General features: G+C 36.1%; 6 protein-coding genes and 3 long non-coding RNA genes across 12 annotated transcripts; 3 read left to right on the top strand and 6 right to left on the bottom strand.

Moving 5' to 3' along the window:
- Positions 1-2836: 2836 nt before the first annotated feature.
- Positions 2837-5512, bottom strand: LOC127860320 (uncharacterized). The gene has a single exon (XM_052398327.1). The coding sequence runs from the start codon at positions 5278-5280 to the stop codon at positions 2890-2892; it is 2391 nt and encodes a 796-aa protein (XP_052254287.1). The 5' UTR covers positions 5281-5512; the 3' UTR covers positions 2837-2889.
- Positions 5513-8625: 3113 nt separating this feature from the next.
- Positions 8626-13636, bottom strand: LOC127860326 (chymotrypsinogen A-like). The gene is made up of 6 exons (XM_052398334.1): positions 13547-13636; positions 12403-12592; positions 11869-11962; positions 10788-10959; positions 9670-9824; positions 8626-8886 (listed from the first exon to the last, which is right to left on the bottom strand). The coding sequence occupies exons 1-6, from the start codon at positions 13575-13577 to the stop codon at positions 8722-8724; spliced, it is 807 nt and encodes a 268-aa protein (XP_052254294.1). The 5' UTR covers positions 13578-13636; the 3' UTR covers positions 8626-8721.
- A 17109-nt stretch (positions 13637-30745) lies between these two features.
- LOC127859953 (kelch-like protein 21) lies at positions 30746-33556 on the top strand. Its single transcript, XM_052397608.1, has 2 exons — positions 30746-30869; positions 31052-33556. Exon 2 carries the CDS (start codon positions 31054-31056, stop codon positions 32785-32787), a length of 1734 nt encoding a protein of 577 aa, XP_052253568.1. The 5' UTR covers positions 30746-30869; positions 31052-31053; the 3' UTR covers positions 32788-33556.
- A 4149-nt stretch (positions 33557-37705) lies between these two features.
- On the bottom strand, positions 37706-79726 carry LOC127859954 (ankyrin repeat and MYND domain-containing protein 2-like). 2 transcript variants are annotated; one of them, XM_052397610.1, is made up of 12 exons: positions 79660-79726; positions 70086-70150; positions 63536-63674; positions 61527-61625; positions 60787-60861; positions 59274-59359; positions 58227-58420; positions 54404-54539; positions 47954-48085; positions 46584-46656; positions 41456-41521; positions 37706-40257 (listed from the first exon to the last, which is right to left on the bottom strand). In XM_052397610.1, the coding sequence occupies exons 3-12, from the start codon at positions 63666-63668 to the stop codon at positions 40091-40093; spliced, it is 1161 nt and encodes a 386-aa protein (XP_052253570.1). In that variant the 5' UTR covers positions 63669-63674; positions 70086-70150; positions 79660-79726; the 3' UTR covers positions 37706-40090. The 2 variants fall into 2 exon arrangements, with proteins under 2 accessions (XP_052253570.1, XP_052253569.1); XM_052397609.1 differs by lacking the exon at positions 79660-79726 and adding an exon at positions 79382-79599.
- Positions 74129-76602, bottom strand: LOC127859955 (uncharacterized). The gene is made up of 5 exons (XM_052397611.1): positions 76380-76602; positions 75978-76122; positions 75640-75807; positions 75052-75180; positions 74129-74819 (listed from the first exon to the last, which is right to left on the bottom strand). The coding sequence occupies exons 1-5, from the start codon at positions 76456-76458 to the stop codon at positions 74381-74383; spliced, it is 960 nt and encodes a 319-aa protein (XP_052253571.1). The 5' UTR covers positions 76459-76602; the 3' UTR covers positions 74129-74380.
- A 1603-nt stretch (positions 79727-81329) lies between the features above and the next one.
- On the bottom strand, positions 81330-91467 carry LOC127860532 (uncharacterized). Its single transcript, XR_008039832.1, has 4 exons — positions 91393-91467; positions 83023-83122; positions 82007-82109; positions 81330-81725 (listed from the first exon to the last, which is right to left on the bottom strand). It is a non-coding gene; the product is annotated as an uncharacterized LOC127860532 (long non-coding RNA).
- On the top strand, positions 85900-88608 carry LOC127860531 (uncharacterized). Its single transcript, XR_008039831.1, has 3 exons — positions 85900-85998; positions 87518-87682; positions 87947-88608. It is a non-coding gene; the product is annotated as an uncharacterized LOC127860531 (long non-coding RNA).
- Positions 89439-91043, bottom strand: LOC127860530 (uncharacterized). The gene is made up of 3 exons (XR_008039830.1): positions 90946-91043; positions 89869-89979; positions 89439-89697 (listed from the first exon to the last, which is right to left on the bottom strand). It is a non-coding gene; the product is annotated as an uncharacterized LOC127860530 (long non-coding RNA).
- A 1458-nt stretch (positions 91468-92925) lies between the features above and the next one.
- On the top strand, positions 92926-126883 carry LOC127860515 (origin recognition complex subunit 4-like). Of its 3 annotated transcripts, XM_052398628.1 has the most exons (14): positions 92926-93070; positions 96382-96552; positions 96687-96884; positions 100818-100908; positions 102274-102349; positions 107452-107537; positions 112896-112944; positions 115392-115540; positions 117665-117838; positions 119523-119609; positions 120337-120445; positions 123952-124047; positions 125064-125128; positions 126534-126883. In XM_052398628.1, exons 3-14 carry the CDS (start codon positions 96718-96720, stop codon positions 126720-126722), a joined length of 1338 nt encoding a protein of 445 aa, XP_052254588.1. In that variant the 5' UTR covers positions 92926-93070; positions 96382-96552; positions 96687-96717; the 3' UTR covers positions 126723-126883. The 3 variants fall into 3 exon arrangements, with proteins under 3 accessions (XP_052254588.1, XP_052254587.1, XP_052254589.1); XM_052398627.1 differs by lacking the exon at positions 96382-96552; XM_052398629.1 differs by lacking the exons at positions 92926-93070; positions 96382-96552 and adding an exon at positions 96244-96340.
- The last annotated feature ends 7994 nt before the right edge of the window (positions 126884-134877 follow it).

Here is a 134877-nt window from a genome sequence, read left to right as displayed (position 1 = left end):
GCCGTCGTGTCGTTTGAGGTTTATGTATTTTAAAGATTAAGCTTGTAATATGGATAGGTCGACACATTATCCGCAAATAGATACGTATACAAATTTAATAATGACTAAACGGGAAAACCCTGCTAAATCTCGGGAATAATTGCATGGCATTTTGAAACTATAAATTGAACGTAAAATCCCCGGGACATTTAGTATTTCAATATATAGTGTCTTGGAGTAACTTTTAACCATTATTGCGTGACAAAGTCGATTAACACGTTTAACATGTCATTCATGCAAATACAACCATGTCAAAGGCTGATGAAATGTAAGTCATTGATTGACTGTATTATTGCAAATACAGTCGTTTCAACAAAGGGTCAATAACTAATTATAGACAAGACATTTTGGGAATTTATCTGATAATTTAGCTAAACCTTCATGGCAACCCCCCCCCCCCCCCCCCCCATGACTATATGCTTTAAAGATTATTGAGTTATTTAACGTCTACAAATGATACCGTTAAACAAGTTTTCAAAGAGGTCACTATGTCCCTTTTCAGCTCCCCACCCCCACCCGCCGCATCCGTCATTTTTTTAAACCCAAGATATATAAAATACGCATATAAAGTTAACCCATTTATGCCTAGTGGACTCTCCCTTCCTTCTAAATTGGATCAATTTATTACCAAAATTATGTATGTCTAGTATAGTCTCGTTGAGAATATTTCTTACAGAAATTCCGTACAGAAAACAGCGCAGACCCTGATGAGACGCCGCATCATGCGGCGTCTCATCTGGGTCTACGCTGTTTGCCAAGGCCTTTTTCAGACGCTAGGCATAAATGGGTTAATTACCGCATTCTCGAGGCTAAAGAGTATTTTTGCGTGAGTGCAGTGATTTGATTAGAGTGTAAATGGTATCGTGAAATGAGGACCTTATAGACATACGACACATATCACATTTGTATTTAATTAATATATTCGATATCTTTTGAAATATGACAGAAGTATGTGGACAATAGTTCCTTTTTCTGACGATTTAACACAATGTTTTGCAATATAATAGTTTGTACGAGGAGTTAACGAAATGTAAAAGTTATTGACGAGTTTACAAAATCTACATGCACTCGAGCATGAGGTCGGTTTTTGTAAACTCCTAAAGAAAAAAGGTCAATTAGATAAGCCTTAAAGGCAGCGAAATATTATCTTGTCACGTCATTCCGTTAGATTAATTAATGTCACAAGAATTAACTTAGCCTATTCAATAAACAAACCAATATGATAATCTCGTCATTTTAAAACTGAAGCAAATAGTGAGATATGTGTTGGTGGCATTTCAGCTTAAATCTTACACGAGTGATACGTCCAAAGTATGTCGTTGGGTTCATTTTTAAGGAAACTGTTTAGCTTTAGTTACTTTATCTACCGGCAGGCATTTTAATTAAATTGTATTCCTATCATATATTAACCTAATTTAGCCTAATTTATGCCTAGCGTCTAGAAAAAAGGCCTTGGCAAACAGCGTAGACCCAGATGAGACGCCGCATGATGCGGCGTCTCATCAGGGTCTGCGCTGTTTGCTTAAAGGAATTTCTGTAAGAAATATTGTTAATATAGAAATAAATATACTAGACATCCCTAATTTTGGAAATACATTGATCCAATTGAGAAGGATGGGAGAGTCCATTAGGCATAAATTGGTTAATAATTGGGAGCTTCAGCAGTCAAGCTATGCTTTCAAATCAGAGAGCTCGTAGAGGCCCTCAAAACTGACGTAGCGGCACATAATCAATAAAAAGCACACGAAAATTAGAATTAAAATAAAATATTATAATAAATTATAGTTAATTATAATAATTATATACTGCATTCAATGTATGTTCTATTAAGCTCACGAAAGGCAGTATTAATTATAATCATGATGTACTGCATTCAATTTATGTTCTATTAAGCACACGAAAGGTAGTATTAATTATAATCATGAAGTACTGCATTCAATGTATGTTCTAGCATATTTTTTTCTTATTATTAATCTTATTTACAAGAATTATGAAAGTAGCATCCTTCAGAACAGACCCCAGACTATCGTAATCTATCTCAGAAGCCGTATTGCAGATATATATGGACCGTGCTCTGTGAAAAAGGGCTTTAATGCATATAAGCCTGTGCAGCCCGCACATGCTAATCAGGAACGACACTTTCCGCATAAACTTTATTTTTGCTAAAAAGAGAATTTCTTTTATCAAAAAATATCAAAAAAACGTCAAGTGTCGTCCCAGATAAGCATTTGCGGACTGCACAGGCTAATCGGAGACGACACTTTACGCACATGCATTTAACCCCCGTTTCACAGAGTACGTCTCATATCTAAAAAAATCAGCGATTGCTTAGTTGTGATGCATATGCCAATCCTAAAGTAAAACGGCAAATTTTATATGTATAATGATGTTGTATGCCATCAGTAAACATATTGAAAATTGATAATTTTAAAGTCGACCAATTGTGATAACATCTTTTCTATTGTCCAAAGTATTGATCCGTTGAAAGAAAAATACAACTTTTGGAAAATTTTCGGGAAATAAATTCAAGTCTTTAGTTTATGGTTAGTAAGCAATTGCATACACATTACATGAAATTCAAACAGATAGGCAAGATAATAATACGCATATGAAGTCATCGTCTAAAAACTGCACTGCTTATTATTGTGCGATTTTAGCTGATTTATAAGCTTTCCAAACACCTTGGGGTTTGACTTGTTATTAAGGATACTGTTATTACAATTACATCGTGTTCGACCATTTTTCAATATAAAACATTACAACTGGCCGATTGCAAAACGTATGCAAACAAGCAGAATATCACTTTTTGACAAAAATGTAATTTAATGATCGATTGCCATCTCACGAGAATTAAAAAGAATTGTTGTGAAGATAACATTTGCGGTATTGACAATTACATGAAGAATGTGTTGTGTCCGAAAGACGTTCGAACACCGATCTGTGTTTCTTTAAAACATGCCGTTTTGTCGAATCAATCATGGTATTTTCTGAATCCGCATGCTTGTTGGCGGGATAATCAAACGCTTCGCTGTGCGAGTGGTCATCATCGTTGGTTTCCGAATCCGAGGATGGCGTTTGCTCGCTGTATGCGACGTCGAGTATATCGTTTGGTGACACTGGTCGGCAAGCACTTGGGTTTCCAAGACGACGTTTCAAGCGCTCGATCATCCGAGTATCCTTGTCGAGAAACGTCAGTTCCTTGTGGATCCGTTTAACAGCTCGGATACGTCTGCCGTTTTTGTCAGCCGGTACGTCGTACCCTATATTTATCAAGATAATTTGTCTTGTTGCATCTGTTTTAAACCTTTTCCATATTGCGTCAAATTCGCATGTTGTATTGTAGTCGCGACCGTAGGTTTTCGATAGCACAATAACGTAATTTCGACATTTGCTCACGGCCTCCACTACCAGTTTGTCACGGTCTTCTATATCAACCATGATGTCATTCCAAGATGTTACGACTGAATACTGCTCATCTAGCAATATCGGGCGTATGAAATTTTGCACAAACAGAAATATTTCGTCATCTTCTTCTACACAAGATATGAAAACGTCGAACATTTCGGCCGAAACACCATTCTTTCTTTTAACGTATTTGCGATATAAAAGCAAGAACTCGTAACGAAATATGCAATATAAAATCATAAGCAGTAACAAACTTCCAATAATACTAACGGACGGGAAAACAAAGCTCAAAGAAATCGCACTGAAATGGCACGACAATAGCTGATCGGTCACTTCTTCAGCTCGAATTTTTCCGTGTGCTCCCGTTTGACACCACAGTCGACCAAATGCATTATTGGTTCTAATCCAGTCGCCTATCCACAAGTTTTCACAAGTACATTCGACAGGATGGTCTCCAAATGTTATTTTATTTGGATCTTGTGTTGAATAATACGACTGAAGAAAATGTAATGTTTGATTTGCAATGTTAATCACGGCATTTAATTCCAGGATAGCATTTGAGTCTATATGTGCGATGTAATTACCCTGAGCTTGGACGCTGATTAACCGCGATAAGTAATTTCTGTTTGGTATTTCAATAATACTGTTGTTAGCTATCAAAAGCTCGATTTTGCTATTACCCCAATAGCCGAATGGCATTTCGTCCGGAATTTCCGTCAGGCCTTTATTGGAACAATTTACTAAAACTCGTCCTTCCGACGGAGTATCGATGCATGTGCAAAACGAAGGACATTCCTCCAGCGGACATGTCAGCTGCTCTAGACGTTTTGTTTCGAGCAGTGTGTGAAGATTGACCCCTCTCATCGAGTCTGGGTAGTTACATACGAATCCATAAAGTCCATTCATCTCCAACCAATATGTAGGAAAGCTTTCGACGTCTTTAAAGAAAGGGAACAGTTTGCAGTCGCAATAGAATGAACTGTTGTCAATAGACAGTTTCCCGTAAACATAGCGTGCAATATCTTTATAATCTACACCAAAATGTGAGAAGTTAACAAAACTTTGTACACCACAATTCTGCAGCAAAAGATTCCCAGGTCCATATTTAAAGCCTTCCTGAAAGGCAAAGTTGTGCTCATTTGTAAATTTTTCAACATGCCCGTTTGAAAAGTTAATTTCGCAAAATGTTCCAGGTCGAAAAACATTTGTAATGTCGATTTCGTCAAAATTGTTTAATGTTAAATCTACCTTAAATATATTATGAGCTCCGATGTTCAGAACATTAGGTGGTAGTCTGGCGATTCCCGTATTGTTGGACAAAGTCAACACTCGGAGATTCTTCATGAGTTGAAAAGTGTCGTTTTTAATTTCTGTAATCCAATTGTTATCTAAATGTAAGGTGTCGAGCTTTCGCATGCACTTAATCTTGTTAATATCGCGTAATTTATTATTCCGAAAGTCAATCTTTACAACAGTGTCGTTATACTCGCAGAGGTTCTCAGGAAGACCGACAAGTCCTTCATTTGGGTATATTATCTCGTAAAGTGTTGTATTCTGAACGTTTATAAGTTGTCTCGTTCCTTTTAAATCCCTTCTTTCTACCGCAAGTTGGCTGATAGTATCTGCGCATGTTATCGAATCATTCTTTCGTTTAAGCTCCCAGCATGGCTCCGCATTGCACGCGCAACACCGTTCAGGATCTTTGTCTGTCTTACAAACTTCGGAACACAACAAATTGCTTCGTTCACCTATCCATGGTGTGAACGCCAGGCAACGAACGACGAAAATAAATAACAGCACATTGCAATATAGTTCAAAGCACTTAACGGACATCATGTTTTCTTTGTTAATTTGGATATATTTTGTTTTAATGCGCACACAAATTGTGTAAGATCCTGGCTTGGAAATAGAAGATATTCAGTAATATTTCCCAGAGTAAAAGCATAACATAATGTACTTTAAAAATTGTACAGAGTTGAACACATTCAGTTAATCCTTCGTCCGTGTTTACCGCCATCTAAGTAATCTAACGGATTGAGTAAATATGAACTATATACCTATTGTGCGCGCATTAAGCGTACAAACCCTGAAATGAATATATCGATCAATAATGGTAAACACTAAATGGGTTTAGAATGTAAATGTTATGTGAACAAGACATCGCTGAGTGTATTTCTTCAATACTAGCGTTCATCCGTATATTTACATGCACTTGAATTGGCAATTTGGCGATTAATATGTACCTGTCAACGGTTATGACTGAGTTCATGTGCAAACATAAGAATATATTTAATTCGGAACTCGCGCGCTGTGGGTTTTTCAGATTTCTGAGCGCGCGCGGGAGGTACAAACATTGTCATTAATACAGTAATGACCAGTAACGTCGATATCCGATTTGCTTCCCATTCAATAGTGGATAATAAGTATTTAAACGACAGAGAGTTTCTTTTAGAAAATGTCAAAATTCTAGTGTTTTGTTGCTATTATATTACAATTTTTATTAATAATTACACATAACAAATATAACACTGATATACATGTATGTCAGAAGTTAAATACGGGATTAAAGTCTAAATACACCGTTCAGATGTACAGCCGCCGATACGAATGGGTTCAGTAGCTAACATCCTTAAAAGGCATGAAAAACTGACTTTGTCAGCTGTATGGTAATGAAGGAACCTATACAAACGGCTTTACATATGCAATATTTCTTCTGAAAAACATTATTCGTGTTCTTGTTTTGTCGGCATGCTTTATAGATATAGCAAATAAAAGTAATGAATGGTAAAGCTCGTTATTGGTGTGCCTTCTTATCTGTAAGTCATAGTCTTTAGCGAATAATTTTCTTTACTTTTCAGATTTGATTAAGAAAACCCTCACAATAGAGTTATATCAATGGACATATAAATCCAACTGATATGGAACGAGATATATATACTATTCAAAATTTGCTAAGGATCACTTTTTATAGTATGTGTAAATTGAAGTTCATCCATAGCTTAATTCCGCCTGCGTCACGCATCGATGATAAATCAATACATACAAATAAAATCAACAACACACATTCTAATATCAAAACCTGCAAAATAACAATTTAAAATGAACACAATCCAAAAAATTGAAGATAATGTGAATATAAAAAGTGATCCTTAGCAAATTGTGAGTAGTATATTAGCTCTTGTACTACGAATTGACTTAGGATAGTAAGTTTTTGTTGTTTGGTACTTTTCTGTATGATTTTAAATATATTTGAATAGCATAATATATATACGATGGAGTCAATGTCTTGGTAGTTTCGTTGACAAACTTCCATTAAAACTGTATGCCCAGTATATGCAATGACATACTTACGTGACCGAAGCTGTACATGTACATGCAGCATTATATCGTGTTACATAGTATTCTTACAAATTAAACACGATCGAGATTAGTTAATTTAAAGAAAAATGATTTAATCATGGTATTTTGTATCAACTATAACGAACGTTTGAGCAGAAAAAGTGGTGTTTACTATTCAGCGATAAGAGAATTATTGATTCGCTCTCTTTTAAAATATGCTAGTCAGCATTTTGTTTGTACCTACCGCGCGTGCTCAAATATCGGAGAACCCCAAGACTGGAGGGTTCCGAATAACAACTATTAATTTTATAAAGGAATAGAAATATATATATTCTATCTTTTATCAATACATCTCTTTTTATTTGATGAAAAACTTATATCGCACAGGTAAAGCTGCTCGACGTACCTAGCTCGCAAGTTTCGATCGGAACTAAAGTCTAAAGTAAATGAAAAGCGTTTGGTTCACGAAATCAACTAAGTCATACGTTGTACATTCACTTTGACTCATCTCTACACAAAATGAATATTTCCCATACGCATGTATTGTGTACATTAATCGGTTTTCGCCTGGGCTACGAAACGTTATATACATTTTATTGAATGCTTATTTTGATCATTTTCTGACATAGGGCAGTTACTATAAAAATCAAGAGTGTTGTTTTAGATGCAATTGCAAATCCGCTACATTCCATAAAATTACCTAAGAAGTTTGACATAAATATATACATGTATATGATTATTATCAATAAATGCTCCGGTGAAAAAAAAACGAAAAATTAGAAAATACAATGACTATGACAATATGAGAGCAAGACTCAGTGTTGTTGGGTATCGCACAATAAGAGCCTTGTTCTAAGAAAACTGGGCTTAATGTATGTGCGTAAAGGGTCGTCCCAGATTAGCCTGTGCAGTCCACAGAGGCTAATCAGGGATGACACTTTCCGCTTTAATGGTATTTTCAGTTTCAATGAAGTCCCTCCTTACCGAAAATCAAGTTTAGGCGGAAAGTGTCGTCCCTGATTAGCCTGTGCGGACTGAACAGGCTAATCTGGGATGACACTTTACGCACATGCATTATGCTCAGTTTTCTTAGAACACGGCTCATACGAGCTACCTAACAGTGAAGTTACAAGTCGATACCTCTTTCAGTTTTTGAGATATGCTCCGGACAAATACAAACCGACGATGACAGTGGTACAACATAAACCACACATCCCCTAGTACCTTACAACTTGGTTATGTGCAAGTTAAGTAAATAAAAAGGTTGTGAACACTCTAGACGTCACGTGTTCGCTCTTTCATGCAGCATGTTAGGAAAATGTGTACTGTAAATCTACACCAGGGATCGGGCCAGTTTGAATATCACAATCCTTATTTAGTTCCCTTTAGGGAAATCTATCGGGTACTTTTGCCAATTTAAATTAAAATTGCTAAGAAAAATGTGTTTGATACCTCACAGTTTTCCTTGTATTGCTGAAGTTAAAGTGTGGACAGTCTAACTATCAAATGTTTTTACTAGTCATCGTATAAATTGCTTAGAAGATTGTTCAAAACTACCCGTTTTCAAAAAACGTTGAATGACATAGTTGCAAGAAAGGGGTGGAGCGTTTTACAAACTGTTTACTCGATCATGATGATACTTTTTCATAAATGTTCTGATGATAAACTTTTTGATGAAAACGTATTATACAAATCAATATATTAATGTAGTGTATGTAAACTCAACAGACCTTTTATTAGTGTGTATTTTAACATGTTGTATATTCATCGGAATACCTGATTACATTATATTTAGTGATTTCAACAATCCATACAATCGCTGAAACAACATAAAACAACATTTAATAAGACGCTATTTTTTTTATAATGCTTTATTGTCGTATACGTCTACAGAAGTTGCGAGGTCGTCGATAATGGTCGGCAACACGTGACTCTCGTCTACACGCAACCACCGCACGTGGTCGCGATCCAACTGGCGTACGTGCTGACACGTGCGTACACGCTCGGGTGCGTCACTGTGCCACCCACGTGACATCCGCTTCTTCCCCATGACGTCACGCCCGCAAGCACGTTCTTGCACACGAGTGGTCCACCGCTGTCGCCCTGTATGCATAACAATATCTGGTAAGTGAACGCATTTAAGATAAGTTTCAGAGGCACCTCAAGTGCCGGTGGTTCACTAAGATGTGTATTTTATGAACGCCTTCCCCTTGTTTTCGCACTCTTATTCAGGTTGAACGAGCAAAATACTTGGTTATTAATTAATACTCATAATTCATACACAGAGATAGGTTAATAGAACTCTTAGTCACAATCAAGGTATGAATCAATTATTTACATTATACTGAAATAATTGCAATGTATAAAATTAACAATGAGTGCGTATGGCAAACAATCCCTTCGCCCATATGCACATGCGTGTATTCCATATAAACACTAATACTAATCATCTCTTTTTACAAATGATTGCCGGAAAAATGCTTGCCCGATAAACATGCGGTAATAATTTACATTTCTCGGGTAAGAACTGAATATGGTGCTCAAGATGTGCATGCTGTATGTACAAAAAGAAGTCATGTTCAAAACCCCATCTTCACTAAATAATCAAACGAACGCCTTAGAAGCTACTTGGCATATGTTGTGTTCACTCGATATGGATAAAAATAAAATAAAATAAAACTTTTAATAATGAGATATTAGTATTGGTTGCAAAACGGACAACTCAAAGGTCAACGACACTTGATTTTATTACATGTTTTTATAAGACTTAAATCTACACGACCCATACAGTTAGAACAATAGTGTAAGAAAGCATGACTTTAACTACGACAATTACGTTTGTCAGTGCATTCGGTAGGAACACTCAATATCAGTTGTTTAACTTACGTTGCACGAGCCGGACCCTGCGGCGGTCGACTCGCCCTTGACACAGAGGTGAGCGCTCTCCACAATGTTGTTAGTGCCCCACGCGGTGCGGCACTCCGTGTGCGGGTATGCGCGCACATCGGCCTTCAGGAGTACGTTTGACCCCGAGCCGCTTTCTGAATGGGAGCGACACAAGCTAATTGTATTATTGTCTGTACAAGTTAATGTTTCTTACTCGCGACAAAGAAAAGTTTCCGCTTTTTGTGCGATAGCTGTATGAAGACTGAAATATGTTGAGACTATTAAATGTGCGTTTATTAAATAGGACTTAAACGCGGTTTAAAGTACACGGTTGGTCGGTATGCATACTTTTTTTAACAAATCATTTGTTTTACATACATCTTTCAGAGACCTTGCAGCGGAAAGTAAAAAACAACAAGAACAACACAGCAACAAATGGTTTAACATCAGGATATAAAAAAGCAAACGTGAAATGAACAGCATTTAAAAACGCTTGCATTAAAAAACATGAATTTGCATCTGTTGACATCCCAAAAGTGCGTACCGGTGACTCCCCAGCTGTATTGTTCGATAGTTGTATGAAGAAAAAAAAATAAGAGAAAGAAGTTTGTTAAATGTGATTTGTGGGGAAAAAACGCAGTTGTACAAATAAGCATAATATTAAGATCTGCTAAACCATATAATTCAAGTACACGATTGGTCGTCATGAACTTTTTCCATAGACATCATTTCCTTCAGATATAAACGCAGAAAGGTAAGCATTATACCACTTTGGCTGGACATCAGGATATAACAAACGAAAAATTTCAAACGTGAAATGAGCAGCATTTGAATACCTATGCATTACAAAAAAACATGAATTTGCGTAGGTTGACATCCCAAAGCCATTTAACCCTTTCAGCGCTGGAACCGAATTTTAAAGGCCTTTGCAAACAGTTTGGATCCAGATAAGACGCCACAGAACGTGGCGTCTCATCTGGATCCAAACTGTTTGCTATTCTGATAGTATTCTTTGAAAAAAACATCGAAGAAAATGCTAATTTTAGAAATTCATCAGACGACAATTTAGCAGACGACACCTTTTCCAGCATGCAAAGGGTTAAACCAGGAGTGCGTACCGGTGACTCCCCAGCCGCTGATAACGCATTGCGCGTTGGCGAATTTGTCATTCAGGTCCTTAGCGATTGGAATCGCCATGGCCGAGATGTCGACGGGTGTGGACACCTTGTTGAGGCGAATGAGGGCGATGTCGTTCGGATAAGCGCCGCTCCCCACCCCGTACTGAGGGTGCTGAAAACATCAATCGTACATTCACGGCATTTTCCGTCAAACATCGGATTATTGATAATCTGCGAGGGGTACCAAATGTGAAAACATAACATTCAACTTTCTGCATTTTCATGAAATAGTGTTTTTAATTCACATTGTAACATTTTGTTCGAAACGTGTGGATGGCGTGGTTTAATCTAAAATTTAACCACCTGCATCCAAAATGATGTTCCCACGAATCGCCTTATGAGGCAGATAGCCATGCAATGTTCTCTACCTCTCTTGACTATATCCTATCTCTTGACTATAACGTATGTTAACGAAAAAGTGTCAACAAAAGATCATAATTGTAATTTATATAATTATGTTAATGCGTTTACATTGTACGTGACAAAAGCTTTAACACAGGACGCCATAACAGTATAGTGTGCAAGATTTAATTCAACTTCATGTTTAGTTACACAGCCTTAAGTAGCAAGAACATTCCCCACAATTCAAGTTGTAAGTTTATAATATAATGCGTCCGCTGAGAGTCTGGTCCCGGTATAAATTTAAGGTCTTTGGTCATTTCAAGTTGCCATCGTATCGATATCAATAAAGACATTTGTATATCACTGTATAGAATATCACTGACAGCAGTTACCAGCTTGAACAGACTTTAACCCATTAATGCCTAGTGGACTCTCCCATTCTTCTAAATTGGATCAATTTATATCCAAAATTAGGGATGTCTAGTATATTTAATTCTATATTTAGAATATTTCTTACAGAAATTCCTTTAAGCAAACAGCGCAGACTATGATGAGACGCTGCATCATGCAGCGTCTCATCTGGGTCTACACTGTTTGCCAAGGCCTTTTTTCTAGACGCTAGGCATTAATGGGTTAAGACCAGCTAGGAGCCACAGAGGCACGGACAGTCGGTACTTACCATGATAATCTGGGAGATGTAGAAGTAGTGATAGCTGGATCCAGGGTTAGAGAACGAGTGCAGGTTGGCAACAATGGCCAGATTGGACGCAGTCCTGGGAACCAAACATAAGTTTAGCATTAGAATACAACAGGGTTCGTACTCGCAAAGCTTCTGCTCGAAGCATGAAGCAAGTTTATTTATGTTTATTCATTTTATTTTATTATAATTTATTAAGCAAGTTTCTTTATTTTTGATAAATCTTAATTCAAGCAAGTTTCTTTATTTTTCTTTATTTTATTTTATTTTTATTTATAAAGCAAGTTTCTTTAATTTTGTTAAATTTTTATTAAGCAAGTTTCTTTCTTTCTTTTTCTTTCTATTTATTTTATTTTATTTTTTTTTTATAAGCAAGTTTCTTTATTTTTGGTAATTTCCTGGCCGTTTCATGCGTATACGCTTTCACATTGAACTGCTTCATGCTACGTATGTACGGTTATATTTGCTATTAAATATGCTTCACATATAATTTATCAGAAGACAAAACAGACTTACTGTCCCTCAACGCAATGGGCTGCAGTAAGGATCCATTCGTTGGAAATCACGGAGCCCCCGCACATATGGTAGCCATTTCTGAGCAGCGTCACCTGGTGGGGAAATTCGCCAGGGGTTGCCTCTGCACCGTTGATGATGCGGCTTGAGATCTTGTTTGGGTCCTCCAGGTAGTTCAGGGCCGAAGCCACGGCTGGAGCGGCATGCAATTCAAACAATTCACATACAGAGAAATATCAAGTAACTGCCCTATAGTTTTGTATATATCGCAAGAGGCTCTGAATAGAATGGCGAGGGTTGCCAATAGAAACACAACAAGTTCATTTGTCGATCGTAATTAAACATATTCACGAGATCGTAAAATGTTCGTGACGAACAAATTATGCATTATCTATGTGAAATATTGTACGCGATTAAATTTTTGCAGAGTATTTATTCTGTCTTGAATGAGCATTATATAGAGAATTACAGCTTATTGCTTATTGATTTTTGATATTTCAGACATGGATCAGAATAAAATAAGATTATTGCCAAGCAATATATGTCCCCTACCTGCTCCACCATTGTCAGATTTTTATATATATATTTGTTGTTGTAGCAACCAGAATTTTTGACGCAGGAACAAAATGAAAAGACGTGCATAATCTCCATATTGCCATTCGACCATGTTTCAAGTTTCATGACAAAATATGAAGAACTTTTAAAGTTAACGCAGGATCCAGAAAAGTGTGACAGACAGACTCACAGACAGACTCACAGACAGACGCACAGAGCGCAAACCATAAGTCCCCTCCGGTGAAACCGGTAGGGGACAATAAGCGTGACGTAATTTAATTCATGTCGAGTCCGATATTTGAATACCATTGTTTTTAAAATAAAAATAACGCAAACAACCATTCAATGAACCGACTTATGTGAATATTACAGAAATATAAACATTGTTAAAACAAGTCTAACCAATAGCTTGCTGAACTGGAATAAATCTATTTCAATAACACTGTTTTCACTATATCAAGTTTGGTACATAACATGCCATGTTCCTTAACATACTAGCAGACTAATGTCATTATAATTATACTCACATTTTCTTGTTTTGAATAATTAATTTTAAAAGGGAATGGTTATAAAATGCATTCACAGTACATACCGAACACATAGCACAGCAGAGCGAGCATCATTTTTACAGCTGAAGGTCCGGGTAGGCAGATCCAGATGTGGTGATGGTAGCGAAAAAAGGGGGCTTTAAATAGGGAAAACGACTGGCATGCCATGCCCTTCAACAACCTAAAGCCATATTTACGTGTCACTTAGTCGAGACCACTTAGGACGGCACTTGACTGATTTAGAGAACGTTCAATTATTACTTTAATATAAAACTGAAACACAACAGGTGTTATAGTGGGTAGTAAGCTCGCCTTTACCTTTGCCGCACATTTAAAGTAACATAAGATTTTGATCTTAGGTGCTATTAAGCTACTGTCTATAATTTCGCCGTTAGCGAGACGACCTCGCGGGAAATATATAACACTATATGTGTTCAACGTCTAAAAACTAAAAATGTTGCGCGTCTCAAAAAAATACTTCTGTATTGGGTGTCTAAAAATAATACTGTTATCGCGATTTATGTGGAATAAACGCATTCATTATTTTTTTAATAAGATTGATATATTTCGACAACTTGCGAGTTAAACCAATATAGTCGTCGGGATTGTAACAAATGTTACGCGTTATGTATGTATTTATTTGTTGTAATATTTGTCTTATTTTATTTTGCGAAAAATGTCCATTATTCATGGTTTAATTTGATATGACGTATACGTTTGATGACGGCATTTCATCATTTTCATTAATATCTATAACTTTAGTTTTTAATTCCGTGCCACAGTGTACACATAGTTACACAAAATGACCGGTATTGTGTATGACATTCTGGATTGTTGTACCTTTAACACAGTTTCCTTTAGTCATATTACAAAAAAAGTTATCAGGATATGTTCAGAGTGAATTGTTTTTAACTAGTTCAACGACACCTCAGATCTAGCAGTCGCAATTGAACATTTCAGCACCCATAAATACATAGCACTCAATGTCATAAGTACCTGACATTTACGGCTTGTCCGCTGTTAATGGGTTGTTATATTTGTACGTAAAAAATTATTTTCAGGTGACGATAAATTGCTGTGCTGTTTTAAAATAATTCTTATTTATAGAAATTCTTGTAAAAAGAAAATACATGTATTTTACTACTTTTAGAGTTTTCAAAAACACTTTGAGACTCATTGTCGAACACTCATTCATTGCAAGTTTGCAATGATATAGTTTTCCATTGGATCGTATGCTGTTTCTATATGTATTACAAATACGTAAAATGCGTTACTAATTATACCATTGTGGAATAAATCAGTTTTCACAGCTTACATTAATAACAAGGTTTATCAGGCACAGAAATCGATAAGACATCGCATTGCGTATGACGATGCGATATATGAGACTGCAGGGTGAACTCAGTCCAGAAATAATTCATTATAAGATCAGTTTGATAAGCAGCTTTGCATGTGATTTAATGACTTGTTATGACATATGGCTCTTTTAAGTCATACGGCCTTGACCGGAATGTTGCCTCGTGGCAACCACTGTAACTTGTGTTATTTATCATAATATGGTTTAACCCTTTCCCACTCAGAAGCAAAGCGGACATGGCTATATACAACCAGCATATAATCAGAAGTTATTCGCAGTCTGTTCAGGTATCTGCTCATCAGTATCTTAAGGTTTAAAAACAAGCCTTTAAAACTTAAATTTGGTAAGAATGGCCATAAATTAACTTTGATAAACTCATCAAAGTGCGTCTCTGTGTGGTAAAGGGTTAAACCGTATATGTTGCAGATGTTATCATTTTAGACAGCATATATGCGACTCCGAAAAAGACGATGTTAAGCTTGAATGTGTAAAATATTTGAATGAAATATGAACGATGTATTCAAATCGCTTGCACTTAAATAAATACGTTGTCGATCATTGAGGGGTATTGAGCCAGAATTGAAACGAAATAACCTTTGTGATTTAAATAACCAAAACATTTAAGTTTTTTTTTCAACTTTTGAAACTGACTCGTTTCGCGCGAAATGCTAGGTCACTAAGTCATATTAAAGTAAAAGCTTATAAACATTATAGAATTCACAGTTTTAACGCAATTTATCAAACTAACTCTAAACATGTATTGTTATGATTTCTATAACGAGTGAAATACGGTTCCTTTTAATTGAAAACCATTGCCGCAATTAGGCGAGACAGTTTTCTTTATGTGTCTAAAGTGAACTCAATTGATGTAAAATAAATTCACCCACTCATCGTGAACCTTTCTCAGAATATTAAACACTGCTTATCCGAGCTAAAATCGAAAATGATGCCCGACCACTTGAAGAAGTATTTGAGAACTTTAAGTATTTTTATTAACAAGGAAGATTATAGACGGTTTTTAAATCAATAAATAGAAGTATCCAAGAAATTGATGTCAGAATCAAATGCGAAACCCCAAAAATACTGCACTTGTGACTATGTATTTGAATCACTATTGTTTTCCCAATCCAATGAAAACCCCTGTTCAGTTGAAGTGTTATTATAGAAGATTCAATGTGTACACTTACACTTGCTGTAGCAAGATTGAATATTTAATAAACGTACAAGGAGTTTAGTTCACTAACACTGCATGGTCGATCTCAGGAGTACATGCGCGTATGTACAAGGCGGTCTAAATCTTGAAGGACTCGGCAAGCATCAGACGAAATACTATTCTTAGTACACGAAACTCGTTTAACAATACGCCAAGTATACGTGTTTTACCGATCTTACTAGAAAGATGTCTACATTCCGTATTCGTTAGCCCTTCTTACTTTGTGAAATGCAGAAAATTTAGACGGTCTGTTTTTTTCTAAGTGTGAAACACAATTTTGTTATACAGTAACACCAGAGTTGTCGTTCTTTGCTCTAATATACAATCTCTGCCATCGCAAGAAAATCCTACCAGACTTGATAGGATTTATTTTTCGGCGTAAGCTGTATTAAGCCAGCTTTTCACCCTGACTTGACCTTTGTAAGTGTCCAATAATACTCAAATAAAATTTCCCGCGGCTAGGTACGAATGAATACACTTCATTTATTTCATTGGCTGATTTGAGTATAACACCAGAACATTGGAAACATATCCGCGTCTTTGTAACACTGTTTTACTGCATGAAACAATTTTATTTCTAATGAAAAGGCTCAATAGATAGAACAGTTTTACAATCAATTTTCGACATAAATACAGTTTTTTGTGCGTTCACCTTTTATTTTCAGAGAATTACCAGCGCAAAAGCGTTTATACTAAAGGCTATGTTGTCATATTTAGTACTTACTTGCATTGCATTTCAACCCGCGAGGATTCGGGTCAATTCGCGGCCATTTGTGAAAGTCAGAGTTATACAGTTCATCACCGGAGTTCGCAGAAGGGGTTGCGATCATTGTGTTACACCGGTCTTACTGACAATAACGTAGTGACTGTAATGCACTGCATTCCAATCCGCAAGGTATCAAGGTCAGTTTGCGGTCAGTTGCAGAAATCTTTATATAAACGCCGTCTCGTAAACTTTGTGCACTTGAAGTCTGTTTTGATCAGAAAGATACTAAATAAAGATATTCGGCGATATTATTGTGGTATGTCAATAATCGATTTTTAATATGGTTTCAACATTTGCATGATAAGGACCAATTTTGATAAAATTAATTAGAAATATTTATCCATTTAGACCAGTCTATTAAGCATGAGCACAATAATTCACTATACTATAATTATGCAATTAAATAAGATTCGAGTATTGCCGGCTGACCTATATGCACTCGTTTATTTTCATGTTTCTTGTGTTTTTCTATTCTGTAAATATAGATATCTGAGTAATGATATCACATAAAGCAAAATAAGCCACGAAATCTGGCGCAACACCCCGTAATTGATTTGCTTATGATGTAGCTAAGAACTGCGCAGAAAAAAGGCATCCGCTACTTTTTATCTCATAGAGATAACTTTTGATCGTTCATAAACATCGACCACAATCAACGCCGTATATCTTTTTTAAAGATATTTCTTGTTTAAGTATGATATTAGGAAAAGAAGTATCATTTTCTCTTATATTTTGAAAATCATGTATAAGTATAGGTATCTTATGAAAAATGAAATACCTAAATGTAAGAGAAGTAAAAATAACAACGGTTAAGTTATTGTACCTCGTGGCTCGGCTATCATCACGTGGTTGGTTATGAAGTCGGGGATTTGATCCAGCTATGCTGGTTCCAGTCAAAACTCTGCGTGGAGATTGAGGTTACACATGGTCAAACTAATAGTCCGGGGAGAACGGTCACATGCTGTCAGATTGATAATGAGCACTTAATGTTTGATATATGATGCATTTTATTTAGAAAATGCAGTGTCTATGATCTGTTTGGTAAAAAAATAAATGTATATATGCAAGCAATAAGAAAAATTGCCTTTTCTGTGAACTTCCGTGATGAAGTTGTTTCTAGCCTCACATATGTACCCAATATATTTATGATCAACAACAACAAAAAAAGCAAGAAACTTTGTTTCTAATGGAACTACTTAGAGTTTAATTGAATAGAATTTATTGAAATGGTTTTCTTTCCAAATTGTATGTCCTTATCTTTTTTATCATGTAAAGTGCTTTATTGAATTGTTGCTTATTCGTGGTCGAACTTACGTCATCAACAATTGCATATTTTATATAGATCAAAGAGGGGGTTTATTTGTGCATGCGTAGCCTGTATCGATGATTTTTCACCCTTTCTCCGGTAATCACCTATAATGCGGATCTTTTGATGTATAACTACTTGGTTTCGGGGACAGTCCTTAAGTTTTTTAAACTGTGCTTATGTATTTCGAAATAATATCGCTTTAATTCAACGTATGTTGTCAAATGTTAATAAGCATCTTGTCGACTAAAATTATTGTATTGAAATACATAACTAACTGAAAACAAAAACATATGTATTTTGCAATTAACTTGAACACTTTAGATTAGAAAAAGAATATGTCGGATTTTTTGGAATAACCGGAACTAAGTTTTCAATGTAGTTGCAAGTTTAATTAAATTAAATTGGTGTCATGTTTGGTTTATTTTTTGTAACATGTTTTGCTACCATTAATATGCATTCAAACTACGTGAATTTATTCGCGACATTTTGTATTTTATAGGACAGAGTAAGGTGTGTTTCTGTAACATATTAATTGTGGTTAGTGCTTTATGTTTTATTTGTATCCAATTATAATGTGGGTACCTATATTTTAAAGGGGCCTTTTCACAGATTTGGCATTTTTTTAACTTATTCGTTAAATGCTTTATATTGATAAATGTAAACATTGGATCGTAAAAGCTCCAGTAAAAAATCAAGAAAAAAAAATAAAAAGAGGAAAAGAACATTGCCCGAAGCAGGTTTCGAACAAGTGACCCCTGGAGTCCTGCCTGAGTCCTGAAGTAAAAACGCTTTAACCTACTGAGCTATTCCGCCTAATACACATGGATGACGTATGTTATACCTTATATAAGCAATCTTCGTAGTTTCACAAAATTTAACGATAAAAACAGAACTCTCCAAATTATTCAATCGTTTCGCGTTGCAACGCTTTATAATTTTTAGGTTTTAAAATCGTCAAAAGATGCATATAATGGCTATATTAGAGCATGGTTAATGTTCAGTATTACTGTTCCCTCACAAATATCATAACTAAAACGAAAACTTACGAATCTGAAACAACTTTTTTCAATTTTGTCAATTTACCAAAGCGTGAAAAGATCCCTTTAACATCCTCTAATCAAAACAAAAAGGTACGTTTAGGAAGTTTGGAAAAATATAGTATTGATAACGTTTTAAAATCTGAAATATTTGGTTGAAATAGCAAGATTTAGATCGGTTTTAGAGGATTCAGTAAACATAATTTCTTATCATTATTCGTCGTATTTATAACGTTTGATTTCAATCAATGTAAATTATTTGCTCACAAACTGTCGAACATGTGTCACTCTCAACTCTTTTTTATATAAGGTTTAGCCACCATGAAAATTATGCAGTTTTAAAGCAAAGGGGTATATCAAATTAAACTAAGACTGTTGACCCTATTTTTTTACCTCATTTTTGAAATAGAATGTGTATGTGTTATGTGCAGTTTTTTTTAATTATTATAGCTATTATTGAAAAAACATCAAAACCGCCGCAATACTTAATACCATTAAATACTGCCAAGATTAGAGCAAGATCCTACACTATTAAGTTTTTTTCACGAAATTTAATGTCGGCGTAAGCACAAATCATCCATCAATAGGATTGACTTCTAAAACGTGACACGTGTTTACAACTACAACTAAAACACATGATTAAACTGGGACTGTTCATACTTGTCAGATAAAGTACTTGCGTGTACACACAACTGGTTCGAATTCATAAGTGAAAAACTTCCAATACGCGGATTATTGGACAAGCGAATATAATCATGACATATGCGTTTTTTAATATTTGTGTCTTGTTCTGTAAAAATTGGGCAAAATGCATGTGCGTTAAGTGTCAGGGACGACACTTTCCGCTTTAATGGTAATTTTCGTTTAAAGGAAGTCCCGTTTTACCGAAAAATCTAGTTTAAGCGGAAAGTGTCGTCCCTGATTAGCCTGTGCGGACTGTATAGGCTAATCTGGGACGACACTTTACGCACATGCATTATGCCCAGTTTTCTCAGAACACGACACATTTAATAATTAATTTATTATTTAATAAGCATCAGTTAATCTTGATCTAGTTGTACTTTCTCAATCGAAAAGTGGGTTGCATTTTTTTATCCACTTACACGTATCTACATTTACGCTAACACGGTTTCCCGGTCTTTTCTTATTACATAAAAAGTTAAAAACACAAATTCATGCAAATATAATTATTTTATTTTTTCTTGATACATTATTTATAAAGTTAGTAATGTGTTTAAATTGTTAACAAAATGTATATGCTATTCTTTTAACTGAAATGACATTCTAGACGACTATATTTACTATCGTATAAACCACTAGACAAAGTGTACAATTCCAAACAAAGTCTTTTAATAATAAACATAGCTGATGTACAGAAAATCAGTTATAAACTCAATTGGATGGAAATGCACAGCACTGATTACACCCCAGCACCGCCTTTAATCCCATATTTCTCCCGGATGCATGAACCAGAGCGACTCTGGTCCCTGGCCGTCTTTACCTTATATGGTAATCATAACCATATATGTCACAACACAAACATCTATAAATAAACGTTGTGAATGAGTGTAATATGACCATATATGAAGAAAGCGTAATCAAATAACGTGCGAGGGGTACCGAATGGAGAAACAAGAAAAAAACATCGTTGGAATAATCTCCCCTTTTGACTGCACACGAGCTTTCAAACGGTTGAGATCCGGTATTGTATACGTTTGTGACATTGTTTTGGAACCGTTGCGCACCAATAGCAAGACACCTGAATGTCCTGCCATAGCAAACACCCCGGAAACCAGTCGGACAAGGTCGTCTTACACAAACTGCGGTTGCTTGGGCCTCGTGATTCAGCAGCAGCGCAATGACTACCATGCACATCAGGAAACGCATCATCATCTGAAATAAGAAGCTATCAAGTGTGTATTGTTCTGAGAAAATTGGGCTTAATGCATGTGCGTAAAGTGTCGTCCAAGATTAGCCTGTGCAGTCCGCACAGGTTAATCAGGGACGACACTTTCCGCTTTTATGTTATTTTTAGTTTCAAGGAAGTCCCTCCTTACCGAAAGTCAAGTTTAGGCGGAAAGTGTCGTCCCTGATTAGCCTGTGCGGAATGCACAGGCTAATCTGGGACGACATTTTACGCACATGCATTATGCACAGTTTTCTCAGAACGCGACTCAAGTTTATGATACGAATTGAACACTACATCTCACATTGCTTCGACTTTTCTACCATGTGCTATAAAAAGCAAATATTAGAACTAGCTGAGTGCGAAATTGTTCTATTGTTAACCACTTGATACATGTTCGTTCTGCAGTCCGCTTAGGCTAATCTGGAACGATACGTCATGCGCATGCATTAAGCCCGGTTTTCCCAATCCGCGGCTCAAATGATCCGAGTTTGAGTAGTAAAACGTGCGTTAGCAGGGCGTTTTCTGCTGTGTAAAAAAATCCATAAAACGGACCCGATCCCAAAGCAAACGGACCGGGGATAATAAATAAATATTTTTTTAGGAAGAAGTGTCTAATGATTACTAAATCTCAATTTTATTTCATCAGCATCTAACAGAGTATATCACTATCGTGTATTTTCCCCCAAAGGTCCTGATGTGTCAATATTTGTTGATAAAAATCCAAGTTGGTCCAGTTTCTCGATAAGAAATTCCCAAATTATCGATTTAAAAATTCCAAATTGACCAGACTCCGTACCCTAAAATAGCTAGAGCAAACCCTGGTAAGAAGAAGAGATGCGTGCTGCAACAGCCTGACAACTATAGCTACATCTACGTTTACTGCTTTTATTTTACAAGTATATTTTACACATTAAAAATACCATTTATTAAAATAAATTATATTGATTTAACTGAACTTACCTTTAGTATATCAATGTTTTTCTATCCAACAGGTTTTGGAAGGGAAAACCTCTTGACACAATAAAGCTACAAATAATAGCTTCGATGTTGAAGTTGACAACGAGTATAAGCTATATTTTCTTTTTCGTCCGTGTTATATACGTAACTGAAGTACCATTCTTGATGAAAAGGAAGTCACTTAGAAACAATTCTGTATTCCTTAAGAGTACCATTGTTTTAATGAATGACGTAGGTTACCATTCTATAAATAAATGACCTAAGACGCATATCATACGCGTAGCCAGGGGGGGGGGGTGCGTTGGGTGCGTTCGCACCCAATCTTTTGTGACGAGTAAAAATAATACAGTGAGTCTTCGTATTTAAGCGTTAAAATAATGTTGTATTCAATATGCAACCGACAGGACACCATATAATTATTTTCTCGATTAAGTCATTTCCAAGATAGCGCGTGATTTTTATTTACAATTTTTAACTGTAGAATTGTTGAAATCAACAGAAGTTTTGACAGCAAAATTTGAGAAGATCTAAGAAGCCGGTCCCCGCAAAATGGAATTGGAATCTTTTTAATAAATGGATATTTGTTTTCTGTATAATGCAAAATTATTAACCTGGCACTCTAATCCGTATAAAATCGATACTTATTGATAGATATTTGATACTAAATGATTGTTTTGTAACTTTTGTCCTCGTTTTTAATGTTTGTTAAAGCTATAACTTTAGTAGATATCAAAACAAAATGATGAAGTCTACTTATTGTGGGTTGAAATCCTAATCCAATAACCTTTTTCGACAACTATCTAAATGACTTGAAAAACAATTTGATTAACTTGAATAAATAATCTTATAAAAAAGAAAATACATTTTAGATTATTATTAACGGAATGTTATGTCAGCTTCCGAAAATGACTGAAATATAAGGACACCCTTCGACTATTGCCAAAGACTAATGAGTCACTGGCTAACAACTTTGCATTGTACCACGATTTATTACAATTACACATTGTGCACATCGTTTTCGACAGCCTGCGTTTTCTTTTTGTTGTTACCCCCGTACAACCATTTTCGGATCCCCTAAAGGGTTTTCCAGCAACACAAATATCAGCTATGCTCAAGACAGGATAAATTTGTTGTTGAATGATAAGAAAACAAATCATTTCTACAAAGCAATGTAGCCTTTTTGTAATTTACCAACACTTAATGGCATCTGTTCTGCTCCACATACACAACTTTCCACAATGTTTTAATAATGTCAAACTTGACACTAGGAATGTCCTACTCTTAAACAGTTGTTATAATGAATTTAAAACGTTATAACATATGATCAGGTGGACGTTAACGTTTAATGCTCATCAACTGTGACGGATCTTGAGCATATAATGGGCAAATAAGTACAATTTTTTTCTTCAAAATATACATTGTTAAGGACTTTGAGACCATTGGGCCAGCAGTTTGTGGTTATAGGGTCTTATTGAAGCGTTAAGTGTTATATGTTTCTGAAATTCGTTTCGAAAAAGATAACTAATTTGTTAAAAAAAAATTAAAAACAATAAAGTAACCAGTTATACCATTTTGATTTCTTTTTAGTATTGATGCAGATTAGAAAAGACCCAGTTTTGTTAATCAGTGTTTGTTGTACAATACACTATTAGCACGTTTAGAGCAATGATAACCCTCTGGTACTATCCATAGAAGCAGACAAACAATTGTTTTGAAAAAAAGTCACATATTTCCATTTAATTTGCTTGATTTATGAAAGGTAGAATGTTGGAATGGTAAAATACACCAATTTTATCAAGATTCCAAGATTCTAATAAAAAAAGATATTTTATACCGTTCTTATTGTTGATTTTACATTCTATAAATGTGTTGTTGCATATGTTAACAAAGTGTGTGCGCGCATACTAGTGTCGGGTTAAACACCGTATAAAATTATGTATATCCGTGACTGATCAAAAAGGCTGGTTGTTGAAAAACGTGGTGGGGAATACATGTATGTCGATCAGTCACTGAGTATGGTCAATGAAAGTGAAATTTCATATAAACAAGGCTTCATAACTTCAGTCTCTACAAACAGTTAAAAAGTGACCAGAATGCAGGAGTTTACGTTTCTTTTTAAAATTTTCTAGGGGAGGACCTCAAAAGCCCCCGATCGCAGGAGGGGGACATCCCCTCACGCACATACCCCCTTCGCCACTTCGTTGCTAAATAACAATCGTCGATGGCAAAATTTCGCACCCCCCTTTTCAAAACCCTGGCTACAGGCCTGCATATGTTGCACTAGGAAGATTAATTCGCGAAGTTCAAATCAAAAAGATTTCTTTCTGTGTAACATAAAGGAAGCGCACCAATTGTTCTTCCTATTAATATTTCATCACAAAATGATTATATGAAGGTCAAGTGTTGATGATTTATAAATAGTGCATAGTTAAGCGTTTATCTGGAATATATATAAGTCGTGTTCTGAGAAAACTTGGCATATTGCATGTGCTAAAAGTGTCCCAGATTAGCCTGTGAAATCCGCACAGGCTAATCAGGGACGACAGTTTCCGCTTTTATGACATTTTTCGTTCAAATGAAATCTCTTCTTATCAAAAATCCAATTAAGGCGGAAAGTGTCGTCCCTGATTAGCCTGTGCGAACTGCACAGGCTAATCTGGGACGACACTTTACGCGCATGCATTATGCCCAGTTTTCTTAGAACACGACTCATATGTACTGATGATAATTTTGTGATCAACAAGATGGTATTTCTCGAAAGGAAATATCTGTTATGGTTTAGCACATTATTTTCGATTACTAATATCATTAAGTTTAATATTTTTATTAAAATAAAATTATTTTATACGCGCCTGATTTTTTTTTTTTTTTTGCTTATTCACGGATAATGCAGTATATTTTATATATTATTGATCAAATATATACACGGAAAGGTTGCGTTCGCAAGACTACGCTTGCCATTAATATCGCCGCCCTGGGTGCAGAAAGGAACCACGTGCCATTGAAATTAGAAGGCGCATGACACCTTTTTGCACCTATAGGGCGATATGTTCTCGCAAACTGCATTGTTTTTACATCGGTCAGTTGCTTAAAACATTCAACGTTAATTTTTATAAACCTCGACACCATCTAGTCTATCACGTTTGTTGTGAAAGTCAGCGATAGCACCAAATCCGTAAACACGTAAATTTGCAAAGCAATGGGTTCCATGTAAGTTAAATCAAGTATTAACGATTTCATATAGCATTATACGCATTTGGATGTTTACTTTTCTGGAGTTAATTGAACATTAAATTATATCGCGTTTTATTAAGAAATTTATTTTCTGTAGCCGCCCAACTTTTATTAGATGTAAGGAAATGAAAACCAATTATTTACATATGAGTCGTGTTCTGAGAAAACTGGACATAAAACATGAGCGTAAAGAGTTGTCCCAGATTAGCCTATGCAGTCCGCACATGCTAATCAGGGACGACACTTTCCGCCTAAATTGGATTATTGCTAAGAAGAGACTTCATTTAAACAAAAAATGTCATAAAAGCGGAAAGTGTCGTCCATGATTCGCCTGTGCGGATTGCACAGGCTAATCTGGGACGAAACTTTACGCACATGCATTATGCCCAGTTTTGTCAGAACGCAACTCATATCTAACAGGGATCATGTTTTTATATTCGATGTCAGGGATGTAAAACTGAATAATTATCTGTTTACGTGGGGCAAACAAAGCCAGCAAGTACCACACTTTTATATCGAATGTGTTTGCACGAGAAACATAATCCCGTATAAGGCATCTTACCGCAGTAATTGTTTTCAGAACTCATATTAAGCATAGTTATCAAAAATAATGAAAAAATACATTTCGAAGTTTCAAGTGCGTTGTGTGGTCTGCTCATGTAGTTTTATCCACTATTTCCTTAATAAAGGGACCTTTTCACAGATTTTGGCACACACTTTGGCACGTATTGAAGTTTGTCATTAGAAGCTTTAATTTGGTAAATGTAAACAATGGAACTAAATAGCTCCAGTAAAAAAAAAATCAAAGCGCTGAGGGCGCTGAATTTGTTCGCTGTTGTATAATCTTAGACGCAACTTAGTTTTCAAAATTATGTTATAGCTTTTTATATCGCAAGTTTGAAATGACCACAACCAATTCAAATTGATAAAGAGTGTGTCCTAAAGCACAGGTCGAGATGTGTTGTTTTTTTCTTCAAATCATTGATACAGCTAATCAGTGTGCACAGGCTAATCTTATTTGACATGCATTAAGCCCCATTTTCCCTGAAAGCAGCCAATATGTACAGATTTCAGTGATAAACACAAGACTGGCAACGTTGTCTTACAAGGTGTTAAATACTTTTGAATACATACACACAATGTAGTGTACCAGTGGAAACTAAAAACAGGCAGATGCGGTGGTTAGAGCAGACGCTTTCAGCATTCGTCGTCTGCTTAAGTTTACTGCAGTAATCCACACAGACAGTCACGGATTACGGTTTCTAGCGTAGTTAAGCCCATACTGATTTGCAAAATTGCCACTACATTATTTGTGAGCTAAATAAATAAGAATACAATCAAGGAAAGAAAGCAAAAGTAATACTCAACTGGGCTCGAACCACTGACCCTTGGAGTGAAAGTCTAATTCTTAAACTACTCGACCACCCGTGCTCACAAAGGATGAAGTGCATGTTATACTTTATATAAGCAATCCCCATAATGGCACAGGATATAACGACAACAACAAAACGCTCCAAATTATTCAATCGTTTTGCGTTTATAACGCTTTATAATTTTCAGTTTTTTATACTGTCAAAAGATGCATATAATTAATATTTTAGAGGACGGTATATGTTCAGTATTATATGTTCAGAAAAATATCATAACAACAACAAAAAATTGCGAATCTGACATTTTTTAAAAATAATGTTAATTTACACTTTGCTGTCACAGTTAAAAGTGCATATGCTACAATTGTATGTTTGCTGTTTTTGCATGTATGATAGAAAAATTATAACTAAGGTGATCATTTATATTTTACAAAGTCTCTATAAGCCTTGTATTATTTAAACAAAAACGCTGTATTTATTTTATGCCGAAGCTTTCGACCTCACGGTTATCATCAGCGGCCATTTTTTATTTCAAGATGTTTCAAATATGTACGGATATGACGTCATGCATTTCCGGCGTCAACGTTGTTTTCGCGCCCTTTCATGTCTGTTTATTCTTGCACGTTGATGCCATATGGTCGGTATGTCCTTAGTTTTGCCTTCCATAATTGCTCAATGGTCTTGCGATACTCGTCCGACCCGTTTAGTTTTTCAAGTCCCATTATTTGAAAATCATCCATGGAGTGTCCGTCTGTGTAGAAATGTATATACAAATATAATGTGCATATTGGAAATATATATACTTTGAATATTGCATTTGTTGTACATTATATTTGTTTTTAACAGGACCACTATCCTCGTGACTTAGATCGTTTATCGAAGTTTTATCTTATGGCATAATTCGAAATATTCATTCACACGCAACAAGTGATCTCATTCAATATTTAAAATTGGAACCAAGTTTGAGCCAATGAACCGTCGTCGTGGGGCCAAAACTATCGTTGAGGTCAGCAGATTTATTGAAGACACATTTAACACACTGCTGAAAAATTTATAACTTAAAGGGAGACAAAAATGTTCCTATTGTTTCATTTTAGCAAATCACAGTTCTTAGTGCAAACTTTACGGTTGTTCGATAAAACCGGTGCTTTGAATTGACCGTTCCAATGCAAGGGTGCAGAATCAACGGGGTTTTCAAGGGTTTACACACGGGCTGGACACAACGTAAACACACTTGTAAGAATTTTATTTTTGCAAATATCTCAAGTTATTGAAATTCATTTGCAAAATGTTTAGTGTATACAAGACAGTTTTCTTGCAGTTTGTGCCGATATCTTAACGTATAAGAATAAATCCTTCAATACGTCTGAAATCGGTGACAAAATTTGCGGGAAGCATAACCTTATAAACAAATGCAGTACTCATTGAATTTTTTAACAAAAACACATTCTTATTAAAAAAAGTTATTTTGGTGTATTTAAAATTGCCATAAGCGGCATAAAATTCTGTATTTTATCCACTAGTTGAAATTCTTAAGAAACATTGTTGTAAAAAGTGACAATAGCCGTAACGTTGTATTACATTTTATCACATGCTATACCCTGTTTCCCATGTAATACAACCATTACATATTTTTTATATTACACATGTGTAATACAACATTTAAAAGCGTTTTCATTGGCTTAGTTTTCGTTTATTGACCAATCGCATTTTGTTATTTTGCTGAAATGACGTTGCAACGTCAAATGACGTCACGAAATGTAAACAACATTCCGGATTTATCATAATGTTTGCGTAAATATTTATTAAATTTGCTCATTTAAAAGCATGTGATAAAAAAGATCTGACACTCGTTGTCATATCATACCATATTTTATTAAACTCGTCCAGGAAATTCGTTAGTAAGCTCGCCAAAGGCTCGCTTACTAACAAAATTCCTGAACTCGTTTAATAAAATACGGTATTATATAACAACTCGTGCCAGATCCTATATGTCTGGCGATTTGTTCCTTCCGTCGAATAAAAGGCATCCTTCCAAATAATGGTATCTCTTCTGATAATGCAGAAGAAAATCATATCCGAAAATTTGAGTAAAAACAACGAGACAAACACTTAATAAAAAGCAAATGAGGAGCACGGTAACACTCTGCAATACCAGCGTTTTTTCACCATTTTGGCAATGGGGCCGGGTCCCTTTGGATTGGGCAAATTTGCGGCGTTTTGACTAAAATTGGGAAATTAGTGTTGTTGTTGTTTTGCAAAAAATGCTTCAAAATTGAGAATATAAGTGTTTCAGTATTATATTTACCATGGTTCAACTTAAATGGATGGGAGTTGAACAAAAGATTCAGATATAAAAAAATAAAAAATTGAAACCTTCCGTTTTAGCTCCCATTTGGGAAAAAATATATAATACTTTTTTTCTCATTGGGAATGGGGCCGATTACCGGAACCGATTTCGAATACACTCTGCGTTATGAAAATGAATTCAATGTTTAACACAAACGACTCCATCAGTCTACCTGGTCAGTGGAACGTTTTTAAGCGACTTCTCTATATTTCGTCGGCTGTTTGTTTTTATCGCTCGGATTATTATAATTGAAATCTCAGTATATTATAATTGAAATCTCATTATATTATAATTGAAATCTCAGTATATTATAATTGAATCTCATTATATTACATTTGAAATCTCAGTATATTATAATTGAAATATCAGTATAATATAATTGAAATCTCGGTATATCATAATTGAACTCTCGGTATATTATAATTGAAATCTCAGTATATTATAAATGAAATCTCAGTATATTATAATTAAAATCTCAGTATATTATCATTAAAATCTCAGTTTATTATAATTAAAATCTCAGTATATTATAATTGAAATCTCAGTATATTATAATTGAAATCGCAGTATATTATAATTTAAATCGCATTATATTATAATTGAAATCTCAGTATAGTATAATTAAAATCTCAGTATATTATAATTGAAATCTCAGTCTATTATAATTGAAATCTCAGTATATTATAATTGAAATCTCGGTATATTATAATTGAAAGCTCGGTATATTATAATTAAAATCTCAGTATATTATAATTAAAATCTCAGTATATTATAATTTAAATCTCAGAATATTATAATTAAAATCTCAGTATATTATAATTGAAAGCTCAGTATATTATAATTGAAATCTCAGTATATTATAATTGAAATAATTGAGTAAACCAGATCAGTAAGAAACAATCATAGTCAACTTTTTAGTGTGCTTTGTTTAACTCGATACATATGATTGAAACTCAATTACAGTCGTGTTAAATTGAGCGTTACGATATCAAATGGGTTAATCAATTGAGCTACTATCGATTAAACTTTTGTTTTCGCTTCGAACGTTTACCGAGTCATTGAGCTCTCACATTGCTTTAAATCGTTTACGGAAGCCTTTTGGGACAACAGGATTTCATGTTGCACCACAAAATATCGAAACTACAAAGAAATAAACCAATATTAAGACCCTTTAATACCAATAACCGAAGACAATTGAACTGTTACGATGCGTACACTATGTAAAATGTGATACTACCGTCAAGTGCACATGCTCTGGGAAAACCGGGCTTAATGCATGTGCGTTAAGAATCTTCCCAATTTAGTTTGCGCAGTTCCAGGGTGCAAGATCAGGTGACTTTTTGGGGTTTCCCCTTTTACCAGGCTAATCAGGGACGACACTTTCCGCCTAAATTTGATTTTTGCCCAGAAGAGACTTCATATAAACGAAAAATGTCATAAAAGCGGAAAGTGTCGTCCCTGAATAGCCTGTGCGGACTTGACACGCTAATTTGGGACGACACTTTACGCACATGCATTATGCCCAGTTTTCTCAGAACGCGACTCAATTAAAGATACGTATAAAGACATTCCGGGAAACTTCTTATACTGCTTTGCAAGGAATTTTGTAACTCTCAATTTGTCAATTAGAAAAGACACGAACTTTATCGTGATATAAGTTGGTGAAGTTGAAACAAATCGTTTTCAGAAGACATTAACCAGGTTCCGTAGTATTTGAAATAAATGTTACATTAAATTGCGAATAATTTAATCGGGTTAGCTCACATTAGCTAGGATTAATAAGGAACTGCAAAATACTTAACGATTGTCAGTTAATCCATGGATCTTTGTTTGTAAAGGTCACTGGTTAATCGTGCGTTTTTACGGTACGTGATTTATTAATTAATTTAATATTTAATATTCATTTATTATATAAATTAATCGTATGTTACATCTTTAAGAGTGGGATATGTAGGGTTCTTCATAATTTATCGTGTTTTTGTTAAAAAAAACGTGTAACACAATGATGGGCTTATTTGCAACACGGTTATTTGTTTACTTCTTTTAGGAATGGATGCTATCGATGCATGGAGAATAAGATTTCTCAGTAGCATAACTTCCGGTTTGCGCAAACAACAGCGCTCCGGTGAATATTGCGACGTCGCCATAAAGGTCGAGGGCGTCGTTTTCCGATGCCATAAAGCAGTGCTATGCGCAGCGTCGCCCTATTTTACGGCCATGTTTGCGCACGACATGAAAGAGTCGCGTGATGCAGCGGTTACACTGCACGAAACTAAGGCGGAAATGTTTGAGCTTTTATTGGACTGCATTTACGACGGGGCAAGCATTGTGACGGAAGATAATGTGCAAGACATTTTAGAAATTGCGACTTTAATGCAAATAGACATTCTACTGGAATACATTGAGGAATATTTCAGACAAATCATCACAGTTGAAAATTTTGTAGACATTTGGTATATGGCAAAGAAATTCAGCTGTCAAAGATTAGAAAACTTTATTTGGACGTTTATGACTGATAATTTCGTCGCTCTGAGCGACAGTGGAGATCTGTCTCTGCTACCACTAGAGACAATGGAACGGTTTCTTAGCGACGATTCCTTAGTGGCGAAGTCAGAAGATCTTATCTGCGACGTTATTTTGCGATGGTTATCTGCGGATGTAGAAAACAGACGAGAATACGCGCCAAAACTTATAACACAAATGCGTCTTCCTCTCTGTTCTTCAGAATATATTCTGCAACAGTTCAGTAAAGACACGTGTGTAAACCAACTTCCAGAGGCACTTCCAACAATTAAGCAAGCGCTCAAGTTCAAAATGTTCCCCGCCAGAAAACAGGACTCCACGTCAGTACAAACGACCCACAGACGAACAAGTGCCCAAGATGACGTCATGGTGGTCATTGGCGGCACAGACACTTCCGAGTATTCGGGAACCGGCATGCGATGCTACAGCTTCCTGCGTCGAAAGTGGTTTAACTTGCCGTCCCTTCCGCAGAATGTAGGTCCCCATTACGCCATATGCACCTACGGGGACGATATTTTCGTGTCCGGTGGTCAGTATCACAGGGAAGCCTTTCACAGATTTCAGTCCGCCACGTGCGCGTGGGTCGCCTTGCCGCAGCTTCCGTCAGGGCGTTTCCAGCACGCGATGGCGTCCGTAACTGACGTAATATACGTCATAGGCGGTGACGGCAGCGTTGATAGTACGCTAATCTACGGCTATAACGTTTCAACCGGAAGTTGGAATGTGTATTGTGAGATGCCGGACCGCATCCCATATGCTCACGCAGTTGCCTTTAACCAAAGTGTTCTAATATACGGAGGGAAGGCCTCTGAATCCCAGCAATCAGACTACGTGTTCACCTTCGACACTTTCAGAAATCAAGTTACGCGGATAACATCTCTTACGCTACCCGGGCCTGGAACCAATGCGGTTATGTTCGACAGTAGCGCTTACATTATTGGAACCGACGGAGCGGTAACCAAAGTGACACACGACTTCGAAAAACACGTGGTTAGGACTATTGAAAACTTCAACCCCAAGAGGTTTGCTTCAGTCCAATACCGGGGCATATTGTACGTCATAGTATGTTCCCCAAACTTACGCGGCTCTTCATCCGAGTTTCCAAAAGTACTTGTAATAGATCCGTCCAACGAAATGAGCCTCCTTGAAACGATTCTGGTTCCCCCCGCCACTCCACGCGGTGCTCCGTGGCTTGGTAGCGGAACCAGGCTCGCTTCCGTGAAAATTTCGATAAGTAAGCACCATCTAAAGGAAGTGTAGAGCCGCGTGCATAGGTAGCTTAGAGGGACCTTTTCACAGATTTTTGCAGATATTGAAGTTTGTAAGTAAATGCTTTTTATCCTATAACCAGATGAAAATCGATAGTATAACAACGATCGCATAAACTTTACCTTTATACCATCGCTATTTTAAGACCATGGTTTTCCGATCTCTATCTTAAGAACACTATATGTTTCAATGTGACGTCATAGCAAATGATGACGTTGAAGTAAACAAACACTTCGGAGTCAACTTGGAAAACCAGCGCTGTTTCTTTGAATTTTAAAGTATTTTTACTCTTTTTGAACGATAAACGACCACAAAATTATAGGATAAATAGAATATTATGTGAGTTTGGGATAAAGATCAAGTTTATCATGCTCGGCACGAACCATGTTAGCGCTCGGCAAGCCTCGCGTTACATCGGTTCTAAGCCTCGCATGATAAACTTGATCTTTATCCAAAACTCACATAACATTCTCTATATATTGATAAATGTAAACATTGGATCTAAAAAGCTACAGTAAAAAAAAAAAACAAGAATAAAATAAAAGAAAGAAAAAAGTAACCCTGATCTGGGCTTGAGCCAATGATCCCTGGAGAAAAAGTCTAACGCTTAGACCACTCGGCCATCCATGCTCATACAATGATTGGTGTATTTTATACTTTATATAAGAAATCCTCGTTGTGTCACAAAATATAACAACAAAAAAACACTTTAAATTATTCAATCGTTTCGCGTTGAAACGCTTTAAATTTTTTAGGTTTTTATATGGTCAAAAGATTCATATAATTGATATTTAAGAGCATGGCAAATGTTCGGTATTATTGATTCCTCACTAATATCATAACTACAACAAAAATTTGCGAATCTGAATAAATTTTTCATAATTTTGACAATTTACCAAAGGCAGTGGCTTGTCGTACGGCCCCGTACGGCTAGACAATAGGCTAGCCGTACGGCTTTGTACGTATAGCATTTCCTATGGGGATTGTCTAGACGTACGGCTGTTATAACACATAATTATATTGATTTATTATTGATCTACGTGCAGATTCCGAAATTTCTAGCCTTTAGACTACCTCGTGTAGTCGTCGTAACGGAATTTGCAGTCTGGTTTATGTTGCGTCGTGGCTGGAAATCCGATTGGTGCATAGTACATAAAGGGTGTAAACAAGGGAGATATGAAAATTTAAAAGGCCCTTTTAACAGTAAAAGTCAAAAGACTATGCACAAGCATTCCGAGGTTTAATTTAAAGGAGCCTTTTCACAGATTCTGCCATGTATTGAAGTTTGTCATTAAATGCTTTATTTTGATAAATGTAAAATTGGACCTAAAAAGCTTCAGTACAAAAAACAATAATAAAATAAAAGAAAGAAACAAATGTAACCGTTAGACCACTCGGCCATTCGTGCTCTGACAGTAACTGGTGTATTTTATATTTTATATAAGCAAAATATAACGACAATAACGAACTCTCCAAATTATCAAATCGTTTCGCGTTGCAACACTTTATAATTTTCAAATTTTTAAATCGTCAAAAGATGCATATTATGGATATTTTAGAGGATGGTAAATGTTCAGGATTACTGTTTCCTCACAAATATCAAAACTACAAAGAAAATTTGCGAATCTGAAACATTTTTGTTAAATTTTGTCAATTTACCAAAACGTGAAAAGGCCCTTTAACAATAAGAGATCAAAACACTACACAAGCATACTGAGGTTTAATGTTAAGCTCACGAAAAAATAAAATTCATTGTTCTTTATTCTTCCGTAATGTACACTTCCATCCAACAGAGAAAACTTAGAAATCAGGGACAACACTTTCCGCTTTTATGGTATTTTTCGTTTAAAGGAAGTCCCTTCTTACAGAAAATCTTGTTTTGGCGGAAAAAGTCGTCCCTAATTAGCTTTTGCGGACTGCACAGCATAATCTGGGACGACACTTTACGGCTTACGCACATGCATTATGCCCAGTTTTCTCAGAACGCGACTCTTATAAGTATTGTGTGATTTTCAATATTTTCAAACTCTACCAATTTTGTATAGCATCGTCTCAAAAATTTATTTTCTGGTAACGATATGAAGCATAAACACATGGATGTTTAATCACACAGCGATATTATTGTTGTAAGTATAAACCTAAATTACTTATGTGTGCGTAAATGTTAATAATATTAAAGTATATATGTAACTGACAAAATATTTTATATTTGTTAACATGTACAATCATGATTTAATCGAGATGCATGTTGAAAATTAAAATAAAATAAAAGTCTTGAGTGATATATTTGTTTCACTGCAACACATAACTCCAATAATAATATCTTTTTATTTTTCTTTCATTTAAAAATTGTATTTTTTCACAAAAACTACAAAACAACAACAATAAACAATCTATGCATTATTAATTACACAGGCAAAGCTAACATATTAAGCATTCCTAAGTAAAATATTCTGCATTTATCTTATACAAACAATTAAAAAAATCCATTCACGTACAATAATTAATAACGATAAAGTCAGTGTTGAATATGCTTTTTTTCTTCTTGAAACGTTACTAAGAAACGTTAATTAAGACCTCTATAAATGATTTTCATTAAATCTGATCATAAACCCAGATGCCTATAAAATTGACTTGGTTTTAAAAATGCATCACTGTTTATTCAAATATTGGAATTATCTGACAAAACATTATTTTATTACGTACTGTCTGGTAAACCAACTAGGTCCTCTTACAACACAATATGCACATTGTTTCCATCAATAATAAGTAAAAAAAAAAGAAGATGAAACAAAAGCATACATGTCCATAATTCGAAACTGATTATTGTTGTAGAAGTAATAAATATTGATATAAGGTTATATATACAACATCATCAACTCGAAACGATTAAAATATAAAGCAAGAACTACTCTAAGCTTTGGGTTTAATCAGCCAATATAAAATACTACAGTCGTAAATACATTGTTTCTATATTTGAAGGGTTAAACTGAAACCCCACATAAATAACATTTCAAATATGATCATAACGACTTAATCCTGTCTGCCAAGATGCAGAATAAAACAAGAGATGTGTTTGTCAGAAACACAATGCCCCCTAATGCGCCGCTTTGAAACAATATATTTGACCTTTGACCTTTAAGGATGACCTTGACCTTTCACCACTCAAAATGTGCAGCTCCATGAGATACACGTGCATGCCAAATATCAAGACGCTATCTTCAATATTGCAAAAGTTATGACCAAGGTTTAAGTTTTGTGACACATACAATGACATAAACATACAATGACAGACAGACAGGCTAAAAACAATATATCCCCAATCAATTCATTCGGGGGCATACAAATATCCGCAACTAAATTTCAGTCTATTTATTTCAATAACAATGAAAACCAGAATTCAATTCGGTATTTAAATAATATTTTTAATATTTGTAAATTCTAGTTTTGAAATATTTATGTTCATAATCAATTCACAATTCATTAAAATCAGGTTTAAAGGTTGCAAATATATGTTCAATACTAACACAACAAGAGCTTTGTCACAGACGTGACGAATACCCCCACATGCCGCATTGACACAGAATATTTTGCAGGTTGTCTTCACAAAAAAACAGCGGACACCATGCTCAATATTTAAAACGCACTAAGTGACCCCGTGACCTGGTTTTTGCATGGCCCATGTTCGAATCTGACCTACACATCATCTAGATACAACTTCTGACCAAGTGTGGTGAAAATCAGATGAAAACTACTTGAATTAGAGAGCAGACACCATGCTGAATGTGTTAAACGTACTAAGTGACCCAGTGACCTAGTTTTAGACCCGGCATGACCCATAATTGAACTTGACCTAGACATCATTTAGATACAACTTCTGACCAAGTTTGGTGAAGATCAGATGAAAACTACTTGAATTAGAGAGCGGACACCATGCTCAATGTTTAAAACGCACTATGTGACCCCATGACCTTGTTTTTTACCTGCCATGACCTATGTTCGAACTTGGCCTAGACATAATTTAGATACAACTTCTGACCAAGTTTGGTGAAGCTCTGATGAAAACTACTTGAACAAGCAAATTCGTTGAATTGATATCCCCCGCCAATATGCTTCTGGACACAAGTGTTATATTTGACACTCAAAAAAGCATTTTTTCAAGATACAAAGGGCCATAACTCCGTTATTAACAGATGTTGTACAATGCCATTTGGGGAGCATCATCCTTTTATCCATATATATACTCATACCAAGTTTCAATGAAATCCGCCAAAGCACTTCCAAGATATGGCTCCGGACACAAAAAAGTATTTTTCCAAGATACAAAGGGCCATAACTCTGTTATTAACAGTTGGTGTACAATGCCATTAGGGGTGCATCATCCTATACTCATACCAAGTTTCATTGAAATCCGCCAAAGCACTTCCAAGATATGACTGCAGACACAAAAAAGCATTTTTCCAAGATACAAAAGGCCATAACTCTGTTATTAACAGATGGTGTATAATGCCATTAGGCATGCATCATCCTCTTATCCATATATATATACTCATACCAAGCTTCATTGAAATCCGCCAAAGCACTTCCAAGATATGGCTCCGGACACAAAAGTGCCGGACGGTCGGACGGACGGAAGGACAGACGGACAGAGCCAAACAATATCCCTCCGCCAATGGCGGGGGATAATAAGAAAGCGGACAACATGCTGAATGTTTAAAACGCATTAAGTGACCCCGTGAACTAGTTTTTGACCCGGTAAGGCCTGTGTTCGAACTTGGCCTAGACATCATCTAGATACAACATCTGACCAAGTTTGGTGAAGATCGGATGAAAAATACTTGAATTAGAGAGCAGACAAGGACCGACCGACAGGCAGACAGACCACCAGACAAGCTCACTCTTATATATACACACAAAAACTACGTTTAGTGGGGGTATAATTAGATCAAGAAACTGGACAGAAAACATAAAACAAATGTGCATTTAACAGACCACACAAAACATTGCGTCTTACAATAATTATCTTTAAATTAGATAAACCAACATGCAATTTCTGACTTTCAGGAACAATTAACAGCACATTGACATTTCTACTACAGGTATCTACAAACAAGTATAATGTTTAATCATGTGGGATAGAGCACAATTATGAAAGGCTTTTTCTGTTCATTTTACAGCCATTACTGGGTGATATTCTCAAAAGGTTAATATGTTCCAATTTGTTATTTATTTCTTAGTCTTGGAATGTATGCAATTATTTATATAATTTCTAACAATTTTATTTACAGAACTTTGAGAGGTCTTTGAGCAAACTTTTTGTTCATTTGATGATTAGAGTAACATAAATACTAAAAATCAATGAATATTTCCCAAAATAATTCGTAAAATTAAGTTAACCCATAACAAATCAGTGTAGCAATAGCCAAAATGTCAACGCTAGATGTGGTATGGTAACATTTAACGAGATACAAAATGCTCGTGTTTTTTTATACCACAATATATTTCATGTGAATTTCCCCGCCACGATCTCCGAACATTTAAGGAGCGGACGCAAGACAGGCTTCGTGCAGCATCAGAAGAATAACGTGTTCATGCGAACTACGTCATGTTTCTGACGCTGCCCATTGTTGATTTTGAGTGTTAATGGACTTTAAAGATTTTAGCCAATATCAACAGATTGTTACATAACAACCAAAGTGTTGGTTAAGCTATAAATATGTGTATTTTACTTTGAGGAATATTATAAGTTTAGAATGGATTGATGTTAAGATGGCTATAAGATATTATTTCATCAACAAAATCGTACACAAAGGATCTTACAGGTAAATTAAGCTATGGTTTATTTATTTTTACATTTAACCCACCTACGGTAATAACTCTTAAGTTTTCGGACACTTAAAAATAATTATTTTTATCAGCTTTGTTAACTCATGCCTGAAATGATACAGAACAAAAATTTTCCCACTTTTACAGCGAATTCAATTGATTAAAGCCGTGTGTATTAAATTTCGGCTATAATCAACGGCACGGCTATAATCAACGGCACGAAATGAGGTCATCAACTGCCTAACCGGGACTACTTTTTCCCACGCACCTCGTCACCTGTATTTGCCAAGTGCATCAATAATAAAAACAATCTCAAATGTTCGTCAATCTAAATGACCTTAAAAACAAAGAAAAGTAGTAAAAAAACCGTAATTTCAGAAATATTATGCTTCCTTAATAGGACCACACTGTTTCAAATGCTGTTGGGTCAGGTGAATCCATTACTTTCTACCTGTATGCATGGTTATTTACCCAATAATGCAAATGTAATGGTCCATTGCCCTCGAGCAACTTGCATCCGTCAGGTTTTATGACCTTTATCTGTTGTAAAATTCCATGATCAAAGTGACACAAAATGAACGAAAACAAGGAAGGAGTCTGTAGACTAGTGCGGTAAAATATACTGTCCGAAAATTAAGATACATTTATTATGGACAAAAACCCGTATGTCCGAAAATTAAGTATCACGATAAATAATTATTTTGGCTACTAAATAGGGTGTCCGAAAACTTAGAGTGTACAAAAACTTAAGAGCAATTACGGTATTCAGAAGTTAATAACAAGAGGGCCAAGACAGCCCTAAATCGCTCGACTGTGTAGGACTGCTTAGGGGTATAATTTGAACAAACTGAAGAGTTTAAGGTTAAAAACAAAGTAGAAGTTGAATTTAAAGAATTTCACCTGCACACCTATTTGGACCACAGGGGCACTATCTGAAAACAACTAAGGCGATGGCCACTGTGTGATAAATTTTACATTCATTATATAAGACTTTATAGATCTTGTGACCCCGTGGCCAGCTTGTTTTTACCCCAAGGGCATGATTTGAACAAACTTATTAAAGGACCACTAGATGATGTTACGCTACAAATATTGAACCCCTTGGGGATTAAGAAAATAAGATTTTTTAAGTTCCTACTGTTTATAAATCTTTTTAACTCTGGTAACCCTCAAATGCAGCAGACAGGAGACAATATGAACAACTTTGAAAGATCATTCCTGTGAAGTTTCATGAGACAATACGTCAAGCGGTTCGGGAGATGTCATTTAAAGCAAATTGTTCACAGCAAACGAAGCCAGAGAGCGACCTACCACAATAGATCACCATGAGCACTTTGTACTCAGGTAAGCTTTGAATTCATTCTCTTCTGACCAGTATAGGTGCTCTAGTTTAACAAGTGAAACTATGAACACATTAGTAAACAGTAAACATAAAATACAACTTCAAAATAAACTGGCGCAACATTGTTCACGATTCAGCCGTATCTGCCCCTGTTACTTGGTTAGTGGTTTCAGACGTAGCCTTTTCCAACTCTTCAACTTGGTCTTTTGCAGTCACCTCTGCACCTTCTTTCTTTGTATCGCTGACTGTTTGTTCTGCTTTTGCAGCCGCTTCTGACTCAAGTTTCTTTTGCTCTGCAAAGTAAATGTTATTTTTAATTGAAGACAATTCATTACATAAAATACAATCTCAAGTAATATGCACATCTCCTCTTGGTAGTGAAGCTTCCCATAAAGTTTAATTGAATTTCGGTCATTAATTGCTGAGAAATAGCCCGGACACAAATTGTGCAGAGACCAACGGACACACGGACGGACAGATGAAGCAGCAACTATATGCTCCCCCCCTAAATTTTTTTGGGGGAGCATAAAAATATGAAGAACTTTAAAAGTTATTGCAGGATCCAGTAAAATGTGACAGACAGACAGACTCACAGACAGACGCACAGAGCACAAACCATAAGTCCCCTCCGGTGAAACCAGTATGGGACAATTACTTAAACAGAATGCAAATTTCTATCCTAACGCAAATTTACAGTAATTTTAATCTATTGCCCATTTTTCATTCTGTTAAAAAACTATTTTGCAAATAATAACTCTTTTTTCATGACAAGTTGAGAAAGTAGGGTTTTTTCCAATTAACAGTAGGGAAAAGTAGGAAAAGAAGGAATAACATGGACCACTTCAAAGCCTGCTATAGCTGCATGAGGAAAACATTTAAGCCACTTGTTGTGTTTGTTGTGCTAAGGTAAGCCTAAAACAACCTAAAATGTTGCATAAAATGATGAAAAATAAAACACCAATAGCTGTCTGCATAGGATGACATATGCCCCCAATAAACGCTTTTATTATTGAAATACACTAAGTGACCCCGTGACTTAGTTTTTGACCCGGCATGACCCATATTCGAACATAACCTAGATATTATCTTGATACATTTTCTGACCAAGTTTGGTAAAGATCGGATGCAAATACTTCAATTAGAGAGCAGACATTATGCTAAATCCTTGAAATGCACTAAGTGACCCAGTGACCTTGTTTTTGACCCGGCATGACCCATGTTCGAACTTAACCAAGATATTGTCTAGAGACAACTTCTGACCAATTTTGGTAAAGATTGGATGAAAACTATTTGAATTACAGAGCGGACACTAAAAGTGTGACAGACTGAAAGACAGAATGACGGACAGTGCGAAAACTATACACCCCCTTTTCTTCGAAAGAGGGCATAAAAAAACTTATCAACTGAGAGCTGCGTAACAAATGAAAAAGGAATATCTGCTCCTTTTCTTCACCCAAGTACACTTGTGTGCTTTACGTCAATTGACTGTACCTTCAAGTGCCTTTTCCTGCTCAGCTGCAAGTTTTTGTGCCTTTTGAAGTTCCTGTGCATACTCCTCTGTAATTAAGATAAATTAATCAAAATAACTTCTAAAATAAACCAATGTTACAGCATATGTGCTAAGTAAAAAAATATGTGAGAGGTCAGTGAGCATTAGAATCTTTCATCAAACTAGTAACTGGCTCCACTGAAGGATCCCCTATTTCAAAAGGAGGACGCTAAGGATCCTTGAATGCTCACCTTAAATGCTCAAGAAACTATAGATCAGTGGTTCAAATTACTTGACTCCCCTGTTTTGGGGTTACTTTTGACAACAATGGCATAACTTCAACATTTCTCGCAATGAAAGTCTGTAAACAACCAATTCAAAAACTTAGATATGTATTTTCACACATTTGTAGTCCCTTATAAAGTTAAATGGAATTAAAGACCTGTTTTACTAGATCCAAGTTTAAAATGTTTCAGTTCCAACCCTTAGATACTGATGAGCAGCAAACAGCATAAAACTTGAACAGACTGCGAGTTACTTGCAGGCTGTTCTTGTTTTATGATGTTTTCACATAGCTATTTTCACTTTGAGTGGGAAAGGTTAAGAGATTTTTTTTTACGGAATTTTGCTTATTAAGACAATGTAAAAAATGTTACACATGGGACATGGCCAGTTTTGACATAAGGGGCATAATAAGAACAAACTTTGTAACTGTTGTTACACAATAAATATCAGATCAAGATGTGGAATATGTTGCTGCACAGAATATTTGTTATTTTGCTACATGTTCATATTAAAAACATGACTATTTGGAATTGGAAGGCTTTGATCTCAGCATATGATTTGAATAAACTATGTAAAGGACCTCGATATAATGCTACATAGAAAATAAGAACATCAAAAGCTTTTCAGTTCCAAAAGAAGATTTTTAAAAAGTTTTCTGTACAAGTTAATGTTAATCTGATGTCAACTGATATTGGCAACTCTTGACCAAGGAGGCAAAATTTGAACGATCTTTGTTGAGGAGTTCAAGTTGATGCTATATACCAAGTATTCAATTGTTCAGAAACCGGTAATCAATCAAATGGCACCATTTGAACAATTTTCAAAGAGGACCACCCAAGGAACATATCAGTGAGGTTTGGTCAAAGTATGCCCAGAACTTCCAGCGATTTTTTGCAAGATTGGGAAAAGTACTGGTACCAGTCCAATTGGGAAAATTGTGCACGAAAACCACTGAAACAACAAAACAAGCACATTTGTTGAATTGATATCACCCGCAAAATAAATTTTGTTTATGGAATGGGTTCAAATCCCATGATATATGGTATGATCATTAATATTAGGTGTGGGGTAATTTTTTTTTGCATTGAAATTCTCCTCATTGATATCTATATGCCCATGAAGTTTCATTTTGAAATCTTGTAGCGTACCCGAGATAAAACCTTGAAAAGTTACATCATACAATAATAACAAAGGGCAGTTACTCTTAGATAAGAAAGTGTAGGTTTATCGTTCCTCAGCATGGCACTTTTCCCGTTGATTTCGACACACCCATGAAATTTCATGTTGAAATGTTGTATTATATCTGAGATAAAGCCCTCACAAGTTCCATCAACCAAAAACAACAAAGGGCAATTACTCTTATTTAAGAAAGTGAAAGGGTTATAATTCTTAAGCAGGGAACTTCTCCTCATTAATATCTATACAACCATGAAGTTTCATATTGAAGTCTTGAATGGTACATTGAGATATAGCCCTTAAAATGTACATCATAGAAAAAACCAAAGGGCAATAACTCTTATTAAACAAGAGCACCGGCTTGCGGGTGCAGAACGCTCATCTTTTTTCTTTTTAAAGGTGAAGGACCTATCTCAATTTCACTCACAAAGGAAGGAGAGGTGGAGTAGAGGGGGGGGGGGGGGGCTGTATAGTGTGGGGGTGTGGTCATTTATTACATTTTTTTCCAAAAATGCCAAAAAAATGCCATTTTTTTGGGGGGGTGGGGTGGGAGGGGGGGTTTCTTGGGTGGGATGGTTGGACAGTATTTTCAAAAATAAAATAATACAAAAAATATTTGTGTTTTTTAACCATGTTTAAAAAAAATAAATTATTATTATTTTTTTTGGGGGGGGTGTATAGTGTTAGGGTGTGGTGGTCATTTATGTGGTGGTCATTTATTAGATGATCTTGAAGAAAAAAACAACACTTTTTTTGGGGGGGGGGGGGGGATTTGGGGTAGGGGGGGAGGCTTGGGGGATGGTTTGGTTGGAGTCTATTGTGGTATGTCAGGTAAGAGTTGTTTTGTCAAAGTATCAATCAAATCTAATCATAAACTAGAGCTTTGTCACAGACGTGACGAATACCCCCACATGCCGGATTGACACATAATATTTTGCATGTCGTCTTCACAAAAAACAGCGGACACCATGCTCAATTTTTAAAACCCACTATGTGACCCTGTGACCTAGTATTTGACCCAGAAAAGCCCATGTTCTAACTTGGCCTTAAGATCATCTCCATAAAACGTCTGACCAAGTTTGGTGAAGATCGGATGTAAACTACTTGAATTAGAGAGCGGACACCATGCTGAATGTTAAAAAAGCACTAAGTGACCCCGTGACCTAGTTTTAGGCCCGGAATGGCCCATGTTCAAACTTGTCCTAGAGATCATTTAGATAAAACTTGTGACCAAGTTTGGCGAGGATTGGATGAAAACTACTTGAATTAGAGAGCGGACAACATGGTGAGGTTTAAAATGCACTAAGATACCCCGTGACCTAGTTTTTGACCCGGCATGACCCATATTCAAACTTGACCTAGACATCATCTAGATACAACTTATGACCAAGTTTGGTGAAGATTGGATGAAAACTACTTGAATTAAAGAGCGGACAACATTGTGATGTTTAAAACGCCCTAAGTGACCCCGTGACCTTGTTTTTGTCCTGGCATGACCCATATTCAAACTTGCCTTAGACATTATCAAGATACAACATCTGACCAATTTTGGTGAAGATTGGATAAAAACTACTTGAATTAGAGAGCGGACAACATGGTGAGGTTGAAAACACACTAAGTGACCCCCTGACCTAGTTTTTGACCCGGCATGGCCCATGTTCGAACATGACCTACACATCATCTAGATACAACTTTTGACCAAGTGTGGTGAAGATCGGATTTAAACTACTTGAAATAGAGAGCGGACAAAACGCTGAATGATTAAAACGCACTAAGTGACCCTGTGACCTAGTTTTTGACCCGGCAAGGCCCATGTTCGAACTTGGCCTTAAGATCATCTAGATACAACTTCTGACCAAGTTTGGTGAAGATTGGATGAAAACTACTAGAATTAGAGAGCGGACAACATGCTGAATGTTTAAAACGCACTTAGTGACCCGTGACCTAGTTTTTGACCCGTCAAGGCCCATGTTCCAACTTGGCCTAGACATCATGAAGATACAACTTCTGACCAAGTTTGGTGAAGATCTGATGAAAACTACTTGAAATAGAGAGCAGACACTTAATACGGACCAACCGCCAGACCGACAGACAAGTTCACTCCTATATATCCCCCAAAACTTCGTTTGTGGGGGTATAACAAGCAAATTTGTTGAATTGATATCCCCCGCCAATATGCTTCTGGACACAAAAGTGTTATATTTGACACTCAAAAAAGCATTTTTTTAAGATACATAACTTCTTTATTATTTAATGGTGTACAATGCCATTTGGCGTGCATCATCCTCTTATCCATATATATATACTCATACCAAGTTTCAATGAAATTCGCCAAAGCACTTCCAAGATATGGCTCCGGACACAAAAAAGCATTTTTCCAAGATACAAAGGGCCATAACTCTGTTATTAACAGATGGTGTACAATGCCATACGGTGTGCATCATCGTTATTAACAGATGGTGTACAATGCCATACGGTGTGCATCATCCTCTTATCCATATATATACTCATACCAAGTTTCATTGAAATCCGCCAAAGCACTTCCAAGATATCGCTCCGGACACAAAAGTGCCGGACGGATGGACGGAAAGACGGACGGATGGACGGACAACACCAAAACAATATCTCTCCACCTATGGAGGGGGATAATAAAGAAATTATGGCAATTTTAGCAAAATTTAATAATTTGACCTTGAGAGTCAAGATCATTCAAAGGTCAAGGTAAAATTCAACTTGCCAGGTACAGTACCCTCATGATAGCATGAAAGTATTTGAAGTTTGAAAGCAATAGCCTTGATACTTTAGAAGTAAAGTGGATCTAATCACAAAAAATAACCAAATTTTCAATTTTCTAAGTATAAAGGGCCCATAATTCCGTCAAAATGCCAGTCAGAGTTACATAACTTTGCCTGCACAGTCCCCTTATGATAGTTAGTAATTGTTGCAAGTATGAAAGCAATAGCTTTGATACTTTAGGAATAAAGTGGACCTAATCACAAAACTTAACCAAATTTTCAATTTTCTAAGTATAAAAAGGGCACATAATTCTGTCAAAATGCCAGTCAGAGTTACATAACTTTGCCTGCACAGTCCCCATATGATAGTTAGTAAGTGTTGCAAGTATGAAAGCAAAAGCTTTGATACTTAAGGAATAAAATGGACCTAAACACAAAACTTAACCAAAATTTTCAATTTTCTAAGTATAAAAAGGGCACATAATTCTGTCAAAATGCCAGTCAGAGCTACATAACTTTGTCTGCACAGTTTATATGATAGTAAGTAAGTGTTGCAAGTATGAAAAAAAATAGCTTTGATATTTAAGGAATAAAATGGACCTAAACACAAAACTTAACCAAAATTTTCAATTTTTTAAGTATAAAAAGGGCACATAATTCTGTCAAAATGCATGCCAGAGTTATCTAACTTTGCCTGCCCAGTCCCCTCATGATAGTAAGTAAGTGTACCAAGTTTGAATGCACTAGCATTGATACTTTATGAGAAAAGTGGACCTAAACGCAAAACTTAACCATATCTTTTATAGTTTGTGAGATATAGCCCTAAAAAGTTTTGTGAAAGACTGACGGACAGACAGACTGACTGACAGACATGGCCAATTCTACATCCCTTGTCCTTTTGCGGGAGATAATAAAAAGAAATGATTAAATTTACCAGCCAGTTTTTTGCAGAATTTCTTGTGTGTGAACCAGTGCATCTTTTGACAGCTCTGATTACAATAAAAGGCCTGAAAAAGAGTAACACGTGGGTCGTGGAACTGGAACAGAGGTAGGACTCTCAATATTTAACCTTTAACCCTTTACCACTTAGATCTGTATTTTGACGCATTTGTGGTCCCTCAGAAAGTTACATTTAAGTAAAATCTTTTACTAGATTCAAGTTTTAAAGGCTTCATTTCCAACCCTTAGATACTGATGAGCAGCAAACAGCATAAAACCTGAACAGACGCGAGTTACTCGCAGGCTGTTCTGGTTTAAGGCTGTTTGCACATCACCCTTTTCACTTTGCTTCTGAGTGGGAAAGGGTTAACATAGAACACCATGCATTACATTGAACCGAGTAAACTGCTATGAGAAATAGGCAAGGACTGTTTTGGACAGCTTATTTTATATGTAGCAAATGGCACAAACAATTTATTGAAACAATTCTCAGATGGTTCACAGCATAATCAGAGAACAACGAACAACGATAAAATAAGCTGCACTCTGGAAAAATGGCATTAAATGAATGTGCGTAAAGTCTCATAAAAGATTAGCCAATGAAATTTTGACAGGCTTTCAATGGACAACACTTCCGGCCTAAACTGGATTTTTGCTAAAAAGAAACTTCCTCATTACTGAAAATACCATACAAGCGGAAAGTGTTGTCCCTGATAAGCCTGTGTGGACTGCACTGGCTAATCTGGGATGTGACTTTACACCTGTGCATTAAACCCTGTTTTCCCAGAGAGAAAGACTCAAATATAATGAACTGGGGCAGTATTCATAGAGCATCGATACCAGAAGTTCATTTTTAACTAAAATAAGGCAATATTCTAAATAAAAATTCCATAAAGAACCTTTTGAGCAAAATATAATTATGAAAATATTATTTGAATAATATCAACACATACAACTTAATGAAATAAATGTATAAAAAACTTTAAATTCTGGCCTTAAGCATAAATATTTAACAAGAGCACCGCATAACAAGTGCCAACGCTCGGCTGCGGGTTCAGTATTGAATAAATGAAAGATTGTCAGATTTTTTTTTAAATAGAGGTCACAATGACCTTGACCTTTAACCTAGTGAACCAAATATGGGTGTGGCATGTAGAACTCATCAAGGTGCAGCTACATATGAAGTTTCAAAGTTGTAGGTGGAAGCAATTTTATTTAAGAGCCAATGTTCAAAACCTTAACAAAATGTTAAGGTTTTAGCACGACGCGGACGGCGGACGCCAAGCTGGCTATGACAATACTTCTCCGAAAACGCCAAGCTAAAAATAAGATGTACTTAAGATGCTTTACGAATATGGTCCTTACCATTCTGCAGGCAGAGCACTTTCTCTCTGCAGCCAACTCTCCACAGGTGAAACACTCCTCCACCTTGTCAAAGCCAAACTTCTGTCCATTGATACCTTGGTTTAGAATGTTCAGCGACGTGGGATTTTCACCCTGTATCATTAAAACACATTTTTAAGCACCCGGTATCAAGTAATTTGATTCTGTTATAAATGTGATTTTTTTCACAAACATAGGCACTGGAATACAAAAACCAATGTCTATTGCTTGAAGAAACATGGTCTTTCATAACACAGGTTGCCAAATTATTTATTTAAAAAAACGTATTTGGTAAAAACTATTTCCATTCAGACTAAGCACCACATAGTGGCCAGTAGAACTTTAACAATACATTTTGAATTAAAGAAGATAAAATTCTTGATACTCATGTACCATATTAAAATTTAAGGTCTCTCCTAAAAAAATGGCTATATTATTATAATTTAGATATCAGTTATCCACAAAGTTGCTGAACTATTCTAGCAGCAATTTTTTTTCTATTGGGGAAAATTACCAGCCAGTTATCCGTACCAGCCCATTTGGGAAAAATTAGTGTGAAAAAACCTGAAATTGGGAAAATTCATGTCGTGAACAGAAATCTTCAGATTGGAAAATTGGTGTATTTTTGCTGACAAATACATTGAAATTGATAACAAGGTGTTTTAAAGTTGTCAAAGTTGGTAAAGTGCCGTTTTCCAGAAGTTTATATAGAAGAAGAAAAAAACGCTGTCTAGAAAGGCATTCGAGTAGTCATTCTTTTATATGCTAAGGTTTATCAAACAAAAAAAGATAGAACTTAAGAATTACTTTCCTTTCGTATAATTCAAACAAAATCTTTAAAAAAAAACAAGAGCACCGCCTTGCGGGTGCAGACCGCTCATCTATTTTCGTTTTAAAAGGTGAAGGCACTCTAAATTGCAATCACAAAGGAGGGATGGGTGGAGTGAAGAGGGGTGAATAGTGTGGGGGAGTGGACATTTATTACATTAACTTCCAAAAATAGGAAAAAAATAACAAAACAAAAAATCGGGGGTGGGGGGGAGGGTATTCTTGGGTGCGATGGTTAGAGGGTATTTCAAAAATAAAATAATAAAAATAAATTTTTGTTTTTTAACCGTTTAAAAAAAAAAAACACAAAAATTTGGGTGGTGGGGTGGGGGGGGGGGGGTATAGTGTGAGGTTGTGGTGGTCATTTGTGAGATGATCTTTAAAAAAAAAAACAATTAGGGGGGGGATTCGGGGGGGGGGGGGGGGGGGGGGGAGAGGTGGGGGAGGGCACGGGGGATGGTTTGGGTGGAGTCTATTGTGGTATGTCAGGTAAGAGTAGTTTTGTCAAAGTATCAATCAAATCTAATCATAAATAAAGAAGTTATGGCAATTTTAGTAAAAATTTAATAATTTGACCTTGAGAGTCAAGGTCATTCAAAGGTCAAGGTAAAATTCAACTTGCCAGGTACAGTAACCTCATGATAGCATGAAAGTATTTGAAGTTTGAAAGCAATAGCCTTGATACTTTAGAAGTAAAGTGGATCGAAACACAAAATTTAACTATATATTCAAAGTTACTAAGTCAAAAAAGGGCCATAATTTCATAAAAATGACAACCAGAGTTATGCAACTTGTCCTTTTACTGTACCCTTATGATAGTTTGCCAGTGTTCTAAGTATTAAAGCAATATCTATGATATTTTAGGGGTAAAGTGGACCAAAACACAAAACTTAACCAAATTTTCAATTTTCTAAGTATAAAGGGCCCATAATTCCGTCCAAATGCCAGTCAGAGTTACATAACTTTGCCTGCACAGTCCCCTTATGATAGATAATAAGTGTTGCAAGTATGAAAGCAATAGCTTTGATACTGTAGGAATAAAGTGGACCTAAACACAAAACTTAACCAAATTTTCAATTGTCTAAGTATAAAAAGGGCACATAATTCTGTCAAAATGCCAGTCAGAGTTACATAACTTTGCCTGCACAGTCCCCTTATGATAGCTAGTAAGTGTTGCAAGTATGAAAGCAATAGCTTTGATACTTAAGGAATAAAATGGACCTAAACACAAAACTTAACCAAAATTTTCAATTTTCTAAGTCAGTGATTTTTTTCGCCCAACATTACCGCCGATTTTCGGCTGCTTCCCAATTGCAAAAAATGACTTTTTTCCCCAAAAATCTGACCAAAATTTCCCAAAAAATGACCAAATTTTCCCAATTAAGCCAATAAGATTACAATGTCATTTAGCGTTAATTTCTTAGGAGTGCCGATCGAGCTTGTCGAGTCTTCGCCGAATGACAACTGACTTACGAATGTTCGCAAATGTAGCCGAATACGATTTTACGTTGCTATCCACACATCTCTCTTTATTGCGGAGGATACCGACGATAGTCGATGTACCCCGATTGTTAACGCCTGTTTTTACACACGTCCAAGATGGCGGCAAGCAGACAAAAGTTAGTTCTGGCTACCATAACTTTAAATGTCGCTTGTTATGATTTTTGACTGGCACGACTTTATAGTTATGGACCAACCCCATTAGGAAAGTCAACCAGAAATTCCCGAAAAGTTGACAGTTAACAAAGACCGGTCCAAAACAGCTTTTATATGCAGTTATTGGCCCAAATCAACCACTTGATCGGAAAGATTAACATTTTTCACATTTAACTGATATATTCTTTCACAAAATACTATCTTAAACATTTAAAATTGATCTATTCTGCTCTTACATATCAAGAAAAAACAGCGATGTGACAGACTTTCTTGAAATGTAAATCTCCCGAGATTTCACGGTCATATGACGTTATTTCTTTTTTTAGTAACAAAACATGTGCTCAAGTGTTTTCAAATTCAGAATGACATTTCCCGGTATTTTAGATTATTCTGGCTTGTTTTGTAAACAAATTGTAGTGTTAATACAAACTCAAAGTAAATATTATTTAAAACTACCTGATTCACACTGAAATCAGTCTTATAATCCACCATACGGAAGTTGTTAATCACAAATAATAGATTTCAGAAAACGAAAGTAATGTTTACAATTTCAGCAAAAAATGTCAAGGTCGATCCGAAAGTATCCAAATGAAAACTCGTCACGTGACAAAGCGACAATGGCGTCAAAATTGTTAATTTCAGACTGATGAGATCTATTGTAAGATGCATTTGAAATATTTGAACCTTAAAATATTCCCAGATGCAGTAATTTTTATTCATTCACTAATATATGTAGAAATGTATACAAGAAAATGAGCTTTCTTTGATTTATAGCGTGACATAAATATGTTACGACTCTGGTTGACTTTCGATACGGGGTTCGCTTCAGCGTACAGGTCTGTCAATACTATATAAACTGTACGCTGAAGTTTCTTTAGCTAACGAGAAGTTTGTGATGAGCAGCGAAAATGATAAATAACACTAAAATTAACAGCGGATATCACATGGTTATAAGGAAATAATTTAATGTGTGTGTCAATTAACGCAAAATGCTATGTTTGAGATGAACAACAACAAATATTTATTAGAAATGTTCACAGTGAATGTGCGTCACGGAAATCTGTGTTGGGAAATTAAAGTTCACAAAGTTAAAGCATTTAAGACGAGAACCGTTCCAAAATGGAAAGAGACAAACATGATTTGATTTATATGTTAGTGGATCTGTGTATATTCAGATTCATATGCATATTCTGCTTTATAATGTTTGTCACGCTGTATAGTTTGGTGAAATAGCATTGAACTGAGGATGTCAATTGTGCAAGATATTAAAAGGTAAACAAATGAAATGTATTATTTTAGCTCCATTTTATACAACATTAACATAGCAACAACACAATTCATATTCTTAAAGAGATTATGATTAAATCATAATGGTACATGTATATTGAAGAATCTATAGATTATTGCAAGTTTAATATGCATGTGGAAGGATATTAACTAAACATTGTAAGAAGACATGAAAGCAACACTTTATAATATAAAAATGCTGTCAAACATGAACTTAGCAATTTTTATTCTGTTCTTATAATCATATTTATAATGTTTCCCAATTTCATGGTTTATCGCGCTATTTTTCCCAATTTCATGGTTTATCGCGCTAATTTTCCCAATCCAAATGCCACAGGCTGTAACAAAAAAAGCACAAAAAATCAGTGTAAGTATAAAAAGGGCACATATTTCTGTCAAAATGCACGCCAGAGTTATCTTACTTTGCCTGCCCAGGCCCCTCATGATAGTAAGTAAGTGTACCAAGTTTGAATGCAATAGCATGATAGTTTCTGAGAAAAGTGGACCTAAACACAAAACTTAACCGGACGCCGACGCTGACGCCAAGGTGATGACAATGGCTCATATTTTTTTTTCAAAAAATAGATGAGCTAAAAATGCAAACACTTAACACAAAGAATCTGTATTTTCCAAACACACATGCTTTTGTTCTTTGCTGGATTTCTTGGACCAAGTCGAAAAAGAAGGTTTGGTGATAAGGTGCATAGAGAATTATGTCATAAAACAATTGTGTGAAAATCAAAGGGCTAAATCAACAAGGGATTGACGTAGACAAAATCTACAAAATCTGTCACTAAAAGATGGTGTAAATGATGGTCCAAATTAGGTCAGGAAAAAATTGGCTAATATGGGTGGTTTAGAGATGGTCATACGCAATGACTGTTTATGTTTCAGCGATCTCTGGAAGTATAACTTGTTAAGTTGAAAACTTGTTAACCAAGAAATAATCCGTGCTTGGTGAAGAGGGGTTAAAATCATGGGCATGAAGTGTCAGGGATGACACTTTCCGCTTTTATGTTTTTTTTTGTTAAAAGAAAGTCTCTTCATAGCAAAAATTAAATTTAGGCGGAAAGTGTCGTCCCTGCTTAGCCTGTGTGGACTGCACAGGTTAATCTGGGAAATTTAAGGGGGTGGGTGGGTAATACATGTTTGCATGATTTTTATTTTATAATGACGTATATAAATGATTTAATAAACAAGAAGGATGATGCAATTCTTGAATATCTGCATGCTGATAAAAGTATCAGTACATCAAATATAAAATATAATTTAAACAATAATTTCTAGATATAATAATAAGGCTTATATCTTTCATCACAATGTATGGATGCTACACTTTCAGTGACGCTACAATCATAGAACAAGGGCTGTTTGTAAAACATGCATGCCTCAGAAATGGGCTGTCAGTTGTAGTGGCAGCCATTGTGTGAATACGTTTTTTGGCACTGTGACCTTGACCTTTGACATAGTGACCTGAAAATCAATAGGGGTCATCTGCGAGTCATGATCAATGTACCTATGAAGTTTCATGATCCTAGGCGTAAGCTTTCTTGAGTAATCATCCGGAAACCATTTAACTGTGTCAAGTCACCGTGACCTTGACCTTTGACCTAGTGACCTGAAAATCAATAGGGGTCATCTGCAAGTCATGATCAATGTACCTATGAAGTTCATGATCCTATGCTTAAGCGTTCTTGATTAATCATCCGGAAACCATTTTTCTAAGTTGAATCAATAGGGGTCATCTGCTAGTCATGATCAATGTACCTATGAAGTTTCATGATCCTAGGAATAAGCGTTCTCGAGTTATCAGCCAGAAACCATTTTACTATTTCGGGTCACCGTGACCTGGACCTTTGACCTAGTGACCTGAAATCAATAGGGGTCATCTGCAAGTCATGATCAATGTACCTGTGAAGTTTCATGATCCTAGCTAGGCATAAGCGTTCTTGAGTTATCATCCGGAAACCATTTCACTATTTCGGGTCGCCGTGACCTTGACCTTTGACCTAGTGACCTCAAAATCAACAGGGGTCATCTGCAAGTCATGATTAATGTACCTATGAAGTTTCATGATCCTAGGCATAAGCGTTCTTGAGTTATCATCCAGAAACCATTTTACTATTTCAGGTCACCGTGACCTTGACCTTTGACCTAGTGACCTGAAAATCAATAAGGGTCATCTGCGAGTCATGATCAATGTACCTATTAAGTTTCATGATCCTAGGCATAAGCGTTCTTGAGTTATCATCCGGAAACCATTTTACTATTTCAGGTCACTGTGACCTTGACCTTTGACCTAGTGACCTGAAAATCATTAGGGGTCATCTGCGAGTCATGATCAATGTACCTGTGAAGTTTCATGATCCTAGGCATAAGCGTTCTTGAGTTATCATCCGGAAACCATTTAACTATTTCGGGTCACCGTGACCTTTGACCTAGTGACCTCAAAATTAATAGGGGTCATCTACGAGTCATGATCAATGTACCTATAAAGTTTTATGATCCTAGGCCTAAGCGTTCTTGAATTATCATCCGGAAACCATCTGGTGGACGGACATACGGACGGACGGACATACGGACCGACATGAGCAAAACAATATACCTCCTCTTCTTCTAAGGGGGGCATAAAAATCTTGCTGACTGTGAATGAACACTTACAATTTTGGTAGTTGCCAGTTGACGGACCATGTTCTGTAGCAGTATGGAGTCCACAAATGGGAACTCCTTGAGGGTCTGTCTGATAAGCTGGTCCTGAAACTCGGGGTGGCAGTCGCAATCACGGCCCCGTAACAGACTGGCAACAGTAAAGGATTCTTGAAATGATTGTAGGAATCATAATTATGCGTGGATATGATTTCAGAAAAACATCAGGGGAGGAAAATTCCTCATCGGGCACATACAAAATTGTACATGTTCACAAAAATAAAGTAAATTTAGAACAAGAGGGCCATGATGGCCCTGTATCGCTCCACTGTTTTTTATGCGAAAAAAACGCGCATTGCGCATGGGTTGAAATGTACTCAAGCATGTGACTTTCTCTGCCTATCCCTCGTCCCACTGGGCGCTTAAAGTTGGAAGGGTGAGCATTTTTATATATGGAAAAAGTTACTACCGTGTTAACTAAACAGACTAAAAAGCCCGGGAATTGTTCTTTTGAAGCACAGTCTCATTGCTTATAACGTACAGTGTTTTTTTTTGTATGAAATATTCGGCGTTATTCGGCCCCATTCCACCATCTTTAGAGTATATATTTTTCCCCCAAATATTTTTAAAATTCCCCTCTCGGAAGTTTTATTCAATTTTAATAAATACCTCATTTAAATACGTCTTTCGTTACGAATTTACTACAATTTTCCTGAACTGCATCCACGTGTTTACTTTATTTTAGCCTTTACCGCAAACCGTACGTAGCTCACTATCACGACTTTTGCTTTATGACATCTACCACAATCCATACGTATTCCAACATGTCGCACAACAACAAAAGCTATCGTAAAAAAATTGACAAATCTGTTTTAAATTGATATTCTTTTCAGACAAGTACAACTTAAAAGTCAGTCTTCTTCAAATACCGGCAGTGAAACGCCAGAAACGTCCGGTCAACAGAGTGTTGAAAGACTGTTTAGTTTGCTCAACCTGCTTTGCACGCCACAGAGAAACAGGCTTGGGGGAGCTACACTGGAGTCCCTTATCAGACTTTGTCTGCACACGAAGAGACTTGGTGAAAAGGAGGTCACCAGAATAATTGATTAATTCGCTGAAAAGCCCAGAAATTTTGAACTTTGAAAATGAACATAACATGTTTATGAATAAAAGAGTTTGAATTATGTTTTTCTCCCTCTGTATGGTGAATTATAGTGTTAAAACTTGATTTTGTACTGTTACTAGCTAAGCATAGATATTTCCCCCTTTTCCCCTTTTACGCGCGAATTTCCCCCCCCCCCTCAGGGGACCCGACCCCCTTACCCCAAAACTGAAAAAAAAACACTGACGTAGGTACATTTATCTCTCCAAAAGATATTGTCGTTCTTTCTATTTCACATATTTTTAGATGCTGAAGATCAAATATACGCATTTGATTTGAAACAGATTCACAAGACCCGTAGGAATCAAAATGCCTTTACCCTTTAACAAACGACACATTTTGGACTTTCCCAATTTGAAAAAGGTTGCAGACGACAATTAAATTGTAATGGAATATCAAGGAAATAATCAGGTAGGGTAGAAATAATTGTTATAAAAGGAGAAATTGCTCATCTTGAGCAATTTCTCATTTTATCATAATTATTTATAAAGTCGTCAGCTATAAATCCGTAAAATCCTGTAGGTGTTTGGTAAAGGATTAATTATCTCTGGTTCCTTCTCAGAGGCTTTCACACATTTATAACAAATACAATAGTCGCATCTTTCTTTGTAAAGAATCATCTCAAACAAGGGCTGTTTGTAAAACATGCATGCCCCCCCCCATATGGGCTGTCAGTTGTAGTGGCAGCCATTGAGTGAATACGTTTTTTGGCACTGTGACCTTGACCTTTGACCTAGTGACCTAAAAGTCAATAGGGGTCATCTGCGAGTCATGATAAATGTACCTATGAAGTTTCATGATCCTAGGTGTAAGCGCTCTTAAGTTATAATCCGGAAACCATTTTTCTAAGTTGAGTCACCGTGACCTTTGACCTAGTGACCTGAAAATCAAAAGGGGTAATCTGCGAGTCATGATCCATGTACCTATGAAGTTTCATGATCCTAGGAATAAGTGTTCTTGAGTTATCATCCAGAAAACATTTTACTATTTCGGGTCACAGTGACCTTGACCTTTCACCTGAGAATCAATAGGGGTCATCTGCGAATCATGATCAATGCACCTATGAAGTTTCATGATCCTAGGCATAAAACGTTCTTGAGTTATCATCCGGAAACCATTTTACTATTTCCTGTCACTGTGACCTTGACCTTTGACCTAGTGACCTGAAAATCAATAGGGGTCATCTGCGAGTCATGATCAATGTACCTATAAAAGTTTCATGATCATAGGCATAAGCGTTCTTGAGTTTTCATCCAGAAAACATTTTACTATTTCGGGTCGCCGTGACCTTGACCTTTGACCTAGTGACCTCAAAATCAACAGGGGTCATCTGCGAGTCATGATCAATGTACCTTTGAAGTGTTATGATCCTAGGCCTAAGCGTTCTTGAGTTATCATCCAGAAACCATCTGGTGGACGGACATAAGGACAACGGATGGACCGACATGTGCTAAACAATAAACACCCTCTTCTTCGAAGAGGGGAATAAATATGATTAACAACCCACATATCCCTTAGACCAACAGGCCTGAGAATATTATGATAATCTAAAGATTATTTCTTATATTTATAAATGTATTTAATTAAGTAATACATTTGACTTCTAAGATCAATTCATAACTTATATTAAGAAATTATAAAATGATCAGAAATTGATATGGATCGTTGAGCAATTGACAATCATATCTCCACAATTCATGAGTCACAATTCACAAATGGAACAATGAATCATTAGTTATTAAAAAGTAGCATATACCAGAGCTCCAGATAATGTTTTGTGAAATTCTTAAAATACTACCAGATTTTCAAAAAGAATTCTTAACTCTGAAAATTTATTTTTAACGTTACAACTAAGTTTTGGAAAATAATTCTAATTTTTTCTAAATGTCCTAAAAATAATAATAATAGTTATTTTCATGCAAAAAAAATCAAAACAAGGGCTGTTTGTAAAACATGCATGCCCCCCTATATGGGCTATAAGTTGTAGAAGCAGCCATTGTGTGAATACGTTTTTTGTCACTGTGAACGGTGGTGGTGGTGGTGGTGGTGGTGGTGTAGTAGTAGTAGTAGTAGTAGTAGTAGTAGTAGTAATAGTAGTAGTAGTAGTAGTAGTAGTAGTAGTAGTAGTAGTAGAAGTAGTAGAAGTAGTAGTAGTAGTAGTAGTAGTAGAAGTAGTAGTAGTAGTAGTAGTAATAGTAGTAGTAGTAGTAGTAGTAGTAGTAGTAGTAGTAGTAGAAGTAGTAGAAGTAGTAGTAGTAGTAGTAGTAGTAGAAGTAGCAGTAGTAGTAGTAGTAGTAGTAGTAGTAGTAGTAGTAGTAGTAGTAGTAGTAGTAGTAGTAGTAGAAGTAGTAGTAGTAGTAGTAGTAGTAGTAGTTGCCCCCATAGACCATGACATAAGCCACGCTGGCCTTTGGCCAGTGGAGCTAAAAACCAATGTGTAAAGCCCTCTAGACATTTAAACAGAAAATGAAAAAATAAAATTAAGAGTAGAAAGAATCCCAGCCATTCAAAAACAAATACATTGCCAGGGATTTTTTTTTCTTACAAGTGTCTTCGTCCCTAAATTGGATACAAGGGGGGGGGGGGGGGGGGCTGGAGTGGGGATTAAGCTAAGGAAGGACCACTTCATACATTAAAATTGACAAACACATAAAAGATCCAGCAATCAACACATACGATTTAATCCAGGTGTCAAGGTCCTTGCAGTCTTTTGCCTTGCGGATAATTGTAGAAAAGTAGTGTGCCTTCATGGCCACGATGTCGTCTGGTTCCCGAGCCTTCATAGCTTTCTCCGCTATTAGATCGAGCACCTTGCACACCTTGTAGCTGTCACGGAGCAGCTCTGGGTTGTCTTGCACATGCATGGAGATCTGCATGATGTTTAAGTTTATATTATATTTGCTAGGAAGCATTGCATAAGTGTCCCCCAAAAATACTGTGTAACAAACAGGAGCTCTGGATAGAAAATGTAGGACTGAAAATCCTTCAGTCTTTAACGGGACCATTTCACAGATTTTGGCATGTATTGAAGTACATGTATGTTATTAAATGCTTTATATTGATAAATGTAAACATTGGATCTAAAAACCTCCAGTACAAAAACAAGAATACAATTTAAGAAAGAAAAAAAGTATGCCTCAACTGGGCTCAAACCACTGACCCCTGGAGTAAAAGTCTATCGCTTAAACCACTCGGCCATCCGGGCTCACACAATAAGGGATTTATTTCATACTTTATATAAGTTATCCTCGTAGTATAACAAAATATAACAACAACAACAGAACTCTCCAAATTATTCAATCATTTTGCGTTGCAACACTTTTTAATTTTCAGGTTTTTAAATTGTCAAAAGATGCATATAATAGATATTTTAGAGCATGATAAATAATCAGTATAACTGTTTCCTCACAAATATCATAACTAAAAGTTAAAAACGAAGTTGTGCCAATAGGAAACACATTTTTTTAATTTTGTCAATTTACCAAAATGTGAAAAGGCTCATTTAATTTGTATAGAAAACATTTTCTATAAACAGTACCTCTATTACAAGAGACTAAAGAGATAATGTGAAGTTTTTTCCTTCTTTTATTTAGATATTATTGCAAATTGGAACAATTGTTTTAAACCAGCTCAGGGACAGTGCCCAAAAAGGAACAGGGTGAAACATCCCACAATTATATTCCCTCTAGATCTTTCCCTACGTAACAATAGTGCCAATCCTACCTTGACAGGGTGCATGCTGGACATGTTTAGGAGCTTCAGTAGAGCAGGAACAAGCAACATGGGCAGTTTGGGCTCAGTCTCTTGGCCTGAAAAATGAGAACCAAACAGCTTTAACAAAGAATTGCTTGAAACAAGATGCGTTTGTGAAACACAATGTCCCCCTATATGACGTTTGACCTTGTAGGATGACATTGACCCTTCACCACTCAAAATGTGCAGCTCCATGAGATACACATGCATTTCAAATATAAAATTGCTAGCTTCAATATTGCAGAAGTGACATTACATGAGAAATTTTGACCCATATATTTGACCTTGAAAGATGACCTTGATCTTGACCTTTCACCACTCAAAATGTGCAGCTCTATGAGATACACATGCATGCCAAATACAAAGTTGCTATCTTCAATATTGCAAAAGTATTCATAAAATAAGCGATTTGGGCCACATATATTTGACCTCTGACCTTGAAGAATGACCTTGACCTTGACCTTTCACCACTCAAAAAGTGCAGCTCCATGAGATACACATGCATGCCAAATATCAAGTTGCTATCTTCAATATTGCAAAAGTACTCATAAAATGAGCGATTTTGGCCACATATATTTGACCTCTGACCTTGAAGGATGACCTTGACCTTTCACCACTCAAAATGTGCAGCTCCATGAGATACACATGCATGCCAAATATCAAGTTGCTATCTTGAATATTGAAATACTGCAAAAGTGTACATTAAATTAGCGATTTTGACCCATATATTTGACCTTTGACCTTGAAGGATGACCTTGACCTTGAGCTTTCACCACTCAAAATGTGCAGCTCCATGAGATACATATGCATGCCTAATATCAAGTTGCTATCTTCAATATTGCAAAAGTTATTGCAAATGTTAAAGTTGGCGCAAACAGACAGACAGACAGACCAACCAACCAACCAACAGACAGGGCAAAAACAATATGTCCCCCACTACTATAGAGGGGGACATAAAAATGTTTAATTAATAAAGCGTCCAAATGCAGGCGTGATGGCAAGCAATTTTTTTTCTTACCCTGAAATTAGATCTAAACAGCTAAACCATATGATGTACAAAGAGTATAGGAACACAATGGACAGTTCTATTGCAGATGATGTTATTAGTCCATGCACGGCGAGCGCATAACCGGACAAGTTTGTGGGATTGAAAAGTCTTGTCAGACTACCCGCTGTAGAGTCAAGCAGGGTTTTGAAGTCTCATTACCTAACAGGGTAACTCCTGACCAGACTGTGCATATGCTGTAAAACCTATTTTCGCATGATGCGGCTAAAATAGCTGCATCCCCCAATAGCCTGATTTCGTAAAAATACACAAATACAAATACAAAAATACATGCATAACATGTTATTTATTGAAATGAACTTCCTTTTGAGATCAAAATTTGACAGCATTATTCGTAATGATAGACTGGATTTTTAAAAGAAAGTTTATAAAATTCCAGGACAAGTCTATTGTTCCCCAAGTAGGGCTTCATTCTACCTCTCGGCACTGTGTAGTACTCCAGATCTGACTTGTCAAAGAAGTTGTTGATTACGGCCACACACTGGTGTTGTCCTGCAACAAGGGATTGAGAACCTTTTTTTAAAATTCTAGACATCATTGTGTTGTCAACCCTTTACCACTTAGATACGTATTTTGACATGTTTGTAGTCCCTAATCTAGAAAGAAAGGTCTTTAATTAAATTTAAATTTCTAAGGGACTACAAATGTGTCAAAATACGTATCTAAGTGGAAAAGGGTTAAGTTATGCACAATATACCAGTAAATCTATATAACTAACGTGACAACATACATGTACGTGCCTTAGAAACAGTAAGACCTTTCTTACTTGATTCAAGTTTTAAAGGCTTCCTTTCCAATCCTTTGATATTGATGAGCAGCAAACAGCATAAAACCTGATCAGACTGCGAGCCTCACGCAGGCTGTTCTGATTTTATGCTGTTTGTACAGAGCCATTTTAACTTTGCTCCTGAATGAGAGGGTTAAAAAGTAAGCTGCAAAGGCCTTGCAAAAGTGACCAAACTCAGGTAAAATAAATAAAAGATATTTACAACCTCTCATTATCAAATTCATTAATATGATACACATTTTCACATTTTTGATGTTGTGTTTACAATTATACAATCAATAGTTATTTTTAATGAAACTTGCTGACACATAAAAAATTACTGCCCACTTAAATACCTGTTGACATTACATGTATATTCAGTATTTCTTACCCACAAAAGCTGCCATCTGTGCTGCATTCCGACCCACTGAGTTCACTGGGTCCTTCTTAGCGCCATGTTCCAGGACTAGCCTGGTCATTGCTGTGTTACCTTTGAGAAAAAAAGGTGAATTTGTTTCATTTTCATCAAAACTGCATTTTTTCATGGAATAAAAGTGTACATTTACATTGAGGTTTAATTCATAAATTCTGATGGAATTATTATATGATCTATAAATAAACACAACATTGATTGGTTTCAGCAGTGATTGACAGCAATACAATCTACTTATTATTACAAAGTAACGCAATAAATTTCACAATAATGCAGTTCAATTTTCGCTATGCTTATTAGTTTGATCTTATAATTAATGCAGTGAAAATGTCTTTCACCTCATTATACCAGACACTGACACATAACTAACATAACAAGAGATGTGTTTGTCAGAAACACAATGCCCCTTTTGCGCCGCTTTGAAGTCATATATTTTACCTTGAAGAATGACCTTGACCTTTCACCACTCAAAATATGCAGCTCCATGCGATACACATGCATGCCAAATATCAAGTTGCTATCTTCAATATAGCAAAAGTTATGACCAATGTTAAAGTTTTCGGACAGACAGACAGACTGACTGACGGACTAACAGTTCAAAAACTATATGCCACCCTTTGGTGGCATACAAAAACAACAGCTGTAATAGTATCAACAATTTTTTTGCACAATTAAGAAAAGTACCAGTACCAGCCCAATTGGGAAAAATGTCAGAGAAAACCCCTGAAATTAGGAAAATACGCTTCATGAATTCTTCATTTTGGGAAATTGGTGTATTTGATATTTTGCTCCCAAATACTTTAAAATTGATCAGTAAGTGTTGTTAAGTTGTCAATGTTACATGTATATTAACTAAGGTTCAAGCCATAGAGCTTCATAGGGAAATAATGCTTTTTATTTTTAAAAAATACCTTTTTTCGGGGATTTTTTTTTTACAGCAAATGGGAATTTCTGTTCTAATTAGGAAAGTGCTGTTTTCGATCAAGAAGGAAAAAAACTGCTAAGTATTTTCAATTAACAAGAGACCGTCGGGGACGGGTGATGCCCCCCAAAGTTGTTTTTTTGTCACAATATTGCACTATATATTCAGATAAAAGGAAACGTCTTGAGGGACATAACTTTGGACACAATAATACAACGAATGGTTTAGCAACTTAAAAATTTCATAGGGCCATAACTCTCAAAATAAATCATCTAACCAGAACCCACAAATAACATGCGCATCTCCTCAAGGCAGTTAAGCTTCCCATGAAGCTTCATTGTATTCCAGTCAGTAGTTGGGGAGAAATAGCCTGGACAAGAATTGCACTTTATGAACAGTTTAAAAAAAAATTCAAAGGGCCATAACTCTGTGAAAAATCATCCGACCAGAACCGGCTGATAATATGCACATCTCCTCTTGGTAGTGAAGCTTCCCATAAAGTTTCATTGAATTCCTGTAATATGTTGATGAGAAATAGCATGGACAAGAATTGCACTATATGTACAATGGAAAATTTCAAAGGGCCATAACTCTGTGAAAAATCATCCGACAAAAACCGGCTGATAATATGCACATCTCCTCTTGGTAGTGAAGCTTCCCATAAAGTTTCATTGAATTCCGGTCATCAGTTGCTGAGAAATAGCCCGGACAAGAATTGAACTATATGTACAGTTAATGGAAAATTTCAAAGGGCCATAACTCTGTGAAAAATCATCCGACCAGAACCCGCTGATTATATGCACATCTCCTCTTGGTAGTGAAGCATCCCATAAAGTTTCATTGAATTCCGGTCATTAGTTGCTGAGAAATAGCCCGGACAAAAATTGTGCATGGATGGACACACAGACGGACGGACGAAGCAGCGACTATATGCTCCCCCCAAAAAATTCTTTGGGGGAGCATAAAAAGCAAAAAGGAATACATAAAATCATTGAAAATTGTTTTTAGGTAAATCAGACGGCTTACAATCATTGGTGAAGCCTACCTGAAAGTGCTGCAAACATCAGTGTAGTGTAGCCGTTCTCATGCTCACTAGAGTTCACATTGGCTCCATAGTTCATCAGCAACTCTGCGACCTCCAGTTTGCCTCGGAATGCAGCATGTTGTAGGGGAGTCATGCCACTCTGGGAGATTAAGAAATATACAACAGACATAAATAAAGTATTCAACTTACTTTTTTAAAGTTAGTCTTGTTCATTTGGGCTAGTTGCTTGGAAAAAATCATTAGCCCTAAATCTGATTTAAAAGCCCAATGTTTATAAAATAGCAAGCAAATTTAAAAGAAAACGTGTGTCCTTGATATTAATTATATAAATGTAAAGGAAAAAATGGTGATTTTTACAAAATGTCAGTTGACCTTATTGAAAAAAAGTGTAGACTTTATTTTTGAATGAGCATTGAATGTTTTTGCTGAACGAAAATGTATTTAATGCAAGTGGATCTTCACAACTATCAATTTAGTTGGGTAACACTCAAACACTACGGTAAAATGCAATTTGTGAAGGCAGCAGGTTTTTCCTGACCTTTTTTAGGAAAAAATACCCAGTTAAAATTACAAAATGCATCATTTTGTGTTCAGAAATTGTAAAACTGGTTAGTACCATGCAACTGTAGATTTGATATCAGGGCTGTTTTTATTTGGGGAAGGGCCTGTCCTTCCATTTTGCGGGAAAATAGTAAGCTTGAAATTTGTGAAAGTTTGCATCATTTAAAAGAAATTCTCTTTAGGGGAAGGGGCCTATTAAAGGCCCTTGCTAAAGAAGGAAAAACGCCCTGTGATACAATTTCATATTTATTAATTAGACTTAAAAGCAATCGCATTAAAGAACGTGTTTTTAGTTAATTAGGTAAACATGTATCATTGCTATTTCAAAAAGAATTGGGAATTAACATCTAAGAATTCTGAAAGAGTCCTATCATGGTTTAAGAAGATATTCTAACGTGTGAAAACAATAAACAAGAGGGCCATGATGGCCCTAAATCGCTCACCTGATTAACCTTGCTACATCAACTAAAATTCTATCAGACCCATATACAATCCCAAGCCAGATTTCATTAATTAATATATTCTGACAAAATTTCATTAAGACGTGATGAAAACTGAGACCTCTTTCATCTACACAAGGTTTTACTAGAATTGGCCCGGTGACCTAAATTTTGACCACAGATGACTCATATTCATATCCAAAATCAGATTTTATCAACATAAACATTCTGACCATACTTCTTTAAGATCAGATGAAAACTAAGACCTCTATTGTCTACACAAGGTTTTTCTATGATTTTAACAAGTGATCTAGTTTTTGACCACAGATGACCCAAATACAATCTCAACCCATATTTCATCAAGATTAACATTCTGGCCAAATTTTATTAAGTTCGGATGAAAACTGTGACCTCTGCTATCTGCAAAAGTTGTTTTTTAACTTTGACCTAGTGGCCTAGTTTTTGACCCTAGATGACCCAAATTCAATCCCAACCCAGATCTTAACAAGACAAACATTCTATTATAATATTTCATTAAGATCTGATGAAAACTGTGACCTCTATTGTCTTCACAAGGTTTTTCTATTATTTGACCTAGTGACCTAGTTTCTGACCCCAGATGACCCAAATTCAATCCCAATCCAGATTTTATCAAGATAAACATTCTGACCAAATTTCATAAAGATTGGATGAAAACTGTGACCTCAATTGTCTACACAAGGTTTTTCTATTATTTGACCTAGTGACCTAGTTTTTGACCTCAGATGACTCAAATAAAATCCCAACCCAGATTTCATCAAGATAAACATTCTGACCAAATTTCATAAAGATTGGATGAAAACTGTGACCTCTATTGTCTACAAAAGGTTTTCTATTAATTGACCTAGTGACCTAGTTTTTGACCCCCAGATGACCCAAATACAATCCCAACCCAGCTTTCATCAAGATAAACATTCTGACCCAATTTCGTAAAGATTGGATGAAAACTGTGACCTCTATTGTCTTCACAAGGTTTTTCTATTATTTGACCTAGTGACCTAGTTTTTGACCCCAGATGACCCAAATACTGTAATCCATACTATAGCCATATAAGGAAAAATGCCCCGCCCCTGGTGGCCATGTTTTTAAAGCAACCAAAACCATTTTCGAACTCATCCAAGATATCATTGGGACAAATCTTCTGACCAAGTTTCATGATGATCGGAAAATAAAATGTGACCTCTAGGGTGTTAACAAGGTTTTACTATAGCCATATAAGGAAAATAGCCCCGCTCCGTTGTGGCCATGTTTTTCAACCAACCGGCATCATTTTTGAACTCGTCCAAGATATCATTGGGATGAATCTTCTGACCGAGTTTCATGAAGATCGGACTATAAATGTGGCCTCTAGAGTGTTAACAAGATTTTACAATAGCCTTATTTAGCCAAATAAGGAAAAATGCCCCGCCCCTTGGCGGCCATGTTTTTCAAGCAAATGTAACCATTTTCGAACTCATCCAAGATATTATCAAGACAAATCTTCTGACCATATTTTATCAAGATTGGACAATAAATGTGGCCTCTAGAGTGTTAATAAGGTTTTAATATAGCCATATAAAGAAAAATGCCCCGCCCCCTAGCGGCCATGTTTTTCAACCAACTGGCATCATTTTTGAACTAGTCCAAGATATTATTGGGATGAATCTTCTGACCAAGTTTCATGAAGATTGGACAATAAATGTGGCCTGTAGAGTGTTAATAAGATTTTACTATAGCCATATAAAGCCATATAAGGAAAAATGCCCCGCCCCTTGGCAGCCATGTTTTTCAAGCAAAGTTTTCCATTTTTGAACTCATCAAGATATTAGTGGGACAAATCTTCTGAGCAAGTTTCATGAAGATCGAAAAATAAATGTGGCATCTAGAGTGTTAACAAGATTTTACTATAGCCATATAAGGAAAATGCCACGCCCCTTGGCAGCCATGTTTTTCAAGCAAACGTAACCATTTTTTAACTCATCCAAGATATCATTAAAACCAATCTTCTGACCAAATTCCTTGAAGATTGGACAAATAATGTTACCTCTAGAGAGTTAACAAGGCAAATGTTGACGCCGCACAACGGACAAAAAGCAATCACAAAAGCTCACCATGAGCACGTTGTGCTCAGGTGAGCTAAAAATATTAATAACTTTTTAAAGTTATCGCAGGATCCAGAAAAGTGTGACAGACAGACTCACAGACAGACACACAGAGCGCAAACCAAGAGTCCCCTCGAGTAAAACCGGTAGGGGACAAGATAAACATTGTGACCAAATTTCATAAATATTTGATGAAAACTGTGACCTCTATTGTCTACACAAGATATTTCTATTATTTGACCTAGTGAACTAGTGTTTCACCCCAGATGACCCAAATACAATCCCAACCCAGATTTCATCAAGATAAACATTTTGACCAAATTTCATAAAGATTTTATGAAAACTGTGACCTCTTTTGTCTACACAAGGTTTTTCTATTATTTGACCTAGTGACCTAGTATTTGACAACAATCCCAACCCAGATTGCAGCTAGATAAACATTCTGACCAAATTTCATAAATATTGGATGAAAACTGTGACCTCTTTTGTCTACACAAGATTTTTCTATTATTTGACCTAGTGACATAGTTTCTGACCCAAGATGACCCAAATACAATCCCAACCCAGATTTCATCATGATAAACATTCTGACCAAATTTCATAAAGATTGGATGAAAGCTGTGACCTCTATTGTCTACACAAGGTTTTTCTATTATTTGACCTAGTGACCTAGTTTTTGACCACAGATGACTCAAATACAATCTAAACCCATATTTAATCAAGATTAACATTCTGGCCAAATTTTATTAAGTTTGGATGAAAACTGTGACCTCTGCTATCTAAAAAAGTTGTTTTTTAATTTTGACCTTGTGACCTAGTTTTTGACCCTAGGAGACCCAAATTCAATCCCAACCCAGATTTTAACAAGACAAACATTCTGACAATATTTCATTAAGATCTGATGAAAACTGTGACCTCTATTGTCTACACAAGGTTTTTCTATTATTTGACCTAGTGACCTAGTTTCTGACCCCAGATGACTCAAATACAATCCCAATCCAGATTTTATCAAGATAACCTTCTGACCCAATTTCATAAAAATTGGATGAAAACTGTGACCTTTATTGTCTACACAAGGTTTTTCTATTATTTGACCTAGTGACCTAGTTTTTGACCCCAGATGACTCAAATAAAATCCCAACCCAGATTCCATCAAGATAAACATTCTGACCCAATTTCGTAAAGATTGGATGAAAACTGTGACCTCTAATGGTACTTGACTATGCATGTAAACATATTGTGGCAATGTTCAACCACTTTGTGATCTGGAAAACCCTCAAATATTATTATATAGTTACACAAACATATTACACATCTGTGTATTCCTTTTTCTATAATTAATATATTAAATAGTCCTATTTGGATTCAAATTTTTAAACTACAGATCACAAAGTCTAAAGACTCCAACAAACCCATTGCAGTATATACTGAACAATGGGTCTGGTAATGATGCTGCCACATACAACAGTATGTGTGTTTTCACCATCTTTACTTATAAAAATTGGGCTATTCTTTCTCTCTCTCCTCCTTAAAAAACAATACAAAGAATAACATACAATAACAACATCATATGAATGATATAAATTAATAATAAGCACAGTAATGTAACAAAAAACATAGTAATCTAATACTATAAAACAAATCCAAGTTCTTTTGGATTAACTCATTCTTGTTCTTTCATTTATATTTTTGCATATCAACCATCATTGTTTACTTTTTCTTAAAAGTACAAAGTCAGCCGTGGGAAAATCTATTTTAAAACGGATTGACCTACTGGCAATCCTTAATAAGAAATTTCGGCCAATCAGCGCCATCGTTATATAAGCGCATCAACCAATTAAAACGCCGCTTTTTAACCGCGTTAGGCCTATTCACTGTATAGCACTGCGTCTTTTTAACGCTTCATATAAAGGTTATATATTTTTAAACCAATAGATTTTTATTAAGGCACCGCACCAACACTGCAAAGTTTTATATTTATACCAATGGTACAGCCCAGTAAAATCGGGCTGTCCATTTTATGGCCGTTTTCGGCTTTTTATGCAGAGTTCTATGTTAAGCAGTGTGCTCGGGCAATGGTTTTTAACCGAAGTCCCGAGGGTAAATAACCCCAATAGTCAGTCATCAAGATAAACATTCTGACAAAATTTCATAAAGATTGGATAAAAAACTGTGTCCTCTTTTGTCTACACAAGGTTTTTCTATTATTTGACCTAGTGACCTAGTTTGTGACCCCAAATGACCCAAATACAATCCCAACCCAGATTTCATCAAGATAAACATTCTGACCAAATTTCATAAAGATTGGATGAAAACTGTGACCTCTATTGTCTACACAAGGTTTTTCTATTATTTGACATAGTGACCTAGTTTTTTGACCCCAGATGACCCAAATACAATCCCAACCCAGATTTCATCAAGATAAACATTCTGACCAAATTTCATAAAGATTGCATGAAAACTGTGACCTCTACTGTCTACACAGACAAATTTTTGACGGACGCACACATGCACGACAGACGCCGGACATCACACTGTCACATAAGCTCACCATTCCACTTTGTGATATAGAATATTTCAAGCTTATGATTGTAACTATTAAGAAATGAAAATGACAGTTCTCTGTAGAGATAGTCAATAACCAAAAGCATTTTCTTCTTATATAACATATTATTTTGGGGATTTTGAGGTTAGTTTTTCAGAAAATAGAATTCATATAAAAGTGACTCAGTGCCTTAAAAAATGACAAACTAATGAGTTAATAAAAAAAAACATACTAAACAAGACAATTAAAATGGCCAGAATGTGTGAATGAAGAACTTAACTAACATCTTAAATCTGCACAGAACTGAAACAGATCTGAGAACTCAATGGTATGCACCTGTCTTCTCTTCATGACAAATGATGTGTGAACAACTATATACAAATATTCCATGACAAATTACAACAAGGTGCTAATACTTCTACAGCTGCACAAATGGTCTCTTGAAAGGAACAATGTTTCATAGGTTTTCAATGTCTGTAAATGTATCACCAGGGAATTGACATATTGTCAATAAAACATTCAATTATGTACACATGAGTGTTTTTGTCTTGTATTTATAAACAAGAGATGTGTTTGTCAGAAACACAATCCCACCTATTGCACTGCTTTGAAATAAAATTCCAATATATCATTTGGCAGGTTTAGAAATTATCTCCCTTTTAAAGCTTATTACTTCCCTTGGATTGCATTTTTTGACTTTCGACTTAGAAGGATAACCTTGACCTTTCAACACTCAAAATGTGCAGCTTTATGAGATACACATGCAAGCCAAATGTCACGTTGCTATCTTCAATATTGCAAAAGTTATGGCCAATATTATAACATATTTTTTTAAAGTGTAATACAATTTGTAGACCTTACAGCAGTCAGCCACTTGTACTTACCTCATCAAGACAGTTGATTTTCACATCTTTTTCTAATAATAGTTTCTGCGCCTGCGCTACATTTCCTGAAAAGAGTTGCAAACAACCACACATTTTAATTCTTAAAATTGAAAAACTGATGTTCTAGCTAAATATAATGAAAAATGTAACTAAATTGCTGAAAAGATTTAGTATATCTGATTCCAGTCCTTTAGTGAAGCACAATGCAATATTGTGACATTTATTATAGAACAAGGGACCTACAAAATTGTCACAAAACTAGGTTTTCAATTTAAAAAAAAGTCTGATAAAGGGAGACAATTCAAAATGTGCATTGTAACACCCCCTTGTTTCAAATTCAATCTATTTTTACTTGTGGCGACCTTGATTTCTATTTGAAAAAACAGTCTGATAAAGGGAGATAATTCAAACTCAAAATGTGCATTGTAACTGATTGTTCATAGTTACCCCCCTTGTTTTAAAATCAATCTTTTTTTAGTTGTGGCAACCTTGACCTTGGAGATATCGACGTAATACTTTCGCGCGACACACCGTCCAATGACGGTTAAAAAATGTGCCAAATGATTGTAAAATCTCACAATGAACGACACAGTTATGGCCCGGACCAGCTCATTAATGGCCATTTTTGACCTTTGAACACAAACTGTGACCTTGACCTTGGAGATATAAACGCAATTCTTTCGCGCGACACACCGTCCAATGATGGTGAACAAAATTATGTGCTATATGATTTTAAAATCTCATAATTAGGCCTTTTCCGCCCTATGGCACGGGTCTGAATATCGGCCCCATTCCCAATGCAAATCTGGTTGTTTTTTCCCAATTGAAAAAAAAAATCCCAATTTCCCCCCCCCAAAAATAAATAAATTTTTGTTAACAATTAAATATATAAGTTAACCTGATCCAGTGTAGAAAATAGAAAAATATTGCATAATTAAATTATCTATTGCCTTGAATTTGTTTTAAAAACAGTAAAATATGTTAAACTGATTTTCCCTAAAATCAGGCGTTTCGCGCGAATTTTTTCCCATTAAAAAAGGCCAGGCCCTTTCCCCAAAATCAGATAAAAAAACCTGCACTTATCACACATGTTCATAATATTTTTGTAAAATTTTAATAACATGTTGAAATAGTTGTTATTGACCAGTTAACGGCTTCTTTGAAATATAAGAAACACTATTTACATGCGATTATTTTTCCAAATTGAGCCAGTTTTGCTAATAATTTTTTTCCCAAAGTGGGGTTTTTCACGACACGAAATTCCCGAAATTCCAGTGTGGCGTTTTCCCAAAATGGGGCGGAAAAGGCCTGATAATGAATGACAAAGTTATGGCCCGGACAAGCTTGTTTGGCCCGCCCGCCGACATTCGCCAATCTAATAACCAGTTTTTTCCTTTGGAAAACCTGGTTAAAAACTGAAGAACCAAGAAAATGATGAGTTAGTTTGTTTTTGACCTCTGTCCCATAATAAATACTGACACATTTGCTACACGCAATAGTAAGACTAAGGAAACAAGAAACATGTATGAAAATGTTCCACGATGAGTAAATTTGTTTTTGACCTCTGTCCCATAATAAATTCTGAGATATTTATTACAGAAAGACTAAGGAACCAAGAAACATGTATGAAAATGTTCCATGATGTGTTAGTTTGTTTTTGACCACTGTCCCATAATAAATTCTAAGACATGTATTACAGTAAGACTTTTTTTAAATTATACTTTTATTTCTTGGCCGATTTTGACATCTTATGTATCATTAGAAAGCCTACGTTATGTTGTTTTCAGATCAGATATAATATATATTATGTTTTTCTTTTAATTTGGGCAAGCAAATAACCTGGCGAGTTATAACAGTAACTTTTGCAAATATTATACCGTTTTGGAGTTTTACAATTCTAGATTTACGGTTGACATGTTTGTACATTATACCGATTTGTAGCGTTTATATTTGGAGTTTAGTTTTAAAAATTACATCTTGCTTAGGAGACTAGAATTCTGTATACGATAGAAAAATGGTTTAAAAATGAAAGTAAGGAATGAAGGCGGAATGTAGCACGCGGTCCTAACGCACTGAACTGATTCTACTGTTTTGGCGATAATTCTTTTGTTTAGATACCGGCCATTATGTTTCCTTTGCCATGATCATTATATTTTTTATGGAATAAATCAAAATATATTGTTCACCAAACATATCCATAAAACTAATTATTATTGAAGCTTAATAAATTAATGATTTCAGCTCTTGTTTATAACACAAAAAGGGTGTTAATTTTATGATGAAATATTTTATGAAAATAAATAATAATGTATAAATAGGTGTTCATTGGTCTCTTTAGTGGTGATAAATATCTAATTTCTAATGTAGTTTCTAAGTACATGACTTGTATTTCTGAATTTTAAATAGAATAATCACAGCCCAAAAGTACAACATTAATTGCTAATTCAGTGTTTTGATTAAGGGGTCTAAGTGTCTTTATTAAAATAATCAGGGGTCTATGTGTCTTCAACAAAAATACTGAATATAGGGGTCGTAGTGTCAAGGGGTCGAAAAGTAATCTAAAATGGGTAGGGGTCGAAGTGTCAAGGTCTCGAAGTGTCTTGCTACCAAAAAGCCAGAGCTCCAGATAAGGGCCGTACAGCCGTAGATACGCCTTTTTCATGAAGATTACGAATTTATTTTTATAAACTGGACGTACAATTACGACATTAATATCCATTTAACGCATTTACGAAAACAAAACTGGCCATACCGATACGTCTGCGTCAGCGCGGCGTGATTTGTTGGTCTCTAACCTAACAGCGCTTTTCGTTAATTTAAATTACCGAAAAGTTGTAGACTGGGTTCATATATTATTGTCTATTCTGTCGCGTGATTTCCTTAACTTATAAATCTGTCAAAAACGATATGTCTGCGCGCAATTAAATGCCGGCTTAACCGAAAGCGGCTCAAAACAACACTTTGTTGTCATATAATGACTACATACGGTGTCTTCTAACCATCCGGACATTAAATCTGTAAACCAGGAAAAAGACATTGTCGCCCCGATATTAAACGATTTGATTGCATCGGTGGCGTAAAATGTTAGAAAACACGATGGGAAACGGACGAGACAGTGAAATAAGTGTTCATTTACTTAGCTTACTAGTTGGCTTGTGTTTTCTTGTCAAGAAAAATGAAGAAATAGTATTAGTTATGAGTTTTAATTTGTTGTTGTATGAGAATCATAATTCAGAATGGAAAACCGAATACAGTAACTGTTTAAGAAGCTACATATATTTATTTTAATTGCTGCAAATGTTTCTGTTAAGTCAGTTATACACCCTTCAATATCCAAGAACACGGGTAGTACAGTACTACCTGTATTTTTGGATATGGTAGTACAGGTACTAATTGATTTTAAGCGTTACTCCTTTTCTTCCTGTCAGTGGCAGTACCGTTATTAATTTCACAAATCCTTATCTGGAGCTTAGTCAATATTAATTGCCGCCTTAGAGTCTTTTGATGATTTTTGCTTTGGCAAACTCTTGGCCTCAATAGTCCACTCTATCTTTTTAATAGCGAGAGTTCCGACACGAATTTCGGTCGCATCACTCCTGAATGTAAATACAAACATATTTGTGACAATTATGAAAGAACGTTGCCTAAATAGTATATATTGATCAAAATATATCGAAATTTACCTGTTAATAAACTATATTTCGAGTTTGTTTCATCCAATATAAATCCTTGGAAGGTAATGTAAAGGTTCATGTTATCTTCCTTGGTGAATACGAGCTCGACATCTAACATCGCTATCCAACTGGAGGCTAAATTCAACTATGTTTGTAACTGAGCTCGGACATTAAGTGTTCAATAAGCGCAAAACAGTAAGAAATGAAATTGAAAATAATAATCATAAGAAGACGAAGAAGCAAAAGAAGAATTATAACTACCGTTTAAAATACTAATAGTAGTTGATTCAAATAATACTTCGAGTAATAGTAACAACAACAACAACAATTAATTGTTAACAATTTATAGTAAAGTATTTGTATGTGGATACCTTCCATTTACAATACTATGATTAATGATTTACAACGTAAACATTAATTAGAAAATGTTTCGTATAATAGTTACAACAACAGCAGCAACGATACTGACACTAATGCTCACTGAGGATTTTTTTTATCTGGTCTGCTTTTCCTGGACAAAGGCATTGTTCGTAGCACACACTACAGCACAAACACTGTTTACGCACGCACACATCACATGTGTTCTCACAAGAATCATGGACGGGGATAGACGACTTGTCCTTATCCTTTGTAAGCAAAGCTGTGTGTGTCCTGTTCTTGACATATACAGTAGTTGTTAATGATTGTGAAGTCATCAACGCACATGGATTTTAGGCAGCTCCGTTTGTAGGGGATAAGCACGGCCAATGCCTGTTTCTCCTCTCGACCTGCACGTCCTACCTCCTGCCAGTAAGTAAGAAAGGATTTGGGTGCTCCCCAGTGAACAACCAAACTGACGTTGGGGATGTTAACACCCATCCCAAACGCAACTGTTGAAACGATGATCCTTGTTCTTCCATTTTTAAAGTTGTCCAGTATGCGGTTCTTGTCCTTTTCCGTTGTGGATGCAGTGAACATCTCCACTCTTCTGCCTTTCACAGTATGTTTTTCCTCTGCATAGACCTTCAGCCCAATGGCATCTAACAACCAAGACCAAACGCCATATACCATCCTGTATGATCTGCAATATATAATATTTTTAAAGACGAGTGGATTCATGTTCATCGCAATACAATAAGCAACAATTATGTTCATTGTACTGCTACAGTATAGTAACAGTTAATTAAGTGATTATCGGGTAATTGTTGAATTAATTTTTAAAACAGAACATGTATATTTACCTAGGACTGGATTGTAAGATTAAAATAATTATCTCTGAATAAAGCATTATTTTGATAATATAAATGCCCGACCTGCAGAAGATAATGGTTTTAGCCATTGATTCGTTGTCAATGTGCACACGTGCATAGTCAAGGAGCCACTGCAATTCCTCCTCGTAGCGCTCTGAACCCGTACTTTTCACAACGAGGGTTATGTTAGGTCTGTATAAGAAATAGATTCAACAGTGCATAAGTTAAGGAAACCAGTATAACTAAACAATTTGTATCATGAAAACAACTGTTTGAAGCATATTTCAACCGGGACCCTTAACCCCCAGTTTAGCCGTAGCCTATCGAGTAAAACAGTTACTGGCGTAGTTACGAACATGTCATTTTCCTTAATGCCCTTCGTCAAACAAATACGGGTATTATCTGTAAATATGGTCATAATTTACTCCAGTGCATGGAGAGCAACGCCACTAAAACATTGCTGATTGACCAATAACAATGATAACACAAACATTATTTAAATTATTAAACGTGTTTACATGCATGATAATTATACAAGTGTAATAAATGGGGGCAATTGATTTTTCTAAATATTACGCATGTAGCTGTTTGTGTGTTCCGACCAATATGAGAGTAAAATCATGTAATAATACATAATACGTGACATGTTACCTGTCAGGTACAATAGCGATGCTGAATGCATTATCAGAAATCTGCAGGTATTTAACAATGTCTTCTCGAACCCGCTCTGTGCCCGTAGCCGTTATTGCTAGCAACGGAACATCAACCACACTTTGAATTTCTGACAAGTCTCTAAATTCTGGGCGGAACTCATATCCCCTGCAATACAATTGTATCGTATTTTATAATTTTTGTTTTATTGCATGATTATTGAAAACCTGTAGCAACATAAAAACAATGTATGAGTAATGCTTCTTATGAACGTAGCCAACTGAGAAGTAATGGAACAACCACTACATTTAAATGGTTAAAATAAGATGTCAACCTACCAGTCGGACACACAATGCGCTTCATCGACCGCAAAAAAGCACAAGCGTGTCTGAAACATCGGGTAACACAAAAGTCTTCGCCATTGTGTCTGCTTCAGAGCCTCTGGAGTCACATAGACCTTGCTTACGTCGGCATGAGTTAGATCTGTGTTACAAATGTAAAATTGATGTTGATAATTAATTGTAAATTATACGTAACTAACAATTAAGACATATGCTCATATTAGTTTTAACCTATTTATTGAAGCTTGATTGCATATAAAGCGCTTATTTAAAACGCTCTCGAGTCCGTTTCCTGGGACTAGAACCAGTACTTGGTGTCTATGGGGGAAATCTAAAGAACGCCCCCCACAGTAACAATATTTGCATATATGATATAATGAAGTTGAAGATGGAATGTACCTTTAACAGGAAGACAATCATCACAAGACAGCCAGCATTTAATACCCGATTCTTGTAGTTGGCTCGCCTGATCTTTCATAAGGCTTATAAGTGGTGATACGACCAAAGGAAATGCTGTTCACCCAAGTAATGAACAAGAATAAGAACAAATGTTATCTAAATATGTTAAAATAGAAAGACATAAAATGGAAACCAATAATATAAATTTAGATTCTTGATATAATAAAAACGTGCGGATAGATAGTTTTGTGTTTAATATAAAAGCCAGCATTAGTATAGGCGTTAGTATAGGCGGATACCTACGGGATACGTAAAAAAATAATATGCGGACTGCATATTTTTTTTTACGTATCCCGTAGGTATCCGCCTATACTAACGCCTATACTAATGCTGGCTCTTATATGCCGGTTGGTTATTTAAGATAAAATAAGAAAATAAACATAGTGAGAAAGAAAAATACACAATATTTGCAAAATTTAAAGATCGAATTTAACATGTTTGCGAACAGGGAACGTCTGTTTTCGCCTCTACAAAAATGACGCTTCTAATAAACAGATGTACATGTACCTGCATATCCTTGATCAATGGAGGAACAATAAAACACATGGACTTTACGAATCCCGTCGGCAGCACTGCATTAACGTCTCGTCCTTGTAAAATTTCATGAATAATTTTCTTTTGTTCAGGTTTAAGTTCAAACTTAAAACGAAGTTTTATGGAATCAAAAACGTTGTTGTTCGTTGTTCCAGCCATTTTAACGATTTCCGGGCATGTGTTAGAAATATGCTATTGACCACTCCCAAAATTGCGCTTTTGTAACAATCATGCATTAAGTATTAATATACATGATATAAAGCCATTGACATCCGTTACACGTTTATTACAGCGGATGCGTTGGGTGGTGTTTTTTTTTAAGTGCGGCATTAGTATTAATGGAAGCAGAGTGAACAGATGCAGTACCTCTGCTATATAAAATTTTAAATTGCGTGAATAAAAAAAAATGCAGTGTGCGAATTGTTTGAAAACTTTCTCGCCAAAAGCACTAAACGGCCGGACTAAACGATCTAGTTCGGCGAGATGCGGTCGGACACAATGATGGGCCAATGATGACAACATATTGGAAAGCTGACCTGCTGCAGTTCCAGGCGTATAACCATCCAAAATATTTCATTCTTGGACATAGATTAATAGCATGTAAGTCTACACTTATTTTATAGTATTTCTCTTTATTATGAAATTGTTTGTCGGCATTTGTTTACTTAAAAATATACACTTAATATGAAATTAAATAGGTATTCCTGAACATAAATGTTGAATTCTTTCAGCTGTGAATGGTTGGCTGCCAGAAAGGCTCAGGAACGACCTGATTTGGAACAAGACCGTCAATATGAGAGGTGAAAGAGACTCAAATGATGAGGCCGACCTTGTCAACGAATTTTTGAATAGAGAGTTCAAAGGTACGTTTACATATGTGTTGGTGATTTTAAACGTGTCTCGTCATCCGACATTTGGTCATTACATTAATCCAGTCTTTCTCTATACATCGCTTTCAAAATCAAGGCCTCATAAATATAGTTCGAACTTACGTCTTCATTAATCTGCTGACATCAATGAACATTTCCGTACTGTGACATATCATGAAAATTGTATGTCTACATCGCGCTTTCATGTACATTTTGTTTGTACGAATGACAGATGTCTGTACTTTAAGCAATCAATTAGTAAAAGTTAAAAAAAATATATAACACAGTTGTGTTAAAATCAACATAACGATTATCTATATTCATAGGTTATTACGTTGAAGTAATTACACAGTCATTATAAAACTCATTAATTATTTCCAGAGAGTCTTCGTGGCTTTGGAGGTAAAGCCACTTCAGACACACTTGCCCGTCATGGCAAATTAGCTGGAGGAGTTGGGAAAACAATCCAACAAATGTACTCCTCTATGACGCAGGGGCGGGATGAACACGTAGGAAAGAGGGCGGAGGCAAGAAGGGATGAAGATCTCAGGTACATTGTCGGGCTCCTCTTATGTGAACAGTTGATAAAAGTTGTCGGAAAATGTTGTCACAAAGCATTTCAAACGTTAAAGAAGAAGTCATGTTCTAGAACCAAATTCACATGTAGAGTTCAAGTTCTCTGACAGATTGGAGAGACGCAGGCGTATTGTGGCTAAGCGAGGGTATTGATTCCAACAACATTCATGACTATTTTCGTATGTAGCTCTCTACTATAATATACGGTTTTTGTTTTTATATTTATCATTCAAAATCATGCTACTACTTATTCCTTGTGACTTCTGTCAATCATGCGTTTATTTGACACTTGTGTTTTGTATGCCTGTTGTTGAACGATTAAATTATATATATTATATATATATTATATATATATTACCATAAAATGTGTTTTGTTATTGTTAAATGAATAATTTATACATACAGTATCGTGTTACATCAACAGTATTGACAATAATAGCTTTGACGAATCAATGCTTCAAAATATTAGAATCGACAGTAACGAAATACCCCAAAAGTAATAGGTACAAAAAAGCTATAATACAGATCATTGATCCCACTGTAACTAATTTATTTGATACAAAATGGAATAAATGGTTGCCTTTGAGAAAATAATCGTTCCGTGTATATGATTTCGACTGAAATACAGGCAAGTGTTGTGATCTTAGTAAAAAATTTTCAAACAACGGGTAGATTATAGATAGATACACTTGTAAATACTGTAATTTCCATAAAAGTAATGTATTTATTTTTCGTTATGTTTTTTACAGACCGGAGTTTCAGCGTTCAGATTTATTCTGAACGCGAATTATTTCAGCTAATCTGGTGCTTTGAAAAAGCACAGGAGTTTGAAACTCTATCCATAAAGCTAATATAATGGCTAAATAAAAATTATACCCCTATATAGTCTTTATATAGGTTTAGCCATTAGATTAGCTTTATGGATAGAATTTCAAACTCCTGACTCCTGTGCAAAAAGCTTACCTTGGGTAACGGCTTCTAGAAGATTCTTTTCATTTGCACTAAGTTCTGGGAACGTTGACTTCTTTTTTTCGATCCCCATTTTACAGGTTTGCCTTCTATCAGTATTCTTACCTTATACGGATTATTACACCTACTTCACAATAAATTTTCTTAATTTAGCGTAACGGTAAAGCAGTGCTGCAATAAGGTTACAATACACTAAATGATCGCTTCATGTAGGGCTGTACTCTCTACAAAAATATCATAGTTGACAGGAAGGCATGTTTTACACTTTTTACCATTATTCGGGTGTTATCTTGCAGAGATAATGGTAGGGCATGAATAGGTGTTCACTACTGAATCCCTGAAATATGATACACGTGAAGACTATAGTAAACCATTGCACTAGAAAAGGTGAATGCCAGTCAACTCGTACCTAAGTTAACCCGTACCCTAGTCAACTCGTACCCGATTTGGTCAACTCGTACTTTAGTCATTTTTCAGATTGGTCAACTCGTACCTTTTTAATATTTGTTCTTTATGGAAACAAATTGCGATGGGTGTTTGCATGCGTTAGATGTTTTTTTTATGTTTATTGCAGGTACGAGTTTACCAATTAGTTATATTTTGGCATAGACTAACATAACTTGTATGTTGTTGTTTTTTTTACCAGGGTACGATATGACTAATTAAAGTAATTACCTAAGTATATATATATATATTATTCTTATTAATATGTCCAATATACAAAGATTACATCTAAGAAATATATAGAAGTCACTAATCTTTCAAAATATATATTTATTAACAACTATCATTATCGATGTTAAAAGGAAAAATCTTACGGTATGAAACAGTAAAATATTTGTTAACTTTTTCCATTGCATGATTTTTATAAATATTACCAAATTGCAAAATAATTATCATTCATGTCGTTACACTTGTGTATTAGTTAATAAATGTAGTTGTTGTTGATGTTGTTGATATATATGCCTCAAATTATGGTTCGCCTCAAAATTGAGTCCATGATTTAATCAATTAATCAACACCTAAAATACTTATTAACACATTACTTGACACGGGTCGTTAATATCTAAAACGATTTAATCTGCACCTTTGTAAAAATGAAGAACACCTTTGAATCCAAACTAACAACTAACCAATCAATTAAAAAAGATTAGGATTATTGTGTAAAACAAACGGATTTAATGAGTATTTAGATGTTTTAGCATTATTCAATAAAGTAATAAGATTTCCATGTAAATTTGAAACAACGGTCATAATGTTCGAATAATTTGAACATTAAAATAAAAAGAATGCAAGTTATTGTCTCTTGTGTTTTTATTTAGGCATTTATACAACACACAAATAACATATACTACATTCACATTTAACATATTTAGAATATTTATAACATAAATTCCTTAATTCGTGAATATTGTTATATTTAAATTTCCTTAAAGAAACGTTTTGAGCTTTTTACAAATCGTATATCATACAAATATCGGTTTAGTTTGAAACAATTCCTAGCTTCCCATGTTCTTCCCAACAAACCGTGATGTAATATCGTATATGAAATTAACCCATGTATGCCTAGTGGACTCTCCCATCCTTCTTAATTGGATCAATTTATTTAAAAAAAAGGGGTGTCTAGTATATTTATTTCTATATTTAGAATATTTCTTACAGAAATTCCTTAAAGCATACAGCGCAGACCGTGATGAGACGCCAATTCATGCGGCGTCTCATCTGGGTCTTCGCTGTTTTTCTAGACGCTAGGCATAAATGGGTTAAATCTGGATTTATTCCGATAATCATTATACGTATCTTTTGGCAAGTGCATTTCGCCATTGCAAAGTATGATACATTAGTATATTGTATATTTAATTATAAAACAAAACAAATTATTCGTTCAGCAATCAAACCTCATACTGAACGACGCGCGCCTAGGGGCTAGGTCCATAGTCTGTCATCGATTACTTCAAGTTAACGAGTTGTGTTAAATAAACGGAGGAGACGCGAACATTATCATCAAGCGAACACATTGGGTGTTTGCTAACACAGATATAAAATGGCAATATGTGATAAGATGGGGATTGCCGGTGGGTAAAACATACTTCATCTTCAGGTTGTCAAGTTATTTTCTGTCCGTCTGCTAAGAATGTTTGTTATGGTCACGATGCGAAATGGTTCCACGAGCGGTACGCATATCTAGTAAGGCCTTGACTCGTTTTATATTATGAATATTTCTATTTTGTTCAATTCAAAGACATATCGAGAGTAGTTTTTATTGTGATGAAATAACCAAAAACTCCATGATGATGCTGTGTCCACAGCCCAGCATAAAGATTACTTCCCACCCGACCTGAAAGAAAATGAAAACTACATTATTTTTTTTGCGCAAACTCTATAAATAAAACTATATTTGAAATTGATTTTAAAATAACCTACCATACACACTACCAGCTTACAATGCAAATATTTCAAAAAGCATTTTTCAGTGATTAAAAAAATACACATCTACTCTTGTATGATATTAATTCACGCAAATAATATGTCTATTTAAAAACGTTTAAGAAAAACAAATCTGACTGGAATGTAGGCGTTGGTCTTTTGACAGGTTAATTAGATAAGTACTTCACTTACGGTGCGGAGAAATTTCCAAATACAAAAGTAGTCCGTCCCGATCCCCCTCCGTTGTTTGATGTCAGCAGCGGTATTAGGAAAAGCAGCAAAATAATAGGTAATCCTGAAAATAAAATTAAGGTCTCTTTTGCCTTCAACATTTTGGCTTCAATATTGCATATCTCTACATATGTAGATGTTACATTGAAATACGGTTTGTTTGTACTAAATTAAGGTCGCTGATCAAAACTAACGCCAATGACCAGTTGACAAGTCAGTTGACATTTGCGTAAAAATGAAGTTTTATTTGAAAGTTTTCCTTCAAGAAACACATGTAAATTGTCATTAAGGTCGGAGACTACATGAGAAATGAGGCAGTTCGCGGTAAACCATCATCACCTGGAGAGAAGCCGGTTAAAGGATGGCCGCAGAACAGTGACATTTGATTCGCTTCGATTTCTTTTTATCATAACGCATGACCTTTCTTTTGTATTGTTAAAGTCAATTGGCTTGGAATGCTCTTTAAGAATAGGTATGGTTATGAAGGTCTCTATGCCAAAAATTTCACACTTTTTGTTTACTTCATTGCTTTTAAATTGATTGACAAATAATTGTTAATTCCTAAGGAAAATAATCACATTGATGTAATAATAATCACCTTTTTCAGTGTAACTTATTCGCCGAGGATATGGCTTGTAAATACATCATTTTTATATAATATTATAAAGAGAATATTTATTATGGATCTCATTACCTGCTGTTACGGGTTCAATTTGTAAGCGTGTTTGCGCGCATGTGTGTGTTTGTGTGTTTGAACTTTTGTCATGGCCTATATTAAGACATGAACATCGTTCCGAACTTATCCCTTTCATAACGGCAACCTATTACAAGATAGTTTGCCATACTTCTTCTACGTACCTAGCAATAGCCCCGACCCTTTGACATGGCCTCTGTTACAACATGAACATCGTTACGAACTAATCCCTTTCACAACGGCAACCTATTACAAGATAGTTTGCCATAATGCTTCTACGTACCGAGCAATAGCCCCGACCCCGCACCGAACTCTACTTGGGCGGAGGTAAACACGATCATTACAAACAGACCAAACAGGACGACGAAAACTTTTGTTGGAATCTGTAAAAATAAAATGACAACATTGAGTTTGGGTAAAAAGCGAAAGTCCAATGATATAATAACGACAACGAAAATTTGTTTTAAAGCGAAGCTTAACTGATTAAATGACGAAAAATTCTTTGATTTCGAAGCAAAACTGAATGCGTGGAATGACGTTAATGAATTTGCTTTCAATATGATATAACTGACCGACAACAAGGGATTTAGTATCAACGCGAATCTGAAATGATTGAGACCGATATTGCATTTGGTTTTAACGCAGCAAATTTGGTAAAAGATGTACTACAAGGAGTCCGAAATTATACAATGGTGACATTGTGTTTGGTTTCAAAGCTAATATAAAATGATTTAACGACGACAACGAATTCGGTTGCACAGCAAATATAAAATAATTGAACGACAACAAGAAATTTAGTTTCAAATCGAACCTGAAAAGATTTAATAGGGATTGAATGGAGACGTGGCGTTTTGTTTTAAAGCAGCACATTTTACAATCAATGAATGGCAATTTAAATTTTAGTTTCTGAGCGAATCTAAAAGGCCTATATCTGAAAAAAATTTTGCTGTTACAATATAAAAAAAAATATATAAATGGTTCAACAGAACATTTTTGCTACAAAGTATGACATTAAAGTTTCGAAGCTGCCATATAATGATAGAGTGAATGTGCACAGCAAGTTACAAATTGAACAATGCGAGATGATTGCATGACTTGAAATATAAACATGATACTGAAATATTCGCAAAACAATATTGTAATTTCAATCAAAATATTAAAAACAGAAGAAAACAGCTAATGTATCACTGATTCGTTCTACACCACAATACGTAATGGTACGAATAGATTTTGTCATAAACAGCTCGAGGGTTGTGGCGATTCTGCAATAAACAACTTTTTTAACCATCTTATATTATTCTTATTAAGAGAAATCTGGGTTTAATGCATGTGCGTAATGTGTCGTCCCAGATTAGCCTGTGCAGTCCGCACAGGCTAATTAGGGACGACACTTTCCGCCTTAACTAGATTTTCGTGTAGAAGAGACTTCCTTAAAACGAAAAATATCATAAAAGCGGAAAGTGCATTATGCCCAGTTTTCTCAGAGCGCGACTCATATGTAAGCGATTGTACGCGGTTACGGAAACAATAAAATATCATGTTTGTTGTTGTTTTTTTCTTTCGATTGCATAACAAGTCTATGGCTTATATGAAACGCTCTCGAGTCCGTTTCCTTGGTGTCTATGGGGGAGATCTTAAGAACGCTCCCGCAGTGGGGATCGAACCCGTGACCTCCCGATCGCTAAGTGGACACCATATCCACTACAACACGGCGACTAAGCTAATAAAAAAAGTAAACTCGTCTTATATTTAGTATTTTGTCGTATTTTTTCCGTATTTTGCAATGCATCATGCAATACTTCACAGCTATAAAGTAAATATGTGTATATTTTTACCATTATAAAGTCCACACTAAGTCCAATAACATGCGTGAGTCTAGCGCTTCTATGTTCCCGAACGAAATCTTAAACCGCTAACATTAATAAAACTGAAACGTCTGTGGTCATATATACTGCTTTTGTGGCTCTTACGTCATATATACGATATATACATATATTCATTACCCATACGACGGTTGCAAAAGCGATTGCATAAGAAGTCATTAAAAGGCCAGAAGGCTCTTCACGTAGTTCACGCTTTCACTTCCGCATCCATAAACACGTCGAGTTTTGCCGTAGCTTTTTAAGCGCCAAATCGCCCTTTTTTAATGTTAAAAGTAATGAATATGACGAATTCTTACAAGAATTCGATCGTATTGAAAATCAGACCAGCTCCTATCCGAAACTTGATAAACCTTTTTCATAAGAAGAAATTAAAAAAGGGATCAAGCGTCTTAATTATAAAAAAGCGGCCTCACATGACAATATTATTTACGAATATGTCAAAGAAACAATCAATTTTATAGCCAGACCTTTAAACAATATTATTTTACTACATTTAAGATACTAAACTATTTAAAAAAAGTTGGTCGTCCGGAGTGATTCTACCAATATTTAAACGCGGAGATGTTTCCGACCCTTACAATTACAGGGGAATCACGATTAGAAGAATTTTTGCAATTATTTGGAGAAATAAACATTTGTGAATACGAATGTTATATATGGATGTGTCTGAAATAACAATGTTAAGAATCTTATCTTCGTGAAATATTTTAAATAAATTACTTAAAAAATTTAAGAAAATTACGTAATGCACAGTTTCATCGTATAATTATACAAATCTTTTCTGTGTATGTTATGAGATATATACAACAACAACAACAACAACAACATTAATTCATCAATAAAGCTAATACGAGCATAAATGCAAAGGAGTTTTGGCTCTTAAACTCTGCACTTTTTCGTTTATTACTTTATGAAATTTCATTTGAATCCCTATACTACTTTTTTTAACCCATTTATAGCAAGTGGACTTTCCCATCGTTCTAAATTGGAGCAGTTTATTTCCAAAATTAGGGATGTCTAGTATATTTATTTCTATATTTAGAATATTTCTTACAGAAGTTCCGCATCATGCGGCGTCTCATCTGGGTCTACGCTGTTTGCCAAGGCATTTTTCTAGACGCTATGCATAATTGGGTTAATTATGATCTACAAAATACAATTACAATATTTTATTGGAATACTTTTAAAATACAAACGCAGTATACCGAGGACAATCAATGCAAAAACATCGAAGAAGAAAATTTCATGGACCCACATTTTACCCCAAATATCTTTAATTCAGTGTGGCCATACCACGTGGTTTGTGACGTCATTTTGGCTAGCACGCTAAGTAGAAATTTGTCAACATTGGCCCCGCTTAGAAATTTCAAATCCACGTAAGTATCTTATTATTTACTCTTTTTTGACGAAATAACGCGCAGGATCAGGGAAAAGTTGAGCACTATTCCCGGTTAAATAAATATTTGTCACCAGATGAGTAGTTTAGTCTATCATTCGAGGCAAATTCCTAGTTTTTACGTTACAATGCACGCAAGCACGACAAGCACATTTGAAATCGTCCAAAATATATGTTTTATATTCCTTTTTGCAGTGAACCAATATGTGCGGACGTGATTAATTCCATATAAAATGTGTTTTGTTCGAAAAAATTACCTGAAAACACCACTTAATGACATTTCTAATGTACATCAACACTTTGGCTAACACGACAAGCAACGAAATTCAAGGCAAGCACGGCAAGTCGATATTCGGCTAGAACGACCATTTGTTATTAATAATGTTTCTGAAGCGATGTTATTGTTGAGGTAATAAACACAAATTTAATATGAATTTCAAAACATTTTCTTGGTCCGGCACAGTAAACACAAAAATATAATGTTGGACAATAACTGCGATGCTGTCTTGCACAAGTGCTATAAACAAATTTGAAGCTTTCACCGAGAACAATCCTTGGAATGTAACAGAGATACTATAAGTCTGAAAAAAGTTCAAACTTAATGTGGCGAATGTCTGACAAACCCTTCTGGAGTCAGGTTTCAATTTAATCTTTTGATTTCGATGAACAGTCCACAATAACTCAACTATCGTTAAAACGAACTGATGCTCATTGCGTCATTTTCGACCTGAAATGGCCCACAAGTCATCCGGGGGTGGCTAGAAGCCGATTCATGTCACACTAGGATGTCTTCAAGCCGACTTTTGTCAACCGGGGTGACTAGACGCCGATTCATGTCACCCTGGGGTGACATGAACCCGATTATAGTCACCCGGTGATGACTAGCGTCGGCTTGAAGTCACCCAAGGGTGACATGAATAGGCTTCTAGTCACCCCCGGCCGACTTGTGGGCCATTTCAGGTCGACGATAAGCCGAACTTATTGATATAAAATGCAACATTTGACGCAACATATCAACACATGTTCCTTTGATCGTTTTATCCTTAAGTGACAGATGCTGACGTATATTAGCACTTGTATTTTTGGTAGGATTAGATAAGTAATATTTGATTAGTAGCATAGTGATGTACGTTTTGATAAAGCAATACTCAATGCACACATAGATTAATAACAAGTGATATATCGATCTGAGTTGCAGTTAGCTTGGCTTTCGATTAATCATACTGTAGGTTATGTCCATGTTCTTTCCAACTGTTAAGGCCATTGCAAGGATTAAACTATACTGTTGTTAACAATGTTTTAAATTGTTGTAAAATGTAGATTTAGTAATGCGCCGTTGTCTTGTAATTATTTATGGCTAAGTAGATGATATATTTGAAACGGTAACACACATGACAAATACATCATATGATTATAATACTCTAATGGTGACAGCACAGTGAATACATAATAACAAATGCATAATTATTTATTTAATTTAAGATATTTGATGTTTTTAGATACACATGATGACGACCGAAGAGCGATATATTTGTGCCATATGCGCCAGAGGGTACAAGCACAGGCGCAATTTGGTTTACCATGAAAGAACAAACGCTGGGATGTTACCCTTTTAACTGTTGCGGCGTTGGGTTTTCATCAAGACGACAATTACAAAGATACAGGTCATTATCATATAGCGCTTTTAGTCAGTAGAAAAATCACAGTCGGCTGTCTTATTTTACTTGCGATTCTAAACATTTCGAATTATGTACATTGCAGTTTCACTACATAAACATTATCTTTAGAAAGCTGTGATAAACAGTCTTAATCAAAACGCGTTATAGATGTATAAGATACACATTTCCCAAATCATTAACTAGTTAATTATTGTAAATAAGTAGCAAAGAGTGTACGTGTAGGATTATTATGCTTATGAATGCTTACAGGTGCAATGTACACGGTGACGGAAAAACTATCTTTGCCTTTATTGTGGAAAAGAATTCGCAACGAAAGTAGATTTAGATGCCCTCTCTGCCCGGGAACAGCGCACTCGAGAGATCGAGTGCGAGATATGCAACCACAAGGCCACAACACGGGCTCATCTCCGAGAACATCTCAAAACACACAGCGAGGAAAAAACACACGTTTGCCATGTGTGCAAAGCCGCCTATAAACATATAAGTTCACTGTATAGGCACTATGGGCAAAAGCACAAATGACGTGTATACAGTGGTTTTACCTGTTTGTGATTTATTTGTGATTTACCCGTGATTTATTTGTGATTTACCCGTGATTGAATTGTTGCGATTAAAGCATAATCATCAAATCTCAAGCATAATTAACATTTGAACCGTATCTGTTTATACGATGATGTTTACTTGTTGCGTTTTTTTATACTTTTTTATGTTTTGTTAATGCTACTGTTATATTATAGCAGTTGTGATTTGTATTGTGATTAAAATGTAATTTTATAATTGTGATTAATGCTTTATAATCAGATCTCAAGCATAATTAACATTTGAATCGTATCTGTTTATACCACGATGTTAACTTATTGCGTTTCTTTTCTTTTTATTGTATTTTATTATTTTGTTAACGCTACTGTTATATTACAGCAATTGTGATTTAGATTGTGATTTACATGTGATTCAATGATGCCATTTAACATTGTTTCATTAATTAAAATTATTAATAAAACATACACTGCGTTGTGTTAATTTCTGAAACAAAATCTTGATCAAGCTTCGTTGTTCGTTAACTGCATGGAGCAAATCAAACGTAAAAAGCAAAGACAACTGAGCATTTGTGTAATATTATACTTTGCTTTTATCCATATTTCTCAATTATCTATGTGACACACAATGCTTAATGCCGAAATATAAAATGGAGTATTAAATTAGGGCAGTTTAAATGTTGTACAGTTTTGGACAAAAATAGAGTTATTAAAACAACGTTTGAATCAATGCTGCTCAAAGCTTCAATTAATTATTTGCAAGCAATTATGATCGGATTCACAAAGGCGACAATAAACACATACCATTAGCATTTATTTTAGTGAGATAAATATTCGGCACAATTGTGTCGTGTACTGAGAAAACTGGGCATAATGCATGTGCGTAAAGTGTCGTCCCAGATTTGCCTATGAAGTCAGCACAGGCTAATAAGGGACGACATTTTCCGCGTAAAGTGTCGTCCCAGATTTGCCTGTGCAGTAAGCACAGGCTAATCAGGGACGACACTTTCCGCCTAAACCAGATTTTCGCTAAGAAGAGACATTATTTAAACGAAAAATTCCATAAAAGCGGAAAATGTCGTCCCTGATTAGGCTGTGCGCACTGCACAGGCTAATCTGGGATGACAAATTTGCGCACAAGCATTATGCCCAGTTTTCTCAGAACACGACACAATTAACTTAAATAATAAAAATAACACACTATGCATATGAATAATTATATATATCTCGCTCAAGTCAAGCTACTAAAACACATAATTCTTCAGAAAGGCGGTTTCTTATCAAATTTCTTCCATGTCTAGTCCAAGTCTGTACGTAGGCAATAACTTGCTTTCGTTTCTCCTCGCACCGTCCCACCGTACACCTAAAGTTCCCATGGCAACGGCATTTCGACTCTGGTCGATTTTGGCCTCTTTTGCCTTCGGTTTCACACGCAGTCTCCCCGGGTTGTCAAACTCGTGGTCACTTATATTGAAATAAATACAAATAAATACATTACTACAGTTGGTTGAAAAAAACATGTGTTTTTTTTTCTTTTAAATTTTACTTAAAATATTCCGAATGGACATATTACATGTATTTCCATAATAACAGTTTGTGCACGACTAAATAAGCTTTACGGACAAACAAAATTACCGAATATCGGAAGAGCTCTTGATGTTTGGTTCATCTTCACCTTTGCCATCGACGTTATATTGACCAACGAGTTTGTACACATTCTTTTTCGAGGTTGTATAGAAGAAGTGCCTGAAAGTTTTAACAATAGTTTGGGTTGGAATCTAAATGCATCTGAGGTCAATTTAGGGCATAATATGAAATAAACACGACTTATAAGCCTGTTATCCGCGAGTGACTATATGAAAATGGAATTATAACATTTTTAATGGTTTTCATTTTAAGGCAGTGTAGTATATCGACATTAAGTGACTATAACTATAAACATACATAATTATGTTCGCACAACTATGTTCCATATGTATGCATACTTGTTTATTAGTTTTAGCAAAAACTGTTCTCGGTAATATAAGTATTAAATTACTGACCCTTCACCCTCACGGACAAAGAGTCTTATTTATGGTAACATTATGTCTGAATTTCGATTCAGAAGTTTCTTATAAGTGCAGATTATGTTCATCTGTTCTGTTTAAAGATTTTAAAACTTTACTTTTTATACATTGTACACGGCTGAACGCACACAGGACAGGGCACAGAATCACACGAAGACAGTTAATAGACACGAACTATTAAAGGGACACACACATTGAAAATAATTGAAGGATATTTTTTGACAACATAGACGTTACCAATTCTATACTAATAACAACTAGTCGTTCTAGCCGAATATCGACTTGCCGTGCTTGCCTTGAATTTCGTTGCTTGTCGTGTTAGCCAAATTGTTGATGTACATTAGAAATGTCATTAAGTGGTGTTTTCAGGTAATTTTTTCGGACAAAACACATTTTATATGGAATTAATCACGTCCGCACATATTGGTTCACTGCAAAAAGTAATATATAACATATATTTTGGACGATTTCAAATGTGCTTGTCGTGCTTGCGTGCATTGTAACGTTAAAACTAGGAATTTGCCTCGAATGATAGACTAAACTACTCATCTGGTGACAAATATTTATATAACCGGGAATAGTGCTCAACTTTTCCCTTAGCCTGCGCTTTATTTCGTCAAAAAAGAGTAAATAATAAGATACTTACGTGGATTTGAAATTTCTAAGCGGGACCAATGTTGACAAATTTCTACTTAGCGTGCTAGCGAAAATGACGTCACAAACCACGTGGTATGTCCACACTGTAATTGGTTAAGTCATCATGCGGTGTGTACAATCAAACAATTCATCAAAGAAAATGCCGACAACTACCGCGCGTGTCATTTTAAATGCACGACAAACAAATTGTTTAACAAATCGCCGACGGTCTTGTTGTCATAAAGGTGGTATTAGTCAACATTTTATCAAACAAAACGCCGACAAACACGTCGTTTATAATTATACACGTGTGAAAAATAATGAACTTGTCTACTTTTGAAAAAAAATCATATTTTTTGTATAACCTTTATCTATATTCATATCAAAAACATATACAAAAACGCTCTATGTATTGGATCTCCAGAGGGAGGAAATTATTAAAACTTCACACATTTACTCTTTTATTAAATATTTCGGCCAAAGGCCTTCTTCAGTAAACGATTATTAAGACAACTTTACATAGCGTTTTCTTCTGTCGATCATAACGGAAGTAAATACAAAAATACAAACAAATGACGTAACGTTACCCGACGTGAACGTGACGTTACGCGCCAATATTCGGAAGTCGCTACATATTATGAGTTATACGCTGTGTATATATTATTATATAGATATTTTACACATATACCCACATATACGCATATACACACATATATATACACATACATATACATAGATACATATACATATATACATATATATATATATATATATAGATATATATATATATATATATATATATATAGATATATATATATATAGATATATATATATATATATATATATATATATATATATATATATAAACACACCTATACATATACTCACATACATATACACATACATACATACATAACATACATACATACATACCATACATACATACATACATACATACATACATACATACATACATACATACATATATATATATATATATATATATATATATATATACACACATATACATGTTCACAATATACATATACATAACATATATAATGTCTATAAAATAAACATAAATACTATTATTTATTATAAGCATTATATGTTGTCTATTAATGTTGCCGACTGGAACACACTGTCTTTTACATTACATCCGAACGGTTTCATAGTTTTAAGTCTCTTTATCCACAACGCTTCTCTAATTACACGCTCTTGGCGTCCAGCGATATTTAGCGTCTCCAGGACCGAGAAGTACATATTGTCATCGCAGTGGCTCGAATCGAAGTGGGTAGTGATGGGCTTTTCTTTATGCAGGCGGACGTCTCGCAAGTGTTCACTCATGCGCTCACGTCTTTGATATATATAAATAATTTTTAGGAGGGTACGTGTTGACCAATTCGGGTACGAGTTGACTAGTGGGGGTACGAGTTGACCAAAAATCGGGTACGAGTTGACCAAATCGGGTACGAGTTGACCGAAGGTACGATTTGACTTAGGTACGAGTTGACTAGCTTCGGAAAAGGTTACATTCCACTAAGAAACGACCGAAAAAAATGTTGCAAAAACAGTCGATTTTGATTTGTGTCAAGTTCTTTCTTGCTTTGTACATGACATATCTTTTTTATTGCATAAATCGATTCCGCTTAGAATGGCCTTTAAGAAAAGGTATGGTTATGGGGGTCTCTATGTGCAAAATGTTGCATTTATTTTCGCTCAAAGTTGTCGCTTTTACATTGAATTATATAGGGAAACTATTTAGTGTATTATGACCATAAAAGTGAGACACTATCCACAAGGAATAAACTGTGTGCACACCGTTTTAGGTATTAATCTCTAAAAAAGTGTTATTATATAAAACGTGTATTTATTTAAATTTATATTCCTTTTATGGATTGAATTTATAATATTTTTAAGTATAATTTTATCTTTGTTCAATATATTTGAGTAAGTTTCTAATGAAAATATCCATCGGGAGATGTACGAAAATAAAATCGCGGGAAATATTTCGCACACATCGAATATACATTTCCCTTAATTAAATTATTTATTGCAGGTTTATATTGTAGTTATTCATTTTGTATCAGTTTGGCAGTTTCATTTACATCATATTAAATTAACTCAAGTTTGTTGTAAGTTGGTTTTGTTTTGCTCTGTAATAAATAGGACTTATACATACATTCGGACATTGATTGTTTTCGGACATTAATGTAGCCTAATTAGACGTAATCGATCTATATTTATAGACCTCATATTTATAGGAGTACATTCAGCCTTGTTGTTCGCACTTTGGTGACAACCCAAATTTAAAACTCTGTTGATAAAAATAAACATGCATTATCAGTGTTTTTTTTTGCATGAAATATTCGGCGTTATTCGGCCCCATTCCCCCATCTTTAGAGCATATATTTTTCCCCCAAATATTTTAAAAATTCCCCCTCGGAAGTGTTATTCAATTTTAATCAATACCTCATTAAAATACGTCTTTCGTTACGAATTTACTACAATTTTCCTGAACTGCATCCGCGTGTTTACTTTATTTTAGCCTTTACCGCAAACCGTACGTAGTTCACTATCACGACTTTCGCTTTACGACATCCATACGTATTCCAACATGTCGCACAACAACAAAAGCTATGGAAAAAAAATTGACAAATCTGTTTTAACTTAAAAATAACTTTATATTCTTTTTAAACAAGTACAACTTATAAGTCAGTCTTCTTCAAATGCCGGCAGTGAAACGCCAGAAACGTCCGGTCAAGAGAGTGTTGAAAGACTGTTTAGTTTGCTCAACCTGCTTTGCAAGTCACAGAGAAACAGGCTTGGGGAAGCTACACTGAAGTCCCTGATCAGACTTTGTCTGCACACAGAGAGACTTGGTGAAGAGGAGGTCACCAGAATAATTGATAAATTCGCGGAAAAGCCCAGAAATGTTGAACTTTGAACATGAACATAACATTTTAATGAATAAAAGAGTTTGAATAATGTTTTTCTCCCCCTGTATGGTGAATTATAGTGTTAAAACTTGATTTTGTAATGTTACTAGCTAAGCATAGAAATTTCCCCCTTTTCCCCATTGACGCGCGAATTTTTCCCCTCTCAGGGGACCCGACCCCCTTCCCCCAAGACTGAAAAACCCCCACTGATTATGCACAATTCTGTAAAGGCAGTGGCTAGTCGTACGGTCCAGTACGGGTAGACAAGAGGCTAGCCGTAAGGCCACGTACGGCTAGATAAGAGGCTAGCCGTATGACTCTGTTGGTATAGCCTTTCCTATGGAGATTGTCTAGCCGTACGTCTTATTAAGTATAGAATTGTCATTCAGTGCTTTTAATCAGTAATGAGTTTGTTTAAGCTCATAAAAGTAAAAAAATTCATTCTTCATCTGTTACGGCTTCTTTTCATGTAATACAGTTGCTTATTTGATTATTTAATTAGCCGACGTTCCTAAGTAAGGTGTGAACAACTGTTTGAATGAGTTGGGGCATTGATATCATGAAATTCAATGATGGAAGCCGTCAAAGGAAGTTCTCAGAAATTGAGTTACACAAATAATTTAACGCGGTTTATAATTTGATTCTTTAATTAGCCGATGTTCCTATGTTAGGCGTGAAAACTGTTTTTAATTAGCTGCGGCATCGATAGTATGAAATTCAATGACGGCAGCCCTCAAAGGTTGTTCTCAGAAATTGAGTTACACAAATAATTTAATTATTTTTTAGATAATTGATCAATAGAGTTACTTGAAAATGGCCGTGTCTTTAACTGTTGGGGAAAAATTCTCCACTGATAGTGCATAAATAGGCAAAATTGAACTGTACCAGCATTCAAATTGTGTACAGTTTTACAAACGTATGATTCTGTGTATAATATATATAATCTAGAGAAGAGGTATAGGTTTTCTTAAATGATTAAGATAATAAAAGTTTGAATATGTAAGTACGACTTAAAATGAACATGGTGCTTATTTTCGGTGTAGATCGACAAAGTTGTACATGGATTCAAGCTTTAATATACCACAAACTCTGCGTTTGATCAAATTTAAGATAATTATCATTGTTTCCTTCAGTTTGAGCACACTATTACTGTATATATCGGTGGATTTAGTTAAGTTTGTATATGGTGTGATTTCTAGTGCATGGCGCATGGCAATTCTTTAAAGTGACATGATTTAACATACCGGTATGAGCAACTTCATTTGTCATACATGCGAACAACAAAGACACGGATAAGCCTGTGTATTCACATTGTCTTATCAGTGTCCAGGCTTTTTCCGCCCTATGCCACGGGTCCGAAATTCGGCCCCATTCCCAATGCAAATCTGGTTGTTTTTTTCCCAATTGAAAAAAAAATTCCCAATTAAAAAAAAAAAAAAAAAAAAAATTTTTTTTTTTTTTTTTTTTTTTTTTTTACCCTTTAAATATATAAGTTGACCTGATCTGGTGTAGAAAATAGAAAGTATTGCAAAATTAAATTATCTGTTGCCTTGAATTTGTTTTAAGAACTGTAAAATATGTTAATGATTATTTAAGACTTTCCTTTTTTTCCTCAAAATCCGGCGCTTCCCGCAATTTTTTTCACCTCAAAAAGGCCAAGCCTTTTCCCCAAATTCAGATTAAAAAACCTGCACTAATCACACATGTTCATAATATTTCGTAAAATTTTAATAATAAGTTATCAAAATAGTCGTTATTTACCAGTTAACAGCTTCTTTGAAATATAAGAAACACTGTTTTAAATAATTCACATGCGATAATTTTTCCCAATTGAGCCAATTTTGCGATTAATTTTTTTCCCAAAATGGGGGTTTTCACGACGCGAAATTCCCAAAATTCCAGTGTGGCGTTTTCCCAAAACGGAGCGGAAAAAGCCTGGTGTCTTTTTTGCCGCTGCATCATTACTATAGAAATGAGTACAAATTACACATCAAAAAGCAATCATTGTCGTTCCAATGATTTATTTGTTTGCATAGTCGACATTACTTGTCGTGAAATGCTGCCTCATATTGTGAAAATAGGGTATATAACTTCGTGTTGTATATGCTTTTGTCAAGTGCTATTATCTGAAAGTTTCCTTTTATTTGTTTTGTTATTAACTTTTCTCATTGTGATATCGCAATTTTCATTGACTTAGTTAAGATTATTTACTATATATTTATTGTATACATTTGATATTTGCATGTACAATGCGTATTTATATACTCCATAACTTTGATTTCTATTGATTGCTGTAATTTTTGTTTGGCGAAATAAATTTACATTTTCTTATCTCACTTGTTTACACCCTTTATATACTATGCACGAATCGGATTTCCAACCAGGACGAAACATAAACCAGACTGCATATTCCGTGACAACGACTACACGAGCCAGTCTAAAGGCAAGAAATTTCGGAATCTGCAAGTAGATCAATAATTATTCCATATATTTATGTGTTTTTACAGCCGTACGGCTAGACAATCTCCATAGGCAAGGCTATACCAACAGAGCTGTACGGCTAGCCTCTTGTCTACCCCTACGGGGCCGTACGGCTAGCCTCTTGTCTTCCCATACGGGGCGGTACGACTAGCCACTGCCTTCTGTTAGACACCGAAGCGTTTTATCAAACTAACTTGGTAAGGAATTTGTTCAGATTATAATAAGTTGTTAAATGAGTTTTTTAAATAGCTGAATTGACAACAAACATTTCTTTTGTAGATTGAACTATACATTTTTGTATAATGAATGTTTTGTATGTTTTTGTTGGAAGGAATGTACTGTAAAGACTAGCCATTAAAGACATGGGAAAGTCAAAAAAGCGAAAGTCTGTTGTGGAAAAGGCTGTGGAACCTGAGTCATACCCTGACAATGACAAAGATGTATTTGATTCCATCCAAACCTATCTCAGAAGAAAGCTGTGTCAAAATGCAAGGACCACAGAGATTCATGGACTTGAGAAAGAAAGGAGGTACGTGTATTGCTACATTAACAGTGTTTTTTTAACAATTTTTGGAATGGGACCGAGTCTCTTTGAAATGGGAAATATTGCGTTTATTATGCCCGAAGGAGGGCATATATTGATCGAACCGTCTGTCTGTCTTTCTGTCACACTTTGCATTTAGGTTTCGAAAAATGCTCATAACTTCTATGTCGCTTCAGATAGCAACTTTATGTTTGGCATGCATGTGTATCTCATGGAGCTGCACATTTTCAGTGATGAAAGGTCAAGGTCATCCTTGAATGTCAAAGGTCAAATATATGGCTTAAAAGCGGCGCAGAAGGGGGCATTGTATTTCTCACAAAATTGATAATAATAGTGATTTGAGTATTTGCTTAGGTTCAACTTAAAGAGCTGTATTTGAAGATAATTGACATTATTAGACTGCAGAGATTTTTTTTGCCCGATCTTGAAAAGTACCTGTATCAGCCAAATAAGAAAAATTGTGCGCGGAAAACCCTGACATTTGGAAAATTCGTGTGGTGAAGTCTTCATATAGGGATATCGGTGTATTTTTGCTCCAAAATACTTTTAAATTGATAACGAGATGTTGTCAAGTTGTCAATATTATATTTACTTAGAATCAAGCCATAGAGCTGCATATGGAAAGTAACTAAATGTTGCACTTAATTTAATTTTTTTTCTATAAACCTTCAATCAGTGATAATTTTTCATGTGCGTTTTGCGTTATTTGCGCATTAAAATTACCAAAAGCGCATGTGAAATAAATATATGCGTCTAAAAAAGCGCATTGTTTCTCAAGAAAGACAAAATCGGAAAGATACTTGTCAATACTTAACACGGCCTGAATTTTTCTGCATTTCATCAGAACGCAAAAGGTGATTTTTACTGTAACACCAGCTATATGTGTACTATATCATTTGTATCTGCGTTTCATACTGGTTCTCTGCTTCAAGCGTGAACCATAAGGTTGAATAAGACGACATAGAACCATCCAAACGTTCGCATCCGCTTTCGCTTTCTGAACTGTCAAAATGCCACCCAAAACAATCAATTAACTTTGAAGGCTGCATTTGGAATTGCTGAAAGTAATAAACATGTAGCATCATCTGCATCAGTGAGGCAAGTACATCTACTATTTCGAACAAGTTTTTGCCTAAATGGCAAATAACTTATCGTTGGTTAAAATACGAAAGTGAAGGTGACTTTATGTACTGTGGGGTATGCACTGACGCAAAGAATTGAACTCAGAACCAAGTGTTAATGTTATGTGTATTTAGCTCGGCGGTTTCGTAGCCAGCTCGGCGTCCGACGTCCGTGTCGTGCTAAAACCATACCATTGGCTCTAAAATCAAAGTGCTTCCACCTACAACTTTGAAGCTTCATATGTGGATGCACCTTGTTGAGTTCTACATGCCATACCCATTTTGGGATCACTAGGTCAAAGGCCAAGGTCACTGTGACCTAAAAAAAAAAAATTCTGACAAGCTTTCATTTATTCAAAATTGCACCCGTAGCCGAGCGTGGCACCCGTTATGCGGTGCTCTTGTTAGTTATAACAGTTACTTTTAGCAATTAAAATGTTAAGGAAAGTCTTAAATAACAATTTTACATATTTTGCTGTTTTTAAAACAAATTCAAGGCAACAGATAATTTAATTATTCAATATGTTATATTTTCTACACTGGATCAGGTTAACTTATGTATTTAAAGTTGAAAAAAAATAATTTTTTTTCTGAGGGGAAAAAAAATGAAATCTGGGGGAAAATTTACCTGCTGTTGGGAAAAAAGTCCGAGGGGAAAGGGCCGTTTTTCAGCAGGTCCCAAAGAAGAAAAAAAAGCCCTGTTTAAAAAGAATGAAAAAAATTGCTGCAGACTTATTAAAAAGATATTTCGATTAAGATTTTTTAGGTCCCATTTGGTTAAAATCTATACTTTTTATGCTCCCTCCAAAAAAATTTGGGGGTAGCATATAATCACCGCTTTGTCTGTCCGTGTGTCCTTCCGTCCGTGCACAATTTTTGTCCGGGCTTTTTCTCAGCAACTCATGACCGGAATTCAATGAAACTTTATGGGAAGCTTCACTTCCAAGAGGAGATGTGCATATTATCAGCGGGTTCTGGTCGGATGTTTTTAACCAGGTTTTCCGAAGGAAAAAACTGGTTATTAGATTGGCGAATGCGGGAGGCCTGGCTGGCTGGCTGGCCGGCGGGCGGAACAAGCTTGTCCGGGCCATAACTATGTCGTTCATTGTCAGATTTTAAAATCATTTGGCACATTTGTTCACCATCATTGGACGGTGTGTCGCGCGAAATAATTACGTCGATATCTCCAAGGTCAAGGTCACACTTTGAGTTCAAAGGTCAAAAATGGCCATAAATGAGCTTGTCCTGGCCATAACTATGTCATTCATTGTGAGATTTTAAAATCATTTGGCACATTTGTTCACCATCATGGGACGGTGTGTCGCACGAAAGAATCACGTCAATATCTCCAATGTCAAGGTCGCCACGACTAAAAATAGATTTTTTTAAAAAACAAACTTACAAAGGGGGTTAATTTTGTTTGTTCATTTCAAAAGTTCTGGTTGAGTTTTCTCCCTTTATCAGATTTTTTTTTCACAATGAAAACCTGGTTTTGTGACAATTTTGTCCCTTGTTTCACAGAGTTATGGCCCTTTGAAATTTTCCATTAACTGTACATATAGTGCAATTCTTGTCCCCCCAACTTCTGACTGGAATTCAATGAAGCTTTATGGGAAGCTTAACTACCTTGAGGAGATGCGCATGTTATTTGTGGGTTCTGGTTAAATGATTAATTTAGAGAGTTATGGCCCTTTGAAATTTTTAAGTTGCTAAACCATCCATTGTATTGTTTTGTACAAAGTTATGCCCCTCAAGACGTTTCCTTTTATCTGAATATATAGTGCAATATTGTGACAAAAAAAAACTTTTGGGAGCATCACCCGTCTTCGACGGTTTCTTGTTTTTCATTTGGGATGGGTCCCCCTACTGGACCCATATTTAAATGAAAAAAACGCAGATTGATGTAGTTAGGCATAGTACGGTTACCATTTAGAAGTAGAATAGAAAGTCATCTGTAATTATGTGAATGGAATAAAACGCTTCCTTATGGTTAGTGGCAAGCTCTTACATGTACATAAACATCATGTAACATGTAAAGGTATGCTTCTAAAATAACTGTTCACTCTTTTGCTTTAAAGCTGTGTTTTTTTTTCTTATGGTATAAATTCTAAGATTCAACTGGCCCAGTACTGCACAATAGTTTTCTAAATTGATTAATGAAGATGCACTGTTGTTCTTACATTTCACATAGATGTATAAAGGATTGCAATGGACAGCTAATCTTGAAAATAATCCCAAATATCAATCTGTACAACCAACACTAGCCAATCATATCAACCAATTGTAGTGTTATTTTAAAAAACAAACAGGCAATTTGGTATGTTATTTTAAAATGATTATAAATAGGTAAGCTGTGTTTGAACCAGCTAAATAATTGGGTTTTCCAAAAGCTAGCTCAAGACTCATTTTAAAATACACACTTAAAGTAAGAGTGCATCAAACATTATTTAACCCTTTACCACTTAGATAAGTATCTTTATGCATTTGTAGTCCCTCAGAAAGTTAAATATAGGTAAATACTTTTCTTACTGTATTCAAGTCTTAATGGCTTCATTTTCAACCCTAAGATACTCATGAGCAGCAAACAGCATAAAACCTGAACAGACTGCGAGTTACTTGCAGGCTGTTCTGGTTTTATGCTGTTTTGTAGATAGCCATTTTCACTTTGATTTTGCGTGGGAAGGGTTAAAGTGTTCGGATAAATAATACTTCATCCTTGTGTACAATTTTATCTCAGTTTTGTGTAAGGCCAGCCGCTTATCACATCAAATCCCCTCACATTTGTTTAATTACACAGAGATCTATTCGAGCTTATCAAGAGGACGGCCACAGCAGGGGAGAGCAACTCTGTGCTGGTGCTAGGAGCGCGGGGCAGCGGCAAGTCTATGGTAAGGATACGTAATGGGATAAAGCACAGGTTGGTCAGCCTGGTGGTAACAGTATGTTATGGGATAAAGAACAGGTTGGTCAGCCTGGTGGTAACAATATGTAATGGGATAAAGGACAGGTTGGTCAGTCAATGGTAAGGAGACATAATCGAATATAGGACAGGTTGGTCAGCTTGGCAGTCTTTAAAAGTTAGTATGAAAATGAGTGTTGTCACAGTGTTTTATGTGTGTGCAGTTTTTGGAACAATATTTTTCCCCATTCCCCACAAGAAAAAGTATTTATTTTTCCCTGATAAAAGAATCCCCTCCAAAAGTAACAAAAAACTCCAACAAGAAATGGCGCGGCTGCAGCCGACGCATATCCCCATTCCGCAGCTTTTGACCCCGGGGTCAGATCAAAATTCCAAATATAGCACTGTTGCACATATGCTCATAGCTACCATGTGTTTAAGTTTGAAGGTTCTCGTGCTTATAGTGTAGGAGAAGATAGTGGCCACGGCTGACGGACTGAGTCAATGACAGATGGCGGAGATAACCACATAATCCCCCCGCTCCAATTTGGCGCGTGGGGATGAAAACATTATGTATCACAATGTTTCTCCGAAAAAAGTTAGCAGTATTTTAAATTTATTTGTTCTAGTTGCCTTCCATGTTGTTATATGCTTGGTTCATGTGTTCATCTTCTCAATGAAACCAGTCTACGTCATCAATAATGTTGAAAGCACATGTTGTGCACTACAATCCAATGAGCGTCTCATCTTCTTATGATTGTCAGTATTAGGTTTTGTGATGATGCAAACGCCATATAAGCACTGAATAACAAAATATCGCGCAATGCACAATTTTATTAAAAAGAAACTTCATAAAATAACTGCCGAACATTGTAAAAAAACAACATTATTTTTTAGCATTCTTTTCATTCATTTTTCAACAAACAACACAATTTTCAAAAATAGGAAACCGTGTCCATGCATGCTTGAATTTTTTTTAAATACCGGTGTATTTAAATGATAAAAGAACTGGAAATCAATGTTAATAAGAAACTCGTGGAAAAGTCCTTATTATTCTATAAATAGAATATAAAAAAAACACATTGAGACCATGAAATTAACAGGTTTGTTTGAGGACATTCCCAAAATGATACCCAGTCAAAGTTTGATGTCTTTTTGTCCCAATTAATTCTCATAATACATCATTACATGTTTTTCACCTAGTATTACAGATGTTCATTATGAAGCTAAATTCTTCTGATCAAAGTATCAGAAGTGTGCTTACCAAGTTAACAGCTGAGTAACAACCACATATTTGGCCAGTAGACCAATGCTTATTTCGATCCCAGCTTTATGGCCTTTCCTATCTTTACAGTTGATCAGAAGTGTGCTGACCGAGTTGACAGCTGACAAGGATATTGAGCAAAATCTGCTGCAAGTCCACCTAAATGGTAGGTCTGCAAGTATTATCATTGTTTGCTTGTTGTGTAAATATGTAAAGTAAGTGGATGCATTAAGTTTTTTAAAGTGGCCTGTCGAGGTAAAAGCAGACCCAATACTTGTGCATACATTGTAGTCCCTGGTCAGGCTTTGTGTGTGCGTGTGTGTGTGTGTGTGTATTTCGCAGTTTATGAGGTCCTTTCCAAGCCAGAGGCTACATTATGTAAGGACTGGAGTGTGCACCAGCACTCCTACCTAATTAACCAGGGTTTTTTTTTAGAAAAAGGGGAAGACGCTGGACGCTGGGTAAAAGGGGAAAATCGAGCGCGAAAAAGACATATTTGGGGAAAAAATAAAAACTGTTCATTTCAATGTCTATAACTCGCCTACAGACTTCAGGTTTGTTTTTTTTAGAAAAAGAGACATGTCTCTGACCTTTTTGTTCATAAACACATGAACAAGTATGATATTAAAGTCAAAGTCCTAAATAAAGTTGCAGGGGTAGATCTAATAATGGGAAATGTTTTCAACTGGGGCCGGGGAACGATTTCAATATTGTGATTTCAATTTCATGATGAGTGGGTTGACGATCTAGATCTGCTACAGTATTGGAAGGGAAAGGTGCGGCAGCTGCCGATTGTCTACTTTCACTTTCACAATAATCCGACAGTATTAATCGATGTTGATTACATGTACCTCCGAATCCTGCTGGGTTTCAACGGTTTTTGATGATTCATTCTTAAAAAATGCGTCAACGCAATTAATATTTTCCGAGTCCGAACGTTTTATTTTGTTCGTGTATGAACGCCAATTTTGAGACTTTTTTTCTGTTTTAACGTTTATACCCATCTTGGCTTTCACATAACCCGGATGAAAACTCGACTGGTTTCCGGTAATTAATTGACGAATCACCCTTCTCGCGCAAGACCGGAATCCAGTAAAATAGTCACATGATTAATACGATTAGTTGCCCGGTTTCCATGACGTAATTTAAGAGCTATATATAGAATCACTGGGATTCCCAGATTTGAGTGTTCGTCGGTAGAGAGAGAGCGAGATCGTTGTACATGGTACAAATAGGATAAGTGTTGACTTCCCAAAAGAAAGAAAAAAACATTTCTTTGAGGGTAAAATATTATATTTTGGTGAAAAATTATATTTTTGGAGGGGAAATGGTAGTTTTAGGGGAAAAATTCTGGTAGGGGAAGACGCCGATTATCGGCGTCACTTTCTTAGTAAAAAAAACCCCTGTTAACTTACTAGACCCAAAAAGTTGGAACGAATTTTGAATTATAGCTGCAATTTCTGTTTCTGAAACCCCACCTGGTCAGTATAGTGACCACCAATCAAACTCACATGCTGCTAGGAACGTGAATTGAACCCAGGTTGCTTAGGTGATAGTATACCAATCGCTGCGCTAGGCGGATAGCCCATGATCAGGCTGCATTTTAATTTGCTTTTTGTCTTACATGTTCATAACATGATGCTTGCCATACACCCTCAGTTCTGCTTTTGGGATGTATTTCCAGCTGTCCCAACATATTTGTATGTTGATCTATATGGTTACTATAAAATTTGCAATTCACGCTCCGTTAGGTTAAAACTTAACTCTTCCAATCCTCGTGCAGCCGTCATATAACAACACTTTAGGGGAATGTGGTTTGTTTACATTTTATCAGATATAAAGGCGTTTTGATTTTGTCCCACTCATCCAAGGCTCTGTTTGTAGATGTTAAATGATATCTGTCTACAAATATTAACTGATGGCTGACTATTTATCTTTCCATCTTAGTATTGTTCTGTATAACTATGATCTGTGAGCATTGATAAATGCATTGGTACCGTAATTGTATATATTGATTATTTAACCCTTTCTGTCTTAGAAGTAAGTGAAAACAGCATAAAACCAAAACAGCCTGCAAGCAGCTCGCAGTCTGTTCAGGTTTTATGCTGTTTGCTGCTCAGGGCTATTCCAGTAAAACTTATGTCCCATCCCCTGGAAGGCACTTTCAAAATGAACCAACCCCCTTCAGAAGTTAATTTTACAAAAAAATATCCCCCTTTAGAATATTTTTTCTGCTATTTGGACACCCTTTAGAAGTTGTTTTATGTCACTTCCGTTTTGATATTAAAATAAGTTGTAGGGCAGTATTAACGCTGTGCCACGGAGTACGGATAACCGTGTATTAACATTAAAAACAGTGCATGGGCGCGAAAATCTCTGTAAACTGTAATAACCATGGACTCTAGATGACATTGTACGCTCCGTGACCTACCACACGAATCGGTCCTTACAGTGTACTCCTCCACGAACAAATCGTGGCCAGTTACTTAAGAGACTGATGATAGCAACCGGGTGTAATCCTCGTGTTTTTCATGCATAATAGTATCACAATATTTTTTTTCGACACGTTAAGCGCGTTGTAACAAATTAAATTTTGAATTCATTACACGTATAATGCAAATATAAATGTTTTGTTTGATTTCCAAATGCGAATAGTTATTTGTAATACGAATAACACTTCCGATTTTTTATGTTACCGCGACGTTTACAAATTTTAGCTTTAAATATACAGTCCTCATGTATATTTTGTTTTTTCTGTTAAGACAAAAAGTGCGCGAAAACTATGCGGTAATGTACAACATAACGCTATACGCATGGAAAGCGTGTGTGTATTGACTTTTGGAATAAAACTTGGTAGCGCAGAGAACGTTGAGATCTGTTGATTTCGGTTAAAAGTTTTGTTTGTCTTGAAACACAAATATATCACGAACAATTTGCAAGTGAAATTTCCTCTAAATTAATTTCAAATCAAATGCGACATATCTTTTTCGTTACGGTCTATGTTATGTGTTACAATAATACAATTATTATTAATAAGACATGTCAACATGTATTTCACAACCATGCACATGGTAGTTTTTTTAGTCTTTGTAGACGCCCAGGATAAAAGTAAACTATGCTCGCACCTACATGGAGCTATATGCCCGGCATCTGAAGAGTAATTATTACGTGTTGTTTATGCTTTTATCAGTTTGAAGTCATGACAAACCCATGATTGATTGTAATAATTGCATCAGATATGTCTAAATATCGAATTTTATATTGAAACATTAGGCGGTGACCATTTTAATTGATTGGCATTTCGTTTCATTTCAATCTCTACACAGTTTTCAGATCATAATCTCTGTGATTTATTACTCCAACTTGTTAGTTTCTGAATACGTGTGCTACTAAAAATAGCCATTGGGATAGTGTTTTATGGCCCAAACAAGCACACGGTGGCTACAACCCGTGTTTTTTGATCCCTTAATGTAAGATAAGCACGGGCACTATTAATTATTATGTTGGTCAGTACAAAATGTCTACCAAAAAACGCTGACTGCGTCTTTGTTTTATTTCCCAATCAAGCCCCTAACATCCAATATCCTGTGTATTATGAAACACAATCTTTAGATAAGCACGTGTTGTCTGTCAAAACATAGTGATATTGAAGAACCAGTAGCTCACACAGTTAAAAAATTCTCGTTTATGATCTCCGAAACGAGACTTGCTTGAAACATTTAAAGTAACAATGTTTTTTTTTTTTAGAATTGCTAAAAACAAAAGAGAACCAAACCAACATACACCATACACAGACGACACAAAATATAAATAATTTTGACACAATACAAGGGAAGTAATAAGCTTTAAAGGGGGGGGGGGGTTATTTGTAAACCTGCCAAATTATATATTGAACTGTTATTTCAACGCCGCGCAATAGGGGGCATTGTGTTTGCTGACAAACACATCTCTTGTTATTTTTATTTAAAGGAAAGTTCAATGCCAAATAATTCGCGAGATACCACGGTACTTTAGTTGAAATTCACTACGAAACTTTTAATGGAAATTAAATGATCCAAATAAATACACCCACGCGCGCTTTTTATTTTGTAGGAAACATTGATTCACGAAATACACATGTACATGTGCACTATTTATTTGTTGCAAGAATTTGTAACAACATGAACTGTACACGACGTGCGCACACCGCGTAAGGTGATATACGCATGACATGATTGGGCGCTTATGTCATCAAATCTTTAAGTAGAAACATATGCCGAAATTCATTTGATACTTAATAAAAAATGAAGAACATTTGTGTTAATGAAATTTTGAGCACTGTTTTCGTCAATATTTACCAGATTTGATTTTAAAAAATGGAAGCGCGGGCATATACGGGATTATCATTGCTTAACAGATGATATCCGATGGTAATTGGATTGTAGGACATAAGCCCCCCAGGTGAACCCCCCCCCCATGTAACAATGAACTTATGGACGATTGCCCCCCCCCCCCCCCCCCCCCCCTAGTAGAAATGACAGGTAGGATATAAGTTCCCCAGTGCTTATTTTGCATCTGGACATTAGCCCCCCCCCCCCCCCACGGTGCTTAGTTTAGAAGTGGACATTTGCCCCCTACCAATGCTAATATCATATGGTAATTGTATGAAGTATGCACCATGGAGTGAAGCTGACGAAATGTTAACACAATCGCGCAGAAGTAAACACTTCAGCATTTTATCTGTATCAGTTTCTTATTTTCGTTAATTTGAAAATTAGTTAACATTTGTTATAGTATAAATCACTATTTGTAAATATTTATACTCGGCGAATCGGCGACCCGGTCATGTTGAACTCGTGATTATTGGACTCCAAAACGTTCATGATAAAAAACGGTTGGCACAGAAAGGTATTTAAATGATCATATAGTCCATTTTAAGTTGGCAAATAGGGTTAGAAGCAAAATAGAAAAGATGCCCCCCAACAGAAGTAAAATATAAGTTATAACGCCCCCCCCCCCTTCAGAAGCAAAATAGGTAGAAACCCATCCCCAACAGAATTTCTTTATTTTGCCGTCCAGGGGTGGGATACATTTTTAACTGGAATAGCTCTCACCAGTAATTCAGAGTTGAAAATGAAGCTTTTAAAACCTGAATATAGTAAAGAAAGGTCTTTAATTAAATTAAATTTTTTGAAGGACTACAAATGCGTCAAAATAAGTGGTAAAGGGTTAATGATGGGTTCCTTTAGCCTAATTAGTATGATAATATGCTAGGAGTACATTTTTCAGGTCTATTGCAAACAGATGATAAGGTGGCTCTTCGAGAAATCACACGTCAACTGAAACTTGAGAATTCAGTCGGTGACAAAGTATTTGTAAGTTAACAGTTAATGACGATTCACTACACATCTTAGTGTTCATTTGAATTTCCTTCTTAAGTTACATAGTCAGGTCACCAATAAAGGAACAATATCTATGTTTCTTCTGACATACTTTACTAACAATCTTCTTTGAGTTCTCATTGAGAATGAATAGAAACAGTTTTTTTTGTATTTTGTAATGCACTTATTTCAGCGATTTTTAGCTCATCTATTTTTTGAAAAAAAATTATGAGCTATTGTCATCACCTTGGCGTCGGCGTCGGCGTCTGCGTCGGCGTCGGCGTCCGGTTAAGTTTTGCGTTTAGGTCCACTTTTCTCAGAAAGTATCAATGCTATTGCATTCAAACTTGGTACACTTACTTACTATCATGAGGGGACTGGGCAGGCAAAGTTAGATAACTCTGGCGTGCATTTTGACTGAATTATGTGCCCTTTTTATACTTAGAAAATTGAAAATTTTGGTTAAGTTTTGCGTTTAGGTCCACTTTTTTCAGAAAGTATCAATGCTTTTGCATTCAAACTTGGTACACTTACTTACTATCATGAGGGGACTGGGCAGGCAAAGTTAGATAACTCTGGCGTGCATTTTGACAGAATTATGTGCCCTTTTTATACTTAGAAAATTGAAAATTTTGGTTAAGTTTTGTGTTAAGGTCCATTTTATTCCTTAAGTATCAAAGCTATTGCTTTCATACTTGCAACACTTACTAACTACCGTAAGGGGACTGTGCAGGCAAAGTTATGTAACTCTGACTGGCATTTGGACGGAATTATGTGCCCTTTATACTTAGAAAATTGAAAGTTTGGTTAAGTTTTGTGTTTTGGTCCACTTTACCCCTAAAGTATCATAGATATTGCTTTCATACTTGGAACACTCGCAAACTATCATAAGGGTACAGTAAAAGGACAAGTTGCATAACTCTGGATGTCATTTTTACGGAATTATGGCCCTTTTTTGACTTAGTAACTTTGATTATATGGTTAAATTTTGTGTTTCGATCCACTTTACTTCTTAAGTATCAAGGCTATTGCTTTCAAACTTCAAATACTTTCATGCTATCATGAGGTTACTGTACCTGGCAAGTTGAATTTTACCTTGACCTTTGAATGACCTTGACTCTCAAGGTCAAATTATTAAATTTCTCTAAAATTGCCATAACTTCTTTATTTATGATTAGATTTGATTGATACTTTGACAAAACTACTCTTACCTGACATACCACAATAGACTCCACCCAAACCATCGCCCGTGCCCCCCCCCCCCCCTCCCCCTATTTTTTTTTTTTTTTTTTTTTTTTTAAGATCATCTCACAAATGACCACCACACCCTCACACTATACCCCCCCCCCCCACCCCCACCCCCTCCCCAATTTTTTTTTAAACGGTTAAAAAACAAAACTATTTATTTTGATTATTTTATGTTTGAAATACCGTCCAACCATCGCACCCAAGAATCCCCCCCCACCCCCCCTCCCCCCACCCGAATCCCCCCCCCCCCATTTTTTTTTTTTTTTTTTTAAGATCATCTCACAAATTACCACCACACCCTCACACTATACCCCCCCACCTCACCCCCCCCAATTTTTTTTTATGAAACGGTTAAAAAAACACAAATATTTATTTTTATTATTTTATGTTTGAAATACCGTCCAACCATCGCACCCAAGAATCCCCCCGAACCCCCCCCACCCCCCCCCCCACCCCCCCCCCCCATCCCCCCACCCCCGATTTTTTTTTTCCTTTTTTTCGCATTTTTGGAAGAAAATGTAATAAATGTCCACACCCCCACACAATGCACCGCTCTTCACTCCACCCCTCCCTCCTTTGTGATTGAAAATGAGAGTCCCTTCACCTTTAAAAAGAAAATAGATGAGCGGTCTGCACCCGCAAGGCGGTGCTCTTGTTTTCCTTCTTTATAAAGTACCAGAAAATGGCTCTTTCTTATTAGAAACAAATCTTTTTTTTTAAAGTAAAATGCCATATTTACGGTAGTTAGTTTACCTATGTAGCTCTATGGCTTTAACCTAAATAAATATAATATTGACAATTTTAAAACGCTTAGTTATCAATTTTATTTAAAGTATTTAGGAGCAAAAAATCAAATACACCAAATTCCCAATATGAAGACATCACAACACAAATTTTCCAAATTTCAGTTTTTTTCGTGCTAATTTTGCCCAATTGGACTGGTACCGTTAATTTTCCCAATTGGGCAACAAAAATCGCTAGTTATTAATTTAACGCTGTTATATTTTGAGAAATAAGTTTAAGCTTACTGTAATTTAGTTGTTTATGGCATGGAGAAAGCAGAAATATTAGTCATCAACCATTATTATCCCCCGCCATAGGCGGAGGGATATTGTTTTGGCGTTGTCCGTCCTTCTGTCTTTCCGTCCGTCCGTCCGGTGCCATATCTTGGAAGTGCTTTGGCGGATTTCATTGAAACTTGGTATGAGTATATATATATGGATAAGAGGATGATGCACACCAAATGGCATTGTACGCCATCGGATAATAATGGAGTTATGACCCTTTGTATCTTGAAAAAATGCTTTTTGTGTGTGTCCCGAGCCATATCTTGGAAGTGCTTTGGCAGATTTCATTGAAACTTGGTATGGGTATACCAATATTTACATGAATATTGGTAAATAATGGAGTTATGGCCTTTGTATAATGAAAACATGCTTTTTTGAGTGTCAAATATAACACTTTTGTGTCTAGAAGCATATTGGCGGGGGATATCAATTCAACTAATTTGCTTGTTTTGTCCAGTAATTGGGGAATTTTGCTACTGGCAGACTTTATAATAATTTTACAATTCTTAACTGAAATTGTCACTTAAGAACAGCGTGACTTGCATGAATTTTAAGGCCCAGTCCAAAGAAAATAATTAATATGTGTGAATAACATTTATTTTGAGCCAGTTCATGTAAAAATTGGTGTTAGAATTTATGCGGCCAGCATAGCTCAAAGCCAGCCTGAGCATGCATGCAGTCAGGCCAGGAGGTAAGCTATTCGCTATAAAGTCACACAAGTCACACAGGGTTTAGTTATCTCATTTAATAGCCAGTGTTAATTTTCCTTAAAAATCAGGTCCGATATTTGACCCCATTCCCAGTTGAAAAAAAAGATATGTTTTTCCTAAATGGGACGTAAAATGTCCAATTGAAGAAGGTAGCCAAAAAAAATATTTTTTTTTCGAATTTTATTTTAACATTTTGTTCATCTCCCATCCAGCCGTGTATGTTCAACCTTAGTAAAGATTATACTGAAAACACTTCTTTTTTTTAATTTTAAGCATTTTTAGCTCATCTATTTTTTGAAAAAAAAAAAAGAGCTATTGTCATCACCTTGGCGTCGGCGTCAGCGTCGGCGTCCGGTTAAGTTTTGCGTTTAGGTCCACTTTTCTCAGAAAGTATCAATGCTATTGCATTCAAACTTGGTACACTTACTTACTATTATGAGGGGACTGGGCAGGCAAAGTTAGATAACTCTGGTGTGCATTTTGACTGAATTATGTGCCCTTTATATACTTAGAAAATTGAAAATTTTGGTTAAGTTTTGCGTTTAGGTCCACTTTTTTCAGAAAGTATCAATGCTATTGCATTCAAACTTGGTACACTTACTAACTATCATGAGGGGACTGGGCAGGCAAAGTTAGATAACACTGGCGTGCATTTTGACAGAATTATGTGCCCTTTTTATACTTAGAAAATTGAAAATTTTGATTAAGTTTTGTGTTTAGGTCCATTTTATTCCTTAAGTATCAAAGCTATTGCTTTCATACTTGCAACACTTACTAACTATCATAAGGGGACTGTGCAGGCAAAGTAATGTAACTCTGACTGGCATTTTGACAGAATTATGTGCCCTTTTTATACTTAGAAAATTGAAAATGTGGTTATGTTTTGTGTTTAGGTCCACTTTATTCCTACAGTATCAAAGCTATTGCTTTCATACTTGCAACACTTATTAACTATTGTAAGGGGACTATGCAGGCAAAGTTATGTAACTCTGACTGGCATTTGGAAGGAATTATGGGCCCTTTATACTTAGAAAATTGAAAGTTTGGTTAAGTTTTGTGTTTTGGTCCAGTTTACCCCTAAAGTATCCTAGATATTGCTCTCATACTTGGAACACTCGCAAACTATCATAAGGGTACAGTAAAAGGACAAGTTGCATAACTCTGGATGTCATTTTTACGTAATTATGGCCCTTTTTTGACTTAGTAAATTTGAATATATGTTTAAATTTTGTGTTTTGATCCACTTTACTTCTTAAGTATCAAGGCTATTGCTTTCAAACTTCAAATACTTTCATGCTATCATGAGGTTACTGTACCTGGCAAGTTGAATTTTACTTTGACCTTTGAATGACCTTGACTCTCAAGGTCAAATTATTAAATTTTGGTAAAATTGCCATAACTTCTTTATTTATGATTAGATTTGATTGATACTTTGACAAAACTACTCTTACCTGACATACCACAATAGACTCCACCCAAACCATCGCCCGTGCCCCCCCCCCCCCCCCCCCCCCTATTTTTTTTTTTTTGATCATCTCACAAATTTTGATTATTTTATGTTTGAAATACCGTCCAACCATCGCACCCAAGAATCCCCCCCCACCCCCCCTTCTCCCACCCGAATCCCCCCCCCCTAATTTTTTTTTTTTTTTTTTTTTTTTTTTTTAAGGTCATCTCACAAATTACCACCACACCCTCACACTATACCCCCCCCCCCCCACCTCACCCCCCAATTTTTTTTTTGAAACGGTTAATAAACACAAATATTTATTTTTATTATTTTATGTTTGAAATACCGTCCAACCATCGCACCCACGAATCCCCCCCCCCCAACCCCCCCCCCCCCTGATTTTTTTTTTTTACATTTTTGGAAGATAATGTAAGAAATGTCCACACCCCCACACAATGCACCCCTCTTCACTCCACCCCTCCCTCCTTTGTGATTGAAAATGAGAGTCCCTTCACCTTTAAAAAGAAAACAGATGAGCGGTCAGCACCCGCAAGGCGGTGCTCTTGTTTAGCAAAACAGGAACAACACTTATTTCCCAATTGTAGTCAAAACGCCGTGAATTTTCCAAAGTCCCATACCCAAAATGATGAAAAAAACATGGATAGGCTCATCATAGCGGACATTATCATTATCAGAGATAATAGATGCAGAGGCATATCTGGAGCTACACTGCTTGGATATGTTCTTAGGCCCATTTTCGCGTGACATTATGTTCTTAGGCCCATTTTCGCGTGACACTATGTTCTTAGGCCCATTTTCGCGTGACACTGCTATTTGATTACTTGTGAATTACATGAACTGTTGTGTTTTATTGCAGGGTTCCTTCGCTGAAACTTTGCAGTTTTTGTTAGATGCACTCAAAAGTGGTAATTTAAGTATTTGGTCAAGTATTTTGTAATTAGCATTTATTAGTGCTTTTTAGCTCACCTGAGCGATAGCTCGAGGTGAGCTATTGTGATCACTCAGCGCCCGGCGTCTGTCCGTCCGTCCGTCTGTCTGTCTGTAAACAATTTGTAAACATCTTCTTCTACTAAACCATTGAGCCAATTTCAACTAAATTTCATGTGGAGCATCCCTAGGTCATGGGACAAAAGAATTGTTAAAAAAAATTTGATCACATAACCAAGATGGCCGCCATGACCATATATGGTAAAAACCTTAAAAAAATCTTCTCGTCAGAAACCACTCATCAGATTTTCAAAAAATTTCACAGGGATGACCTTTGAAGGCTCCCCTGAAAAAGTTGTTCAAAGAAATTTGATTCGTCAAAAAACATGGCCGCAGGAGCTGTTGAACTTCGCATGTTTATTCGTTTTTGCCTATTTTGTGAAAACTTTAAAATATCTTCCACATTTTTTGTCCGATCCTTTCCAAATGTGCACAGTGTCTTTATATCAATGAGGACACAAACCCTACAAAAAATGAGCATTATTTGTCCATGAAGTACAGAATTACCTCCCCTTGAATTGAGAAAATGGTGTTTATGCAATAAAGTCCAAATTTTTCATCCAATTCTTTCCAAACTTGTAAGGATTTAGCATGGTTCAAACAAGGGAAACAACTACGGTTTATGCATGTTCTTTTTATTACAGATTTGCCTCCCTTTAATTCATTCAAAATCTCATTTTACAGCAGAGATTCCAAATCTGACCTGTAAATGAGCCCCATATTTACTGCCAGTGCTAGGTTACCTTTTCCCATTTGATCATTCTTAAGTATTGGTCTTGTAATGCTGCTACTGCTTCTGCTACTGCTACTATTACTACTACTACTACTACTACTACTACTACTACTACTACTACTACTACTACTACTACTACTACTACTACTACTACTTCTACTACTACTACTACTACTACTACTTCTACTACTACTACCACTATTACTACTACTACTACTACTACTACTACTACTACTACTACTACTACTAGTACTACTACTACTACCACCACCACCACCACCACCACCACCACCACCACCATTCACAGTGACAAAAAACGTATTCACACAATGGCTGCTACTACAACTTATAGCCCATATAGGGGGGCATGCATGTTTTACAAACAGCCCTTGTTTCTATGGGATTTTAACCACAACTGTTCATGTTTATCTCCGACACATATTTTTAGGTCACCTGTCATGAAGTGACACGGTGAGCTTATGTGATCGTGTGATGTCCGGCGTCCGTTGTGCGTGTGTCCGTGCGTCCGTCCGTCAACAATTTGTTTGTGTAGACAGTAGAGGTCACAGTTTGCATCCAATCTTGATGAAATTTGGTCAAAATGTTTATCTTGATGAAAGCCGGTTTGGGATTGTATTTGGGTCATCTGGGGTCAAAAACAAGGTCACTAGGTCAAATAATAGAACAACCTTCTGTAGACAATAGAGGTCACAGTTTTCATCCAATCTTTATGAAATTTGGTCAGAATGTTTATCTTGATGAAATCTGGGTTGGGATTTATTTGGGTCATCTGGGGTCAAAAACTAGGTCACTAGGTCAAATAATAGAAAAACCTTGTGTAGACATTAAAGATCACAGTTTTCATCCAACCTTTATGAAATTTGGTCAGAATTCTTGATGAAATCTGGGTGGGATTGTATTTGGGTCATCTGGGGTAAAAATCTAGGTCAAATAAATAGAAAAACCTTGTGTTGACAATAGAGGTCACAGTTTTCATCCAATATTTATGAACTGTTGTCAGAATGTTTATCTTGATGAAATCTGGATTGGGATTGTATTTGGGTCATCTAGAGTCAGGAACTACGTCACTAGGTCAAATCATAGAAAAACATTGTGTAGACAATAGAGGTCATAGTTTTCATCTGATCTTAATGAGTCAGGTGAGCGATTCAGGGCCATCATGGCCCTCTTGTTTTTATTAATTTTAGTGATTGATCTTTGTATTCCTCTGTTTTGGCAATAAGTTATATGTTTAAAATGTTTGAATATTTTTTCATGTTTATATGAGTAATTTTTTTGCCAAATAATAATGTGGATTGATATATTTGAATCAGCATGCCCAGCAATAAAACGTTTTTACTCTGTTATCTGGGAAGAAACAGTACTATATGTCTTTGGAAGATCTTTTGAACCCCCCCACAAGTGAGGATCGAACACAGGACCGCTTGAGGGCAAGATTGACAAAATATCTTCTTCATTACATAAAATACCATTGATACAACAGGGGGGCATTTTCTCATTTTGTCTGGTGCCCAATTCATGCAGAAAACGTTTAACATATTTATAAAATTGTCTTTTCATTTGATATTGAATCCTAAAATAGTTTTTGTAATGAGATGTTGACCCTTGCAGGCAGCCAATCCAGCAAGCCGATACTGTTTGTGCTCGAGGAGTTCGACCTGTTTGCCTTCCATCGCAACCAGACCCTGCTGTACAACCTGTTTGACATCTCTCAGTCAGCACAGACCCCCATCTGTGTCCTGGGGGTCACATGTAGACTGGTAAGGCCGAGATAATACCACTTGACTTGTGCTGATTGCCCACAATGGCTATGGCCTGCTATATTGGTGTGATGCATACAGTGAGTTTTGCACCACTTGACTAGTGCTGATTGCCCACAATGGCTATGGCCTGCTATATTGGTGTGATGCATACAGTGAGTTTAGCACCACTTGAGGAGTGCTGATTGCCCACATTGGCTATGGCCTGCTTTATTGGTGTGATGCATACAGTGAGTTTTGCACCACTTAATGATTGCTTATTGCCCAAATGGCTATGGCCTGCTATATTGGTGTGATGCATACAGTGAGTTTTGCACCACTTGACGAGTGCTTATTGCCCAAATAGCTATGTCCTGCTACATTGGTGTGATGCATGCAGTGAGTTTTGCACCACTTGACGAGTGCTTATTGCCCAAATGGCTATGGCCTGCTTTATTGGTGTGATGCATACAGTGAGTTATGCACCACTTGATGAGTGCTTATTGCCCAAATGGCTATGGCCTGCTTTATTGGTGTGATGCATACAGTGAGTTTTGCACCACTTGACTAGTACTTATTGCCCAAATGGCTATGGCCTGCGATATTTGTGTGATGCATACAGTGAGTTTGCACCACTTGACAAGTGCTTATTGCCCAAATGGCTATGGCCTGCTATATTGGTGTGATGCATACAGTGAGTTTTGCACCACTTGACGAGTGCTTATTTCCCAAAAGGCTATGGCCTGCTGTATTGGTGTGATGCATACAGTGAGTTTTGCACCACTTGACGAGTGCTGATTGCCCACATTGACTATGGCCTGCTATATTGGTTTGATGCATACAGTGAGTTTAGCACCAATTGACTTGTGCTGATTGCCCACATTGCCTATGGCCTGCTTTATTGTTGTGATGCATACAGTGAGTTTTGCACCACTTGATGAGTGCTTATTGCCCAAATGGCTATGGCCTGCTTTATTGGTGTGATGCATACAGTGAGTTTTGCACCACTTGACGAGTGCTGATTTCCCATATGGCTATGGCCTGCTATATTGGTGTGATGCATACAGTGAGTTTTGCACCCCTTGACGAGTGCTTATTTCCCAAATGGCTATGGCCTGCTATATTGGTGTGATGCAAACAGTGAGTTTTGCACCACTTGATGAGTGCTTTTTGCCCAAATTGCTATGGCCTGCGATATTGGTGTGATGCATACAGTGAGTTTTGCACCACTTTACTACTCCTTATTGCCCAAATTGCTATGGCCTGCTACATATTGGTCTGATGCATAATTTGAGTTTTGCAACCCTTGTCAAGTGGTCAAGGCCTTTGGTGACTCTGCAATTCTATTAAGATATATTCCAAAGCCATCAAATCGGCCCTGTTGACAGGTTTTTTCCGTTCAAAGTATCGTCCAGTAAATTGCCGCATTCCCAATTGAAAAAAATCTAAATTCTTCCCTAATAGGAGCTCAAAACTCCCAATATTTTGTTCATCTCTCACCATATAAGTTGCTTATACTTGTGACCTTTAGATGGAAATAAATGTAATATTGAAAATAACTTTTTAATCATTTGAAAATTAATGTATGCATACAAATTTCTGAAGAGTTTATAAGCTATGTGAATTTAATAAAATATAATAGGATGGGATTCATACTTTTTATACTGTCCAATCAAACAGTTGACTCAGGGAAGCTTAATTTGTTGTTTGAATTTTTAAGCTGGGTCTTCATCAATTTTTTATAAATGGTAATGTGCAAGTACTTAAAAAAAACAATTGGTCAAATCACAACAATTTGGAGAGTTCTGGTCCCCAGATAGAATCTACCTCTTCAGCTGTTTGTTCTGTCAGACTCAATAGTAATCCTTAGATAGTATAAATTGGCCTCTACAGCATTTTGTTCTATTAGATACCAAACTTACTGTTGTAACGATTGTTCTTCACACACTTCTGCGTAGACAGCATATTCTGTTCTGCGTTTATTGCTCGATTGTTTGACTAGGATGTTACAAAGTTTTGCGTAGATGCTCTGTTTAATGTGCCACTTCTTCATGTTTTGCACAATTCATAAAAAAAAAAATCTCAATTAAAATGTTTATCTGATCGAAATTGCTGTTTCCCTGATAAAATCTTTTGCAATTACAGGATGTCATAGAACTCCTGGAGAAGCGAGTGAAGTCTCGGTTTTCCCACCGTCAGCTGCATCTCTTTACCAGCCTTCCTTTTGAAGAGTACCAGCAGTTGTTTGCCTCAGTTCTCTCCCTTGGCAAGGATTTCCCTGTCCAGTCAATGGCCAGTGATTGGAACAAGAGTGTTCAGGTTAATGTCGCTCTCACTCAATAATTGTAATTTTCCAGATAAGTATAAGTTCTGTTCTTTGATGAAGTGTAAGGTAAACTAGACTGTCTTGCTATGTGAGCTTGCATTTTGTTTGTGTGTATTTCTTAGTTTTATGAGGTCCTTTCTGTGCCAGTACTCTACCTAATTAACTTATTTGACTCACAACAGTTCGGACAAATTTTGAATTATAGCTGCCATTTCAAGCTATGTATTTTGTTGTTACTGAAAGTTTTTATGTCCCCCACTATAGTAGTGGGGGACATATTCTTTTTGCCCTGTTTGTTGTTCTTTTGGTCTGTTGGTCTGTTGGTTTGATTGCGCCAACTTTAACATTTTGCAATAACTTTTGCTATATTGAAGATAGCAACTTGATATTTGGCATGCATGTGTATCTCATGGAGCTGCACATTTTGAGTGGTGAAAGGTCAAGGTCATCCTTTAAGGTCAGAGGTCAAATATATGTGGCCCAAATCGCTTATTTTATAAATACTTTTGCAGTATTGAAGATAGCAACTTGATATTTGGCATGCATGTGCATCTCATGGAGCTGCACATTTTGAGTGGTGAAAGGTCAAGGTCATCCTTCAAGGTCAGAGGTCAAATATATGTGGCCCAAATCGCTTATTTTATGAATACTTATGCAATATTGAATATAGCAACTTGATATTTGGCATGCATGTGTATCTCATGGAGCTGCACATTTTGAGTGGTGAAAGGTCAAGGTCAAGATCATCCTTCACAAGGTCAAGGTCATCCTTCAAAGTCAAACATCATATAGGGGGACATTGTGTTTCACAAACACATCATGTTTGTTTTTATGTCCCCCACCACTATAGTGGGGAACATATTGTTTTTGCCCTGTCTGTTGGTTGGTTGGTTGGTCTGTTGGTCTGTTGGTTGGTTTGCGCCAACTTTAACATTTGGAACAACTTGCAATATTGAAGATAGCAACTTGATATTTGGCATGCATGTGTATCTCATGGAGCTGCACATTTTGAGTGGTGAAAGGTCAAGGTCAAGGTCATCCTTCCAGGTCAAAGGTAAAAAAAAAGTCAAAGCGGCGCAGAAGGGGACATAGTGTTTCTGACAAACACATTTCTTGTTTTTAATTGAATGGTCTTGAGTTGTGGGGGGAAGCTGTAGTACCTAGAAAAAAAATCACCGGTCCAGTGTGGTGACCATCAACCCAAGTCACATGCTGCTGGGATCGCGAATCAAGCCCGGCTCTTTTAAAGGAGGAAAGCTATCATTTATGGCGTCATATAGTGTAGCAGTGAAGTTGTTTCCTTCAAAATTTGTTTTCCCTAAAATCAGAAGGTCAGGTCTATGCTACACTTTAACCCATTTATGCCTAGTGGACTCTTCCATACTTCTAAATTGGATCAATTTATTTCCAAAATTAGGGATGTCTAGTATATTTCTATATTTAGAATATTTCTCACAGAAATTCCTTTAAGCAAACAGCGCATCATGCGGCATCTGATCTGGGTCTACGCTGTTTGCCAAGGCCTTTTTTTTTAGACACTAGGCATAAATGGGTTAAGGCAATGTTATCGCCTTGTGACAATCTTTTGTTTTTACTCAATCATGGGATTTTGCAAATACTTTCTTCTTTTGAGCAATATGCTTAATGTTGCTTTAGCATGCATGATATCTTCCACAGGCCCTGTCCAAAGACGCCAGTGTTGTGGACGTGCTCAAGAGACTATATGAGGTGACAAGAGACGTACGCTCGCTGCAGCAACTCATGGTAAGCCACACTAGGGTGCACAGTGTTTAACACTTTTTCATAAGAAGCAAAGTGAAAATAGCTAAGTGCAAAGAGCATCAAACCAGAACAGCCTGCGAGTTACTCGCAGTCTGTTCAGGTTTTATGCTGTTTGCTGCTCATCAGTGACTACGGGTTGGAAATGAAGCCTTTAAAACTTGAAATTAGTAAGAAAGGTTTTTAATATAATTTTATTAAGGGCCTACAAATGTGTGAAAGTACGTATCTTAGTGGTAAAAGGGTTAAGTGGCATGTACTTGTGAGAGGAGTGGATTTTACAAGAGTAAGAGCTGCAGTTGTCTTTTTGTTCTTCAGACTTTGGATAAATAGAAATAATTTTTTTGAACTCAATAAATTAAGTTTGGATAAAGGTAATGCATTGAAATTTTGTCATTGTGACCAAAGCTTGAATGATTGCAGATATTTGAATTAAAAACATTAAATTAAAGACATTAAAGAGCATTTTAATAAGGCATGGACTATTTATGCAATCAAGCTTAAATAGCTGGGTTTAAATTTAATCAAAGTAAATTAGGTGGATAAAGGTCAAAACCCAGGTTTTGAAATAAAATCAATGCAGTGTACGCCACTTTTTTAGTCAACACTGTGATGTGCTGTCTGCTCTTAAAAACCAGGTTTTGAAATTAATTCAAGGCACTGTGTACGCCATTATTATAGTCTACACTGTGATGTGTTGTTTCCCGGTCAGGTTTACCCAGTCGGTCTGCTGTGCGAGGACCACCCCAGACTGCAGGCTGCAGACTTTCAGGAGTCCATGAAGATGCTGTCTACAGATTCCAAGGCTGCCATGCTACATGGTAAGTTCTGTATCATATCGCCCCATTGATGCAAAAAGGAAATATGTGCTAAGTAATTTAATGTCACATGGTACCTTTTTGCACCAAGGGGGCGAATAATATTACTCACAGTTTTCTACCTACAAATTTTAAGTAAAAAAAATATCAACCTACAGCGCAAAAGTAAAATGTTAGATTTTTAAGTATCATTTGCCAGGTTTTTTTGGTGAAAATAATTATTTACTCCACTTCGGATAAAATTAAGTGTGTGTTGTATATTGTTGCACATAATTAATGGTTAACTGCCGCACTTTAGCTCAGCTGTCTAGGGTCGCAGGCCTCGACATTAACTTTTCAAGCCACTTGTCCGGTTGGACAAGTAGACTAAAATTTCACTTGTCCTGACCAAAAAGCAACTTTTCCTGACCATTATATCTTATTCTGCTCAGTGCTTTGCAAAATAATGAAATAATACAAAATGCTCAAATTATAAAGACTTTAATCGTTCAAAATACATGTTAACATAATTGTAGGCAATTTCAATACAAAAATAACTGACTATAATAACAGGACAACTCGAGATTATTTATTTCTAAACATTATACAAAGCCATAATACCTAACAAAAACTTGTGTTTTTCCACCATAAAGCTTCATTTCGTAATTACATTTTGTTTCTTGGCGACCTTTAGGTATTTAAAAAAAAGTTTCTTGTGATTTTGAAGACGAAAAACCAAAGGAAAGCAGATTAGCCATTTTAAAGCAGACAACATTGCACTAACAAAAACATACAGCAAATGCGAATGCTGTCGAAAAAATCAGTCTATACATAGAGATGAGGTCACTACGTTAATTGTCTGTAAGATCGGTGTGTACCGGTGTCGTAAAATGCATATTTTTTACAAGGGAGAATATTCTTGTTATCTTGGCAAAGAAAAATGTTAAGGGTTGCTTCCCTTGTGAACAATACGGTGTAGTATCACATGGAACTATCGGAATATCTCGCGCTTTGTCGTTTAAAGGAAAACAAAATATAATCAAAAAAGTTTTGTGGTAACTCCACAGAAAAAAAACGGATTTAAAGGCATTTTTACTAAAATATTAAATTATAACAACCACTTGTCCCTTCGGACTAGCAAATTCGTTATTTACTTGTCCCGACTAACAATTTGGTTGTCCCGGACAGTCGGACTACCGTTAATGTCAAGCCCTGGGTCTTATATGACTTGTGGGATTTTTTTGCTGGCATTGGTAAACATTCCCTAGAAATGTTATGGCGTGTTAAAATGCAGGATTGATTAGTGAATTACTTTGTATAGTATATCTTGAAGTATCAAAACCTACGGTAATTTCATTGTCCTGGTGAAATAATAAGCAGTTCAATAAAAATAAGAATTCAAATGACTCTGAGTTTAAATAAAAATATCTCATCTTTATATGCCCCAGGTAGGGTGGCATATAGCAGTTGAACTGTCCGTCAGTTAGTATGTCAGTATGTGTGTATGTCAGTCTGTCCGTCCGTCCGAAAAAAACTTTAAAATTGGCCATAACTAGTTCACTATTGAAGATAGCAACTTGATATTTGGCATGCATGTGTATCTCATGGAGCAGAACATTTTGAGTAGTGAAAGGTGAAGGCCAAGATCATCCTTCAAGGTCAAATGTCAAATATATGGCGTCTGTCTGTCCGAAAACTTTAACATTGCCCATAACTTGTTCAATATTGAAGATAGCAACTTGATACTTGGCATGCATGTGTATCTCATAAAGCTGCACATTTTGAGTGGTGGAAGTTCAAGGTCAAGGTCATCCTTCAAGGTCAAAGGTAATTTTTTTATGTCCCCCACTATAGTAGTGGGGGACATATTGTTTTTGCCCTGTCTGTCTGTTGGTCCGTTGGTCTGTTGGTCTGTTGGTCTGTTTGCGCCAACTTTAACATTTTGCAATGACTTTTGCTACATTGAAGATAGCAACTTCATATTTGGCATGCATGTGTATCTCATGAAGCTGCACATTTTGAGTGGTGAAAGGTCAAGGTCAAGGTCATCCTTCAAGGTCAGAGGTCAAATATATGTGGCCAAAATGGCTTATTTTATGAATACTTTTGCAATATTGAAGATAGCAACTTCATATTTGGCATGCATGTGTATCTCATGAAGCTGCACATTTTGAGTGGTGAAAGGTCAAGGTCAAGGTAATCCTTCAAGGTCAGAGGTCAAATATATGTGGCCAAAATCGCTTATTTTATGAATACTTTTGCAATATTAAAGATAGCAACTTGATATTTGGCATGCATGTGCATCTCATGGAGCTGCACATTTTGAGTGGTGACAGGTCAAGGTCAAGGTCATCCTTCAAGGTCAGAGGTCAAATATATGTGGCCGAAATCGCTTATTTTATGAATACTTTTGCAATATTGAAGATAGCAACTTGAAATTTGACATGCATGTGTATCTCATGGAGCTGCACATTTTGAGTGGTGAAAGGTCAAGGTCAAGATCATCCTTCACAAGGTCAAGGTCATCCTACAAGGTCAAACGTCATATAGGGGGACATTGTGTTTCACAAACACATCTTGTTTTTAAATTCAAAGCAGCGGTCTCATGAAGCTGCACATTTTGAGTGGTGGAAGTTCAAGGTCAAGGTCATCCTTCAAGGTCAAAGGTAAAAAAAATAATAATTTAAAGTGGCGTTCTCATGAAGCTGCACATTTTGAGTGGTGGAAGCTCAATGTCAAGGTCATCCTTCAAGGTCAAGGTCTTCATTCATGGTCGAGGTCATCCCTCAAGGTTAAAGGTCAATAAAAAAAATCAAAGCGGCGTTATCATGAAGCTGCACATTTTGAGTGGTGTAAGTTCAAGGTCAAGGTCATCCTTCAAGGTCAAGGTCATCCTTCAAGGTCAAAGGTCAAAAAAATAATTCAAAGCGGTGTTATCATGAAGCTGCAACATTTGAGTGGTGGAAGTTCAATGTCAAGGTCATCCTTCAAGGTCAAAGGTAAAAAAAATGATAAAAATTTCAAAGCGGCGTTCTCATGAAGCTGTACATTTTGAGTGATGGTAGTTCAAGGTCAAGGTCATCCTTCATTGTCAAAGGTAAAACAAATTAATTTTTTTAATTCAAAGCGGTGCAATAGGGCGCATTGTGTTTCTGACGAACACATCTCTTGTTACCTTTAACTTTTGTTTTATCTTAAATTTCGATATGCATTTCACAGCATATACTAATAAGCACAAAAACATAGAACAACAACATTGAAATTGTAACATGTTTTTTTTTCAAAAGTCATATGTTTAATTGTATTTGACAAAGAGCTCAAGTAATGGGCTCAAAATCTTACCCATTGGCGTTTGGCTAGTTTTAAATAAATAACTTTATTTTTTGGGTATGTTTGCATGCTTTGCAATATATATATGGTGTACTTTACTTTTAGTTGAATATCTTATTAGGTCAATCGATAAATATCTGTATATTTTCATGGATGTCTTATAGACTTTCATTAAATCATAATTGTCTATTTATTAACAGGTGTTTCCATATTGGAACTGTGCCTTATCATATCCATGAAACATCTCTGTGATATCTATGATGGAGAACCCTTCAACTTTGAAATGGTTTACAAAGGTATGCCAGGATTAAGATATACATGAAATCATTAACATGTGAAAGTGATTATTAAAGTGAGTAATAATCTGTAAAACTGTTACATTTGAGCCATGCTCTGTGAAAAGGGGGTTTAATGCATGTGCGTACAGTGTTACAAGGTTAAAGGTGCGGTTTATAGTCTGCTTCGACAAAGTGTGCATCTTCAGCCGACTTCGACATTAATCCCCCGATCACTGGTATTTAAGTCGTCTGTTTACATATGGCGCTGGAAGCAGCCACGGCACATTGACTTATTTCCCTCACATGTACCCATTTATGCTTCTGGGAGGAGAGAAGCAAGCGTGGGATTAATTTTTTGCTCAGAAAAATCCAGTGCCCCGAGCGGGATTTGAACCATGGACCTTTCAATCCCTAGACCAGCATCCTATCACTAGACCACTGTCCCCATTTCCGCTTTTATAATTTTCGTTTAAAAGTCTCTTTTCAGCAAAAACCCAGTTTAGGCAGAAAGTGTCGTCCCTGATAAGCCTGTGTGGACTGCACAGCTTAATCTGGGACCACATTTTACGCACATGCATTAAGCCCTCTTAACGCAGAGCATGGCCCAATTATATAATTGTAAAGCAGCACTGAGTAAAGTTGTGTAACCTGTTTAGATCCATGGATAGCCTTGGACATTGATTTGACATGTATTGCTGGACATTGCGGAGTTGATTTGACTTGTATTGCTGGACATTGCGGAGTTGATTTGACTTGTATTGCTCGACATTGCGGAGTTGATTTGACTTGTATTGCTGGACATTGCGGAGTTGATTTGACTTGTATTACTGGACATGGCGGAGTTGATTTGACTTGTATTGCTGAACATTGCAGAGTTGATTTGACTTGTATTGCTGGACATTGCAGAGTTGATTTGAATTGTTTTGCTAGTCATTGCAGAGTTGATTTGACTTGTATCGCTGGACATTGCAGAGTATTTGACTTGTATTGCTGGACATTGCAGAGTATTTGACTTGTTTTGCTGGACATTGCAGAGTATCAGAAGTTTGCTCAACGCAGATCATCCATGCAAGTGTTTGAAAAACCTGTTGTCCTTAAGGTATGTGTTGTATTTTACGAAGAGATAGATCAAACTGGGGGATAAGTATTACTGTATTTCTTGCTTACATAAAGCGTTATATCAATATATGTTTATTATTGTTATTTTAGTATTAAGATTAAAGATTATTATAAGATGGCAATTCTTGATATAGCAAATATGATCATCTTATTTCAAAGACCTCCGCGTCGTGCTAAAACCTTGACACTTTGCTCTAAAATCAAAGTGCTTCCACCTACAACTTTGAAACTTCATATGTAGATGCACCTTGATGAGTTCTACACACCACACACATTTTTGGGTCACTAGGTCAAAGGTCAAGGTCACTGTGACCTCAAAAATAAAATAATTCTAACATGTATTCAAAACTACACACGCAGCCGAGCGTTGGCACCCGTTATGCGGTGCTCTTGTTTAGTCATTCTGTCATTTTTTTGGTCAATCTGCATAAATTGTTATCCTCACATTTCTGAGTTATTTGCTCAGAACATATTGGTCAAAGTATTGCAGGGTGTAATAATCACGTGTGCAACACTTTAAGCTGAAGCTTAGAATTAAACCAGGCTTTCATAGGTAATTGATCAGAGTGTGTGTTGTTTCTTATGCTCCCCCCAAATAATTTGGGGAGAGCATATAGTATGCCGCTTCGTCTGTCCGTCCATCCGTGTGTCCGTCCGTGCACAATTTTTGTCCGGGCTATTTCTCAGCAACTAATGACCAGAATTCAATGAAACTTTATGGGAAGCTTCACTACCAAAAGGAGATTTGCATATTATCAGCGGGTTCTGGTCGGATGATTTATCACAGAGTTATGGCCCTTTGAAATTTTCCATTAACTGTACATATAGTGCAATTCTTGTCCGGGCTATTTCTCAGCAACTAATAACCGGAATTCAATGAAACTTTATGGGAAGCTTCACTACCAAGAGGAGATCTGCATATTATCAGCGGGTTATGGTCGGATGATTTTTCACAGAGTTATGGCCCTTTGAAATGTTATTAAAAAAAATATTCTTGTCCCAAACTACTGTGCCCTCAAGACGTTTCCTTTTATCTGAATATATAGTGCAATATTGTGAAGAAAACACCTTTGGGGAGCATCACCCGTCTCCGACGGTTTCTTGTTTAATTGAGCTGCGCATTGTGAAAAGGGGGTTTAATGTATGTGCGAAATGTGTCTTCCCAGATTAGCTTGTACAGTCCGCTTAAACTAAATTTTCATTAAGAACAGTCTTTCTTTCAACAAAAAATAAAATAAAAGTGGAAAGTGTCATCCCTGATTAGCCTGTGGGGACTGCACAGGCTAATCTGGGACGACGCTTTTCGCACATGCATGGAACACCCTTTTAACAGAGCATGGTCAATTTTGTTATATAACTAGATAATCATGATAACACATTCCCAGGCGTTTGAGCACCTGATAGCCCTGGAGTTGGTGCGGCCCATGGAACAGAGCCACGGGTCGCGGGTGCAGAAGGAATACCGGCTGATGTCACTTCTCATCCACCCGTCCCAGGTGCTAACAGCGCTACAGAAGTACCCTAACTGTCCCACGGAGATCACCCAGTGGGCTTCATGTGCGACCGCCGTCTGATTCTACAGAAGTACCCTAACTGTCCCACGGAGATCATGCAGTGGGCATTGTGTGCAACCCCTGTCTGATGTGCGATAATATTTAAGTCGTGCATTTAAAATACACAATTATGTATTATTTTTGAATCTCTTGTAATAAAGCAAATAAAGAGTAAATGATTAGTATGTTTTGTCTAAACTTATCCTAAAGACATTATAAACAGGTCAAGTTCTATACATTGAATAAAGACATTTTAAACAGTTGTTTTTTACATTGAATATAAAAAACGATTATGTTTATAGAAGTGTACTTTTTTTTAAAGCTTGAGATCCTGCAATGATTTGATTAAAGGATTGGTAGATCAAATTAATCATAATAATGTAACAAATAGAGCTATTTAGCTCACCTGATTGCTTTTGGTTTGATTTAAGGTGAGCTTTTGTGACCGGTCTTTGTCCGTCGTATGTCCGTCCGTTAACATTTGCTCGTAAACACTCTAGAGGCCACATTTCTTGTCCCATCTTCATAAAACTTGGTCAGAAGCTTTGTCCCAATGAAATCTCGACAGAGGTAGAAACTGGGTTGTGCCGGGTCAAAAACTAGGTAACTAGGTCAAAAAAATAAAAACCTTGTAAACACTGTAGACGTCACATTTCATGCCCAATCTTCATGTAACTTTGTCAAAATGTTTGTCTTAATGATATCTTGGTTGAGTTCAAAAGTGGTTCCGATCCGTTGAAAAACATGGCTGCCAGTGGGCGGGGCAGTTTTCCTTATTTGACTATAGAGAAACGTTGTAAACACTCTAGAAGTCACAATTTTTGCCCAATCACCATGAAAGTTGGTCAAAACATTGGTTTTATTGACATCTCGAATGAGTTTGAAAATGGTTGGGATCGGTGAAAAAACATGGCCGCCAGTGGGCGGGGCATTTTTCTCTATATGTATATAGTGAAAACATGTGAACACAGTAGAAGTCACATTTTTGGCCCAATTTTCATGAAATTTGCTCAGAACATTTGTTTCCTTGATACGAGAGTTGAGTTCAAAAAAATGGTTCCGGTCAGTTGAATAACATGGCTGCTGGAAGGGGGGTAGTTTTCTCATTATGCCCCCCCCCCCCCCTTTCGAAGAAGAGGGGGTATATTGTTTTGCTAATGTCAGTCTGTCCGTCCACCAGATGGTTTCCAGATGATAACTTTAGAGCGCTTATGCCAAGGATCATGAAACATAGGTACATCATAGGTACATTGATCATGACTCGCAGATGACCCCTATTGATTTTCAGGTCACTAGGTCAAAGGTCAAGGTCAGGATGACCAAAATAGTAAAATGGTTTCCGAATGATAACTCAAGAACGCTTATGCCTAGGATCATGAAACTTCATAGATTCATTGATCATGACTCGCAGATAATCCCTATTGATTTTCAGGTCACTAGGTCAAAGGTCAAGGTCAAGATGAACCGAAATAGTAAAATGGTTTCCGAATGATAACTCAAGAACGCTTATGCCTAGGATCATGAAACTTCATAGGTACATTGATCATGACTTGAAGATGAACCCTATTGATTTTCAGGTCTCAAGGGCAAAGGTCACGGTGACCTGAAATAGTAAAATGGTTTCCAGATGATAACTCAAGAACGCTTATGCCTAGGATCATGAAACTTCATAGGTACATTGATCATGACTCGAAGATGACCCCTATTGATTTTCAGGTCACTAAGTCAAAGGTCAAGGTCACGCTGACCTGAAATAGTAAAATGGTTTCTGGATGATAACTCAAGAACGCTTATGCCTAGGGTCATGAAACTTCATAGGTACAATGATCATGACTCGCAGATGACCCCTATTGATTTTCAGGTCAAAGGTCAAGGTCGAGGTAACCTGAAATAGTAAAATGGTTTCTGGATGATAACTCAAGAAGGCTTATGCCTAGGTTCATGAAACTTCATAGGTAGATTGATCATGACTCGCAGATGACCCCTATTGATTATCAGGTCACTAGGTCAAAGGTCAAGGTCACAGTGCCAAAAAACGTATTCACACAATGGCTGCCAAGGTCACGGTGACTCAACTTAGAAAAATGGTTTTCAGATGATAACTCAAGAATCCTTATGCCTAGGATCATGAAACTTCATAGGTACATTGATCATGACTCGCAGATGAAATAATGATGAAACTTGACCAGGATGTTTTTCTGGACAATATCTAGGTCAAGTTTGACATTTGGTAAAGATTGAATGAACCGACTCCTCTCAGGTGAGCAAACTAGGGCCATCTTGGCCCTCTTGTTTGGAGAACCTATAGTAGCAGTTGTGAAACGTTTAAAAGCGCTGATTTAGAGTCTTGCAGTACTTTGTATTTGAAGTATATGTAAATGAATGAGGGAAAAAAAGATATATTCCATGCACACAACATTTAATAACTCAATGTCATGGTTTTTGTATGGGGAAAACTAACACTGAACATTTTTGTGAGTGATTTAATTGTTTTGCTTTGAATGTTTGCATCAATCTTAATTGCCCCTTTGATTAGCACAGGGATCTTATTGTATAGATTCCTGTTCAGCACAAAGATATTATCTCGTTTAGATCAGTGACTTAAAAAAATTACTGTTTGTATAGGTCCCTGTTTTGAGCAGATATTGCCCAGACTAAATAACAACATAATGTCATAAATCACATGTGGTAGTCTGGTATTAAGCACAATTTATGATACCAAAATGTTCTCTCTGGGTAATAGTATTGAGCAGTCTTTTGGTTGAGTAATTAAATATTAAAATGTTGCTTGAATGTGATGTCACGGTGTATATATCGGTGGCCTCTCTGTAAAAATGCTGCCTCTCTGTTCATTTTTGGCTGCCTCTTTGTTATAAACATGAAAAATGGATGATCGTAATTCACAAAACAGATACGAAAATCTAAAATTAAAACCCGTAAACACATTTGTACATAAAAAGAGGTGGTCCATGAGTTGAAGCATATATCCAGCTACAGGTTCACAGTATTCCGCAGGTCCAAACACATATCACAAACTCTAGCGAAGATGGAATGATGACGAGGGTGGTGGAACAATTGTGCATACATGCCACTTTGATGACTTTTTAACACAGCTTTTCCATGTCAAATATCTAATGTTATTGATATCATCTTTATGATCAAAACTTTACGTTCAATGTACGCTATAAAGTTATTTTCGTCAATTTTTCTTAAAACATGCCTTCTTTCGCTTTCGTTGTGGCACGGAAAGCCTCTCGATTGACTCACTTTTCTGGCACGGGAGGCCTTTTCGTCGATTTTATGTAGCCGATAGCGTTAGTCCAAATAATTACGTTTAAAGTCCCCTTTCGCCTTTGATATTTACATCCAATTTCTGACATTTAAGTTTTTACTATCAATACTTTTAACAAGTGTTCAACTCGTTTTACTTAGAAAAAAACTGTTAATTGACGAAAAGGCTTTCCGTGCCAGAAAGGTGAGACCACCGATATGCATCTACACCGTGGATGTGTAACATATCGAAATAAACAAAAATCATCTTTCCAAATCAGATTATCAGAAACTATACCCTGAAAAGATACTAGCCTGTTTGATTTAAAAAATATATGTATTTTATAATAATGGAATTACCTTCCAAACATTTATCGAATATATATATATATATATATAGCGGTTATCGGTTAATTAAAACTGTGGCATTGCGTATAAAGAGTCTTTGTCACGGAAATGTACGAACGACATCATAAAAAGAAGCACGTATGACTCATTTTACGAAAGATACAAACAATATAGATCTCTGATAAAAAATGCTATTCTGTATCCCTCACATGAACTAGTAAAAAGGATCCAATTGCACTATAAAAAAAACATGCGCAGTTTTGTTTTTGAGTTGTGTGTTAAAAATTTTAACAATTGGCATCCAAAGTTAACAACAAAATCATTAAATGTAAAAGAAAATGTGCATCGCATGTAAATACTGTCATTTTTCTCGCTATTTATAGGGCTTTGTTGTATGGTTGATTCGATGCTTCTCGTATCTGTTCATATACGTAGAAGGACCACCTCTGGTATATTTCTACGGGGGAGGAGACTTCAGAAGTGATCTGGGAGGGCTTGTTTAAAACCCTCCACTGTCTGTTTGCGCACCACGCTATCGTCCAGATGGTTCCCCAACACAAGTGTTTCCACGAAACGAGTTTGTACTGATTTGTTTGACCACTAGGAATTTTAAATGCACGAGAGTTATTTGTAATATGTCGGTCTAAAATGATCGACGATGTATAGTCGGAGTAAGTTTTTACTTTGACAGTTCTTCGTTGAGGTTTAGATGTCAGGTATTCATCTGGGTCCACGGCCGGCACCATACCCCCTGCGATATTGTATAGCATCACCAAACGATTATAGACGCGCCGGTCTTGAAGAGAATTCAGTTTTAAAGTAGTGAGCATATTTGCAACACATCCTTCTTTGGATTTATAGTTATTCATTATAAAACGTGCACCAAGACGTTGGACTTTCAATTTTGTTAATATCCTTTTTACGAAAGGGGTCCCATATAATTGAACCATATTCAAGTTGAGATCGAACCAATGCGATAAAAGCTGTTTTACGACATTCTATGGGACAGTGTTTTAAATTCCGTTTAAGAAACCCGAGCGTTGAGTTCGCTTTTTGCAAATGTTTGTTATATGATTCGACCAAGTTAAGTCATTTGATATGAGTAATCCGAGGTATGGGTTAGAGTCTTCATGTTTCAAAATTGTTTTATCCAACTCGTAGAAGTTCGAACTTTACTTTTAACACTTAGAATGTAACACCTTTTGGCATAAACATTTCATACCCCAAGTTGATGCCCAAACCTCTAGTGAAGCTATATCTTCTTGTTATTTTACGTGATCCGAGATGTTACGTATTTGACGGTATAATAAACAATCATCCGCAAAAAGTCTAACCTGTGATTTTACACCGAGTGGCACGTCGTTGATATGACATAAAAGACATAAAACATTAACGGACCGAGTATAGTCCCCTGTGTGACGCCCGAATCAACGTGTATGCTTCTAGAGAGTTCACCTTAAGCTAAAACTTTCATAGATCTGTCTTTAAGGTAGGATAACAACCAGGACAGCAAGTGACCTTTAACTCCGTAGTGTGACATTTTTCGTAATAGACGATCACGTGGCAAAGTATCGAACGCCTTACTAAAATCCAAAATTGCAATATCAACGTGTTTCTTTTCAAAAGATGTCAGTAGGTCATGCATAGTTCTTAATAATTGTGTCTCTGTACACTAGCCAGATCTGAATCCATGATTTAAATTTGTCAGTACACTATATTTATCAAAATGTTTTAAAAGGTGCCTACATACTAAATGTTCAAGTATCTTGCTCGTTGTAAGGCTTACTGGTCGGTAGTTCTCAGCTGAATGCTTGTTCCCATTCTTAAATACAGGTGCCACATTCGCGTCCCTCCAGACCTGAGGTAGTTTACCGGTGTTTAATGAATACTGAAAGATATCACCCAAGCCCGTCGACAGTTCATTTGCACAAGTTTTTAAAACAAAGTTCGGGATGCTATCAGGTCCACAAGCTTTAGACACATTAATATTTAAGTTTAACTTTAAGTGTTCTTTTACCGATGTACCATTGTCTATTGTAAACACAGATTGAAATTGCGTCAGTAAAATTTCGGCCTATTCTTTGGCATCAGATAAGTTACCTTTCTTTTTTTAACGGTGCCACTCCGATGTTATCCTGTTTCTTAGATTTTATATAGTTCCAGAAGGGTTTAGAGTTATGCTTGTCCATACCGTCCTGTATTATTTTATTTACATGATCCCATTCTGCTCTACGGAGGTTTCTTTTGCATTCTTTTTGATATTGTTTGAAAAGGCCCCAAGATCCAGTTTTCTTTGGTTGTTTATGAAGACGAGCTTTCTTTATCAAAGATTTTTTAATGTTTCTGTTAAGCCACGGTAGGTTCTTATGAGTTTATGTTTTTTCGCTGGCCCATGTTTTTCGACCTTGTTTTCAATACCCTTTTTAAATATAGACCACAATTCTTCAATGTCAGTATCACCATTAACTTTGGTTACACTTTTTATCGCTCAGCAAGAATTTAACTCGCTAGCATGCCCATTCAATTGACACATAATAATCAGGGCCGTACCCAGGAAATGTTGACTGGGGGCCCAAACGGGGAGGGTGCGGAAGGGGTTGCCCCTCCCTAATAGATTTTTGTATTAGGCACTGTTCAAGGTTAAATTTAATGCATATAGAAACATATGTTGTGTTATAAATTTAAGGATATAAAACAAGTAAATCAGCACCTTTCTGAAGACTAAAGCTTTAACCATTACGGGCCGTCCATAAAGTATGTTACGCTCCAGGTGGGGGAGGGTGAGTAAGAAAGTGACAGTTTGTGACATAGGGGATGGGAGTCAGGCCATGTGTGATGTCACACATATATTTAAAAAAAATGTATAATTTATTTATCATTTCTTTATTAGAATTTAAAAATAATTTTCTAAATTTTTTGAAATATTTGAATTAGTTTTATGTCAAGACGAATTGCGTATCTCCTGATTCTGTTGGTCGAATGTTTAATAGGCAACTCGGCTGGGCCGGCTTATTCAATAGGCACAACCTCCACAGATTTCAATGACGAAATAATTGGACTGTTCCATTTTTAGTAAGTAAAGGGTTGAAAGAAAATCTAAATTATAATTTCGTTTTTATTAGAGGTTAACACGTGGATAAATATTCATACTGCTCATCGTAACAATCCTACAGTTATAAAAGCCTGTAATGTGAAAGTTCTTTTACCGGTAAGTGAAATTTTAATACGGTTTAATAGTGAATTGAGTTTTAGATTAAATTCAAATTAAGTATTTTATTTTAATGTTCGAAAGTGTGAGTTTGTGGCGTACTTTAGGGAAGGAGGTCCAAGATTTTGTAACAGTTTGTGACATGTCGGGGTAAAAATGGTAAAAAAAGCGTGACATGCTTTATCAACGACCCCTTGGTGTGAAATTCACACACATGTTTAAAGCTTTAGATTTCAGAAATGTATTACACTTTATAAAGAAGTAAAAGCAACATTTGAAATTAAAAACCTTTATTATGAAATGTAACATAAAGTATGACTGTAGAGGAGGTTTGATTTCAAAAAGAAAATAATACTTTGGTTATATGTCAGTAACTGACATATAACCTACTAGTATTTTCTCTTTGAAATCAAACCTCCTCTATATAAAATTTCAAAGTAAATTCATTATAAAATGTTTAACATCTACAAGACAGTTTTCACAGAAATGTTTAATAAGCTATGACTCTAGAGGAGGTTTGAATTCAAAAAAGAAAACACTATTATCGTTCAGACCTACGACCTTCTGTATCAGTTCCATCCATTCGCTGTTTCTCTTTCCTTGTCCAATCAAAAGACGTGTTACATCCACCATCAAAAGATGAAGCATTGAGCACAATGGGCAATTGACATATCGGGGATGTGTTTACAAGGTGATTAGAAAACAATGCCTAGGGGCTGATCTCCACTGGCGAGTAAATTAGCGCTAATCCCCTTGTGTATCAGGGGCAGTAAAACACATCTGCACATTTGTATTGCAGGGAAGTGTACTGTGGGCCCTTTCATGTGAGAAAATTTGCAGTAGGCCCATTATTAAAAAATCATAACTCGACAGCCAGCTGGGGGGGGGGGCCCGGGCCCCTGGGCCCAGTGCCTGGGTACGGGCCTGATAATATATTTGTTTATTACTGTTGTAAATTAATGTTTCGAAGTCCCTCTGTAAAAAAATAATAATGCTAGTTTATAGCTTTGTTTTGTGATAGTGTCGGTTTTTAGTCTTCAGACCACCTTTACTCTTGATACTAATTACCAAAGACCTATAGAATAGGTCTTTGCAATTACTAACTCGTGTTAATATACAATATTGGTACAAACTATGATATCTTGTAAATATTATTTCAGTGTTATAATGGTTATTTCGAATTTCTTATCGATTTCTCACTCAACACATGCCTGTATCCTTATGTTTTACGTTACTGTTACCAGTGCTTTTGCCAACCAGTGAGTGCGCATGCGCGAAAATCCCGAATTGAGAAAAATCGCATTCAACTGATAGCCCATCGCTCGTCAAGAGTTGTTGAATATACCTGAA

This window comes from Dreissena polymorpha, chromosome 15 (genome assembly GCF_020536995.1).
Source record: "Dreissena polymorpha isolate Duluth1 chromosome 15, UMN_Dpol_1.0, whole genome shotgun sequence".
Lineage (NCBI taxonomy): Eukaryota > Metazoa > Mollusca > Bivalvia > Myida > Dreissenidae > Dreissena > Dreissena polymorpha.
The sequence above is the reverse complement of the archived record's forward strand: the minus strand, read 5'-3'. Positions and strand labels throughout refer to the sequence as shown.

Excerpts from the sequence above, each read along its gene's own strand:
- LOC127860320 (XM_052398327.1), bottom strand. The coding sequence starts at position 5,280 with ATGATGTCCGTTAAGTGCTTTGAACTATATTGCAATGTGCTGTTATTT.
- LOC127860326 (XM_052398334.1), bottom strand. The coding sequence starts at position 13,577 with ATGATGCTCGCTCTGCTGTGCTATGTGTTCG. Across the intron at positions 11,963-12,402 it reads GCCCATTGCGTTGAGGGACA|GACTGCGTCCAATCTGGCCA; the intron begins GTAAGTCTGTTT and ends TTTGGTTCCCAG. Across the intron at positions 10,960-11,868 it reads ACATCTCCCAGATTATCATG|CACCCTCAGTACGGGGTGGG; the intron begins GTAAGTACCGAC and ends TGATGTTTTCAG.
- LOC127859953 (XM_052397608.1), top strand. The coding sequence starts at position 31,054 with ATGGATGCTATCGATGCATGGAGAATAAGATTTCTCAGTAGCATAACT.
- LOC127859955 (XM_052397611.1), bottom strand. The coding sequence starts at position 76,458 with ATGAAAGATCAGGCGAGCCAACTACAAGAATCGGGTATTAAATGCTGG. Across the intron at positions 75,808-75,977 it reads GCGCATTGTGTGTCCGACTG|GGGATATGAGTTCCGCCCAG; the intron begins GTAGGTTGACAT and ends ATTGTATTGCAG. Across the intron at positions 74,820-75,051 it reads AAAACCATTATCTTCTGCAG|ATCATACAGGATGGTATATG; the intron begins GTCGGGCATTTA and ends TATATATTGCAG.
- LOC127859954 (XM_052397609.1), bottom strand. The coding sequence starts at position 79,460 with ATGGGGATCGAAAAAAAGAAGTCAACGTTCCCAGAACTTAGTGCAAAT. Across the intron at positions 41,522-46,583 it reads ATTCTGCAAAAAACTGGCTG|AGGAGTATGCACAGGAACTT; the intron begins GTAAATTTAATC and ends TCTTAATTACAG. Across the intron at positions 40,258-41,455 it reads GCAGGAAAAGGCACTTGAAG|AGCAAAAGAAACTTGAGTCA; the intron begins GTACAGTCAATT and ends TTTACTTTGCAG.
- LOC127860515 (XM_052398627.1), top strand. The coding sequence starts at position 96,718 with ATGGGAAAGTCAAAAAAGCGAAAGTCTGTTGTGGAAAAGGCTGTGGAA. Across the intron at positions 115,541-117,664 it reads TGGGGGTCACATGTAGACTG|GATGTCATAGAACTCCTGGA; the intron begins GTAAGGCCGAGA and ends TTGCAATTACAG. Across the intron at positions 120,446-123,951 it reads CAAGGCTGCCATGCTACATG|GTGTTTCCATATTGGAACTG; the intron begins GTAAGTTCTGTA and ends ATTTATTAACAG.